This window comes from Genypterus blacodes, unplaced genomic scaffold, assembly GCF_046128005.1.
Source record: "Genypterus blacodes isolate CSIRO-AG114 ecotype Tasmania unplaced genomic scaffold, CSIRO-AGI_Gbla_v1 ptg000148l_1, whole genome shotgun sequence".
In the NCBI taxonomy this organism is placed as follows: domain Eukaryota; kingdom Metazoa; phylum Chordata; class Actinopteri; order Ophidiiformes; family Ophidiidae; genus Genypterus; species Genypterus blacodes.
This window is the reverse complement of record NW_027466950.1, coordinates 1-119,686: the sequence shown is the minus strand read 5'-3', so window position 1 is coordinate 119,686 and position 119,686 is coordinate 1. Positions and strand designations below refer to the sequence as shown.

Sequence of the window (119,686 nt, the reverse complement as noted above, 5' to 3'; positions counted from 1 at the left end):
TGAGTGGATCCTTTCCTCCGAGGATGTGAGAGTTTTCCATCACAGACTTTAGCACTAGAAGAGAAGAACACACTGTTGTCCCCTGCTGCAAAGTTGTGGGTAAAGATCCAGCATGATTACGCCCGTGTCTGTCAACACCGCTCCCTCCCACAACAAATGGCACAAGTCAGTTGGTCTGCCAGTTTTGAAAGTGGATATTAGTCTCATGGTTTAGAAATGACCTCACGCTCAGGTGTTCCATACTGGTTGCCAGTAAACCACCCTAATGAGGACAGCACAATTAGTAATACAAATGGCCAACATTTTGCCCCCTGCTGAGAAGAAACAACCTGCTTACTGTAGACTTTTAGCTCTATCCCTCTTAAATATGAGTTAGTTTAGTAGTCAGGCATGAGAAGGACTCTATCACATTAGATTACTTCATTTATCCATTTCCTGGAAGTAAAATTAGGGACTAGTTACAATAAATAACATTACCCCCACATTTTATATGAAACATCTTGTGTAGAGATGTGCTACAAACTGCTTTTACCAAATACAACAGGGGGGAGTGAGTGAAAGGGAGAAAAGGTTGATTGTTTGTGTAAACAATATTAACCACAGCACAGGAAGCTTGATGAGTGACTGGCGGGGTTCATGAGTGGGGGTTACGTTGTGTGTTCATCTCTGAATTACAGCATTAATCCACTTTAATGACCCAGTTTTGTAGCGCCCAGGTCTTGTCAGTTGTCTGTGATGACTGGTTCCTCTGGGATGTGGGCCACTTAGAAACAAAATGTTGCCTGATTGAATTTCTTTACACAGCATTATAATTGTGCTACATCAGTATTTGAAGGTTTATAGTTCCTGATCAAGGGGTAGCCATCAGTTTTTTCAATTACTGACAGTGTGCATGTACACGCATTTACTGTAGACGTTTGGCAGAACACACACACATACCTATCTCATATGATGGCCTGAGTCAAGGGATGAAGTTAGATGCTAGATGTGCATGCCTGTGCTGTGTGCATAGGTCCACATGTGTCCGATGAGGTCAAATGGATTTTTGACTGTGATAGTGGAATCACAAGCACAGCTCCTGGAGCAGCACACACTGCGGGCTCTCCAGCGGTCTCCCTCCACAGAGGCCTCTCATGTCATCCTCTCTATCGATCAGTCTACTGTAATGTAAAGTATCATTGCACCCGGGAGGATATTGTCTGACAATTTTGTCAGGGATCATTAGAATGCCTCTTCCTGATTGCCCAGGCCGCGGCCAGCAGGCGCCGGCTCCCTTGTGAGCTTTAATAGCCTGTTTTTTTTCCTGATGGGGAACGATAACTGGGTTTAAAATGCACAGAGATAAATGGTCTGGCTCTACTCTTCCCAGACTGTGGTTGTGGTTTTTTACGATACATCTGTCAAAGGCTCACACACGGAGGAGAGCGCAAACTACACATGTAGTACACACAAGAAGAGATTCATGTTCCATATCTGATGTGGAAATAGATAGCTATGGTCCATGAGTGCAGCAGTGGTAAAACACTCACCAGTCACCACAGACAGACACAGGTTCACTTCCTGGTAAGCATTTCTCCCGAATAGGACGTGCGTTCCTACAGGTAGGTCGCCCGCAGCCGCTCCCACTCCCATGGCATGAATTATGCCGTATGGGGAAAGCCTGACTCCAACAGGCCAAAAGAGGCAAATTGCACAGTCATGCACCTCCTCAGCAGACAGTGGGGGGAAAGCAATAACCGGTTAAATTAAATAGATTTTCTAAAATGTGATTTCTCAATTGATAGGGAGTTCAATGAAATATAGCTAAAATACTATACTTTACTTACAAAACTGCTTGGCTCCATCTTTTTTATACAGTATATAGAGGTACAGTATATCTTCTATGCAGGGGCTGTGAGGTGCCGACACCTGACAACAGTGATATGTGCAGTGAAGTGAGGAACAGACAACTCAGACCTGACCATCCTCACAGCATTCCTATTGCCAGAGATCAGAAATTAATCAGATCTGGGAGCACCACCAAAAAAATTAATCAGATTTTGGCCACTTCAGTCTGTAACAGGAATGTAAAGCTTTTGGTGCCTGTCAGTGTCACCATCTGCTCTACTAGACCAAGAAGCTCTGTCTTTAATAGAACTAAAATGGATCCACTAATCAGACATGTTTAACGCGCAAGTTGCTGTGTCCGCTCAGTCCGGCTGCAAGCAGCGACACAAGGGTCGGTGATGTAGTTTCTGCCGACGTGAACAAGCAACCAATTTGTTGCACATTCTGACCATATCAGATTTGCCGCTCGCCCCGGCTCACAGGTTAGTCTGCTGTGTTAGACCAATCTTGGATCAGTGACAGGCGCTACAATTGTTTCCCCCCCCCCCACCCCCCCGGTCTGAAAAGCCCTTTAAGGAGACCGGATTGCCAATGCAGCATAAGAGGTACGAGCAAATACTGGATAATGATGATGGCCGCTTCACTCAGCAGTAATCTACAGTCAAATAGTGTTTTAAAATATAACGCTTAACCGTGTAAATCAGTGACGCATGTATATTTTGTGCAAAACCCTGGCATTTGCTTTGAGAGAATGCTTGACTGGGATCACGTCTATGTTCAGTATTTGATCTATGTCACGCCACAGCTTATTTAGAATGCCCCCCACTTACTGTTAGAGACTGCACTGTGTTTGGCAGCGAGTGAGTGAGTGAGTGAGCGAGATTACTAATGAACAGCTGCTATGAACCAAGTAACCAAAGACTGTCCCGCAAAGACACACACCCATTTTCATAAATACAAACCGGGCATGTGAGCACATTTGAGCTACCTTCCATTCCCTCCCCATGCGCTCTTTAAGGGGACCTTCCGTCAAGGTGGCGACGGTACACAGTTGCTGATATCATGACACACAGCTAAAGACTTCTGTGTATTAGTGAGCCCAACCTGCTTACAAGCCAATCTACATTTCTAACGGAAAGCCTGCCTATCCATAATCATATTCTTTAAATCTATAATCATGTTTTGTCTCCTCATAATTACAAAATGTTGTCAGAATGCTAATTTCAGGATATCTAGAACAACAATTGGACATTTAGACTGCACACAATTCCAACTGTCATGAAACCATTTTATCATAATAGCGTCGTTGTTAGAATGATGTCATCTTTGGCATTCTTTTTGTGTGAGCCTCTTGTTTAGACATGTGGATACCACTTTGTAAACATGAAGTCAGTACAAGTCCAATTCCTAACCAGTTAAATATAGGTTGATAGATAGATAGATAGATAGATAGATAGATAGATAGATAGATAGATAGATAGATAGATAGATAGATAGATAGATAGATAGATAGATACACCTTCACCATCGTGATAAATCAGAAAGTTACAAATGATAAATGTCTCAATCCAGTGACTCAGTTCTTTAAATGTTGAAATGGCCACAGGCTGCTAGAGTACAGGACACTCCCTTACGCTGTTAGGTTACAACATACCACAACGTTTGATGTACTGTCAGTTAAGGCTCACTTACTTGGCTAAAAAGCAGTGCCATATGTGATACTCAGAGATTGCAGCTAAATCCTCTCCAGTGCACCCACACTGTGACTAAAAGAGCAAAACACCAATAGCACAAATTGACAAATCCCACACATATTATACCTAACAGCTCTTTAAAATCCATTGTGACCAACGATGTGCATTATTAGAGAGATGGGGGCAATGACACCGGTACATTGAGTATTCATACGTCCTCCTCAGGGTAGCAAGCCGGCCAACATTCAGTGAGTGTAGAGTAGTTCTGAAGTTACAAAGCCAAGGTAATTCTGGCCATGAGCATATATCATAGCCACATAATACTGCTCGGGAGCCGTGCAATTATGTTATACGTACAACTGAGCCGAGTACAACAGCAGTAATGAGCAGCGCTGTGCAATTATGTCATCACTTCCTTTCTTCTATCTTCTGTGTGCATTTGGCGGTAGAGTACAAACAGCAGAAAAACACATTTGATAGCTATTTTTAGACGGCAAGATATGATATTCAGCATTTAATGGAGTTTGTTCGGTGAAGTCATGTCATTGTCAACAAACAGACAAAGTCACCTTCTTTGCTCTCCTGCTGTATTCATTTATCTTCCCCCACAAACTTCAGTGTTCATTTCACAGACATTCAACAAAAGCCCATCCAGCTTCATTTCTATTACCAGCCATTGTCAATGTAATTAATTTTGCATTGATTTCATGTTTAAATCTTCATGTTCGTGTCATTGATGGGGCTGCTATCTGGCGTGCTTTGATCCTCGGAGAAGTACATTTTACTTAATCTCTGAGATCATCCACTGCTTCATCTCACTCTTATCTTCTCCATATTTGGAGATACGTCAAAGGAGCAGGTATGGTTGAAATATAGATGAAAAAGTCACCAATGCACACTGAGCTCCATTTGACTTTTGACCACAGTGCCATTGGGGTCAAGTGGAATAAATAAATGAGAGGATGTTGCTACTGAATGCTTCAGCGGTCACTGTTCTGCCAAGCATTTCCCGCCATTGGCCTTTCCTCTTCTGGCCGCATCTCAACTTCACCACATGCACAAATGTACACAAGCACGCACAGGGCTTATGATTCACCGCGCCGCAATGATGCACGGGGCCTTTCTCTACTCACACTCTTTTATGATCATCTGCTGTCATGATCAACACGCTTCCTCCCTTATCATGAAAACACATTCCAGTCTGAGCCTCTCTGAGCTCACTTCTGCAGATTTACATTTTTTCTTCAAATTGCCAACAGATCAGTCCAAGTTTGCTTTGATATGCTTTTTCCTCTCGTGGCACTGAGATGCACTGTGGTACTTCAAATGGCTGTATCAGTGCAGTTACATAGTCATGAGGTTAGAATTTACTCACATATACAGCCATGTGCGGTCATGCCATTGATTGGTTCCGGCAGTGTCAAAAGATAATCAATATTTCAACTATGTCGCCCTCTCTGTAGCCTTTGATCTGCCACATAGTGAACCTTCACTCCACCACTGCTCTTCACATGGTCTATACAGTTAACAGTTAACCTTCATAATGCTGCGGTGCCAGTGACAGTTATGGTTTCACAAGTGTTAAAGGCTCTATACACACACACACACACACACACACACACACACACACATTATTGTTTGTGCTGATGACTGTTATTTTTGTCATTCAGTTGTACTATACATGCTGTGAGACTTGATCACCGTGTTTAACTACAACATACTTCACATGAGTCAGACAAAAACACATCAATATACAAAACAGCAAAGATTAGTATGATGGTCAGATTAATGTACGATAAGTGGAAGGAGTTTTGAGTTCTGAGGAGCTTTTGGCATCTGACTGATCATGACTGAGTAGGCTGAGCAGATCTGTGGCAGCTCAATACAGGACACACGGCGCGCACACACGCGCGCACGCACGCGCCCACGCGCACACACACGCCGTCCCACAGCTCAGACAAGCCAAAGGTCAAAACCAGCGAGCCAGCACATCACAATTACAGTTTTCAATATCTGCCATCATTTAGTGGGTCTACAAATAATAATAATAATAATAATAACAGTATGACTTACGATTGCTTGGGCTCAGGACACTTGAGGAACTTTGACAGGGTGCATGCGTCCTTCAGTAGTTTCTCAGGAAAAAATGGATCATTCAAGCAGATGGCGCTGTTTTCATATTGAAAACTGAAGACGTTTCAGTTGTCCAGAAAGTCTTCATCTGTGAAAACACTCACTCCAACATGCAATATGCATGCAGTCTGCAACGTGTTCCAGAATATATCAGATTTTGTTTGTGTTGAGGTAAATTTAGGCTCATTAAGTGTCTTAATAAGTTTAGCTGTACAGTCGCTGGATCGTAAACAAAGAGCTCCACAAGTTCTACAAATCACCGCGCTGGAGTCTGAAGCCCGTTCAGCATGGCTAACTAGCTAAAGGTGTGGCCACGGTGCGGTAATGACATACCGCAGTTATGCTAACAGATTTACCGTCAGAGCAGACACAGGCAGTGCGGTGATTGGCTCGTTCGTGTTCCGGCCTGCAAGTGATTGGTGGATTCCGCGCATGCGCCTTTAAAGAAAACAAACTAATACGAGACAAATAAGGGTTGTTTTAGAATAAGTTAGGACCCTTTAAAAAGGGAATCCCGGGAAAACTGGACATATGTTCACCCTGTGATTGAGTGAGCCTGACGTTGCTATATTCCAAAACAAGTAAAAGGTAACAGGAGAACATTTAGAGTCATGAGTTAATATGAGAGTTACATCAATGTGGATACATCTGTGCAGAAAAATGTTTGTGTTTTATTACTGCAGTAGATAAATCTAAATTGTACCTGGTTGCATGACTGGATCCGCACTAATGTAACAGCACTAAAGACAGCATTTCATAGTGCTTGCAATTTGACTGTGTGTCTTTTTTATTTGTAAGCCTTTGTGCTTCATTATTTATATCCTTTCATTGCACCGATCCACCCAGGATATAGGTTTGTATGGGTTCAGTGTTAAAATAGGGCCAGCTTCCTGCATTCAGGAGGAAGTGCAGCATGTGAGTGCTAAACTATCATCAAAAGAGACACTTTTAGAGCAATAAAGCCTGTTTCCAAGTCAAAGCATCCATTCCATTCCTGTGTAGCTCAGCCGCATTAATGGAGCAGTGGGAAAGTGGTGCCTTAGAGTCTTTCAGCTGAAAAAAAGGCAAAGAGATGAATCATGAAACATACATGGATTGATGCCAAATATATTAAATCACTTTTCTTTTTTTTAGGAGAAAAGAGAGAAATCAAGGCAGATATGAGCTGAGTCACAAGGCCGCAGATATGCAGGAGTACAAACAAGCAAGTGGACCTGGATGTGGATGAGGCAGAGTGAGGAAGAGGAGATCAAGGCTCACTCTCCACGAGAAACCAAGGGGAAGGGAAGGAACATACAGAGACGGTGTAGGAAGGAAGGCTTTGATTGATGTAATGATCGAAATAAGAAGTAATGGTTTATAATATTAGTCATTCACCATAATAATAGTATTTGTTGGAATGATTGTAAGGTTATGTGATTATAATCAGTTAAGGCCCATTTAATTGGTGAATCTATGAAATAATATCATACATAAGTTAATTATGTAATGGCAGAGAATCATGTTAATGTATCATTTAATCATAGAATATGTGCATATTGAAATATACTGAGGAGGAGCAGGAGGAATTTCAGAGACAGTGGAAAAGCACAGATGAAGAAGAAAATGTCCTGAGCTAACCTGAGAGAAGAGGAAGTAAACGATTAAAAACACTGCTGAAGTTACTGGTTGTTATAGCAAACCTAAGTTCATATCCTCAATTGTGAAATCAAAATGGTTTATACATATACAGTAATAAAGCAAGTCCAATAAAGCTTCAGACTGTCAGCTGATTTGCTAACTGAACAAGCCGAACAAAGTTGAGCAAATCTGGAGCAGAGTATAAGAATAACACCCAAGAGTTTTGGAGGTTGAGGAACTTCACCCTCAACGGTTAAAGGAGACAATCTGCTCAGAGAGGGAGAGAGAGAGCGACCCTGGAAAGATTGCTGGCTCCAGTCCAAAAAGGCACTGTTCAAGGAGAGATCTGAAGGCTGACAAACAGAGGACCTCAACTGGCCCCTGAGAGGCTACAGTGTGGGAGTGATGAGGCCCATCGGGCATCGCATCCACCAAGGGAAGGCATCCCTGTGTAGTCATCTGGTAGCTCACTTGAAGACCATGGTGGCAGTGCTGCTACATCCTGGTGCTTGGAATGACCTGCAGTCAGATAACAAAAACCTCTATCCTGAGGGAAATTGTTGAGGGACAAGTAGGAGAAAATAAACACTCCTTCGAGCCGGATTTGAACCAGCGACCTAAGGATTTCAGCTGTTATCATCTACAGTCCTCCGCTCTACCAACTGAGCTATCGAAGGAAGCTACAGGATGAGAATCAGCTGATCATCGTACCAAAAACACTGAAAAGAGGCTAGAGAGAGAGTCTTAGCCTGGTTATATTGGTGGAAAGTGGTGCGGGAGCACAGCTGGAACTGAGACAAAACCTGAACCTGGCCAGCCCAACAAAGACTTCAAGCTGGTAGCCAGACTGGCCGAGAAACAAAGAGGACAACCTAAGGAAGAAGAGGTTGTGCCAGGTTGAAACAAATGGGGCAAACAACATGACAAAGATAATGAAAGTATCAGACCACAAAGCTGGAACAATAAAGATGGATGATCAAGTATAGGACAGGAATGTATTTTAAAATACACAACAAGGCCAATGAGAAGAGAGAAGTCAATTCAAGTCCAAGGAAAGACAGACACGAGCCCCATCATTTCACCAGAGGAACAGGAGGAAGGGTACAGTTACTACAGTTATGCAGGAGTCCAAGCCAAGCAAGTGGACCAATACCCAGAGGACTTGGTTGTTGATGTGGCCTACATGTCTCAAATAGCAGAACTAGATCGAACTTTGCCCTCTACGAGCAAGGAAGAGGCCAAGAGGAGAAGTGCCAAGACAGCATACGCCATCATAAAAGAGAGAAAGAAGCACTAAAAGGGGGGTCAATACGAGCTTGATTAATTGTTTGATTTATTGTTGAGTGAATCTAAGATGTAATGGTACAATGTAATTCCACAGAAGTAATGTTAATGTCTCATTTAATCATAAAATATCTGCTTGTAATAAACCAAATGGAACTGGAAATGAGTTCAAGCGTAAACATCTCTCCTGTTTATAGTAATATATAGTTGACTCTTATTGACTTAGAATGGGATTTTGAGGTTTTTGTTCTACTGCACATACAACTACATATAGTATTGGTAACATTTGTATATTTTCATTCCTCCCATAAAACATCTTAACACATTTAACAGCCTCTCCTCAGTGGTGTAAACTATAAAGTGAATGATTAAGCCATTATATTTGAAATCTGAACTTTAACTTTAACAGTCTAGTCATAACATTAACTTTGAAACGTTCGAGGAAGGGAGGATGTTTTTCAGTTTTGTAATTGTATCCTGGCAGTTCTGCATTGAAATATGTTAAAGAACACCTCAAGAATTGGAGGAGCTTGTGATGTGATTAAAGTAGGTTTAAATATAGCCATGTGGATATTGCTAAAACACTCCTGAAGAAGCAGATGGTCTGACTTAAGATGCTTCTAATGTCTGTTTCTATTTTTAAAAGGTCAAGACAGTGTGTGCTTAATGCTTCATCCACACCAATCCCATAGATGATCACTGAGTGTGTCAAACAAAGTTTTCTAGAGGAGAGTAGAGCCCTGAATGTTGGCAGAAGATTAGTGCTGGATTCATACAGCATCACTTTTCAAAGCTCTTGATCTGAAAGGTATGAGAGACAACTAGCAGCATAAATGTGCAGAGGAAATGAAGGCTTAAAACCTACGCAACCCTCCAGAGTCCAATGTTATTAATACAGTTTCACAGTTTTTACACAGAACGTGTCTTTCATTAACACTTGATAAGCGGCAATTTTGTCTTGAATAATATTGACAATTGTGCCAAGCTTCTGTGTGTGTGTGTGTGTGTGTGTGTGTGTGTGTGTGTGTGTGTCTGTGTGTCTGTGTGTCTCTGTGTCTGTGTGTCTCTGTGTCTGTGTGTCTGTGTGTCTGTGTGTGTGTCTGTGTGTCTGTGTGTGTATGTGAATTTGATCACATGTCGTGTGTGTGTGAATTTGATCACATGACAAACATCATTAAATAATACACACATGTTTTTTTCTAGAATGAACATGTTTTATTATTATTTTACTTTATTTTATTTTATTTTATTTTAATCGAATAGAGAGCAGAGCTAGTATGATATAATACAAATGATATAAACTATCGAAGCTTTCAGAGTCATTTTGTTGCTCTGCTTCGGTATCACAGTGATGTCATTTAGGCACATATCAAGTCATTCATTAACCCACAAGACACCTTGATGCACTTGGACAGGGTTCATTGTGATCCAGCCTATAAACCGAATCTCCTCATGAGACCTGTTACCGTAGTTACTTTCCATCACACAAAGAGGGGAAAACGAATCCTAACCTTGGGGGAATGCAAAGCTCCTCCTGCTGATCTGGTGAGGGCCACAGGCACCACGATGCAGTCGCTACAGAGAAAAATATCAGCGCTGGGGGAAGTCTTGGTATTTGTCTCAATCAGTGAGGACAGACCTGCCATCAGGGGAGGACTGCGTCACTGTTCAGGGGCTATATGGGGATAAACAGCTTGTACCCATCAGCTGTAGTCAAACACAAGGATATTAGAAGAACAGAGAACCGCAGAACATTTGGATACAATGACAACATTTCTAATTTTAACACATAACTGTCAGTCGGTGCACCTGAATCACAGTACACAGGTGAGACCAGATAACCACATAATCAGTACTGGAGCATTTGGAATGTTGGAGTCAAGGTGCAAGCGTGACATGATGTGACGTTACCTGTTGAAAGCTCATAAATGCCACCCTGCATATATTTATGATGGAAGCGTTCCAGCTCCTCATTGATGTGCAGGTCGAAACAGCAGCGAAATGTTTGGTGGAGGGTGCTTTATTTTACTGTCGACGCCAAGTATAATAGAGAGGATCTCATGTAGCAAATGAATGAGTTCTATGCCAGGACCAACAATATTTTGTCCACAGATATGTTCTGACAGTCCTTTCTTACCTGCACCAAAATGAAAAGGAAATATTTGTTTACATTGAAATAAAGCTCACAAAGACCAAAGATTTCAACTGTGAATGCTGAGCAAAAATACTTTAAAATTTTCTTTTTGTGACATATATACTATGAAAAAATCATGATTTTCACTTCCTGTTGTAAACAAGTGCAATATTCACAGTGCGTCTGTAAAACTGCTCCTGTTCCTGGAATATGTTAACCCTCCATGCACTCTAAGATGGGTGTAACCCTCATGTACTGAAGTTCAGAGCTGACCATCCACATTCACTGCAGATCAGCAAAAGAACAAAGAGCAAAGGAGGAGTTTTGTTTGGCGTTAGAGCTCAAAGTCCTCTCACGTCAGAGGAAGTGAAACTCATATGTTCACTGTCACTGAGAGGTGAAATGGCGCAGCAAGTAAGTCAGCTGGATCAAGCTAATTTTTGCTGTCCCATCTGTTTGGATCTGCTGAAGGATCCAGTGACTATTCCCTGTGGACACAGCTACTGCATGAGATGCATTAGAAGCTTCTGGGATGGAGAGGATGAGAAGAATATCCACAGCTGCCCTCAGTGCAGACAGACCTTCATACCGAGGCCTGTCCTGGTGAGAAACACCATGTTTGCAAATTTAGTAGAGGAGCTGGAGAAGACAGAACTCCACTCTGCTCCTGCTGATCACTGTGCTGGACCGGCAGATGTTGGTTGTGATTTCTGCAGTGGGAGAAAACTGAAAGCCATCAAGTCCTGTCTGCAGTGCCTGGTCTCTTACTGTGATCAACACCTCCAGCCTCACTATGACTCCCCTGGCTTCAAAAATCACAAGCTGGTCGACCCCTCCAAGAAGCTGCAGGAGAACATCTGCTCTCGTCATGATGAGGTGATGAAGATGTTCTGCCGCACTGATCAGCAGTGTATCTGTTATCTCTGCTCTGTGGATGAACATAAAGGTCACGAGACAGTCTCAGCTGCAGCAGAGAGGACTGAGAGGCATAGAGAGCTTGGAGAGAGTCAGCTACAAGTCCAGCAGAGGATCCAGGACAGAGAGAAAGACGTGAAGGTGCTTCAGCAGAATTTGATGGCCATGAATCGCTCTGCTGATAAAGCAGTGAAGGACAGTGAGGCAATCTTCAACCAGCTGATCCGTCTCACTGAGAAGAAACGCTCTGATGTGAAGCAGCAGATCAGATCCCAGCAGAAAACTGAAGTGTGTCGAGCCAAAGAGCTTCAGGAGAAGCTGGAGCAGGAGATCATTGAGCTGAGGAGGAAAGAGGCTGAGCTGCAGCAGCTGTCCCACACAGAGGATCACATCCAGTTTCTACATAATTACACCTCACTGCTGCATCTCAGTAAATCTATACAATCAGCCACCATCAAGATCCGTCCTCTGAGGGCCTTTGAGGAGGTTGTGGCGTCTGTGTCAAAGGTCACAGATAAACTACAGAACATTCTGAGAGAGGAATGGACCAAGAACTCACCGACACTGACTGATGTGGAAGTTTCTCTGTCACCAGCACAGCCCAAGACCAGAGCTGAATTTCTAAGATATTCACGTCAAATCACATTGGATCCAAACACAGGGAGCAATGATCTGTCATTATCTGAGGTAGATTTTTCGCAGAACCCCCCTTCTATCGATCAGAATATTTATGCGTACCCCCGTAAATATGTCTCACCCGGGAGAGCATGCCAGGGGGGACCGCTGGGGAACCAGGTCCACTGGAGAACCAGGGGGCCGAGTGGTTCCCACTATGTTCCCAAGGCGCCCCTGGGAGCGGAGTTGGGGGCGTGGCGGAGTGGTTCCCACTTTGGCCCCAAGGCGTCCCTGGGAGCGCAGTTGGGGTCGTGGCGGAGTAGGTCCCAAAACCTGCCCCCAGGGACTCCCGCCCCCGTGGACGGGGATGAGGGACAGTGAGGCAATCTTCAACCAAAAATCACTGATATCAACTGATTTGGATGATCCACAGTCAATATCTTTGGTGGATTTGCTAAATTTTCCAGGAATTCAAGTCTTCAAAAATCATTTCAAATCACACTGGATTAGTAGACACTGGATTGGTTATTATCTGAAGGGAACATAAAAGCATGCTTTATGGGACAAAAACAGTCATGGTAATGAGCTGTAGAGTGTGAGATGTACATTTTAAATCATTCATAACTGTGAGATAAGTCACTGAAGAGGACGGATGGTGTTCTTTATTGTTTTTAATGTTCTTTCTCATGCATTAGGGTGTTGATCTGATGAGGTGATGTTGTGCTTAAGACACTGAATCATTTGAATGATTGAATCAATCTGTAAATACAAAGTTTAAATAAAAATCTGGTGAAGTATTTCAATGCTTTTTTTGTGTGGAGGCTTTACAAATGCAGCTGCTGATGTGGTAAAAAGTGTTCGTCCTACTAAAATGAAAAATAATTTTCTCTGAAATCAGTTGAAACTGATAAGTTGCACGTTGAACAAAAATTACAATGGCCTGACAAAATAATAAATACCATCAGGAGGGATAATAAATCATTGAATTGCTGTGATATTTCAAGGTGACTATTTTCTTTAATTAGCATCACAGGTGTCTTCAGTCTTATAATGAGTCTTTCAGCCTATTTAAATGGAGAAAAGTTTCCTTTTTATGTGTTTATATGTTTCATGGGCTTTTCATTACATACTTAAAGGGCTTTTGGATTAAGAATAGCTTTACTTGGAAATCCTTCATGCTTACAAACACACACTCTTTGTCTGAAATGATACATCACATGTGGCTGTACTGTTGTTGGCCTACAGAGTCTCTCTCCCTTAGCACTTATGCCCACAAGAGTGCAACAGTAGATCCACCACTGAGACTGCCTTGGCACAGTTGACATCATCTGCCATTCTGACGAGGACATGAAAACAAGATGGCATTAATAACTCTTCTAAAGACACATACACATTTAGTAGAATATCTTTACATGCTCCTGCTCGGTCATAAGTTGCCAAGTCGGCGTATCCAAAACCACTGTGCTGTACAGGTATGTAGTGCTGTCCGTCTGAACAGCAGCAAAAGGAAATGTTTGGCGGAGGGTGTTTTTTTTACTATGGATGCCAAGTATAGTACAGAGGATCTCATGTAGCAAATGAATGAGTTCTGTGCCAGGACCAACAATATCTTGTCCACAGAAATGTACCGACAGTCCTTTCTTATTTGCACCAAAATGAAAATGAAATATTATTTTACATTGAAATAAATCACGGAAAGAATAACGCTTTCAAGAGTGAATGCTGAGCAAAAATACTTTTACATTTTCTTTTTGTGTGATAATTGAACTGTCAAAATAATGACTTTCACTTCCTGTTGTAAACAAGGGCAATAGTCACAGTGCGTCTGTCAAACCGCTCCTCTTCCTGGAATTTGATTAACCCTCCCTCTTCTTGGATTCCACTCAGACTTCCTGTTCCTCCCTTCACAGATCTGCACTCTTCGATGGGTGTAACACTCATGCACTGAAGTTCAGAGCTGACCAGCCACATTCACTGCAGATCAGCGAAAGAACAAAGAGCAAAGGAGGAGTTTTGTTTGCCGTCAGAGCTCAAAGTCCTCTCCCTTCTGAGGAAGTGAAACTCATACGTTCACTGTCACTGGGAAGTGAAATGGCGCAGCAAGTTAGTCAGCTGGATCATGCAAACCTTTACTGTTTCATCTGTCTGGATCTGCTGAAGGATCCAGTGACTATTCCCTGTGGACACAGCTACTGCATGAGATGTATTAGAAGATTCTGGGATGGAGAGGATGAGAAGAATATCCACAGCTGCCCTCAGTGCAGACAGACCTTCATACCGAGGCCTGTCCTGGTGAGAAACACCATGTTAGCAAATTTAGTAGAAGACCTGTCTGCAGTGTCTGGTCTCTTACTGTGATCAACACCTCCAGCCTCACTATGACTCCCCTGGCTTCAAAAATCACAAGCTGGTCGACCCCTCCAAGAAGCTGCAGGAGAACATCTGCTCTCGTCATGATGAGATGATGAAGATGTTCTGTCGCACTGATCAGCAGTGTATCTGTTATCTCTGCTCTGTGGATGAACATAGAGGTCACGAGACAGTCTCAGCTGCAGCAGAGAGGACTGAGAGGCAGAGAGAGCTTGGAGAGAGTCGGCTACAAGTCCAGCAGAGAATCCAGGACAGAGAGAAAGACGTGAAGGTGCTTCAGCAGAATTTGATGGCCATGAATCGCTCTGCTGATAAAGCAGTGAGGGACAGTGAGGCAATCTTCAACCAGCTGATCAGTCTCATGGAGAAGAAACGCTCTGATGTGAAGCAGCAGATCAGATCCCAGCAGAAAACTGAAGTGTGTCAAGCCAAAGAGCTTCAGGAGAAGCTGGAGCAGGAGATCATTGAGCTGAGGAGGAAAGACGCTGAGCTGCAGCAGCTGTCCCACACAGAGGATCACATCCAGTTTCTACATAATTACACCTCACTGCTGCATCTCATTAAATCTACACAATCAGCCACCATCAAGATTCGTCCTCTGAGGGCCTTTGAGGAGGTTGCAGCGTCTGTGTCAAAGGTCACAGATAAACTACAGAACATTCTGAGAGAGGAATGGACCAAGAACTCACTGACACTGACTGATGTGGAAGTTTCACTGTCACCAGCACAGCCCAAGACCAGAGCTGAATTTCTAAGATATTCACGTCAAATCACACTGGATCCAAACACAGCGAGCATACGTCTGTTATCATCTAAGGGGAACAGAAAAGCAACATGGGGACTAAAACAGTCATATTGTCGACACCCAGACAGATTCATTGACTGTACTCAGGTCCTGAGTGCAGAGAGTCTGACTGGACGTTGTTACTGGGAGGTGGAGGGGAGACTAGGAATTACAGCAGCAGTGGCATACAAGGACATCAGCAGAACACGGATTGAAAGTGAATTTGGAAAGAATGAAAAGTCTTGGGCATTATATAATTTTGGTGACAGTTATTGTTTCATGCATAACTTTAGCAGCAGTCGTGTCTCAACCTTTCCGTACTCCTTCAGAGTGGGACTGTACCTGGATCACAGTGCAGGTCTGCTGTGTTTCTACAGCGTCTCTGACACCATGACTCTGATCCACACAGTCCAGACCACATTCACTCAGCCGCTCTATGCTGGACTTGGGTTACGTAGGGTTGTGTTTGGGTCAACTACAGCTGAATTGTGTGAGCTCAAGTAGAGAGTGGTGATAAAGTTGAACCAAGAGAATAACAGTTAGAGTCTAAGTGATCATTTCTTCATGTAAACTTGTCAGCTGTTGTGTGGTTTGTATATTTCATATGTTTGTGGTGTTTCTGTGATATTTCCTGACATTTCTCTTCCAGTCAGACGCTCAGCATACAGATCTTCATACAAATGAATATCTTAAAGAATGTTTATGTGATTCCTGCTGAATAGCTTCACTTTGTGTAGCTTGACAGCCAAAAATCCTTGTCTTTGATTTGATCCGTTGGGATCATATAAAGCAACAAGAGTCATCAGTGTAATCTGATCAAAGCAATCATAGCAATGAGCTGTAGAGTGTGTGGCAGAGCAATGAAATGTACATTGGAAATCATTCATAACACTGTGAGATAAGCCACTATAGAGGATGGATGGTGTTCTTTATTGTTTTTAATGTTCTTTCTCATGCATTAGGGTGTTGATCTGATGAGGTGATGTTGTGCTTAAGACACTGAATCATTTGAATGATTGAATCAATCTGTAAATACAAAGTTTAAATAAAAAATCTAGTGAAGTATTTCAGTACTTTTTTCATTGTTTGACTTGTACACTATGTGAGAAAACAAGCAGATATTTTAGTCCACCGGATAAACTCTGCTAAACCTGCCTCCTCATAGTCTATCATGCTACAATGTATATATATATATGTACTGTGTATATATACACAGTAGACCATAAAGTTGGAATAAAAAATCATTCCAACTTTGTTGACGACCGTGTATTACTTTGCCAGAAATATCAATATATGAGAATATAGGGGCCTTACCTGAACACACACCGGACCAATCTGACATATAAATCTGACATATAAATGTTAAAATGATAAAGCTTTCAGGTCAAAATGTTATATTGAACGTCACTTCCATTTTCATAAAGCTGGGTCATAGAGTTTGTGTGGAGGCTTTACAAATGTATCTGCTGATGTAGCAAAAAGTGTTTGTCTTTCTAAAATTTAAAAATAAAAAGCCCCAATTTTCTCTGAAATAAGTTGAAACTGTTAAGTTGCACTTTGTACAAAAATGAAAATGGCCTGACAAAATAATAAATACCATCAGGAGGGATAATAAATCATTGAATTGCTGTGATATTTCAAGGTGACTATTTTCTTTAATTAGCATCACAGGTGTCTTCAATCTTATAATAAGCCTTTCAGCCTATTTAAATGGAGAAAAGTTTCCTTTTTATGTGTTTATATGTTACATGGGCTTTTCATTACATACTTTAAATAGCTTTTGGATGAAGAGTAGCTTTACTTGGAAATCCTTCATGCTTACAAACACACACTCTTTGTCTGAAATGATACATCACATGTGGCTGTACTGTTGTTGGCCTACAGAGTCTCTCTCCCTTAGCACTTATGCCCACAAGAGTGCAACAGGAGATCCACCACTGAGACTTCCCTGGCACAGTTGACATCAACTGCCATTCTGACAAGGACATGAAAACACGATTGCATTAATAACTCTTCTAAAGACACATAAACATTAAGCAGAATATCCTTACATGCTCCTGCTTGGTCATAAGTTGCCAAGTTGGTGCATCCAAAACCACTGTGCTGTATGAATTGCTGTCTGTCTGAACAGCAGCAAAAGGAAATGTTTGGTGGAGAGTGTTTTTTTACTTTGGACACCAAGTATAATACAGAGGATCTCATGTAGCAAATGAATGAGTTCTGTGCCAGGACCAACAATATCTTGTCGACAGAAATGTACCTACAGTCTTTTCTTACCTGCACCAAAATGAAATAAGGAAATATATTTTTTACATTGAAACAAAGCTCAGAAAGAAGAAAGATTTCAAGAGTGAATGCTGAGCAAAAATACTTTTAAATTTTCTTTTTGTGTGATATTTAAACTATATTGTCATGTCTTTGGTAAAGATATTGTTAATTGTGTAAAAAAGGTTTGAGTAATATTGTTAGAGAGAGACCTCGTTTCGGTAGAGCATAGTTTGTTTTCGTTCAGAGTGAGCGCTCCTCTCCGCAAAGACAATCTTTGAAGTTTCTTCGCTGCAAAGTCAGTTTGAATAACAGAAAGAGGTCCGAACTCGACTCATACACGGCAAATGTGTTTTCCTTCGGTCGAACTTCGGCAACTATTCGTCTTTGTAAGTATAAATGTGTTCAGGAGCACCTAGGTTGAGGTCACATGTATTTATTTGAACATTTGAGAATTAGAATTATTGGTGGTTACACCAAGCTAGCTACATGCCTCACGTACGATGCTAATTACACGTGTATGGTAGCAACTTGTATGCATGTATGTTCCATGTACTGTGTAGTTTGTAATACACACTCCTTTTCGTTTGTTTCAGTTACAATATAATGTAGATATGTTTAATAAACATACAAGAGACCTCCAAACAAGAAAAGCAAGCCTTGTGTACGGAGTCTACTTCATTAGTTCGCTAGCTGTCTAGCTTCACAGAGCCACGTGTCGTGAGGACAGCATAGTAAAAAGACGACCACTCGGCGGGTTCAAGCATCACAAAGCTACATTAAGCCAACATGAGTCTACGTTCCGGCAAAGCCTACCTGAGAGAATACGAACAACAGAAGGAAGCAGATCCAGAGCTGTTGTTCAGAGCAGCAAGGTGCCGGTGTGACCAACTGTCACCGAAGAAACAGCAACAATCACCTCCACGCAGCAACAAGTCCAAGGCTCCCAGCAGGTGTTCACACTCAACATCTACAACCGGTTCATCTGCCATAAAGGCCTACGCCAAAGCACAAGCGGCTAAAGCTCAACTCGCTTTTGCAGAAAGAGAAGCAGAAATGATGAGACAGAAAGCGGAGTTAGAAGCAAACATGCTGAAACAAAAGGCTGATTTAGATGCCAGTCTCCACATACTACAATGTGAAAAAGGAGTAGCTGCAGCTGAAGCAGAGGCTGCAGCCTACGAAGAATCAGACAGTCAAAGCGGGGAGTCAGGTATGGAACCTCTTACTGAAGCTGAGCCATGTAGTGCAGTACAGCGCACCAGTGAATAGGTGGAGCAACACTGCAACCTACTAGTGCAACCACAGCCACCAGTTGACCAAGTTATAGTTGCAACTCAGCACGTTCTCCCACCACCTAAGAGTGACATTAAACATGAACCAAAAATAAAAGTAGGTCCAACTCACACCTACCCATTTGACCCTCTAGCCAGCACTTTACAACCCACAAACAACACCCAAGCTGAATCAAATAGTGCACAAGAATTTGCAAAGTATCTCATCCGTAAAGAATTAGTCAGCACTGGTTTATTACAATTCGATGACAGACCAGAAAACTATTGGGCTTGGAAAGCTTCATTTGTTAGTGCAACTAAAGACTTGAACCTGGTGGCTAGAGAGGAACTAGACCTCCTGACAAAGTGGTTAGGGCCAAAGTCTTTCGAGCAGGCCAAACGGATGCGGGCCATACACATCCTCAATCCTGCTGCAGGAATAAAAATGATCTGGGAACGCCTTGAGGAGTGTTATGGCTCCTCAGAGGCTATTGAGGACGCTCTCTTAAAAAAGATTGAAGAGTTCCCCAGATTAACAAACAAAGATAGCAGCAAACTAAGAGAACTTGGTGACATGCTGTTGGAGTTACAGTGCGCCAAACTCAATGGTACACTCCCAGGGCTCGCGTACCTGGACACAGCACGAGGGGTGAGACAAATAGTGGAGAAACTCCCTTTCAATCTGCAGGAAAAGGTGGACCTCTGTTGGAACACAATACAAAGAGACCAATAGAGTGTCATTTCCCCCTTTCTCAGTTTTTGTGCAGTTTGTTCAGCAACAAGCAAAAATGAAAAATGATCCAAGCTTTGCCTTATCCAGCTGCAACAATCAAGTGTCCACTCGCACAGAAAGGTCCACACCATACAACCGAAAGGCCACTGTGTCAGTAAACAAAACAGACATCGATTACAACCAAAGTGGTGCAGAACAAAAGAAAATAGAAGAACCAGATCGTCTCTGCCCGATTCACAAAAAACCACACCCCCTCAAAAAATGTAAGTCATTTCGAGATAAACCAATTGAGGACCGCCAAGCCTTTCTCAGAGAGCATCGCATTTGTTTCAGGTGTTGTGGTTCAGTGCAGCATATCACAAGAAACTGCAAGGCAGCAGTTAAGTGTGTGGAGTGTGACAGTCCCAAGCACATTTCAGCACTTCATCCAGGTCCCACTCCTGTCCCCAGAAAAGACACAGAGGAGAGTGCAGACACCGAGGAGAAACCAGAGAGCCCTCTTGCGGTCGTCTCCAAGTGCACAGAGGTATGTGGTCAGAGTGAAAGCCCACGCTCCTGTTCTAAAATCTGTTTAGTGAAAGTCTATCCAGAAGGGCAACAGGATAAAGCACGTAAAATGTATGCTGTGATTGACGAGCAGAGCAACAGGTCCCTGGCGAGGACAGAGTTCTTCAACCTGTTTGAAATCAAAACTACTCCTGCTCCTTACATGCTTAAGACCTGCTCAGGCAAAGAAGAGACTGCAGGCAGGAGAGCTGCAAACTTTTCCATACAATCCATGGATGGAAAATCAAATATCAAGCTGCCTCCTTTGATCGAATGTGACTCAGTGCCAGACGACAGATCTGAAATAGCTTCACCTGAGATCACACAGCATCATCCTCATCTCCGTCCAATTGCAAACAAAATCCCACCTGTCGATCACCACGCTCCTATCCTTCTCCTCCTGGGAAGAGATATCCTCAGGGTGCACAAGGTACGTGAGCAGATTAACGGGCCCAATAACACTCCTTATGCCCAAAGGCTGGACTTGGGTTGGGTTGTAGTGGGGGAGGTGTGCTTAGGTAAAGCTCACAGCACAACAGCAGTCAATGTTTATAAGACACACATGCTAGACAATGGACGCACAACTTACTTTGAGCCATGTCCAAACGTCATAAAAGTAAAAGAGGACTACAGTGTCAGGTCCTCGCAAAACGCACTGACAGTAACAAACAGTGTGGACACAACAGACAACACACACAAACTAGGTCAGTTTGTATTTGAGAGAACTGAGTCAGATGACAAAGTAGCACTGTCTATAGATGACAAAACTTTCCTAACTGATGGACAATGCAGTTAGTCAAAACAAAGAGAACACTTGGGTCGCTCCTTTGCCCTTCCGCTCTCCAAGAAGGAGGCTCCCCAGTAACAGAGACCTAGCACTAAAACGTCTCCACTCACTCAAAAAGACTAGAAAAGAAACCAGACATGAAAGATCACTACATTCAGTTCATGCAGAAAATGCTAGATAACGACCAAGCTGAACTTGCTCCACCTCTGCCTGAAGGTAGAGAACACTGGTATTTGCCAACGTTCGGCGTATACCACCCGCAAAAACCAGATCAAATACGAGTCGTATTTGATTCTAGTGCAGAGTGTAAAGGCACGGCCCTAAACCAAGTACTGCTTAGTGGACCAGATCTGAACAACTCGCTGTTAGGAGTTCTGCTGCGGTTTAGAAAAGAGCCAATAGCCCTGACAGTTGACGTGCAGCAAATGTTTTATTGCTTTGAGGTGTGTGAGGAACACAGAGACTATCTTCGCTATCTCTGGTTTGAGGACAATGACATCACAAAAAATGTTATTGAGTATAGAATGAAAGTACATGTTTTCGGGAACAGCCCGTCACCCGCTGTTGCCATTTACTGCATGCGACGGGCAGCAAAAGAGGGTGAACGAGAACATGGCATAGATGCCAGACAGTTTGTTGAGAGACAATTTTATGTTGATGACGGGCTCACATCTGTTGCCACTCCTGAACAAGCAGTTGACCTGTTAACAAGAACAAAAAACATGTTAGCAGAATCCAATTTACGGCTCCATAAAGTAGCATCAAACTGCAGCCTAGTCATGGAAGCGTTCCCTGTGGAGGACCGCGCAAAAGACTTGAAAGATTTGGACCTAGGAGTAGATCCTCTCCCAGTTCAGAGAAGCTTAGGACTCTGTTGGGACTTACAAACTGACAGTTTCACTTACCTTGTACCCAATGAGACAAAACCATTCACACGCAGGGGAGTACTGTCAACAGTCAATAGTTTATATGATCCTTTGGGCTTTGCTGCTCCCATAATCATGCAGGGCAAAGCACTACTCAGAGAATTGTCATCTGAAGAGAGAGACTGGGACGCACCCCTTCCCCCAGAAAAGGAGGAAGTGTGGGTCTCATGGAACGAGTCATTAAAAGCCCTTGAAGATTTGCGAATCAAAAGGTGTTACAGCACGGGCTCATTGAGCAACATGAAAAGTAATGATCTGTGCATTTTCTCTGATGCATCTACTGTAGCTATTGGTGCGGTAGCTTACTTGCGCTCCTTAGACAGTCAGGGTCAGTACCACCTAGGGTTTGTGATGGGGAAGTCCAAACTCGCTCCTCGGCCTGCACACACTGTCCCACGGCTAGAACTTTGCGCAGAGGTACTTGCAGTAGAAATGTACGAGTGGATTAGAGACGAGCTAGACATTGGAATCGACAGTGTTAAGTTTTTCACTGATAGTCGCATTGTTTTGGGATACATACACAACTCCTCCAAAAGATTCTACATGTATGTAGCCAACCGTGTCACACGCATTAGGTAATCCACACAACCTGACCAATGGCACTACGTACCAACTGAGGTAAATCCAGCTGACCAGGCAACCAGGTTCATCCCAGCCGCTGAGCTCGAAAACAGTATCTGGTTCAGTGGCCCAAGCTTTCTTTGTTCAGACAAACTCTGTGAATCAAATAAAGACAATGCATTCTCACTTTACACTTCGCCCTGAAGTGGAAACACTCACAACAGCAGTATCAGAATCACAGCTAAGTTCAGAACGTTTCCAAAGATGCTCAAGCTGGACATCAGCATGCAAGGCAACAGCAAAACTCATTCATGTTGCTGCTTCCTTCAAACAACAAACAAGTGGAGAAAAGGGATGGAAAAGTCTTAAAGAAAGTACAAACGTGAAAGAACTCACTCAAGCCAAAAATGTCATCATCCATTCAGTTCAACACGACGCATACAAAGAGACATTGAAAAAGTTAAAAGAAGGAAAGAAGATCAACTCAAAAAATGACACACTAAAAAAGCTCAGTCCAGTAGTGGATAAAAGTGGACTGTTACGCGTCGGTGGTCGTCTCTCCTTCGCCGACCTCACAGAGGATGAAAAGCACCCTTTGATTATCCCTTCCTCCAGCCACATTGCCACGCTCCTCGTCAGACACTTCCACGAACAGTCAGCCCATCAGGGACGACACATCACGGAAGGTGCTGTCCGTGGTGCTGGTTTCTGGATAGTTGGAGGTAAGCGCCCGAGGGAGGCAGTGGCTCAGTGGGTAGTGCTTCCGCTCAGGAACCGGAGGGTTGCCGGTTCAAGCCCCTGCCGAGGTGCCCCTGAGCAAGGCACCGAACCCTCAATTGCTCCCCCCTCTGCGAAGGGTGGTAATGTAATGTAAGTCGCTTTGGATAAAAGCGTCTGCCAAATGATCGTAATGTAATGTAATGTAATGTAATGTGTCCTCTGTAATACATAACTGTGTCACATGCCGCAAGTTGAGAGGCAAAGTGCAGACCCAGAAAATGGCGGACTTGCCCGCAGACCGAGTAACACCTGAACCTCCTTTCACAACGGTAGGACTGGATGTGTTTGGGCCATGGACAACACGCCGCACAAGAGGTGGCTGTGCCCTTAGCAAACGGTGGGCTGTCATTTTCTCATGCATGACTACCAGAGCCGTGCACATTGAACTGATTGAAACTATGTCCACAGACAGCCTTATAAATGCTCTAAGGAAATTTGTCTCTATTTGGGGCCCAGCTAAGCTCTTGCGCTCAGATCGAGGGACTAATTTTGTGGGAGCTTGTAAAGAACTGGGTTTAGACACAGACAAATCAGCAGTGGGAAAGTACCTCCAAGAGAAGGGGTGCTCATGGACTTTCCCATATGAGACGCATGCGGAGGGCATGCGTCTCATATGGGAGGGTCCTGGGAGCGTCTTATAGGGGTGGCCAGACGTATCCTTGATGCAATATTGTTAAAAAATGCTCAGACATGTCTCACTCACGAGGTTTTAAGCACGTTTATGGCCGAAGTCATGGCTGTTATGAATGCGAGGCCTCTCGTCCCAATATCTGCAGACCCGGATTGTCCAACAATACTAACACCGGCAATGTTACTTACACAAAAGTCAAGCGCAGTTTCTCCTCCTTCTGGAAACTTTTCCTCTGGACAGTTGTATGGAAAACAATGGAAACAGGTACAACAGCTCGCGGATACGTTTTGGAAAAGGTGGAAAGGAGAATACTTGTCAACGCTGCAGAAACGCACGAAATTGACTGAAAACCAACCAAATGTCAAGGAAGGAGATGTGGTCCTGTTGAAGGATGCACAAGCCCACAGGAATGAATGGCCTATGGGACTGATAGTAAAGACTTCCCCCAGCAGTGACAAAAAGGTCTGCATAGTGGAAGTGCGGATTGTCAAAGAAGGGGCCGCTAAAGTGTTTCTTCGACCTATATCTGAGATTATTGTCTTGCTTTCAGAGAATGAGTGAATGTGCCATGTAACTCGTGATATTTTTCATGTGTTCTTTGGTATTTGTGGTGATATAATGTGATTATATAAAGCGGGGAGTGTCATGTCTTTGGTAAAGATATTGTTAATTGTGTAAAAAAGGTTTGAGTAAAATTGTTAGAGAGAGACCTCGTTTCGGTAGAGCATAGTTTGTTTTCGTTCAGAGTGAGCGCTCCTCTCCGCATAGACAATCTTTGAAGTTTCTTTGCTGCAAAGTCAGTTTGAATAACAGAAAGAGGTCCGAACTCGACTCATACACGGCAAATGTGTTTTCCTTCGGTTGAAGTTCGGCAACTATTCGTCTTTGTAAGTATAAATGTGTTCAGGAGCACCTAGGTTGAGGTCACATGTATTTATTTGAACGTTTGAGAATTAGAATTATTGGTTGTTACACCAAGCTAGCTACATGCCTCACGTACGATGCTAATTACACGTGTATGCTAGCAACTTGTATGCATGTATGTTCCATGTACTGTGTAGTTTGTAATACACACTCCTTTTCGTTTGTTTCAGTTACAATATAATGTAGATATGTTTAATAAACATACAAGAGACCTCCAAACAAGCAAAGCAAGCCTTGTGTACGGAGTCTTCTTCATTAGTTCGCTAGCCGTCTAGCTTCACAGAGCCACGTGTCGTGAGGACAGCATAATGGGTGTAACCCTCATGCACTGAAGTTCATAGCTGACGAGCCACATTCAATGCAGATCAGCGCAAGAACAAAGAGCAAAGGAGGAGTTTTGTTTGGCGTCAGAGCTGAAAGTCCTCTATCTTCTGAGGAAGTGAAACTCATTCTTTCACTGTCACTGAGAGGGGAAATGGCGCAGCAAGTTAGTCAGCTGGATCAAGCTAATTTTTGCTGTCCCATCTGTCTGGATCTGCTGAAGGATCCAGTGACTATTCCCTGTGGACACAGCTACTGCATGAGATGTATTAGATGCGTCTGGGATGGAGAGGATGAGAAGAATATCCACAGCTGCCCTCAGTGCAGACAGACCTTCATACCGAGGCCTGTCCTGGTGAGAAACACCATGTTTGCAAATTTAGTAGAGGAGCTGGAGAAGACAGAACTCCACTCTGCTCCTGCTGATCACTGTGCTGGACCGGCAGATGTTGGTTGTGATTTCTGCAGTGGGAGAAAACTGAAAGCCATCAAGTCCTGTCTGCAGTGTCTGGTCTCTTACTGTGATCAACACCTCCAGCCTCACTATGACTCCCCTGGCTTCAAAAATCACAAGCTGGTCGACCCCTCCAAGAAGCTGCAGGAGAACATCTGCTCTCGTCATGGTGAGGTGATGAAGATGTTCTGCTGCACTGATCAGAAGTCTATCTGTTATCTCTGCTCTGTGGATGAACATAAAGGTCATGACACAGTCTCAGCTGCAGCAGAGAGGACTGAGAGGCAGAGAGAGCTTGGAGAGAGTCAGCTACAAGTCCAGCAGAGAATCCATTTCAGAGAGAAAGACGTGAAGGTGCTTCAGAAGAATTTGATGGCCATGAATCGCTCTGCTGATAAAGCAGTGAGGGACAGTGAGGCGATCTTCAACCAGCTGATCCGTCTCACTGAGAAGAAACGCTCTGATGTGAAGCAGCAGATCAGATCCCAACAGAAAACTGAAGTGTGTCGAGCCAAAGAGCTTCAGGAGAACCTGGAGCAGGAGATCGCTGAGCTGAGGAGGAAAGACGCTGAGCTGCAGCAGCTGTCCCACACAGAGGATCACATCCAGTTTCTACGTAATTACACCTCACTGCTGCATCTCAGTAAATCTACACAATCAGCCACCATCAAGATCCGTCCTCTGAGGGCCTTTGAGGAGGTTGTGGCGTCTGTGTCAAAGGTCACAGATAAACTACAGAACATTCTGAGAGAGGAATGGACCAAGAACTCACCGACACTGACAGATGTTGGAATTTCTCTGTCACCAGCACAGCCCAAGACCAGAGCTGAATTTCTAAGATACTCACGTCAAATCACACTGGATCCAAACACAGGGAGCAAAGATCTGTCATTATCTGAGGTAGTGGTTCCCGGTTTTTCGCAGAGCCCCCCTTCTATCCATCAGAATATTTTTGCGTCCCTCCGTAAATATGTCCCCTGGGAAGAGCGTGCCAGGGGGGACCGCTGGGGAACCAGGTCCACTGGAGAACCGGGGGGCGGAGTGGTTCCTACTTTGGCCCCAAGGCGTCCCTGGAAGCAAAGTTGGGGTCGTGGCGGAGTGGTTCAAACTTTGGCCCCAAGGCGTCCCTGGGAGCGGAGTGTGGCTTGGGGCGAAGTGGCTCCCAAAACCTGCTCCCAGGGACTCCCGCCCCTGTGGAATCGGCGGGGGAGTGAGGGACAGTGAGGGGATCTTCAACCAGAAATCACTGATATCAACTGATTTGGAAGATTTACAGTCAATATCTGTGGTAGATTTGCTGAATTTTTCAGAAATTCAAGTCTTCACAATCATTTCAAATCACACTGGATTAAAACCCAGCGAGCATAAATGTGCTATTATCCTTTTTTTTCTTTTTAGCTATTTGTTATTATTAAAGCACACAGTGTACATGACATTGTGTTATTATCTGAAGGGAACATAAAAGCATGCTTTATGGGACAAAAACAGTCATGGTAATGAGCTGTAGAGTGTGAGATGTACATTTTAAATCATTCATAACTGTGAGATAAGTCACTAAAGAGGACGGATGGTGTTCTTTATTGTTTTTAATGTTCTTTCTCATGCATTAGGGTGTTGATCTGATGAGGTGATGTTGTGCTTAAGACACTGAATCATTTGAATGATTGAATCAATTTGTAAATACAAAGTTTAAATAAAAATCTGCTGAAGTATTTCAATGCTTTTTTTGGGTGGAGGCTTTACAAATGCAGCTGCTGACGTGGTAAAAAGTGTTCGTCCTACTAAAATGAAAAATAATTTTCTCTGAAATAAGTTGAAACTGATAAGTTGCACGTTGCACAAAAATGAAAATGGCCTGACAAAATAATAAATACCATCAGGAGGGATAATAAATCATTGAATTGCTGTGATATTTCAAGGTGACTATTTTCTTTAATTAGCATCACAGGTGTCTTCAGTCTTATAATGAGTCTTTCAGCCTATTTAAATGGAGAAAAGTTTCCTTTTTATGTGTTTATATGTTTCATGGGCTTTTCATTACATACTTTAAAGGGCTTTTGGATGAGGAGTAGCTTTTCTTGGAAATCCTTCATGCTTACAAACACACACTCTTTGTCTGAAATGATACATCACATGTGGCTGTACTGTTGTTGGCCTACAGAGTCTCTCTCCCTTAGCACTTATGCCCACAAGAGTGCAACAGGAGATCCACCACTGAGACTTCCCTGGCACAGTTGACATCAACTGCCATTCTGACAAGGACATGAAAACAAGATGGCATTATTAACTATAAACATACATAAACATTTAGCAGAATATCCTTACATGCTCCTGCTCGGTCATAAATTGCCAAGTTGGTGCATCCAAAACCACTGAATGAATGAGTTCTGTGCTAGGACCAACAATATTTGGTCCACAGAAATGTACCGACAGTCCTTTCTTACCTGCACCAAAATGAAAAGGAAATATCATTTTACATTGAAATTAAGCACGGAAAGGACAAAGATTTCAAGTGTGAATGCTGAGCAAAAATACTTTTAGATTTTCTTTTGAGTGAAACATAACCTATAAAAATCATGAATTTCACTTCCTGTTGTATACAAGGGCAATATTAACAGTGCGTCTGTCAAACCGCTCCTCTTCCTGCAACGTGATTAACCCTCCCTCTTCTTGACCTCAACTTAGACATCCTGTTCCTCCCTTCACAGATCTGCACTCTTAGATGGGTGTAACCCTCATGCACTGAAGTTCAGTGCTGACCAGCCACATTCACTGCAGATCAACAAACATAGAGCAAAGGAGGAGTTTTGTTTGGCGTTAGAGCTCTTCTGAGAAAGTGAAACTCATACGTTCACTGTCACTGAGAGGTGAAATGGCGCAGCAAGTTAGTCAGCTGGATCAAGCTAATTTTTGCTGTCCCATCTGTCTGGATCTGCTGAAGGATCCAGTGACTATTCCCTGTGGACACAGCTACTGCATGAGATGCATTAGAAGCTTCTGGGATGGAGAGGATGAGAAGAATATCCACAGCTGCCCTCAGTGCAGACAGACCTTCATACCGAGGCCTGTCCTGGTGAGAAACACCATGTTTGCAAATTTAGTAGAGGAGCTGGAGAAGACAGAACTCCACTCTGCTCCTGCTGATCACTGCTATGCTGGACCGGCAGATGTTGGTTGTGATTTCTGCAGTGGGAGAAAACTGAAAGCCATCAAGTCCTGTCTGCAGTGTCTGGTCTCTTACTGTGATCAACACCTCCAGCCTCACTATGACTCCCCTGGCTTCAAAAATCACAAGCTGGTCGACCCCTCCAAGAAGCTACAAGAGAACATCTGCTCGCAGCATGGTGAGGTGATGAAGATGTTCTGCCGCACTGATCAGCAGTGTATCTGTTATCTCTGCTCTGTGGATGAACATAAAGGTCACGAGACAGTCTCAGCTGCAGCAGAGGGGACTGAGAGGCATAGAGAGCTTGGAGAGAGTCAGCTACAAGTCCAGCAGAGAATCCAGGACAGAGAGAAAGACGTGAAGGTGCTTCAGCAGAATTTGATGGCCATGAATCGCTCTGCTGATAAAGCAGTGAAGGACAGTGAGGCAATCTTCAACCAGCTGATCCGTCTCACTGAGAAGAAACGCTCTGATGTGAAGCAGCAGATCAGATCCCAGCAGAAAACTGAAGTGTGTCAAGCCAAAGAGCTTCAGGAGAAGCTGAAGCAGGAGATCATTGAGCTGAGGAGGAAAGACGCTGAGCTGCAGCAGCTGTCCCACACAGAGGATCACATCCAGTTTCTACATAATTACACCTCACTGCTGCATCTCATTAAATCTACACAATCAGCCACCATCAAGATCCGTCCTCTGAGGGCCTTTGAGGAGGTTGTGGCGTCTGTGTCAAAGGTCACAGATAAACTACAGAACATTCTGAGAGAGGAATGGACCAAGAACTCACCGACACTGACTGATGTGGAAGTTTCTCTGTCACCAGCACAGCCCAAGACCAGAGCTGAATTTCTAAGATATTCACGTCAAATCACATTGGATCCAAACACAGGGAGCAAAGATCTGTCATTATCTGAGGTAGGTTTTTCGCAGAACCCCCCTTCTATCGATCAGAATATTTATGCGTACCCCCGTAAATATGTCCCACCCGGGAGAGCGTGCCAGGGGGGACCGCTGGGGAACCAGGTCCACTGGAGAACCGGGGGGCCGAGTGGTTCCCACTATGTTCCCAAGGCGCCCCTGGGAGCGGAGTTGGGGGCGTGGCGAAGTGGTTCCCACTTTGGCCCCAAGGCGTCCCTGGAAGCGGAGTTGGGGTCGTGGCGAAGTGGTTCCCACTTTGGCCCCAAGGCGTCCCTGGGAGCGGAGTTGGGGTCGTGGCGGAGTAGGTCCCAAAACCTGCCCCCAGGGACTCCCGCCCCCGTGGACGGGGACGAGGGACAGTGAGGCAATCTTCAACCAGAAATCACTGATATCAACTGATTTGGAAGATTTACAGTCAATATCTGTGGTAGATTTGCTGAATTTTTCAGAAATTCAAGTCTTCACAATCATTTCAAATCACACTGGATTAAAACCCAGCGAGCATAAATGTGCTATTATCCTTTTTTTTCTTTTTAGCTATTTGTTATTATTAAAGCACACAGTGTACATGACATTGTGTTATTATCTGAAGGGAACATAAAAGCATGCTTTATGGGACAAAAACAGTCATGGTAATGAGCTGTAGAGTGTGAGATGTACATTTTAAATCATTCATAACTGTGAGATAAGTCACTAAAGAGGACGGATGGTGTTCTTTATTGTTTTTAATGTTCTTTCTCATGCATTAGGGTGTTGATCTGATGAGGTGATGTTGTGCTTAAGACACTGAATCATTTGAATGATTGAATCAATTTGTAAATACAAAGTTTAAATAAAAATCTGCTGAAGTATTTCAATGCTTTTTTTGTGTGGAGGCTTTACAAATGCAGCTGCTGACGTGGTAAAAAGTGTTCGTCCTACTAAAATGAAAAATAATTTTCTCTGAAATAAGTTGAAACTGATAAGTTGCACGTTGCACAAAAATGAAAATGGCCTGACAAAATAATAAATACCATCAGGAGGGATAATAAATCATTGAATTGCTGTGATATTTCAAGGTGACTATTTTCTTTAATTAGCATCACAGGTGTCTTCAGTCTTATAATGAGTCTTTCAGCCTATTTAAATGGAGAAAAGTTTCCTTTTTATGTGTTTATATGTTTCATGGGCTTTTCATTACATACTTTAAAGGGCTTTTGGATGAGGAGTAGCTTTTCTTGGAAATCCTTCATGCTTACAAACACACACTCTTTGTCTGAAATGATACATCACATGTGGCTGTACTGTTGTTGGCCTACAGAGTCTCTCTCCCTTAGCACTTATGCCCACAAGAGTGCAACAGGAGATCCACCACTGAGACTTCCCTGGCACAGTTGACATCAACTGCCATTCTGACAAGGACATGAAAACAAGATGGCATTATTAACTATAAACATACATAAACATTTAGCAGAATATCCTTACATGCTCCTGCTCGGTCATAAATTGCCAAGTTGGTGCATCCAAAACCACTGAATGAATGAGTTCTGTGCTAGGACCAACAATATTTGGTCCACAGAAATGTACCGACAGTCCTTTCTTACCTGCACCAAAATGAAAAGGAAATATCATTTTACATTGAAATTAAGCACGGAAAGGACAAAGATTTCAAGTGTGAATGCTGAGCAAAAATACTTTTAGATTTTCTTTTGAGTGAAACATAACCTATAAAAATCATGAATTTCACTTCCTGTTGTATACAAGGGCAATATTAACAGTGCGTCTGTCAAACCGCTCCTCTTCCTGCAACGTGATTAACCCTCCCTCTTCTTGACCTCAACTTAGACATCCTGTTCCTCCCTTCACAGATCTGCACTCTTAGATGGGTGTAACCCTCATGCACTGAAGTTCAGTGCTGACCAGCCACATTCACTGCAGATCAACAAACATAGAGCAAAGGAGGAGTTTTGTTTGGCGTTAGAGCTCTTCTGAGGAAGTGAAACTCATACGTTCACTGTCACTGAGAGGGGAAATGGCGCAGCAAGTTAGTCAGCTGGATCAAGCTAATTTTTGCTGTCCCATCTGTCTGGATCTGCTGAAGGATCCAGTGACTATTCCCTGTGGACACAGCTACTGCATGAGATGCATTAGAAGCTTCTGGGATGGAGAGGATGAGAAGAATATCCACAGCTGCCCTCAGTGCAGACAGACCTTCATACCGAGGCCTGTCCTGGTGAGAAACACCATGTTTGCAAATTTAGTAGAGGAGCTGGAGAAGACAGAACTCCACTCTGCTCCTGCTGATCACTGCTATGCTGGACCGGCAGATGTTGGTTGTGATTTCTGCAGTGGGAGAAAACTGAAAGCCATCAAGTCCTGTCTGCAGTGTCTGGTCTCTTACTGTGATCAACACCTCCAGCCTCACTATGACTCCCCTGGCTTCAAAAATCACAAGCTGGTCGACCCCTCCAAGAAGCTACAAGAGAACATCTGCTCGCAGCATGGTGAGGTGATGAAGATGTTCTGCCGCACTGATCAGCAGTGTATCTGTTATCTCTGCTCTGTGGATGAACATAAAGGTCACGAGACAGTCTCAGCTGCAGCAGAGGGGACTGAGAGGCATAGAGAGCTTGGAGAGAGTCAGCTACAAGTCCAGCAGAGAATCCAGGACAGAGAGAAAGACGTGAAGGTGCTTCAGCAGAATTTGATGGCCATGAATCGCTCTGCTGATAAAGCAGTGAAGGACAGTGAGGCAATCTTCAACCAGCTGATCCGTCTCACTGAGAAGAAACGCTCTGATGTGAAGCAGCAGATCAGATCCCAGCAGAAAACTGAAGTGTGTCAAGCCAAAGAGCTACAGGAGAAGCTGAAGCAGGAGATCATTGAGCTGAGGAGGAAAGACGCTGAGCTGCAGCAGCTGTCCCACACAGAGGATCACATCCAGTTTCTACATAATTACACCTCACTGCTGCATCTCATTAAATCTACACAATCAGCCACCATCAAGATCCGTCCTCTGAGGGCCTTTGAGGAGGTTGTGGCGTCTGTGTCAAAGGTCACAGATAAACTACAGAACATTCTGAGAGAGGAATGGACCAAGAACTCACCGACACTGACTGATGTGGAAGTTTCTCTGTCACCAGCACAGCCCAAGACCAGAGCTGAATTTCTAAGATATTCACGTCAAATCACATTGGATCCAAACACAGGGAGCAAAGATCTGTCATTATCTGAGGTAGGTTTTTCGCAGAACCCCCCTTCTATCGATCAGAATATTTATGCGTACCCCCGTAAATATGTCCCACCCGGGAGAGCGTGCCAGGGGGGACCGCTGGGGAACCAGGTCCACTGGAGAACCGGGGGGCCGAGTGGTTCCCACTATGTTCCCAAGGCGCCCCTGGGAGCGGAGTTGGGGGCGTGGCGGAGTGGTTCCCACTTTGGCCCCAAGGCGTCCCTGGAAGCGGAGTTGGGGTCGTGGCGAAGTGGTTCCCACTTTGGCCCCAAGGCGTCCCTGGGAGCGGAGTTGGGGTCGTGGCGGAGTAGGTCCCAAAACCTGCCCCCAGGGACTCCCGCCCCCGTGGACGGGGACGAGGGACAGTGAGGCAATCTTCAACCAAAAATCACTGATATCAACTGATTTGGATGATCCACAGTCAATATCTTTGGTGGATATGCTAAATTTTCCAGGAATTCAAGTCTTCAAAAATCATTTCAAATCACACTGGATTAGTAGACACTGGATTGGTTATTATCTGAAGGGAACATAAAAGCATGCTTTATGGGACAAAAACAGTCATGGTAATGAGCTGTAGAGTGTGAGATGTACATTTTAAATCATTCATAACTGTGAGATAAGTCACTAAAGAGGACGGATGGTGTTCTTTATTGTTTTTAATGTTCTTTCTCATGCGTTAGGGTGTTGATCTGATGAGGTGATGTTGTGCTTAAGACACTGAATCATTTGAATGATTGAATCAATCTGTAAATACAAAGTTTAAATAAAAATCTGGTGAAGTATTTCAATGCTTTTTTTGTGTGGAGGCTTAACAAATGCAGCTGCTGACGTGTAAAAAGTGTTCGTCCTACTAAAATGAAAAATAATTTTCTCTGAAATCAGTTGAAACTGTTAAGTAGCACGTTGCCCAAAAATGAAAATGGCCTGACAAAATAATAGATACCATTAGGAGGGATAATAAATCATTGAATTGTTGTGTTATTTCAAAGTGACTATTAATTAGCATCACAGGTGTCTTCAGTCTTATAATGAGTCTTTCAGCCATCAGCTCATCTAAATGGAGAAATGTTTCATTTTTATGTGTATATATGTTACATAGTTCAAGTTCAAGAGTTAATTGTCATATGCACAGCAAAAACACAGGTTGATACTTTACATTGAAATTCTTTGTGACGAGACGTCAGCAGCAACATGTAGAGACTGAAAATGACAAAATGCAAAAATTTTAATTTAGTGCAAAATTGAATTTAGTGCAAAAGGTTTTTAAGTAAAATGCAGAACTGCAGAAAGCAGACCAGACTGAATAGCAGCAGAATAAAATATATATATAAAGACTAAAAATATACAATGTACAGACTATTATCTATAAATTAATCTAAGGTGCCATGAGTGCCAATGATAGTGGAGTGCAGAGTCACTGGTTGAGAAGCCTGATGGCCTGGGGGAAGAAACTGTTTTTGAGTCTGGTAGTCCGAGCCCCGATGCTCCGGTAGCGTCTACCAGATGGAAGGAGGGAAAAGAGTCGATGTGAGGGGTGGCTGGAGTCCTTGACTTGACTAGGCTTGACTCTTCTGAAAACATTTACACATTTTGCAGAATATCCTCACATGCTCCTGCTTAGTCGTAAGTTGCCGAGTCGGCGCATCTAAAACTGCTGTGCTGTATGTATTAAGCAGGTAAATATGATTTGGCCTCTTTAAAAGACAAGAAAGACCTTCTTCTCAGTCCCTGTTTCATCACGCTGATATCACCCATCTGTCCTCATCTACGCATCTCCTCTTAGTAGCAAATTAGACTGGAAACATTTTACTGCCAATAATTCATTCATTAGGGTTTCTCCCGTGCAGTGAGATGTGACTGCGAAGGAGGAACATTTAATTGGCTTAAGAGGGCGTCTATGAGGACATGTCAAGTATGAAGAATCAACCCTGGACAGCAACTCTTACCATCATAACATCTGTAACATATTTAAAAGTTATTCATGTACTCTTTAAAGCCTGTAAATGAATATAAGGGAATACATTTATTTACAAGTATATCCCTCCATTCATTACCCATTCTCTACTCATTTGAGAATGCAGCCGTTAGTAATATAAGTCAGGCATTTGTTTTAAAAAACCAAATAACTGCTGTGAGAAATGTTAATTACAATTACATTTATTTTAGAATTACCTTTGGCTGTTCATACTGATATATTTGAATCGTGCCATTCCTGTGACCTCGGTTGTAACCAAAATAGTCATAACCACTTCTAGACAGTAGGGGGGAGTGCAGTAATATATATCTTCATTCATGAACAATCGCTACCAAAGCAAACCTTGAATGGGATTCATTCAAAAATCCTTCAACGATTGCCTTCAATGTTTGTGTATGTTGTATATGGGCCTTTTCTGTCTTTGTATAATTATAGAATTGCTGGATGTGATACATGGCATATCATGCAGACAATGGTGTTTCATTTATTGACTGAATCTTTCACTTAACTCCAGTTTCTGTATAAAAGCTTTATTTAAGACTGGTCAGGAATAACCAAGCTCCAACTTCAGCTTGATATTCATATTGGTTTCTATCTGCATGTGCGCGTAATATGAGGGCTTAGAAGTGTGTTAGTTTTGGCTGCCCTGACACGCGTCTCCAAGTAACAGTTTCCAAGGATGTCTGCATGCAGCACTAAGTAGGAAAGTACAGTAGCTTAGATGCCTTGGATCAGGTCCAATCCTGTCAGTTAGTTTTCCAATAAACTGAATTATTCCTCATTTGATCTCATAATTCACGATCAACCTGTCTGTCAGACTTAATGAACTTTGATACATCAGGGAGCCTCTGACATGTTTATCTCAGCTCTCAACAATTCTTACAGGAGTGACTTGTCTTATCAGCGATCATAAATGAATACTAATAAATGTTATATTACATGAGTGACGACATGAAAAACAGCTGCCAAAGTGATTTTATTTGTCCTCTGATGCATGAACAACAGCTCCGTCAAAGCATTACAAGTTTGTTTGTGTTCCGCTTTGAGTTCATTTTAAAGTCGCTCTCCTCACAGGTTTCTTTCTAATTGGCCTGTCTTTGTGCCTGTATGCATGCAGCCCGGTGCGTAACTTGCTAAACAAGCTCATTGTTTCAAAACCACTCGTTCACCACCCTCCAGCTGCTGTCATGGTAACCTATGTATGACTGGCAGGAAACAGACTGCAGTCTCTGAGCCACAGTCAGCCTGGATGATTAAGTGGAGAACGCACTGTGAGTTTTGCCAACAGCCAAACAACTGAGGTGAGTCAGGGAGGATTGAAGGCAGGAATATATGATATATTATATTTCATACTGTTCATTTTTGTCCGAGTAACCATGACACATGCAAAGGATTCTTTCAAATGTTTTGGGCTAAATACATATTACCGCTTGCTCTTATCCTCTCATGATTTGTCTTTGTAGAACCACGATGCAGCACTTGGCATATCAGCCTGTGCTTCCCTCTGTAAGCAAATACCTTCAGCAGAAATGGGACAACACATCATATGAAATGCACAGGAGAAAGGTCAGCAGCAACAGATATATTGAGATTAGTGTTGATATTAGTATTGATGTCAATATCAACTGTTTTGTTTGTTTTGTTAATATCAAATTAGTGAAAATAATAGTTTGCATGGTAGAATTTGTACAATCACTGTATTCTCTGGCTAATACAACATTTGTTTGCTTTTCCTCTTTAGGTTAAATCTGTTAAAGCAACAATAAACACAACTCCACCCAGGACCTATAGTCATCTGACTGTCAAACTGGGGAAACAGAAGGTTGCATTGTGTTTCATTTCAACCTAATGCACATCATGTCCACTGGGTTGAAACGTTTCAGTGTCAAATCAGTTGAATGAACTCTGATACTATTACACACCTTAATATGTTATACTCCTAATTGTAAAATACTATAATAACCTGCATTTTATCTTCTGTTATTTAGCTTGAAGAAGACAACAGGCTGAAGATTAGCAGAGAAAATGACATGCTTCTGGGCAAAATCTCACATATCATGAACACTACTGGAAGAGTTGACAACAGAAATATCTTTGACAGGAAAAGGTGAGTTATAATTTGCTATTTGCATTTTAACGTACAACGTCTGGGCTCCAAAGCCTCGTGTGGCCCATGAAACTCAGAAACCCCAATTGTCTGCCTTTTCTCTTTTAACTTTGCTGTAGCCTGAGCAGGGAGAAGAGGCAGAGGGAGTTGCTCCGCATTTCTCAGGAGAATCAGGTGATCTTGTGCCGTCTGAGCCAATGCAGGCCTAACTATAATTTGAAGAGCTGGCATGAGGACTGGCTCCAAACTCTCAAGGTGATGGACAGTATTGCTCGTTACCCACGGGGAAGGGCGAGCGAGGAAAAGGTTTGTTTTGTCGGTTAATTTCTATCAACAAAACTTCAGATAGCAGAAATATGGCACAATTATCTCTGAAAATGAGTTTATTCATTTCATTTTGTGTTTTCGTAAATGTCTAACACTAGGGGCAAGAAAGATCCGATATGAGGAACAGTGATTGCGATAATGGAGGAAAGATCTACGCTGATGCAACAGTTCACAGCCCAAACAACAAGACCATCAAAGCAGCAGCAGGGCCAGAAACCAAGAACAAATATAAGAAGGAAGGCCCAGCAGTACTTCTTACTCCAAAAGTACCCAGAGTACACAGGAAATCTACCTTACCAGATATCCACAAGAATCCCTCTACTTCTAACGCAACAGATATGACCCCAGATAGATATGACAACTCACCTCCCAAACCTGAACTACATACACATGATGACACACACACACAGCAAGAGACCACTAGCATTGAGGAAGGATGAGGTGCTTAGGGATGATTTGTTCCATGTTCCAAAGCCATGTTTTGTTTCTGCACAGTAGTTTCTGAGAAATAGGAAGAAAGATGATAGAAACTGAAGATAACTAGAGGGTGAACATTGTCAATAATAAAGGAAAACATGTATCACTTCTAGTTAATCATTTTTTCTTTAAATATAGCAGCAGATATTTTTGTTGATAACATGTTGTATGTAATATTCACAGAGAAACCGGAGAGAGTTTTTATTTATTGTCTTTTGGATTAATAGTTCATTACTTTTCTTTGGTTGTTTATATTTATTAATTTTGTTTCTTGTGATTTATGTTATGCTTGATTGTGATTCTAGTTAGTTGAAGTTCAATTTATAATAAAAAATACGTTTTAAAAAACAGTACTGTTGCCTTTGTCAATCCAAAACACATGAGAATACACAGTAAATAATACATTTGAACTCATATACGACATAAACACCGTTTGGACAAAACATAAATAAGCTTAATTTACTAAATGGAAAATTTACTCATTTTTAAACACGGCAAATTTGATATGTTGGTAATACTTAAGCAATTGTTTTTATTGATGATGGCAAATGTCGTGGAAGCGGAACTCTACATTCAATCTGTTTCCTTACGGTGCCATTTAGCAGAACACTCGTTGCAGAAAGAAGCCGCGGATTTCATTTTCTGAATTTTCCGTAAGCTTAGTAAGAATGAAACACTTTTGATGGTCAAAGGAAGATTTTTTTTTAAATAAAAATGAATCTGGACAGACTTAGAAAGCGGGTACGGCACTACATCGACCAGGTAAAGCTTGTTTTCTCTCAACTCCCGCTGTCTTAGCAGGTTTATGCTAGCTTGCTAGCCAAACTGACGCCTGTAGTAATACATGTTGTACTTTTTTCGTCAAGACAATATTATGATATCAACGCACAAAATATAACGTTTTCAGTTGACCCATTCCCGATCTGTGTGTGTTTACAGCAACAGTATCAGAGCGCTTTGTTCTGGGCGGATAAGGTAGCGTCTCTTTCTCACGGTAAGTGATGCAGCTGACTGGTAAATAACTTTCTTTTCCTGCTGTATGTTGTTACTTTTCATCACTTTAAAAAAAACAATGGAGCTCAAAAGAAGACGCGTGATATTAATAGATCAACAATGGACGTGTTCCCGGTACGGAAGACGTGTGTATGGATACAGCATACCGTGTTTGTAGCCTCGTTAAGAGTCCGTGTATTAAACCGTATCCGTGGGAAACCGTAAGAGAGGTACTGAATTTGTTGTCAAATTACAGCCGTTGTGTTTCCGCAACTGTAGCCACTGTGATAAGCGGTAAGGGCCTTTATGACGTCAGGAAGAAGATCAAATGGAGCTTTAATGGTTTGAAAGGCCTCAAGATGTTCAGGTAGCAAACTGGAGGAGTGCGCGAGTGTCACATTTGTAATTGCATCACATTTTGCCACCACGATAAATGACTAACCGCTGCTCAGGTACTACGTGATGGCAGGGGGCGCTGTTGCTGCAGTGTGTTTGGTCTCATCACTGTTGTCAAATTAAAAGAGCCAAATAATAGTGTGGACATAGCTGAGACAATAACCGCCATTTGGTTTTCTCACCAACTCCTATAGGCCTACTAACATCGTCAAAACGCCCAAAAACGTTTCCCCCTGAATCTTCCCATAAGCTCACTAATCATCCTCCTGTGTAAACGTGTACTAACTAACGCAGTAGATTGCCAGGAAGCCTTTCAGTGAAGACTCCCTAACACCTGAGACTGATGACTCTTCTTCTTTGTTTGTGCACACAGAGGATCCCCAGGATATCTACTGGCTCGCTCAGTGCCTTTACCTGACGTCACAGTACCACAGAGCCTCCCACGCCCTCCGCTCACGGAAACTCGACAAGGTCAGTCCCACACGGAGAATTCACCAGTAACATCTCAGTTGTATCGATGTCCTGATTGACGCAACACTCTCCTCTCATGCAGCTGTATGGAGCTTGTCAGTATCTTGCTGCTAAGTGCCATGTAAGTAACCATAGTAACTACAGCTGGATTCATTACATACATTCTATATTCTGCTCAAGTGTGGATGCTGACAGCTTTGTGTATGTTTTCGGTGTGTTTAATTCTCCCGATATACTCTAGTATGCTGCCAAAGAGTTCCAGCAGGCCTTAGATATCCTGGACATGGAAGAGCCGGCCCTCAAAAAGCTGCTGGACAAGACTGGAAGGGAGGACAATGGGATACCAGAATCAGCCAAGGACTGGGACATGTCCCCTGCATCTGTAAGGATTGTGTCAGTCTGTCTCTGACACACTGGATTAATTCACATACACAATGGTCTAATCCTATTTCTGAGCAGTGATTGGTCTGATCTTGTTACTCACACACACATCCCCACTCATCCTCTTGACATCCTTGTTGTTGAAAGTCGCCTGTGACAGCAGTTTGTGGCTGCACTGCTAGGTGACCCAGTGACGTCTTTGTCTAGTCTTGTTTGTTGACACGCCAATGCTTTTATTGACATTAACAAGAGATTGTGTCCCTGTCTCATGCGTCTCTCTCTTCTGTCCACCTATTCTCTCTCTGACCTGTTTCAGATCAACAGCTCCATCTGCCTCCTGCGAGGTAAGATCTATGATGCCATGGACAACAGGCCGCTGGCCACCTCCAGCTACAAAGAAGCCTTAAAACTGGATGTGTACTGCTTTGAAGCCTTTGACCTTTTAACGTCGCACCACATGTTGACCGCACAGGAAGGTGAGGCTGCAGAAAGGTTCACAGGTCTCTCGCTGATCTGCACAGAGTGGGTTATTATTAACAGTAAATCACTGGCTTGTTATATCTAGTGTGTTTCTGATCATTGTTGTTCCTGTGGTTTTCCATCCTGGATAGAAAAAGACTTTCTCGACTCACTCCCTCTCAGCCAACAATGCACCGAGGAGGAAGAAGAGCTGCTGCACTTCCTCTTTGAGAATAGATTAAAGAAGGTAAAGGGAAGCTACAATGATTTTAGAAACGTTCTCTAACCTGCAGGACTCATTTTGTTTCCAGATCATGTACGAATAAAATAATCTCTCTCACACACTCACACACTCACTCTCTTCTGTCTGCAGTATAATAAGCCCAGTGAGTTGGTGGTGCCAGAGACGGTCAACGGTCTTCAGGAGAACTTGGACGTGGTGGTGTCACTCGCAGAGAGACATTATTACAACTGTGACTTCAAGATGTGTTACAAACTCACATCCATGTAGGTGTCTGCTTTGTTTGTTGTTGCTCTAAAAATCTCAGGAAACTCATTTGCCTACAAAAAGGACATTTTTGTCAATTGTAATCATTGTCAACATCTGTCTTATTCCAGAGTTTGTTCTGTTTTAAAGATTTAAATGTTGATGATCAACTTTTTGTCAGTAATAATCCTAATAATGAACGGTTTGTGTTTCAGGGTGATGGTGAAAGACCCACTCCATGCCAACTGTTTACCTGTCCACATAGGGACTCTGGTGGAGCTCGGTAAAGCAAACGGTAAAACCAGCACAGCAGACCAACCACTGATACTCACACACCGATAATGGTTATTCTCTAAATGGCAGTAATGTTTAGAATGAAATCTGAAGTGTTTTATACATCTATCCGTGGTTCTGATGAACACTGCTTGTTTTCACGCAGAGTTGTTCTACCTCTCGCACAAGCTGGTGGACTTGTATCCCAACAGCCCGGTAAGTGCTGCCATTACGTCAGCTGTCTGTGTTGACTCAAATTGCACTGTTTGGTGACCAGATAAAAACCTTTTATCAGGTCTCCTGGTTTGCTGTCGGGTGCTACTATCTCATGGTCGGCCATAAAAACGAGCACGCACGGCGATACCTCAGGTGCGTATTTGCCTACGTGCGTCCTGTTTCTCAGCACTCTCCCAGGCCTTTTATATTTCCATCCACTCACAGTTGCCACATATTGGCTGTTGTGTGTTTCCTACAGCAAAGCCACCACCCTGGAGAGGACATATGGCCCTGCGTGGATTGCCTATGGTCATTCGTTTGCAGTAGAGAGCGAACATGATCAAGCCATGGCTGCCTACTTCACTGCTGCCCAGCTGATGAAAGGGTAGGTACCAGTTTGCCACAGCTTATATTCCCACCCTGCAAACCACAGAATGCAGCTTTAGATGAGAAAACACACTTCTACTTCATGAATACTTACTAATTCAGACTTGAGAGAAGAGAACAGGGAGTGTCGAGCTGACAGACATGAATTAACATCAATTAATGCTCGTGATTGATTGACAGCAAAGGTCTTTTGATTCACCATTGCTCCCCTGAGGCTTATTACTATTTACCCTATAGCATTGATGAAATATATACGTTTTGGACAGCGTTTGACCCAGAGTGTTGCCTTGTTTCCTCTGGTGCAGGTGTCACTTACCGATGCTCTACATCGGCCTGGAGTACGGCCTGACAAACAACTCCAAACTAGCGGAACGCTTCTTCAGCCAAGCTCTCAGCATCGCGCCAGAGGACCCATTTGTCATACACGAGGTGGCTGTGGTCGCCTTTCAGAACGGAGAGTAAGTCAAGCAGACGCACGTTAACATATCAGAATAGTTATCATTAAAAGGTGTTTACTGCTACTGGCACTGAGAAATTTTCAGGCATCAAATGGAGCTGAGCAATCAGACATTTTAGACATCTGGTGTTTCCTGCTGCTCAGTAACTTGGGCCATATGTGTTATAAAATTCCATAAGCGAGGAAAACACGCATGTACACATTTAAGTAATGCATAACAGCTGCAAAGTGGCACAGCAGTGACATATGGACAGTACACAGATAATAAACCCAGCTCTGGATCTTGTAAATCTTATAAACAAATGCACATGCTCCAAAGTTTTCCATGTCTCATGTATTTCAGCTGGAAGACAGCGGAGAAGCTGTTTCTCGACGCGATGGAGAAGATCAAAGCCATAGGCAACGAGGTACGTGCTGTACGGATGATCAATATGTGAGGTATTGGTGTGTAAATGTCGTCTGCGCTGCCACATTTCTGAATGATTTGGGTTAACAAGACGTTTTCCTTCCTTTTTTATATTTTAGGTAACAGTGGACAAGTGGGAGCCTTTATTAAACAACTTGGGTCATGTCTGTCGAAAACTGAAGTAAGAGTTTGTATAGTGGCATATAAGTAACATACATTATATATAATAGTTCTACTAAATGATTGGAAAGCTAAATCAGTGTCGAGAAGGTGGCGTGGAAGACTCTCTCACTCTAATTGGTCCATTGCCTTCTGCGCCTTTTGTCTTTTTATCCGTGTAATACAAACTATTCTCAGAGATCTATTCACTTTGTCTGTATAAGTAGAGCCCTCATTCACAATTTATACAAAGATCCTTTCATGAATTATGCATAACGCCACTCTGCACATACGAGAGGGGAAGGACGTGTGCGGCACAAGTGCTTCTTTTAAAAGGTTCGGCTCATTTTAATGTAAAAGGACATCAGGGTCTCATCCACACACGATGAACCCTCCTGTGGCTTGTTGTGGCATTATGAGTTTCAGCCGCCATCCCTTCTCCGTAAACAAACCCTAATGCGTCAGTGTGACCGGCCCGAATGATCCCGGTAATCGCTGAAACGATAATGTTAATAGTTGACAGGATATGTCAAGTTTTTGTCAGCAAATGTCAGCGTGATTTTCATAAAAACAAGCCCAGCATTGATGTGTCGTGAAATACATGTTTAAGTTGTTTTTTTTTTGCTATTTGTTTCCATAGAAAGTATGATGAGGCTCTGGAGTACCACCGCCAGGCCCTGGTGTTGATCCCCCAGCACGCCTCCACCTACGCCGCCATAGGATACGTGCACAGTCTCATGGGCGACTTTGAGAGCGCCATTGACTACTTCCATACGGTATAATCCATAGTTGAATGAGCATAATTTGATGGTGAGAATGTGGCAAAGGTCTATGCGGGGAGAAGAGTTTCTGATCTCTGCTGAGGGGGGAAAAATATGGAGTGAGGGCAAGGAAGTAATGCTTGTTTGGAAAGAAAAACATGTCTTAAATGTTAATACTGGTTCGGTTCCTTTTCTCTGGCAGGCACTTGGACTGAAAAGGGACGACGCTTTCTCTGTGACGATGCTGGGCAACTGCATTGAGATGTACATCGGTGACACGGACGCCTATATAGGTACGAGAGCAAGCTTCCGTTTTTTTCCCAAAATGCATTTGGGTCGGAATTCACGCCGTTCTATTTGTTTCCGCTCAGGCACGGACATCAACGACAAAGTGCGAGGGAGCTTGAATACGCCGGCCCTGATGAAGATGCTCAACACGTCGTCGGAGCCCAGCGACACCTTGGCCACGCCCAGACTGGAGGACAGCAGCGTGGCCAACCTGGAGATTCCGCTGTCAAATCAGCTGCTGGAGACGCCTCTGGAGCTCTCACTAGCGCTGGAGTGCGAAATGTACGAGAGTGACATGATGCTAGAGACGTCCATGTCAGACACCAGCACATAGTGTCAGCAGGTGGAACTGTCAGAGTCACAGGTTGTCCTACATCCGCGTTTCTAAGCCCCAAAGCCAGACTTTGACACCTGTCCTCCTGGGGACGTTTACCTGTGGATTTCCCCCTTCTCCATAAAATGATTATAGTTCTGTAAATGAAATTTGTACAACATACCATTGTTAACATAACGAACTGAAGAGTAAAACTGTGAGTGAATAATTTAAACAGCGCTTTGTTGTTACAGATACATTTAGCAAGAACACACTTGTTACTATTACAAGTTTGGATTGACATGCGATGATGTTTTTATAGTTTAGTTTTTATGAGCAGATCATGCATACAGACCATATATGAACAGAAGGTGAGGACATAAAGGGGGGTTGATAGTGTGGGTGTTACAGGCCATTGGGGGACTGAACTTCAGGTCCCAGCCTCAGGTCTAAGTACCCGTAGTCCAGTTTGAATTCTTCTCCACACAAACGTTCTACCATCAGATCCGTGTAGGTTTGAATTTGGACTCGTCTGAATATAACACAGGTCTCCAAAAGCCGCTCTCCCTCTGTGCATGTTCTTTTACAAATCTAATCTGACCGTTCTTATTCTTTGAGCTCATGAAACTTGTCTAAATACATTTTTGTTGTTTTCTCAAATGACAACCTGATTGATTTGTTTGAGCAGAAAACGTGTTTACAATTGTGCCTAATGTGTTTGTCTGCGGATCAAATCCCACTTCATCTAGCATTTTATCAAACGACAACAACAACAACAAACCTAAAAATGTCTATCAAATACAATCACCTCCCTGACAGAAGAGAGAGCCAATCAGCAGCCAGCTCTCAATCCCAGCACACCTGAAACGCATCATCCTATAATGACTGATTCACACCAAAGAGGAGAAAGACCCTCAAGTCTACAACAAACACCAAACTAAAAATGAAGCCACAGCGGTCAGAAAGTTAAATAAGCGTTCAATTCAAAGAACTGATAAGTGACAGTATTGGCAATAAATACTATGCAATTTGTTTTTTAAATGTATAGATGTATTTTTGGTCTATAGAAAGCTAAAATACAAAATGAGTTTAATAACCAATTAACAATGAATGGGGATGGAAAACGCTATTACTTACTGTAATGTAACAAGCACGAAGGAAAGGAAGTGACATTAGCTCAGACTTGTTTTCAATATAATAATATGTATTGATCTTTCAGTTTTAATTCGTAAAATTGAGCAATTGACTTTTTTCTTGGACAAACTTTCTTTCTATTTTCTGGGAATGTCGGTCTGAGACCTCCAACCAAGCCAAAGTGGTACAGAGGGCAGTGAGTGATGGAGTCATTGATTACAGTATTTGTCAATTGTTCATTTCCTGTTATGGGATGTGGTTGCTGATGCAGTCCAGAATGTGGCAGGTGTAGTAAACATAAATCCACCTTAAATGGATTTATGGAGTCGTGTCGTTGCTGTTCTGTCAGGGATTAGACAGTAACCGTGCCGCGTCGGGGTGAGGGGAGGAGGGAGGGAGTGAGTGACAGCTTTCCATCTTTTCCCGTGGCCATCAGGCACATCTCTCTTCCTTTGCCCGGGCGACCTTTCTCAAGCCGCCGCGACCGCTCCCTCCGTCGGCCCCCCAAACTCGGATGGGGTAGCGGTTGAAGAGATGGGCTGTACTCCGTCTAAATCCGCGGTGACTTACTCCCAAGACGGAGTGTACCGGGACATGGACACCTGCTCCACGTTTGTTCCCAGCTTGAAGAGCTCCGTGTCGACCCCAGAGAGACCCACGCAGCGGCTGTGTCTGGAGAACAACAGCGGCAAACAGGCTTTCCTCAGTGGTAAGTACAGGGAATCTCATCGGGTTTGTCAAAGTTCCCAATTAGAGTCACATAAACGCGTTTAATCTATTAGAGGGGTTTTGGATCACGTGGAACTGACAGGATCTGTTCCACGTGATCAATTGGGTCCAACTCTAATAAACTAAAAATATGGCTTTTGATTAGAATCCAGAGTGCAAAGAACGGTGCAGATATTCCTGCCATCCTTATTCCACTGACTACACGTGTGTCTCGGTGTGTCCTCCAGTCCCCGGCAGAGACGTCCACGGCCGCTCGGTGAGCCAGTCCTCCGGCCCTGAGGCGTGGAGCTCCGGCTCGTCCTGCTGCAGCACAGCGCCGGAGCCGCCGCGCACTGACGCCGGGTGCTGCGGGACTGGATGAGGATCGGGATTGGATTTCTTTTTGTATGTCGGCCTCTTGATCAGCTTATTGATCAAGAGGATATTTTTGGGATAAACATTTAGGAATCAAACTGGACTACAAGTGGAGCATTTTAACAGAAGATCATCACAGATTGAACAGTTTATCTGCACGTGTCTATGTTGTTACTATGCTGTATATCTGCATGTTCTACCTCCTCCTCGAGTTTCCAATTCTGTCTCCAATTCGCCAAAGTGTGTGTTTTTTTAATGCTACCATGAAATCACAGTGAAATAAGATTAAATATGGTGTCAGTCGTTTAAAAGACTGTATGCTCTCACAATGCAGTGGCCTTTATAACACCTTTAATTAACTTTAACAGTGTGTTTGAATCTCTTTGTGCTTTGTAAATCTGATTGTTTACCTAAGTAATATAAAGAACGTAATCGTCTATGATTGTGATATAAATAAAGCAGAAAAGCCTCATCGATTGTTCGATTGAAATAGTGACATTAAAACCAAGTGTAATAGCCTTTTATTAAAATCATATCCCTGTTTGTAATCTAGTATTTATTTGTTTGTTAATATCACATTACAATTCACTCTTATTTTCATCTTCACGCTCTTTATCATGCATAGTTGAGTAAATGTAATGTACATTGTGCGCGCGCCCAGAGTTCCAAGTGAGTTATAAAACAAAGCCATCTTTGTCAAGCTCTTTGCTCTCGCGATATTACGCTGCTGTAGTCTCGCACCCAGGCGACAGGGAGATGGAGCGAAATGAGGGCTGAAAAGGAGCAGATGACCGCCAACAAGGAGAAAAGCGCGGTGGAGATCCAGTTCAGAGACCTCCCGAGGGAGCAGGACAACCTCCCCGGAAACCCCAAGCAGAAAGACGAGAAGAAGGAGGTTTTCACGAAGGTACGTACTCAATGGCCGCGGTGTGTCGCATTGTTTACACCGACGGACGCGTAGGAAGAGGTGGGAGCCGTTTCAGCACCGCGGACAGCGACGCGAGCGGGAAGAATCCCGGAGGCGGCAGGATTCCAGCAGATCCGAACACGGTCCCGGTCCACCCTGACCTCCATTAACGTCCAAAATGACAAATATCGAGATTAAACTGAAGCTGACAGAGTGACTGAAGGAATGCAGGCGGTGTAAACACGTTCTGATCCAGGCCGTGCTGCTCTAACACCAAACGCTCCCTCAGCCTATACCTAAACATGATCACATAGAGATTCATATTTAATTAGTTGCTTTTTTCTTTTAATCAATTATAGCTACTGGGTGTAACTTACATACTTTTTGTAGAATTTGCTGAAATCCTCATTACATCCTGATCCATAAATTGGGTGCCCCTGTAGCGCCTCCTACTGAAAGAATCTGATTTAGCAAAAACATTTGATCTTCCCAAATACCTACCACCTTAGGAATCACTACCTCAATTGTCAGTCATGGCACCAGGGCTGTTACTGCCCATTATTATTGTTATTATACATCTACAAATCAATGTAATCTATGGATTCCATGTCAAAAGACACAAGATGGAGATATAAAAAATTAAAATTCCGACCTGATAATAATTTCATTTGACATGGATGAGTTAAAGTTATCCATTAGGTTGTGCACAAGGTAGGTGATGGTGTTGCAATTTATAAATAATCTGCATATTTTCAAAATGATTTGTATTTTTTGCAATTTATTTATTTCATTTTGTTCATTTCATTTCCCATATAAGACAGTCCAGTAAACAGTAAATTGTCACTTAAAGATGAGATGAGCTGCTGTGATCTGTGAGGCTGTGTGACATTTTCAGTGGTTGTTTTCTAGTAGTGCAGAACGTGCTTATCTGATCTGTCACAGGTTCTGGACATTGACAGCCCATGAAAGTAAATGGTTATTGCATACATGGGTGATGATTAGAGCAGGACAGACGGATGAGCCCCTCTGAGCTTTGGTCATGCAAAAAATATGGGGGTTTGTCTTACCAGTACTTTGTCTTATCAACAGCAATGTCTGTAAAGTTTCAAAACATTAATCCACCAGTGTGAACTTCCCTCAGTCCTTCCACAATTATAATTTTGAAAGCTGAGAAACTTTGAGAAAGTAGGTCTAAAACAGCCGGCAACAACAACAACAGAGTTTGAAAGTGGAACATCTTCCTCGCAGAGAAAACAGCATCATATACATTTGAAAATACAAATGTATGAATCATCATAATAGATAATACAATAATTATATACACTATAACGATTTACAGGTGGTGATACGAAGGCTTCCACCTAACCTGTCCAAGGATCAGCTGGAGGAACAGCTCAGCCCACTTCCCTCTTATGATTACTTTGAGTTCTTTCGTGCTGATCAAAGGTAATCCTATTAATATTCTTGAATTAATGATCTATGTGCTGGAACCAAATCAGTGAACCCTAACCCAGTTATTCTACTGTTTCTTATATTCTTAGTGCTATATCCATTATTGTCTGACTCTTCCCCTTTTCCCGTTTCCAGTCTCTATCCACACCTGTTCTCCAGAGCTTATATCAACTTTAAAAACCCTGAAGACATCCTGCTGTTTAGGGACAGATTTGACGGTTATGTCTTCATTGACAACAAAGGTGAGACTTCATTTGAGTTTGGAACTGCCATTTAAAAAAATCACTCTGAGGGTCAAATTAGTTTTCAATCGAAAAATGTTTTTTACCACAACAAAAGAGGAGCAACATATTAATTTACACACAATGTTTGTCCAGTTGCAATTGAAAGATGTTGATGTTACTTTGGTATAATTTATGGCTGTAAATTGTTACACAGTTATTGTTGCTCCTTTTTGTTGCCATTGTTACCGTGTCATTATTGGTCTGCTGGGTCATGAGCTGCCTTTTCTTTCCAATCCTTCCTCAGGCCAGGAGTACCCAGCAGTGGTAGAGTTTGCTCCCTTCCAGAAAATCTCCAAGAAGAAGCTCAAAAAGAAAGATGCCAAAGCTGGAAGCATCGAAGAAGGTACGAAACTGATCTTGACTCATAATTACAAACGGTTTCAATCTGCTGTAAACATGAAACTCGTCTTATATTTTTACTTTTCCTGCTTTAATTCAGAGTCTCCCTTTGCTCTGAAACACAGACCCAGAATATAAGCGTTTTTTGGAGAACTACTCCTGTGATGAGGAGAAGTCTATGGCCAACCCAGAGACTCTGCTGGGGGAGATCGAGGCCAAGACCAGGGAGCTCATAGGTACAGAAACACGGCACTGGGAGACATTTGAGCTGGAAAGTATGAAGATTCCTACAAAGTATGAAACTTGCTCTACTTCTGATCTTTGATTGGTTTCAGCCAAACGGACCACGCCGCTGTTGGAGTACATCAAAAATAAGAAAATTGAGAAACAGGCAAGAGAGAATAAAAACAACTTCTCCACAAATAGTTATTTCAACATCAATAAAAGACTTAAGTAATGTCACTTCCCTTTCCCTACAGAGAATACGAGAGGAGAAGAGAGAGGAGAGGAGGAGGAGGGAGCTGGAAAAGAAACGGCAAAGGGAGGAAGAGAAGAGAAAGCGCCGGGAGGAGGAGAGACGGAAACGAAAAGAAGTAGAAAAGCAGAAGAAGTTATCTGAAAAAGAAATCAAAATTAAGGTACCACTCCATTTCAATCAACATTCTTCCAATATGAATGTGCACAATCAGGAGACATCATGGTGTTATGATGCCTTATTGAGTCTCTCTGTGCCAGCTACTGAAGAAGAGTGACAGGGACGAGGATGTGGACTCAGACCGAATAAAGGACAAAAGTGACGCTGGAGAGACACTGGAAAGAGGCAAATGGGACAAATCTGGAGGACAAATGAAGTCAAAGGACTCTAAAGAAAAGTAAGGACAATAGTTTTCAAATGGAGCAGTTCAGTATTTGTAATTAATCCACATAATTCATCAACACTTAATCAAGCCTTTTATTAGTCACACATCAAATATTCATGTTGTGTTCTCCTCCATGTTATTTCTGTGCAATGTTTGATATGTCCACTAGATGTCAGCCTGAGAGTGACAAGGAGCAGCGCGAGCATCACGGCCGCAGGCAGAGAGACAAGGACCACCGCGGGAAAGACGAGGACAGGAAACGTCAGAGGCACCACTACGACTTTGACAAGTTCATGCGGCGCAAGGACGAGACCAAGTGGGGCAAAGGTTACTGCCAGGACCGGGCCAAGAAGGAGGGCCACCATCATGGCTACGCCTACTGTGCTGACAGCGGGGACAAAGTAGGCAAGGAGGACAGGGAAGAGCTGGGAAACAGGAAGGAACGCCTCCGAAACAAGGTGAGCCAGAAGGTGAGCATGACTTGGGGGTTGGGTGGGGACCCGTCTCACACACACTATCACACGTCTCTCACACCTGTGGTCAGAGGACAAGATCTCCTGACACCAAACTGTTGTACTTCTTTCTTTCTTGTTTTGTATAAATACGGTGCAGTTGTAAGTTCAGTCTACATGTGATCCTGTTCTAAGACTTCCGGACCGCAGGTGGGTAACAAAATTCACACATATTCTACTACAAATACCTTTGAGAACCCAATAAATCTTCACTTCCACCAAGAGAAAAAGATAAGTATATTAAAAAGTGATGACTCCTGAAGACTTTCACATCAAGAATAATGTAGAATGTGTCTGCAATAACATGTTGTTGTCCTAAACTTAACCTCAACATAAAAGACCAGAGATGACGTTTTCTTCCTGTCAGGTTCCAGTCCTGTCTAAAGACTTGTAAGTGACTCAAAATTAAAATTGACCAGAGGACAAGTTTAAGAAAGAAAGAAAGAAAGAACACCTTTATTGTCTCAGAGTTGAGAAATTCCTCATCCAAAAACATGCTTTTTACATTTTTCATGCAGTTTTTATACATACTACACACATACATGTTTCACACAATGCAAGTTCCAAACAAATGCATATCACACACATTTGAAAGTTTGCACCCCTCTCCTACACACATGCACCGGAGGGGGCACCGCAGACTCTTTGGCTGCAAGCTGCCAATCCACACTTTTTGGTCCACAGGGGACTCGAACCTGCCACCCTCCGGTTCCCAAGCAGAGTCCTTAAAAAGCCAAATATGCTCTGAAGTTGGAAGATAGCGATAACACTAGGAGTTCCACAAGACCAATAAACTAGATTGGTCTGAAAACTCCTAACAAAAGTCCCCCTGACAAAAGAAACATGTGTCGTCTAAACTTAGTATAGTTCTTGACATCTTCTCTCCCATGTTTCTCTGCTTTCTGTTCCGTCTGCAGGATCGTCCAGCCATGCAGCTATACCAACCTGGCGCACACAACCGCAAGCGCATGAGCTCCACGGGCAAAAGCTACGACTGCACCCCCGCGGCTCCCTCGGCCGAACCAGGGACGGAACCCTGCTTTGAGGCTGTTACCACGGCAACGGGGATGGATAAAGGGTTTTCACAAGAGCAAGAATGAAGCAGCGAGCAGTAAACACCTGATTCCGCCTGTAGCGACATGTTTCATCAGCTTTAGGCTGTGTTGGTGGAATGATGAAATACTTCACCAGTCTAAACCTAGAGGGGTTTCTAGCCGTTTCTTCAAGTAATTATTCAGCTGTGGAATTATGATAATGATTTCAAATGAACCAGAGCTCATGAAAGCACAACAGTAAACCTAAAACATATTTCATGTACTATGTTGGTGCTTCAGTGCTAATGCTTGATTTATCACATTAGGCTATGATGTCATTCTCCATGTCTGATCTGGTTTCTGAGCATTTAAAGAGTCTGTTCATCTATTTTTAAAAATCAAACAGATTGTATCACAATGTAATGATGTAAGTAAAAACTTTATTTAAAGATTATGGCTATAGATAGTTATATATGGAAGTCCTAACTGCAAAGTAAGAACAATTGTCGACATTTTAACCACTTGTTCTTCATTTTTATGTATCTTATTACACTTGATCATACAGTAAGATAATGTGTTGAACTTGAAAAACTGTTTAGTCAATTAATAAAAATACTATGAACACATTAATGGAGAGTAGACCAAGTACTTGGAGAAAAATGAATGAAAAATGAAAGTAAATGAATAATTGTGTTATTAAATGAGGATAATGAGGATGAGTCCATTTTGTTGTCATCTAGGCAAGAGAAAATAAGGCCGAAGTAAAAAAAAACGAAACAAATGTGAAAAGTGATGCTTTTCCTCTTACAGCTGACAGTTTGTGTCTCTTGCATTTAATTTAGATTGTGTGGAGTTTGCTTCAGATAAGATAAGTCAAGACAAGTTAAGGCAAGTCAAGTTTATTTGTATAGCCCAATATCACATACAATGTCTCAAAGGGCTTTACAGACCCAAAACATCAGGAAAATTCCCCACCCAGCCCAAAGCTGTACAGTTGTTTTCTGTCGGATAAATGAATTTTTCCTGTTATTCCTGTGTTTAATAGATTGCTGGTCATGTCTGCAGAAGCAAAAGAGTACGCAGGTTTTGAGGGATGTCATGTCCAAGGATTTAATCATTACCTGAAGCCCTCAGGGCAGCATGAAGTCATTTTTCACTCTGTGGAGAATGTGCTGCCAGAGTTAATTTAAAAGGTACTCCCCTTATAGTGGGTTAATACGACATATACTGTATGATGCCAGTGCCACCTCAGGTACTCATGTCTGAATTAAGAAGCAGCCGCATTCATTCTTCCTTTCTCCTTTTATGGTTCATACACACCAGCTGTGAGAAAATGTCACAACAGTTTCCTTTTCAAGCACGCAAGGAGGTTTTCCAGTGAAACATCGAGGCGGATGATCCCTAAACTATTTTAGTCTCTCGGCCTCCCTGAGACTGTACAGGCCAGTGGACAGGATGATAGGACGTGTTCCTCTCATATCTGACTGCATGTGGCAGTAGCTCAGTTTGTAGGAACTCAGCTTGGGAACCGGAGGGTGGCTGGTTCGAGTCCTGTATGGACCAAGAAAGTGGACTGGCAGCTGGAGAGTTGCCAGTTTGCCTCCAGGGCACTGCCGAGGTGCCCTTGAGCAAGGCACCAAACCCCTAACACTGCTACACGGGCACCGTATCATGGCGGCCCTGCGCTGACCCCTCTGACAAAGCGTGTGTGTGTGTAAGAGGGGCATGTTTTTAGATTGCTGGACACATTTCAGATTGCCGTGTTCGCATGTGTGATTTGACCAAAATAAAGTTTCTATTCTATTCTATTTCTCTTTTATCCTTCATTTGTCTTGTAAGGCCATGAATGCAAAGAACTGTATGAATGCAAAACAGGATGACGGACACTGCAAATCCAGCTTTAATTAGCTCTAAAAGCCTTTTAAGTTAGACCACTGCTGCTTTTTAACTCTGATCTTTTTTTAAACAGCAGTGGACGCACATCTTTGTTTTTTTTGTTTCTCTCTTCTCTCCTTCTCTCTATCACAGCCTTTGATGTGATTTGTACTAGCCTACATTGCTGTTTGACATCATCCTGCAGATCTTGAGCAAAGCCCTTTGAAAATGTTGCGACATCGACATCCGATGAGCTGGATCAACATGAATGAAAACATGGCTGGAGGTTTGCCGGCAATCAGAAACTACAGCAACAGAACAGATCAACATCAACATCACATTCATGCAACAACTCAGAGATTGTGGAACCAAATCATGGCTGAAAAGCTATGGAGCAGGGATTGATTGATTAATCTGAATTTTCATTTCATGTGTCTGGTTTCCATTTTCTTTTTTTCTTTTGATATGACAATGGGCATAAAGTAATGGGACATTTTGGAGAAAGAGGTAGAAAAATGAGAGGAGGGAGAAGAGAAATGTTGAGTGAGACCTATGGAGAGTGATACACACATGGACAAAATGTACAAGGGTGTATTGTATGAGTTGACTTCCCTTATACGCCTGTTGGATGGGCTCTCCAACCACACGTTTGTGGGCAAAGTCTGGCTCACGTTCCTCATCATTTTCCGCATCGTGCTTCTGGCCTTAGGCAGCCGATCTACTCTGATGAACAGAGTCAATTTTTGTGTGACACGCTGCAGCCGGGTTGTGAGCAAGGTTGCTACGATGCCTCTTTGCCGCTTTCACACATTCGCTTCTGGGTCTGTGAGGTTATTGTGATCACAACCCCGACCCTCTTGTACCTGGCCTATGCTGTGTATAAGATCGCTCACATAGAAGACAATGACTACCGACTGGAGAAACTCAGCACTAAGCATGATGGCCACCGGCCTATCAAACGTGATGACCTCATGAAGGCCTACGTGTTTCAGCTGTTCATGCGTGCCATCTTTGAGGTTTCCTTCCTGATTGGACAGTACATCCTGTATGGGCTGGAAGTGGCACCGTCTTACATATGCACATATGCTGATGCTGAGGATCCTCCTCCTCAGCATCAGCGGCATCCGCGACTGCTGCTGCACACCGCAGTCCCACCCCCAACCGTGGTTGATCAGAATTCCATCGTGGTCGAGCGGAAGTGACCCGGAGCAGCAGTGGAGTATGTGTGAGAAAGGCGAGCTTTGCATCTTCACACCATGACAAGTTCCTCTGGTCTGTACAATATTTTGAAGACCTTCAAGTGTTTCAAGTTAAAAATCTGCCTCTAACGTTGCTCCCATGTCTTCGTTCATATGTTCTCACCAGCACAGCCGGCGTTTTGGAATTCAGGTCAGATGGAGTGGCGTCTAGAGCGGCGGTGAAGAGCGGCGCTGAACAGCAGGAATCCAGCGTTAATCTTCTACTTTCTACTTATACTTTCCACCCGCTCGAAAGTATGCCCCTTCCCTCCTCTCCCTCCTGCTCTAACTCTTGCTCTTGCTGCTCTAAGCTTTCTGAGTTAGAAAGACAGATCCGTCTGCTAGAGGACAAACAGAGTAGCCTGAATAGTCAACTGTTAGCTGCAGCGGGTCCTGTTAAGACAGCCGGCAACGTAGGTAAGAACACAGCTGCTGGGAATAGCTCAGCTAGCCCGTCACACTCGACTATCATGGAGTTAGGAACAATCTGTGACTTCCCTTCCAGTGGTTTGAGCGTAACAGAAAGGTCGTTGTTACGGACTTTCCGTTGTTACTCATTCTTTACCTCACCAGCTCCTCCACTGGTATTTGCTCGCTCCATTGCTGTTTCACTTTGGCTTCTGGCGGAAAGCAGCAGCAGGGAGCATTGTCGGGAATTGTCCTAATGTTGTGGGTCTGTAAAGCCCTTTGAGACATTGTATGGGATATTGGGCTATACAAATAAGCTTGACTTGACTTGACTTCCTCAGGGCAGCTAATTTTGTTTTAGTTTTTGTTCTTATTTTGAGAGTTCAGAATTAGTAGTTATATTATATATATATTATATTGTTTCCGTATTGATTCCACGTGTATTTGACACTGTCTTTATTTTTGTATGTTACAGTAGATTTCTGTGTTGTTGAGACTTTTGTCACTGTGGCCAATGTTTTTTGGTTTTAAAAAAAGGGAAAAGTGCACTGCTTTTTGTACTGATAGTTCTCTGTGGTTAGTTTGAAAATAAAAAACAAATCTGTGTTAAACATCGATTCTTTCGGGTGGGTGTGCGGGAGAACCTGAATGACTCATCTCACCATCTGAGGTCCGACATTGCACCTGAAGGTTGCGCGAAAATCGACAAACTGTTTATCCTTTATTTCATCTTTCAACATGTAATTTAGTGAGACTGCGTGTCTCACAGGTAAAATGCAGGTGAAACTAAACGGCAGCAGATGCATTTTTTCTACACTCCTTACAGTTTCACACACTTGTCATCAACAGCCAATGTGAGCAGTAATATATTGTAGAGGAATGTAATATCAACCTCAAATGTGCATAATTTGCCATCTGTAGTTGAATAAAAGTGCATGAGACACATTTTTTGTCCACATTTTCACTTTGTCTCTGTTGGACTTCATAGGAGTTCCATGTTTACATATTCTTTTCTTGTACATGTATATGTGTTTGTTGAATTCTTCCTGGCCTTTCGCAAGCAACAAGGTAAACAAATGGCAACAAACAATGCGACAGTAAGCAGAGTGAATGTGGTGTATATAAAGATTTAAAAGAACTTCACCTAAAAATGTACTTTTACATTGATTTGCAAAATCGCGACCATAGGATTAAATGGTTCCTTAGCTCTGTTTGACAGATGCTTTATTATGTGGATGACTGTAATGGAGCCATCACGTTCTTCCACAGCCTTCTGAAAAAGAATGGCAAGCTTATGATCATCTCTGAGACGGTTCAGTAGAAAATGATTCAACTCAAATGATGATGTTGCTAATGCCAAGAGATGAGATGAAACTCCTTTCTGTTACACAAGCATAGCATCATATTTTGTTGGTCATCTGTCTGGTATTCAGCCAGCAGTGGCAGGTGCACACTGTGGAAGACTTACGAGAAGGTTCTCTGCAACGGATCCTTCACCAAATAAACCTCAGCAGAAGATATCAAGGCCACGTGAGGAGCCTGGGTCTGAAGTATGATGAGCACATTAACTCCATGACATGTCAGGCAGACTTCAGCTAGTGCTTCACCCCAGAGAACAGAGCAGGCATCTTGGACCTTCTCAGGAACAAGTGCAGCACTGAGAAAGATGGCAGGATCATATTGAACAGTTCTTTTGTCTGCATAATAATCCATGCTTGAATGTAGCAAAATCTGTTGTGAATTGAAATGGTTACGCCCCCAAACAGCACATCTGATCTGAATCACCAAGGCCTAAAATATAAAAATGAATGAGTGATTTGAAATTACTGAATGAAAAGGGAAAAACTGCACAATATGTTATTAATCACTCGCTTTGTTGTGCATATTATTCATTAACTATAGATCAAACAATCATTTGATTCAAGCCTTTAAAAGCATCTCATGAAACAATCTTCCTTCTTTAATAATAAAGCTATCAGACTTCCATGTCCTGTAGTGTGTTCTCTTATCCTGTATTGGTTTCTATTTTGCCGATGCAATGTTAAATATGTCCACTAGATGTCAGGCTGAGCGTGAGGTGGGGCAGTGTGGCCTGCAGGCTGGGTGAGCACATGGGATGGCACCCAGCACCACACCCTTCCTTCTCAACATTACCCATGAGGCCTGTCGTACCATTTCAGATTTATTAATCAAAAAAAAAGTAAGTAAACAGATGCCACTTTGCCTGGCAGCACCCTATCCACCGTCTAGGTTGCCTATACGCCAATAAAAGTGTTTGGCCACAGTGAAGTAGACTGTGGTTAATTACCTTAGCTGTCATATAACAGTGAAAACAGTGAAAATGAAATATATCAAAACTAATTAACACATGTTGTTGTTTTTTAATCTTATTTCCTTTTGGGCCTTACCTCTTTCAAAAGCACAAAAACAATGATTTACAATTAACAACATGAGAAAATAACAATGGTTTTACCTCTGTCTTTGATAAACATATGAGAAAATTCATTAAACCCAACTGAAAGATATAGATATATGTGATTTCACTTCAATGTATCATTCCTCTCATATTGGCTTTGTTGGAACTTAAACCAAAGTCGATTGACTGACAGTTAGGGTGAGGCCCCTTCAGTCTGCTGCTCTGACCAAAATACGCATACAAAGGGAACATATGAGTCATTTATAGTTACTGATGTACAACTTTACACGTGTATGTGCACTTAAGTGGGTGTGGGTGTCATTTGTTTCACTTCACACATTCACTGGGACCACAGTGGTAGGTGGCAAGATTACAACCAAACATGTTTGAACAGATACTTTTCCTTGGAGTGAATAGAAACTTTGCACAGTATCTCTATACCTGATCATTTGTCTTATCGCAAGCCGTCAGTCAGTCAACATTACACAAAGCAGAACTGTTACCGCTCAACAGGAAGCAGCTACTCAAGCATGTCATCCCATAAACAATAAGCTGTACATGAAAACAACCTCCACTTCTTTATGCTTTTCTTCTTCTGTCTTTCCTTCTTTCTTATGCTTTGTGTCTCAACATGTTGACGTCATTTGATGTGATCCAATTTGTTTTTAGGTAGAATGACTCGATTCTGTGGTATCATTTGCATCACTCACTCTCTTTTCCTACACCGCATCAATCACAGCAGTTGTATGACAAATGATGACTGCAACTGAACACTGCAACACCTCTGACAAGTCATAATCTCTTTTACTTAAAATCCCTAACCTTTAACAGATTATATTTCCTTTCAGATTATGATGCAACAGCAAGAATCCAGTTGCCCGCCTCACGAGGATCACATGGAAGGACAGACTGCCACAGTTTAAAGAAAGCAAGTTCATATATGATGCCTGTATACCACACACGAGCTGGTGTGTCTTCACCGTTTGTTTCAGGGATGAATCCCTGACGTCGTTGGTAGGATTAAAACTGCCACATGACCTATTTCCTCTCACTCTTACTGTAACATGCTGAAACCCCATTTCCTCAGCCGTGACAATATCAGAACCTCCATCTCCAACTGACACACACTGAACTGTCTGCCCGCGTGCAGTCTTCTTCTCTCCCTCTGTGTTCTTATAGGTGAGTTACAAAACAGACTTTGATTGATCAAGGTTTATGATACTCAGCTAATGGATATGTCTACTTTGATACTGTTTTACAACGTTAAGATTTGGTTGAAACAGGCCTGAACTTTGCCTCGGTGTAGCTGTACCACATGATATTCAATTGTACAACATAAATAGTAACAGATGACAACAATATGATGTTTTATTTCCAGACTATATTGACAATATTTATCATTACCATTCTCACTGTTAAAACACAGTCTAATGCATTTTGACATACTCTCTATTGCGTAATTACTTGCGAAAATTGCAGTGGTATATTTTCGTCGTCAACGTAGTAAAACAACCTCAGTTTGGTTTGTGGTACTTCCTCAAACCACGGGTAGGAGAAAGTGTTTTTCTTGGGTTGTTCTGCTGAGGGTACATTCAGGTCAGAGTTCACCTTTCTACAATACAGTATCTCATCATTACAATGAAAGAATAGTTTGTTTTCGCGAGCCTTCCATCACATCATCTTTATCATTCAAATGCATTACACAGTATCTTGGCTCCAGAGATGTTTTGAAGCGATTACATAGAGAGATAGACAACCTGAGCAGCAGTTGGCTCACCACAATTCAAGTGCCCCTTTCCGGTGTGAAAACTCCACCCAGCACATGTTGGTCCTATTACAGCTCCTACCAACAACAAGCTGGCAAGGGTGCACAAGATAATATAAGTTGATCAGATGAGATAACCTTTTAGTCGAACTACAACAGGGAAATTCATATTGTTACAGCACCAAAGTGGAAAGTGCAAAACAATAAAGGGCACTGACAAATAAGAGCCTAAAAACAAAAGTACAACAATACAATATAACTAAAGTACACAATTGCAAATCGATTGAAGAGTCTGACGGCTGCAGGAAGGAAAGATCTGTGGTACCTCACCGTGAGATAAGAGTGAATTCCTGCTAATTTTCACACCTTTTCTTGAACATTGCAAAAATGTGCACGCATCACCTTTTTTTTTCTATGTTGTTATTCCTACCTTTAAAAGTCTACGAGATGCTGCCTCAGAAAATCGTTTGACAGAAAACGCTAACCATCCAGACATCATCAAGTCCTATAAAGTCTTCTTATTAAAGTTTGTAGATCTAAATCCAACCATTTACACACAGGTGAAGGGAAGACGTTCCCATCCCATCATGTCGTGGAGTTCCAACATTACCAAACTAGACAACGCCACCTGGCTGCTGTTTCAGAACACAAGCGCTAGCTACACAATCTCCATCATCTACATCATCGTCACCACCATTAACCTCCTGGGAAACGGAATCTCCATGTGGCTCCTGCTCTTCCGTACAACTCCCAAGACACCCTCCATCATCTTCATGATCAATCTCACCCTCACTGACTTAGCCCTCGGAACTGCCCTGCCATTCCAGATCGCCTACCAGCTCCAAGGATACAACTGGAATCTGGGGCCAAGCATGTGCAGGTATTCTTTGTGGATGCAGGATGCCAAAAAAAGTGCTGACAAAAGCAAATATCTGTGGCATCAAGAAAGTGCTACATTTGTAATTGTATTCATGACAAGGTATCTCAGTCAGAGCAAGGTAGAGGATGAAGAGGAGAAGACCAAGCACTGAACCTTGGGGTATATCTTTTGTGTCTTTGCCTTATAACGATAAAAAAAACTCTTCCATGTATTCACCTACAGGTTCCTGACCCTCGTCTTCTTCACCAACATGTACTGTTCCATCCTGACCATGACAGCCATTGGCATCGACCGCTACCTGGGCATCGTCAGGCCCATGCGCTTCAGGGACACCAAGAATAGGAAGTCCGTCGCTGTAATCGGCTGTGTTGTCATGTGGGGTGTGGTCCTGTCTGTTCTGTACCCACTAATGACCACAGACCTGACATTCCATATTCCTGAACTGGGTATAACCACCTGCTTTGATGTGCTAAAGAGAACAATGCTCCCGTCCACCTTAAGCTGGGCAGCCTTCCTCTTCACTACGATATTCATTCTCTTTCTCCTCCCATTCTGTGTCACCACATTCTGTTATATCAGCGTCATACGCAAATTGGCTAGAGATTCCAAGACAGCCCAGAAGAAGAAAGCTGTACGTCTGGCTATCACTGTTCTCCTGGTCTTCACCCTCTGTTTTGCCCCCAGCAACATCCTCCTTTTGACTCACACGGTGCTCAGGCTCTTCTATGGGAGGTCGATCTACGTAGCTTACAAATTGTGCCTCTCTTTGAGCTGCCTGAATAGCTGCATCGATCCTTTCATTTACTACTTTGCATGCAAGGAATTTAGACACAAGCTGAGACAGATGCTGAAGATGGAGACCCTCAGCGGTGGGTATAATAGGGAGAGCCTGTACAATTCACATCACAACTTCAGTAGTCAAGAGGGAAGACACAGCAAGAAGAGTTTGACTTCACATCACACCGAAGTATAGGAAGGTAGAATGCAGGAAAGGGAGAGAGTAAGTGAAGTGTTTTCTGCTTACTGTGATCCCATGACCACCAACATTCTTTATTGTATCAAATTTCATTATTTCCTGTTTGTATATTTGCAGAACACGATGAAGGGAAGAAAAACATTCACAGCAACCTCTTTGCCATTTATCTTTAGAATGAGTATCTGTGTTTTTACATCTGCAACAAGCAACATAACATTGCAGTTGCATTTACATCATATGTGTCAAGCTTAAGTGTAAATAAAATGTATATAATAAGCTTCACCCTGCCTGAACTCTACTAATCTATGGTGCTATTTGATGTTTACTTAGTCCATGCTATTCCCTAAAAAATTAAATATGTTGAATGCAATTTCCTCAAAAATCATTAAATTATCACATTAGTCTTTCTATTTCTCAGGCTTTGGATAGGGCTATATACATTAGATAAGATGAGAAGGTAAGTCAATGTACTGTCACAGCAGCATGACAGTGGATGGAAAAAAAATATTGGAAAAAATATATTGGATCTTCACTGGGATGGTTGGATTTTGAGAACTCCTGTGGAAATGCACCATCGGCTCTCTGGTTTTGTTGGTTTTGAGCTGGAGGTGTTGCCCTCGCTGGCACCGTTCAACTCAGTCTTTTTGGAATAAAGATTCAACAGTTTATTTATGTATATCTTCATATACCACATGACTTAGCAAGGGAGAGTGGGGACTGTTGCAACAAGTCTGATTCCTCCAATCATAGACATGCTACAGTGACACTCATACTGCACTTGCTCAGTTAGACCCTCTTCCCTCCAGGAAGACAGAAGACACATTCAACACATGTGCATTTAAGACATGAAAATAAACTTGTTTTGGGGGAATAAAATAATTTTCACGAGTTGTATTTTTGTCATACCATTACGGGTAATTAGCTGAAAGATGTAAATTTCATATATCAAAATGTGGTTCTTCAGTCTTTGTCATAGTAACTGATAGAAACCCAAAAAGCGTTGCAACTGTCCTATTACTGTCACTGTTACTGCTGCTGCGTGTACCACAGTTACTACAACTAATAACAATAGTAATAATGACTAAATTGATATTAATGTTACTTTTTATGATTATATTGTGCTATTTTAGATATTTGGATTTACTTATTTTGATTGATTGAATGATTTTTATTTTTTTATTTTATTAATTTCAAATATTCATTAATATTTATATATATATATTTAGCTACAGTATTAATTGCATTAATTTCTTTATTATAATTAATAACATTGGTGGAATTACTTTGTTATTATACCAAACAAATTCAGCGCGCGCCTTTGATTTGGCACCCGGGTCGCCTTCCTGTATGACGTCATGCAGTATGCGCCACGTCTCTTGTCCATCTGACAGTCCAGCTGTCTGTCCAGCTGCCTGTCCAGCTGTCTGCCCAGCTGTCTGACGCTCCTGGACGTGCACTGGTAAGTTTTACGCTTCTGTTTCAGCAAACGGAGACAAATGTTTTACCAGAGACGCGCAGTGTAGACATGACAGCCCATACGCTAACAAGCTAATAAGCTAACCGGCACTAAACAACAAAACATATGAACTTAGCTGCTGGTTGCGTGTTTGTGTGCTTGAACATGTGTGCGTGCGTGTGTGTACGGTTGAGGTTAACTTTGTTTTCCTCAAGGGGCAATTCGCTTTCTAGCCAGCAGAGAAGTAAGCAGTCAGTTAACACACATTACTTGAGAGACATGAGAGTTCATAAGTGGAGAGGAGACCAAAGTTACGAGATGCTGTTAAGAAGGCTTGTGCGACAAATGTGTTTGTGGTTCGTGCTTTTGTCCAATACTACTAGTTTATATTTGAAAACGTGACATTTTGAAACAACAAACAGCGACATAATTAACGCTATTCCAAGAAAACTACACAGAGCAGGTGAGCCAGTACAGAAGGTGACGTTACGTAAGCGTAGTAAACAAAACGTAACTGCTGTCATGGTCGACAACATGCATCACTTGTTCATAGCTGCAGTCAGCTGATTCATACACCGTATATACTGTATGTACTGTATATGGAACAACAGCTGCTCAGTTTGTATCTATGTTGTCTATATCTATATTGTGCTCTTTAAGGTGAGCCAGACCAGACCAGACTCGACCCAATCATGGTGCTGAACCCCGTCATCTCCAAGCTGGCTGGGAAGCTGGTAGTTCTGGCCAGCGAGTCTCCGAGGAGAATGGAGATCCTCACCAACGTGGTATGCAGGAGCGCCATCCCCTCAGTTTGAGAAACCTGGGCTGAGTATGTCACAGGTTTCTTTGTGATCTCCTTCATATCAGGGCTTACGGTTTCAAGTGGTGCCATCCTGGTTCAAAGAAACTCTGGATAAGAAGCTCTTCAAGGCGCCGTATGAGTATGCGGTGGAGACGGCCAAGCAGAAGGCCCTGGAGGTGGCCACGAGGATGCTCACTGTAAGTCCACCTGGAGCTCCGTAGCCCACATGTACGCCCGTAGTATAACTGTTGGATGACTGATCTGATATCATGTCTTTGATTTAGAAACACCTGAAGACTCCCGACATAGTGATCGGAGCAGATACTATTGTGGTAAGATAAAGATGCATAACCTCATTCTAGCTGCTTCCTGTCTGAGTTAGACACACTGTTGACTTTGACATTGTTTTGTTCTCTCACAGAGTGTTGATGGTTTAATCCTGGAGAAACCAATGGACAAGCAAGATGCTTACAGGATGCTGTCCAGGTCTGACTTTGTCTCTTCAGTAATCTTTTAATTAAGAAATCAGAGGGAACCTTGTGTACAATTTTGAACCTTTTGTCCCCTCTGTCTGCCAGACTGAGCGGTAAAGAGCACAGCGTCTTCACCGGGGTAGCGATTGTCGCCTGCAAAGAGAAGACAAGGAAGTCTAACGTCAACACCAGTGATTGGAGAGGTTAGATGTTTGCTTTGCATGAGGTCGTTCAATCTTTTTAACTTAGTTTAGTGATTGGGCCGCATTAAGTCGCCTCCACCTGTGAACACATTTCATTCTGCTATCCAGTTGAAGGCACGGAGTACGAGATTATTAGCTTCTATGAAGAAACAAAGGTGAAGTTTTCGGATCTCTCTGAAGAGATGCTCTGGGAGTATATCAACAGTGGAGAACCCATGTGAGTATGAACTTTGGGACTTGGGCCCCGTTGTATTTAAAAGCTGTTGGACTTTTCAGACCATACATTTCCCTCCAGCTCTGTTTGCATTGAAACTAAATGAGCATGACATAGATTGACGTCTGTTGTCATTGTGTATGTTGTGTACGATAAAGTGTGTGTGTGTGTGTGTGTGTGTGTGTGTGTGTGGTTATGTAAATGGTGGCTGTGTCTTTGTGACAGGGACAAGGCTGGTGGTTATGGTATTCAGGCTCTGGGTGGCATGCTGGTGGAGTACGTCCATGGAGACTTCCTGAATGTCGTGGGTTTCCCTCTCAACCACTTCTGCAAGCAACTGGGCCTCATTTACAACTCTTATCCCCCCTCCGTAAATCCGGAAAGGGCCTCCATCAGCCTTATCAACGCTCGGACTTTGGACAACAGCCTGTCTAAACATTCAGAGGACAACAAGCCCAAAGGGTCAGAGGGCACATTACCACTGTTAGCCAGCAGAGGGTGTCGTTCGACTGAGAGCGATCCCAACAAAGAGGAGCTCCAGCGAGTGATTGAACTGATGGATGGATTTAAAGCTTCAAAGGTAGTTATGGATACACTCTGTGTGCTGATGACTCCATGACATCATCAGTTTGATCAGCAGTGTGAAACAGTATTTTACAAATCCACACAAATTAAATTGTACTGTTGCTCCGGTAGCCATTCTGTGTTTTCATACCTTTTCCAGGTGCTTTTCACTGCATCCAAGATGTGTGTGTTTGACCTTCTACACCGCAGGCCCGGGCTGGGGGCGGCAGAAGTGGCCGAGGAGAGCCAGTCCTCCTTGAAGGGGACGGAATGTTTGCTAGAAGCCTGTGTCTCCCTGGGACTGTTGAAAAGCACAGAAAGATGTTCGTCAGCACCGATAATTATATATTTAACTGACATCCCTACAAGGCCCTTCACTTCTCAAGCTGACACGAATCCTACTCTGTTATTGTCTCTCCTCACAGCCCACCAGAAGCCAGCGTATGAGAACACGGAGCTGGCCAAACGTTTTCTACGCTCAGATGCTCCTTTTTCCCTTCATAGTCACATCCAGCACTGTAACGACACCGTGTGGCCTCTCTTCTCCCACCTCGAGAGCGCCGTGCAGGAGGGAACCAACCAGCACGAGAAAGCCTTCGGCAAGAAAACGAAGGATGTGTTTCAGGTTAGTGTTGTCCAGTTTACCACGTATCACTTTGTGTACACTCACATGCGGCATGTACGACTTTTGGAAGAGTGATATGAACCGACCGTACACAGAGCATGGCTGTATTTGCAAAACTAGAAGTAGTTTTGAGACTTGGTGCACACCTTGGACATTTATGTATGTGAGCAAGGCCTGAGCAAGGCACCGAACCCTCAATTGCTCCCCCCTCTGCGAAGGGTGGTAAATGTAATGTAAGTCGCTTTGGATAAAAGCGTCTGCCAAATGATCGTAATGGAATGGAATGGAATGTTTCAGGCCCTACACTGCCCCCGTGTGGACATACTAGGTACTCCTTTACATTGACAGCACAGTTCGTGAGCTGTGCCACATTTGGGCAGACGAGTGTGTGGAGTTTACAACGAGTCTAAACCTGCCAACTTAAAATGGTGTTTATGTTCCTTTTCTGTTCCTTTTCCATGGCTTCTTTCTCTTTTGTAGGATGGATACTACAAGAAAGAAGATGTCAAACTGAGATTCATGAAAGCTATGCACAGCGTCGCCAAAGTCACAGGAAAAGCCGTGGCAACAGCCTTTGACCTCTCCAGTTACAAAACAGCTTGTGACCTCGGAGGTATGACGAGAAAGTAACACAATTTTAAAAAAATGTATCCGGAAGTGATGAAGTCTTATCCGTCTCCACAGTAACGCGTGTGTGTTTGCAGGCTGCACCGGTGCCGTGGCGTACGAGCTGACTAAAGCCCATCCCGGGTTGTCGGTGACGGTGTTAGACCTGCCAGCTGTTATAGAGATGAGTGATCAATTCCACCCGCCGCACACAGACAGCAGGGTGTCATTTTTAGCAGGTCGGTGCATCTATGGTTCCATTTGTCACTGTGCGTTGAAGCAAACGTCCCAGTAAACCATAACTCATGCTTGGCTCTTTTACTACATTAACAGGAGACTTCTTGAAAGACGAGTTGCCCAAAGCAGACTTATACATCCTGGCGAGAATCCTCCATGACTTGCCTGATGAGAAGCTGCACGTCTTGTTGGATAAAGTTGCGGAATCATGCACACCAGGTAAAATTCACACTTAATGTTAAATGTATTCATCTGTCAGATCGATCCAGTGCTAAGATAACTGAAGGTATTAATTGATTTTTTTTGCTGAGCATGTCGTTCTGGATCACGTACCACCAAATCCCGAGAGTCTGGGGGGGGATCTCATTCCAAAAAGCAAGACTGCAGCATCTGATTTCACCGATTCATTCTTTCCCTCTGGTTGAAGAAGTCTAAATAAGTGAAATCAGCTGCTGTAGTTAGAGTATTTGGTTTCATGGGAGCCTGCATGCTCTTTGGCATGGCTCGCATGTAGCTGAGAACCACTTTAAAGCCTGTTAACAAGCTGGAAATGACACATGGCAGAGCAGCGGTGTGTCGAGCACCAAGGCGAAATGACGACGTTTAAAGGTTTAGCTGTGTTTGAATGAACCCTTACTCTCTCATCTGCATAAACGTTGTTCCTCCGCTACATGTGTTCAGGCTGTGGACTCCTAGTGAGTGAGATCTTCCTGGATGAAGAGCGGAAGGGGCCGAGTCGCGCGCTGCTCCAGGCCCTCAGCATGAGCGAGGGCAGACAGAGGAGCGCCACCGAGTACAGTCTGCTGCTGAAGAGCCACGGGTTCACCACAGTGCACGTCACACACACAGATAACCTCTTAGACGCTCTGCTCTGCGTCAAAGAATGACCGCACACACAAGAGCAAAGATAACAATCTATTTTCTGTAATTGTATTGAAATAATGGTGACGGTTGTGTGTTTGTCAGATAGTGACTAGATGCAGACTTGTCATGGACCCGGTCGAAGTCCATAAAGTAATTGACACTGTTGCACAGCGTGATCAATGTTGTTGCTGCTGCATCATTACTTCCTCTGCTACTGATTGGCTTTGTAACCAAGCACACAGGTAATAATATGTGAAGAAGAAGAAGCCACTCTACCCTCAACATCTGAGATCAATTCAATGGACATTTGAAGCTCCTTTGATATCTGAGACAAAATTCAATTGATTTCTTTGTATGTATCAGCCACCTTTCATATGCCTGAAGTTGTGAAGAGCAGTGTGTGTGTGTGAGTGTGTGTTATTGGTGCTTACTTATCCCACTCTACCCTGCAGTCTCTGAGATTTCTGCTTCACACAGAGGGAAAGAACCAAAATGCAGAGATGCTGAGCCAACATGGTCATCTAAAGTTCAATGAGACAACGTTGTTCCAGTTTGCAGATTGCATCAGACAAAAAGAAAGCAAGTTGTTAAAGACTCATTACAACCCTTAGGACCACATAATGTGTCAGCACATTTACAAACTTAGCTCAAATGGGGCCAGGACAAACCGCCTTCAGGCAGCTGCTTCAGGAAATGTGTGTATAATGGGGTTAGCTGAAGCTGATAACGAATAAACCACAGTCTTTACTGTCACAAATAAGAATGGTGAAGCATCTCTGCAAGCTGCATCCTGCTGCACTGTTACAAAAACATTTAACCCCACTGCATGTAGCAGATCAGTACGTACTGACACGACTGAAGCTTGCAGTGTTCTCAGCCTTTTCAATGTGAAGTTTGCTTTGTTGATAGCTGATCTTCCAGCAGTGTCAGTGATGTGGCCTGCTGTGCTGCTGTCTGCTCCATCTGTAGTGTTGACAGAAAGATGGAGACATTTTGGACATACATGCTTCACTTCAGAAGTAGATAAGCACTTCTCCTCTGCCACTTCCTTCTTGGCATCTTGGCATCTTGATTTCTTGTGTTGCTGCTGAAGCTCTGAACTGTAAATCGTTGCCAATGGGCCTGCATACGTTTGCCAAAATCAAGACAATCAGAAACAACACGCACTTGATAAATGCAACAGTTGTGTTATTGAAATGAAGGTGTGTTATGGTCATGACATATAAGTAGTTTTGCATGACTCCTTCCTATTACAAATCAACTCTGGTTGGAGAAGTTTCTCTCATTTGATCCTCAACTTTGTTTTCCAACAAACATGCAGCACAAAGTAGAAGTTGTGTTAGTGTTTCATCCCTAAGCAGCTTTGCATGGGGCTTTGATAACAGCAATGAGAGGAAAATCCATCAAACCGCCGACTGTTGAAACATCATATCTTGTTGCTCGGTTTGCCTGTCTGACCATAATTACACGTTTTCCCCCAAAAATGCTTCAAATCTACCTTTCTTTCTTCTGACACTAATTTCCTCTGGTTGACGTCGGTTTGGAAAGTACTCTTGATGTCACTCATTTACTTCCACCGAACGCAACTTAACTACATGAACAAAGCTGAGTATTTACTTTCCACGGCCATGTAATCTCTTGCTGTATCAGGTAACCTCCTCAAGATGGCGTCCTAAACCTACTCATCTCCCCGGACCGTCACCGTCTCCTTTCACTATAACAGCGACAGCCAGTTGTCTGAATTAAACATAGTGTCGCCCGGTGTGAGAATGAATTAACGCACAGTGTCACATGGTCTCAGTAAACAGATAGTATGACACCAGTCCTTAATTCCTTACAGATATATCTCTTGGAATTTGTCTTTGAGGTTGTGGGTAAAACAGCCAAACAGCTGATGGGAATCTGGGAATATCTCTAGCCAGTATAAACAGCTCTTATTCCTTTTGACACTGAAAGTGTATCCGGATTACTCTTCGTTTTGGATCCCCCTCTAAGTATTTTCCTAGAAGAGTAATAAGGGTGGTCATGTTATTCATGGCTATTTTCTTGTCAGTCTGGGCTCGGGTTCTTTGTGACATCTAGCTGATTTCCATTACTCAGATTTTGTTCTTTCAATAGGGAGAGACAGAGGGAGGGTGGATTGAAGTTCAAATATGGAACTGTGTGTATAGCATATGAAGCTTATTGTAATGTGAACACACTGAATACATCAAGGGGAGCCTATATTTTCCATATCTTGCTTTGAATGCCAGTATTGATTCAATGGATTCAATGCATAACATCACTGGCCAGTTCTATTTAAAGACGGCAAATGGCTGCGTAGTAGAAACACAGACGAGTATCTCCAACCAAATGCAGCAGATGAATGTGCGTACCCTTAAAACACGATGGAGCATTTCCATCCTGAACATTTGCATATTCATCCCCCCCCCCTCCCCCCTCTGCTGTCCCAGCTGCACTCGCTCACCCTTGAATGCCTGTGAGTTTTGTGTACAAGCATCAACAGCGGCAACTCTGCAAGGCTTTGTAATGAAAACCATTCAAGTCAATCAGGTTTACCATAGACCAAAGGCCAATGTAATTTGGAGAAAATTGCTGAAACTCCAAAGTAATCTTCTGTAATGTGATCTCGCCTATTGAGCACTGGCTGTACTGTACGTGTCGGATAAGAGCTCAGTCATTTTCTTCAAATGCAGTCTTGACAAGCAGCATGACTATCCACCTGCAAGTAATCATCATTCTAGTGTTAAGTGCTTTGATATTAAAATGACTGATTTAAGACCATTTGCTGCTAGTAGATAGAGATTTGAAAACACTTCCATATGCTGATATCAAGGATAAACTCGGTTTGTGAACTGAGTGGGCTTCAAACTCTGTTTACCTTCACATAACAGCCAGTAAAAACACACAGCGGTTAAGTCGTGAGTTCAGGTTGGTAGCGTTGAATGCAGAAAGCATGCATTTAGCAAGTCTGACGTCACAGAAATGTTTTATTAACAAGAACAACAGTTTAGGGGATGTGGTGAGAGTTTGTTCATTTTGCTCGTGCAATTCTCTGGCGTTTACATGCAACTTACACTGTGACCACTTGGGGGCGATGTTGGCCACAAAAACAAAACAAAACAAAGAAAAACATTGTTATGCGATTGTTGACACTTGTATTGAAATGACAGAAGACAAATATTCATGTAAATATTTGATATACTGTAATTGGAATTACTTTTGAATTGCAAAAGCAACGCATCAGGTTTTGTAATGAAAGCCTGGGAAAGATACACAGAATCCCAAATTGGTTGCATACAGAATAACAAACATTCTCTAATCAGTCTGTTTCAGTATTGCCTCAACAAACTGAACTCAAGCTCGGGCGCCTGTTTCAAAGAACATGCTTGTTTATCAAAGTCCTCCACTGTCAACAGAATACAACCAAAATGATGGCTGGCTCCTCTGCCCACATCTGATTTCAGCAAATGTGCAATTGTTCAAAGTGAGTTGTGCTTCATTGATTTGTTTCAAGGCAGAGGAAAAATAACCTCAGGGCTTCTACCACTTAGAAATAACAATGGAGTCCTTCACTGCTGTTTGTAAGTTGTTGTGTTTTTGTTTTTTTTGTGTGTCTTTTTTGGCCTGACAACAGTAGCGGAACATGGAGGAAATTTCACAGTGGATTAAACCGCTGCTGGGGACTCCTGGATTCAGTTTATGTATACAAATAGCTGTTAATTATTCAGCCAGGGCGCTATTATTCTGAAGTGATTCTGCAGAGATTTTAGAATTAGTTTGTATGTTTCTTTTTGTCTTTTTCAAGCTGCTTGTTAGTGAGCTAAACTTTAAAATGAATACAATTGAATTACTTCTAATAGTAAAACTGCAAAGATGGTGAAGCAGTGAAACAAAGAAGACACTAAGTCAGTCGCTAAGCTCATATAACACAGAGTACATGACTGACATGGCAGTGAGCAAGGCATTCAAATATTTCCTCTATGCTGAACAACAACAACAGCCTCATCAACATATGGACAAATATGTCTGCGGTCAAAAGAGAGGCCGTCTCACTTTGTGTGTCCCGTCTGCGTGTGATGAGCGAGGTGTCACTCAGAGATACAGTAGGGGAGGAGCCTCCGCTGACAGGGCTTTCATCCGGCTCACCGAGGGCCCTTTGGTGTTATTTTGGGCTCGCTCTCTCTTGCGGGTGCAGTACACACACGTACACACAGAGCCAAGCGTGTTTACAGTATATATGACGAAACATTTGAATGCCTTGCTCACCGCCATGTCAGTCATATACACCGTGTGCCATTACGTCTTAGTCATCAAGGTAAAAAAGAAGGATGTTGTCCCACATGTGTTCCTACTTGAGTCTCTTCCCCTCAGCAGCAGCAGCAGACATGCGGGGGTCCTTTTTCTTCTTCTTTTTTTTCCAGGGGCGTCGAATGAAAGTGTTCGATTTGGAAATTTAAGTGAAGATTAGTTCTCAGGTTGCTGGGATGTCACTTCGTCTCTTTCATGTAAGTTAAACACACCCCGCGCCCGTGTCAGCCTCAGTTGTGCGTCTGGTTAAAAATAACAAAAAAAAAGACATTTCTTAAGTCGTCCATGTCCTGGTTTTGTTTGAAGTTTCCACTGAATGAATGAAAAAAAATCTGCAGTCAGCAGCTCAAGTATTTTATTTATTTTTTTGATTTCACATTCAAACATTAAGCGTAACCTATGACAGCGTAAGATACAAAACAAATGTTTAGCTGATCAATGGTTTTTGGCTGATGAGATATTTAAGGGGTTGACAAAGTTGTCTGGTTGTCTGTCTTGTCGCCTGTTATCGTGAGTTAAAGGTGCCTCCGCCGTGGCCTCTGACACCCATCACAGCAGGGTGCTGCTTAAGACAAATAAGGAGACACACTCCTCTCGCTGTGTGATGATGACCCTCGCTCTTAACCCCCCTCGCAGCGGCACTTCATCCTCCAAACAAAAACAATCAATTCCCTCCACATCTGACAGAGCTGAAGAGCAACTTATAAATGATATGCATCTCCTGCTGGTCCCATGGCAACCGCCTTGACTTTATTGTTGCGTTTCTTTGATCCCGCCAAGCTTTGATTCATTTCGCTTTCACCCTTTTAGCTAAACATATCATGTGAATTTGGAGCTTTGTTCCTGACAGGCCCCGTCTTACCTCGCTCCCTCCGCAGCCTCGTGACGCCTCCCCGAGGAGCCGCGGAGGAGGAGAGAGGAATTCCACCGGATTCAAAGACTTCTCCGGGTTTCTTTGACTCCTCCGCCTGCTTTGCCTTCTCCCCGGCTCCTCGCGTTGACCCGTTCCTGGTGATTACCTGCCAGCTGTACTCCAAACTCCGGGAGGACGACGCCTGCGTGTGCAAACATTGAGCTTCGGGCTTTTATTCCAGTTCCACAGTTGGTCCTTCTGCATAATCTCGGGCCTTTGATTCAGCAAATGAGGAGAATGAACTCTGACGTGCTTCGCTGGACCTTGTTCGTCAGATTTTCTAACCTTGTTGACAGATCTGGACAGAAGTTGCCAGGTTTTTTTTCCTCTTCTTCTGTACAATCTGCAGTCTTAAGTGAATGCCTACAGCTCCCATTGAGAAATTCAGCGCCGACAGTTTCACATGGTTTTTACTTTAATGCTCATCTTCAAAAGAGCAAAAGGACTTCTACCAAATGAGATCATAATGGAAAATGCAAAGTGTGTGTTTTCTCAGCAGCATCTGGATTCAATTCTGGCAATATCCTTTAACATGGCCAGTTTCTTGAATCAGCTTCCTTCAACTTGCCTCCCGGGCCGCTGGGGCTTCAGGTCTCTCATTATTCCAGTCAGGCCTGTTTGCCAGCTATATAAAAACTAACTCTTTCCCCAGAACAGCCTCAAAGTCACCTGTTGTCTCAGTTGCTCAAATAAAATAAGATAAATGTTCCCTTTTCGTTGTTGAAATCTGGGGCGCGTCGCTTGTTTATCACAGGATATGCTATTCAGTTAAAGAGTGTCCCGGTACAAGTGCTCCTTTCTCTATGACAGTAAAGCCGTTGACCTTTGACCTTTCACATTCCCAGCGTGCTATTGCTGATAATACTTCCGGAAAATCACCACCACATTTCCCATCCGATTAGTTTTGGCCTGTATCTTGCTTAATCGGTGTGTTACCGTCACAGTAGATGATTGTGTTTCATATCTGGTCACTTAGTTACTGTGAAGCTTTGTTGCTTTGCTGCCAGTCGAGGGCCAGGAGAAGCCAACATTTGAGCATTATCAATCAACCATCACTGAACATAAGAACTGGAAATTGGATGGAAGTTCATGACGGTGTGGAACTTCTCCATGTTGTAATAGCTTTGGTTTCTTATTGGAAAGCAGCGATAGAAACAAAACCAGAAGAATAACAATCTGGATTTTGTATTACTGGATTTCAGTGACCTCCTCCTGTGAGCGTTGAAGTAATCTAGTGGACAGATCTGTCAACACTGGTTTCATTGTGTTTTTATTGTCGTCTACAGCAGGAAATAAACATTTATATGTGAATATGGACAGAAAGCGTCCAGATCCAGTCAGAAGGTCTGCTGAAAGGATTCTGCTGTGAGGGATTGATTATCCCCCAAACAAAGACAGGAAGACTGAGACGATAATAAGGAGAAAGACAATACAAGCACAGCTTGAAGAGGAGAAGAAGAGCAGTGTTGAATACGTGAGAGGGACCGGCCATAGCTTTAAATATGGCCGACCAGCTGCAGATCTTTGAATTCACTTAGTGATATAAAAACGTTTGGGACAACGCAGGTATTAAAACGTTTGTAGCCTGGAATCACACACAGCACATGTAGCTCATTTGTGCCATAGTGTTATTGGTGAAACGCTGCTGCCTGCTGGACATATTTGATTACTGCAGTCATATTGATACTTTGCATTGTTGTTTACGACCCAAACAGTTTTGCAGTGGAATATTTGAATACTTGTTCAGAACTCAAACAAATACTCAAATCCTAAAACCGGCACTTGGACTCAGCCCTCGTTTCTATACATACAGTTTAATACACAGAGATGCAGTATGTGAAATACATACAATAAAGTGTGTTATGTCTCAATCCTGCAAGAGTTAACTAAATAAATCTGCACAGTTCAGAAAATACATTTTAATGATTAACGTTTTATTCAAAAGCCAATGTTTTAAATGTTCCTCAAACTGCATAAATTAATATTTGAAGAGTTTCTTTTGCAATTACAATTTTTTTTTTTTTTTAATTTAAAAAAAAAAGTCAAGGTAATATGTGCTATTTGTGTTTTGTTAGTAAGTAAAATTATCTTTTCTTCCCCTTCCAACTTCTATTTTATTTTGTCTTTATTCATTAATATGACACAAACGTCTTTTACATAATTCACCAAATGCTCAATAGATGTTTATCTGTCAAAGGTTCCTCTTTACAAATAAATTCATTTTAAGCACACACAGCATAAACACAGAAATATCTGTTATCTTACACTATATTAAATATATCACAACAACTTCAATATGCCTTTTTATACCATTTAACTTTCTAAACACATGGATGTCTGCGTTTAATATATCTGCAAGTTTGTTCCATATCTGTTGTCATTTTGTCAATAACAAAATTGTTATTGATGTTTGAGTTTTCCCCTCCAGATCAGAATAACTGACAAACATGACTGAGTGACTCGTCTCCTGCTTTGATCACATCCTCCATGTGTCAAAGCACTCGGGCAGATAATCTGGAATATATTACTTATTATAATTTCACATGCTAAATAGGTACCATGTGTGTGTGTACTGCAGCAAGTTTCAGTAATGCAGCCATTGTTTTTCAACATATTGTGAGACAGAAGAGCTAATTGAATGTGATATTTCATTGATGACTACATTCAGCTGTGTGTGGTGTAATACTGCCTAATGCGTTTTACCAGACCACAGGCGTGCCATGGTTTAGAAACTAAAATCCCTCATTATGATATTAAAATATAAGTGGTATGGTCCAATTTTAAGTTGATGTCTAATTTTACATTCTAATTATATCAGGATCTGAGACTGGAGGACAATGGACGATTGCAGGGACACACAGTCGGTGTGTTATTAGTTCTTATTAACCCCAGAGGCTCACATTTGTTTGATTTATTTTTTCAAAATCTTCTCCCCTCACAAATTCACCCCTTAAATAAGAATAAACTTCCCACATGCTTCAACTTCACAGGTGAGACTAGGAGGGCACTCGTTCATATTAATACATCTGCCAAGGCCAAACAAGCTCAGACAAAATGTGCCTTGTTCAAATTATATTCTGGCCAAAAGAGAAAGAAACCACCATAATTATTAAACATATTTCAATAAGATACGTCAGCATAATGTCAGATACACATTAGTGCTTAACTGTTACTGGTAGTGAATATAAAAAACACACACATTTTAAATATTCAGAGTTTGAAGGCGGTTTTGAAAAATAAATAATCATTTGTCAGAAATTGCAACCCAGTATTTGATGCTGAAGATTGTATCGTTTCATTTCAATGTGTAACCTAAGTTTAATTCTCATTGAAATAAAGCGGTAACAGTGAGAGAGTCTCACCCTGTGGCAGGTGCTGTTCACACACACATAATGAGCCAAGACTCATTCATAAAGTAATGAGAGTGAAAGCTGAGAGCTTCATGGGGTTAAATCACACCACTGACTTTACCTTGCGTGTAAAGTCGTTGCAATATGATTCTTCACCAGTGGGGGGCAGTATGACTATAATGACAGGCTTCCTCACAAAGGCGATAGCTCAAATAACACAGAGCTGCTGGTGTGTGTGTGTGTGTGTGTGTGTGTGTGTGTGTGTGTGTGTGTGTGTCTTCATTGTGCGATGTATGATGGCTAGTTTGTCTCAGCTGCTGTTCAGAAGATGACGTTATGAGGTTAAAGACGGACAATGCTTGATGATTTTACCTCCCCGGCATGTTGGAGTCACTGTGTAACGAGACGGCTTTTCACTGTGAAACACACGTGGTTGGATCAGAGCACCGCAGATCTAAAACCTCTTTCACCAAGAGCCTCATAATCTCTAAAGTTGTTTCCACTTCATCCTGTTTCACTCACTGGATTAGTAGTTTTCGCCGAGGACAATAAGCTGATTTTTGTCTGCGTGACGTCAATGTAATCAATACGGATGAAGACTCGTGGATGTTTCTCCTGCTAATATCTTGTACGTCTCCGCTCCTCATCGCTCTTATGCCTGTGGAAAAAACACATCGGGCATTTGTTTCTTCTTGCCAATCAATGTGTAATGTTTTCACTCAGCTGCTTTGAAGTGTAGAGTGGTGGAGCCTTAGGGACGGGTGGGGGTAGAGTTGGGAGAGGGGGTGTGGGGGGGGGCAATCGCTTGAGAGCCGACCTTAAATCCTGAAGGTACGACCCCGGACCGTGACCTCTAGAGTCAGAGCAGAAACACAGAAACAAAAGGCTTCTAACCAGACAAAGGAGGGGGGGGGCTTCTCCGGTCCTCCGTGTGGGGCTGAGCTGTGATTTGGATCGTTTTTTTGTTTTCCATCAGAGAGTTTGTTGATTCTTCTTGTCAGCTCGATTCCTCTTTCTTCACTGTGCCAGACTTTTATAGCTTCAAAGGGAGCATGTTGTACAGGTTTCCAAGTTCACATTCCCCTTTAAGATCACAGATTATTCCTAACATAATCATTTCTCAGAGGGGGACTCTCTCTCTCTGCACATTAGACTCCGTTACTCTGCTTTAAAACCTCTGCAATGCTTTGAATGTGCAAAAAACACACCGTATTTTGGGGTAATAAGGCCTCAAACTCTGCTGCCTGCTCGTTTCTCATTGGTCAGCTGCAACATGGGAGATTCTGGCCAAACACTTGCTCACTAGCTGCATATTTGGTGTCTAACCCAGTGTGTTACATGCCGACATCAACATGTTACAGAAGCAGAAACAGAACTTTCAGAGCACTTCAGGACCTTTGGGTTTGTGTCTCTGGATGCATTTCTATCGCCAAGTTTAGCCACTTTGACAACGTTTAACACAAACTCCCTATTACAGCATAATAAGAGTAATACCTCTTTAATCACAGCACTTATTGTATTGCCGGAGCTAACTTTTTAATTTAAATTCAAAGCTTTTGCTCGATTATTAATGCACTAAGTAATAACAGTGTAATGTCTCCTCCCCTCTACCCCCCCCCCCCCCACACACACACACACACACACGAGTCAGCCTCTGCATTTCTACACTTGCTACAGCAAACAGCTGCCTGCCTGATGAATAAGTCAGGCCCTCTAAATATGGCTCACAGTCATGTAGCTTTAAAAAATTACTTAACAATGGTAATCAAGATTATCAACAACACACCAATTACATTGTCACACTTTCCTCTCTTAATTATGTATCGTTCCTCTTCACCCTGGATAAGCGGGGCTGCTTCCTCAGTCTCAGGTGGATTGTTGGTCTTAAGCGTTTGCGATGGTGTGTTTGTATCCCGACTAAGCTCCCTTAAAGTGACAGAGAGCGAGAAACAGACCCAAGTCTCCTCCGTCTGAGAATCAACCACAATGGAGGAGTTCCTATGTTTTATTTATTGATATGTTTTAGTGGGGGAAGACCTTGCGTACATTACCATAAAGGCCTCTAGACATCAAGTCACACACACAAAAGATTCCGCCCTCTCCCAGTCTCTCACACACACATACACAGACACACACTCACACACACTCGCAAATCAACACGCAAGTAAGAACAGGCCGCTTCGCTTTTGCTGTAGCGACTCCTTCGCCAGCAACCATTGGTAGCGTCGGTGACAGAAGCTGACATTGTCAAAGTGTCTTTGTCTCTCGCACATAAACTGTCCCTGAAGCTGTCGTTGTGAGGAAGATGTAAAACACAGGCTTTTTCTCTTCATGGGGGAAGTTGTTTTTTATTCCCCCCTTCTAGTTTTTTCAAATATGTCATATCTCTTCTGTCAGGGCCCCCGGGGCGCCCGGTAGTGCTGGTGCTAAAGGAGGAGGAGGAGGGGGAAGAGGAGGAGGAGGAGGAGGAGGAGGAGGAGGAGGAGGAGGAGGAGTGTACGCGTCTGTGAACCCAGCGGAGTCCAGACCATATTGTACCTGTGCTCGTCTTTACCTTTCATATTTTGTCAAAAGCTCAAAGCTGTGAAAAATTCAGACAGCTGTATTGTCATCTGATCTGCATGTATGTATGTGTGTGTGTGTGTGTGTGTGTGTGTGTGTGTGTGTGTGTGTGTGTGTGTGCGTGTGCGTGCGTGTGCGTGTGCGTGTGCGTGCATGCATGTAAAGAGGAAGACAGCCAGTTTCGAACAGATGTGTGGAAAGTCAGTAAAAACTCAATATGAACCCTGCAGAGGCCTTCCTCACTCTGTTCAATTATTTAGAGTCGACGAAAAGAGGCGAGAGTAACAGATTTCCTCAGACGGCAGGAATGAATAACATATTTATCTAGTCTCATCTTTGCCAAATAGCCGGAAATGGAAACAAATACCTTCAATTGGATTCTTGGCTCTGGTGTTTTTTTTCCTGCACTCGCGCAGTCATATTGAAAAATTCCGCAGGACGATAAAAAAATAAAAAATAAATTACGGAAGTGCTGACAAGGAGAATTTTGCATGGTATCTAGATGTGCATTTTGGCAGTTTGAGGCAAAGCTCCTCCGCTCTCGTCTGGCATCATGAGAGGAAGCGAGTGAGGCAGAGAGGCAGAGGGAGAGAGAGAGGGAGAGAGAGAGAGGGGAGGAAAAGTTCGCGCCTATTTAATTTGATTAGAGATTAGAGGAGGGAAAGAGTCACATTTCCTCCCGGCACGTCTCTACTTTGCACACTCTGACACCTGATTTCATAAAGAGATGTCACCGCCGAGCGCCGAGGTAATGCCTGTAATTACTCTGAACTCAAATAAATAAATAAGTTTGCGCTTCTTTGTGAGAGGGTGACAGGTTTTTTTCCTTGACTGGGGAAAAACTGAAGTGTGTGTAGGTTGGTGTGTACACGCCTACAGTATGTGTGAATTGTAGTCTGGGCTTTAATGGCTGTGTGTGTGCGCGTGTGTTTACATATAGTGAGGCGCTTGTAAGAGAGAAACTCAGACAGGATGAAATTTTGACAGCTACAGTATCACACGTTTTTCCGCTCTCTTCTTCTTCTTCTCTTTTTTTTGACTGATAATCTGGGCTCATCCGCCTGCGCTGAAGAGGTTTGAGCATGATGTGGTTGGAGGTGCAGCTTTGTAAATAATAAGGTGAGCGTCTCGACACGCTCCCTTTCCTGCTTCGGTTGATCTTTCTTCTATCTGTGGCAATTGGCTGTGACCTCACCTGTGCACCCATGCTGTCATCACTGAGGGCGGATTTACAGCAGCAGCTCCTGCACTCTGGTCATTGCCACAGACATTCAGACAAACGCTGCTCTGCTCAACAGGAAAGAGGATTTGATGCAGATTGTTGTTAATGCCGCCTGCTTGACTTTCGATACTGTTCCCACTGCAAAAACAGAGTTTGATATTTTCCCCTTTTAAGTCAAAACTCAATATACGGCTCTCGCACACTCCTGAAGCAAAGTGCATTATTGCAGGGGAGGAATGTTGGCTTTTTATCTGATGAGGTAATGTGAGGGACTTTGGCCTTAGGTGATAAATGTCTATATCCCATAATTTATTTGAAGAGAAGCAGAGTTTAGCAAGGCGTTAACCTCAGGCCTGCAACTAAGGGGGGGCCTCATAACTCTGTATTCAATATGCTTATTAACTAAAGAAAAGAAAAGATAAATACACATGTATGTTGTTAATAAGCCTCAGTCGGACACGCCCACATCCAAAGAATATTTTTATAAAATGCTTAAACAGATCTTTTCCTTAGATTTTGTTTGTTTGTATTGTTAGTCCCTGTAAGGAAAAGGACAGTTAATGTGATGGTGAGAGCAGATTTCAATCCTGTGGTTTCAGTTTCAGATCAGGTCTCTTCTCCCTGACCTTTGAATCACAGAGCTTTAGTATCAATATTGTTTCTAATTATGAAAATGGTCTGGAACGGGGGCCCCTTACCTGTGTTTACTCAGGGCCCCTCAAATCACTACGTCCGCCCCTGGATGTAAGGAGCATTAGAGAGATTAACACAGAGAACCACAATAAGAGAAAAACAGTGCAGAGAAGATCTAACAAACAAAATGATCAAATAATGAAACACTGAAAACGAGAGGAAATCGGTTTGGGAAAGTGGAGGCGAGCCATTTAAAAGCCAAACTTACTCATATCCAGTAACAGAGTGCGAGGATCAAAGCGAGTGTCCTATAGGTGCTGATGGCAGCGATATGAGGCCTCGCTGGTTCAAACGCTGACGAAACCTTTATCTTACAGTAAAAGCAAAATATGAGTTAGCACACATATGAAAAGTGTTCTAATGACAATCAGACAGGGATTTAAAGAGGAAGAAGTGTCATTAATTATCAATCAATAGCTCCCCCTGCAGCTTAAAGTACATCCATCCTGTGAAGAGATCGCCTGTTGTTACGGTTACTGTTTTACAGACATGATCAATGGACTTTTTTTTCCAAATAATTGAAAGGGAATCACTCTCATCCTCCTCTCCTCTTTCTTCTCTGTGATAAATACGAGCAGGACAACACAGCCTCCCCCGCCTCCCCCCCCCCCCCGTCACTCCCTCACTTCCACGCTCCCGCCGCCCCCACTGAGTGACAACGGCGATATTTAAGGCCTCCCCAAAAACTTCCCTCCCTCTCCTCCTGCCTTCATCCCCTGATTCCTCCAGTCAGCGAGTGTCAGTCACAGCCAGGGGGGGCCTCCGGAGCGCCGACAAACTATCCCGAGTGCTCGCCAGAGTCATGTGGCACTGTGTCACGCCTCTGCTGCGGCACCTCTTTGCCAAAAAGCAGCTGTTTCTGCTGGATTTCTGTTTTGCATGGTTATCAGTGACTCACACATACAAATTAGCCCCTCTTTTTCTCGCAGAGTCGTATAAATTATAAATGGCGAAACAATCTTTAAACATGATCATTAAAGACAACCTTTCTTTCAAAAAAAGGCTCATAAATATTTCTTTCAAGCAAATCTCACCACACACACCCCTGCCTCCATCCCTCGCTCGCTCGCTCTCTCTCTCTCTCTCTCTCTCTCTCTCTCTCTCTCTCTCTCTTGCTAGACACCAGGTACATGCGAGCGGAGAGACGGTGCCTCAGCAACCTTGACTGGAAACAGGAGACACATGTGACTGGATCGTCTGCGCCAGTGATGGCTGCTCCTCCAGAAGCCCGAGCTCCTGCCTGCCTGCCTGCCTGCCTGCCTGCCTGCCTGCCTGCCTGCCTGCCTGCCTGCCTTACCCGCCAGCCTTACCCACCCGGCCGCCCGCCTGCCTGCTGATGTGCTATTACTCGCTCTGGAAGGAGACGCTTGTGTGCAGGATGACACATTATTATCCTTTAATCTCGGTCTCAGCTTGTTGAGCATCAAATTGAAATATCCTGAACAGATGTAAAAACACATGTGAGCCTGGGCGTGCAAGCTGTGCTGCGCTTTGTTTCATCTAGCCGTGATGTGAGCCTTAAGGAGAAGCTTTTTAAAATTTCATCACTATTCAAAAGGATAATTAATACGTACCCCCAGGCTTTGATTATGCGATACCCAGTGTGTAGTGCTGCCGCTGCCATAATGAGCCACTCATCAGAGCTGTGCCTCCCCAACAAACATACAGTTTATATAAGGTACTTAAGATTCTTCTAAGGTAGCATCCTGCATCTGTGCAAGTGTATGTATGTGTGTGTATGTGCATCTGTATATGTGCGGGACTTACTTTATGTGTATGCATGTATATACTGTGTGTGCGTGTGCATGGAGGTGTGTATGTGTTTGCGTGTGTGTGTGTGTGTGTGTGTGTGTTTGAGGTGTGAGTCCCGTTCTAATTTGCTGCACACTTCTTGGCGTAAGATCACGCCGGTTGTTGCGGTTTGTTTACAGATTGTCAGCAGATAGTCGGGCTCTGTAGGAGAGCTGCCACCGCCTGCGCCCACGTCGCCCTCCCTCCCGTACAGACGAGCGCAATCTGCCTCATTCCGGCTCCTTCCCCACCTAAACGCCGTGAGGAGACGGCGGTTGTCAGTCAGTGGGCGCTGAGGTGATGCAGCAGCGAGATGGACAGGCAGGTGGAGACTGACAGGCCATGGAATACGAAGGGGAATATTGGGGAGTTCACAGATAATGAGACCTGTCAATTTGAATGCCTCAAGGCTAAGCAGCGAGCAGGCCCGGCTAGATGACTAAGGCAGCCATTTTTCCCCAGGAAAAAAATATTTCAGGATAATCCCTCACCCTTGACCCTAACCAGCCTCTAAACAATCCTGTTTCCACGGCAATTACTCCACTGTTGCATAGACATAACCTGCTGTCCGGGCGCTTGCAATAGTTAGAAACACAACTGTAATGTAAGCACACCATCTGTTTTCACGTATGACCTGTTTGCTTTAAGAGTGTGTATGGAAAAAGCTGTTTGTGTCAGCTGAATACTTTACTTCAGCGCAACAGGCCGTACGCTGCAGAGGCTCTGTCCCGGGCAAAAAACCTGGACTCCTGCTCTCAGGCCTGACAGATAATGGGACATCACGGTGACAAGGGTCAGGATCTCCACTGACTTCCTATTCCCCACACAATGTGCTGTTTCTGCTTAGAGACACTGCAGGATCCTGGTCCAAAAGTAGCAGGGGGTACATGGGGAATAGAGGATGTCATCAGAGATTTGCCAAACCCCTCAGATAGCCCTGTGATGGCGCTTTACCCTGTTAGCGATTTAGCATGTTAACTCAGGGCTGAAGTGACATGTGAGAGGGGCACCCGGACCTGCTGACAGCACCCGGACCTGCGCAACTTCTCTGTCCTTAAATCCAATTCCGTGCTTGACACTGGGCGGAATTAGCTTTGGACAGGTGAGTGATATGCTCCCCGGGTGCTTCCACCAGATAGATCTGAGCTGCTCCGCCAGAGACCCAGGAGCCTCCGCGTTTCAGATTGAGCCGTAAAGTATATATGGTAATCACAATCAATGTTAAGGATCTCTTTGATAAAGCAGACAGGGATCTAAACCTATTTAAAGTGATGATCTTATCAATTACTAATCAATAGCTCTCCTCCAGCTTAAAGTGGATAAAATATACATTTGTCCCTGAAGAGCGGTGCAGGAGAAAATCACTGTTTGGCTGCGCTGCCTGTTGTCAGGGTTACCGCTTTTATTGACATGTGTAAATGATGGTTCACCTGGGAGAAGGCTGGTTTTTGAAAGGATGAATAATGAAAGATGAAACAATCAGGACAGAAACGGGTAATTACATGAACACATTGCAGGAATCCTCCTCCCTCCTTCTCCTCCCTCTCTCCTCTCCTCTCTGCTCTCTCGCCTCACCTTCCCCGCACTGCCTCACTCCGTCGTCACTTCTCATCTTTGAGTGACAATCACAGTGACTCTCAAGGCCTTCTACGTCTTCCTCCCTCTCTCCCTCCCGGTCAATGAGTGTCAATCAGAGCTTGGCCCTCACGCAGATTGGCAACAAGTATCCTCGCGCTCACAAAACAATTATGACTGGGCTGCGGTGAAAATGGATTCCCGCGTTGACTCTCCACTCTGAGCTGCTCTTCTCTCGGCCGAGGGGGTCCTGCCATGGGAAGCAATTATCGCTGGATGCCAGCTGACAGCCCGATTCTATTGCCAGTGCGATCAGCCCTCTTCCTCGGGCTTTCTCTAGGCAAATAGCATCCTCAACACTCAAATCAAACCTCTTACCAACCGTTGGCTTCTATCAGAGAAATAGATGGTTCCCTTTGTTCCCATGGACAATGCAGCAGGAAGGCAGATACAGACGTGCACAAAAAAGAGCTGTTTGGATTTTTCAAGCGCTCAACTCAAACTGCTCTCTCTTCCCCCCCAACTCCAACCCTCAGAGAGGAGGGGGTTTGGTGTGTGTGTGTGTGTGTGTGTGTGTGTGTGTGTGTGTGTGTGTGTGTGTGTGTGGTGGAGTGCACTGCCCTTTTCCCCATGATTTAGGAAGAATGATGATCAGATGATTCTGTCATGGAGTGGTGACCTGTATGAAGGCTCACTGGATGAGATGCTCTCTCTCTCCCTCTCTCCCTCTCTCCCTCTCTCTCTCTCTCTCTCTCTCTGACAGCGTGCCCTAACAATACATAAAGAGTCTTATACTGTATGTCATGATTTTGAGCTGAAGTCATTTGTTGTTCATTTGCAGGAATCAATTGCGTGTCCGTTAAAGTAAAACAATAATTTAGAACAAAGTTTAAATCCTGAACCATTCCTACCAAAGTCCGTGCTGTGTGAGTGAAAACACAGTTTCTGCAGAGACGCTGTCAGGATTGGTTTGATTACAATGATTCGTGCAGGAATTCAACATCATGATTAAAGTAATTTTACTGAAATGATGGTAAGTTGTGTAACAAAAAACACATTCTAAATCAAGCTGAAAAGTATTTTAGTACAAATGTTCTTGGGAAAGCAGTCGAAGAACACATATGACACAGATGTCCATGTTGTTAATTTCAATGAGGGTCTATTTTGAAAGACCGTTCCTGTTCTCCCTTGCTGTAGCGCTGCTGTGCATACTGAGTGAAAATGGGCGGTTTGGGTAAGAAACAAAGCCTTCAGGTCAGTGCAGATTTGTCTCAATAGCTGCATTTCTCAAAGTTCTGCAACTTTGCCAGTGTTCCAACACAGAACATCACACTAAGAAGAGTCTGTCTGTCTGTCCCCTTTCAGATGGATATGACAGCTGAAGAGGATGAGTTTAAAGAGCTCAGCCATAAATGAGCCAAAACAGTACAATTAATCGTCATAAAAGTCAAACAGTCATTTGCCATTTTCCTTATTAATTGAATAAACACTTCAAGGCAAAGTTCAGTCGATCCTTTAATCACTTTAATGAATGCATGTTGTTCTCTTTCCTCTCCCTCTCTTTCCCCTCCTGCCCACGCTTCCCCTCTCCCTGTGTACCTACGGTTGTGAAATAATAAATAAATTACAATACACACTGTCACCGACTAATTATCATGCAAATAAAGCAGCAACAAAGCATAGCGGGACTGTTAATCTGTGCCAGATCCTGGGTGTAATTCCCCAACCAGCTCAGATATGTCCACCAAGCAATTAGAGAAGGGGGGAGGGGGGGTGTGACTGTCACTTCTTTGCTGTCGTATTAATCATCTCCTCTCCTCTTTGTCTCGCACTCCTTTCTCCATGCCTCAGCGGAGAGTCCAAAGCCACACTCGCAGCACCGACAGGCTGAATCATCCTGTGGAGATCATCAATCCTGATCAGATCAAAATGGCTTTCTGGCAAGTTTTTGAGACCAGACTACATGCTGAAACGTTCTTCAACAGAGTTCTTCGTCCTCATCAAGGAACCATTAAGATAAAAGATAAACCGAGTGGATTCTACAGTGCAACAGCCACGTCAGAGTAACTGTACAGATCTATGATGAGGTTCCTGCAGTGTGAGAGGAGCTCGTACACCAGATACCCGGGCGCTGACGTGAGCATCTAGCTTACAAAACTTTATCCAATGCTGTAAAGAATAGTTTGTACTCAAAAACGGATCAATTATCTATAAAGTTAACAAAAAAACGCCATATTAAAATAGACAAAGAGATCTAAGAAGAGATTTGTAGGGGGATACTTTGAAGTAACAGCACTGCAGATCAGACTGGGATCTGACTCCTTTTACACACGCACGCACGCACGCACGCACGCGCACAGGCACACGCACACACACACACACACACACACACACACACACACACACACACACACACACACACACACACACACACACACACACACACACACACACACACACACACACACACACACACACACACACACACACACACACAATGCAGCATGCCCTATGTCAAAGCACCTTAATTTGAAAACTTTTGGACATGAACCGACTTTAGATCAGTTGAATCCTCACAGGTAATTACATGCAGAGACAAACCCCACATAACAACGGTAATAATCCTATAAAATAAGATGTAAAGAGGACCTTGTTTAAAAATTCAGACCCTGTCTTGATTCTTCTCTGGCGATTTCAAAGGACACATCAAAAGTCCTCTGCTCGGAGAATAACAAACAAGAACTAAGAAAATGCACCATCTTCTTCTGCGTCTGCTTCTCTGTGGCAATGTGGAGTAAATATACCATAAAAGAAAAACAAACAACAAGAAAAGAGCTTTATTATCAGCAGCCCCATTATCCTAATGAGCAGATTGGCTGAAATCGTGGCCTTTTTAAGGCTCTGGTCTCTCTGTCCCTCGAGGCTAATGAGACAATCTGACATGTCTTTTATTACTTTTACACTAAATGGAGGCAAATGATGAACATTTCAGTTGTGTGATTACATTCTTTCTACCATTGATGTCAGAGGGGGAACATGGTTTGCCCTTTGTTAATATTTGATTGTTTTTTTTTATGCTGTGCAATTCCATCCAATTCATCAATTGAGCCTTTCATTTGTTCACAGACTTTTGTCAAATGTGGATGTCCTGATTACTGCACATTGAACTCGCCTTTCATGTCCCTGTTTCTTCTTCTTGTCCTCATTTTGGCTATTGCAAGGGCAACAAAAAAACAATTTCCCTCACTTCATTCCAACTTTTGCCAGTTCTGCAGAGCTTTCCCTCACAAGGCCGGAATCACGTCACACAGCCATGATAAGGACATATCTCGTATATAACCTCTGTATTTGTTTGTAATGTGTTCTAATAGCTGCCAGTTGGGAATTCTTGGGAATGTTCTCTTGAAAAACACCCTAACTATGCAAGCTTGTCCGGGTGAGAGATGCTGCAAACATTCCGGGACACCAATGACATCAGAGCATCTTGCCTGATCAACACAGCAAACTTAACACCAATTAAAGCCATCCAACGATTGTAACCTAGGTGATGAGCTGTCTTTCATTAATAGGCTGCTTATTGAGGATCCAATTGCTTAAGAAATCTGTGGCTGTTTCTGAGAACAAAACATCAGTCTTGTTATAAACGCTGAAAAAAGAACACATTAGTATCTAAACTGCTGTAGAATACCAAGCAATAGTTACCAGATTGAAGGAGGAGAAGGTCAACATCATCAAATGCTTTCTTCCCTCTGTGTCTGTATCTCTATGTTCTTATTATTTCCAAAAAAGAAAAAAAAACGTCAATTACACGTTTAAAAATGTGAGGGAAGAAACATTCATTATTTTCATTACACACACCCAACCAATTGCATCAAGCTTATGAAATATTTCTTCCTCCTGTTCAAAGGCTTGTTAGCGCTTGTATTCAATTACCGCTGTGGCTGTAGCACGCTGTCAGGGCTCTTTAGCCAATCATTAGTCAGGGACGCTTCCTGGCTACAGAGTCCAGCCGGGGACCAGCGCCGCAGACCAGAACCGTTGTGTCGGTGGCTAAAAAGGTCGACTTATGAACCAGAGGGGGGCTGACGGAGGCCGCTGGGGTAAGGGAGGCAGGCTGGGGGGGGGTGAGCAGTCTGAGGGCCGCACTCAAAACACAGAATCTGCAAAACTTTCCTTGGAACAAAGTGAGGAAGAAGCCGGATGCATCTGAGGTATTTTCAACTCCAGATTAAGCCGAGTCGTGCTGAGCGTTCGGGATTTGAGAAAGATGGGAAACGGAGGGAAATTCCTGTGCGAAATGGACAAAATGATGACCCTATCCTCAGGAACAACCACTGATTTGTGACCTCAACCTAAAATACACTTAAAGGCCGATTCTCCTTCAATGCTGGGAGGATTAAGAGCAACTTTCACCAAAGACAAACAGTCCTTACACTCCTTTAGGTCTTCCTGGGTGTAAAGATGAATTCTCTCTCTCTCTCTAACACACACACACACACACACACACACACACACGCACACACACACACACACACACACACACACACACACACACACACACACACACACACACACACACACACACACACACACACACACACACACACACACATGCTCTCATACCTTAATCAAAGCTCTTAATTCTATTTGACAGAGCAGAGACGTGAGAATATGCCGGAGTAACACGCAACAACTCTGTGAGCCCTGTTTTGGCAAGAAAACAAAGGGGAGCTTAGGTGAGTCCAGACAGTCACAATGCTGTTTGGTTCCCTTTGGCCCTGTGAGGAAGGAGAGCGCGTTGTGAGAACCTGCCACAGCTTCTTACGGCTAGTGAGGCAGACAAACACAACCTACAGCGCCAAATCTGACTCCGAGGGAAGTCTAAAGCTCACAGCAGGTTGGATGAACACTAATAACTGTGTGAAAAGCTTTTAGTGAACTTTTTGTGTGTGATCTTTCCTGTGTTTCTGGATGAGAGCTACAGGCTTTAGACAACAATAACGCAGGCGTGTTACTCGTGGTTTCAAATGACCAAGTAGCCACATAAACTGACAGAGTTTAATCAGCCGACAGCAGATCAAACCGCTTGATCGAACGAGGGGTTGACAGGCAGCTGGATTCATTCATATGTAAAGTTACAACCTGCTGAGCCAAACATTCAGGGTCCATCCAGGCCCTTCAGCCAGCACATTCCCTCAACCTTCACTTTCCAGCATTACCACCGTGTCTTATTTTTACATTTTCTTGGTATTAATAGGCCGACTGTAATGATGCAGAATGTCATAGCAACTCGCAAGTTAGCAATTGCTGAATGACGTCACTGTGCCAATGCGCCCCATCAACAGCCGCAGGCACAAACCACCTCTGATTCATTACCGGCTTTCAGTCAGTGTGTGTGTGTGTGTGTGCGGACACATCATGGGCGCATCAACTGAGCCAAACGGTGTGAGCAGAGAAATCACAGGGCTCTCACTGTTCTCCACAGGCCGCTCAAGCATGCAGCAATATACAAGATGAACCAAATTATACAGTGTCTGCCAGGCATTAAACAGGACGCCATGTTGGAGGAGAGAGAACTATACAAATATTCCGTCCCTGCATAGCAAAGTGAAGCTTAAATGGGAGTTCACTGTTAATCCAAGCCTCTAAACAGCTTTTGTAAATGTAGTATTCATGAGTGTATTATGTGCAAACACATTTAAGAATGCGCATCTTTCTTAGAAGTATAGTTCTCCCTTCACTGAGAGAGAGAGAGAGAGAGAGAGAGAGAGAGAGAGAGAGAGAGAGAGAGAGAGAGAGAGAGAGAGAGAGAGAGAGAGAGAGAGAGAGAGAGAGCATGCAGCCCAAATAACAGACCTCCTTGTGAGTCTGAAGATGTCACCGCATTTCATCAGAATACCCCAGACTCACTCACTGCTCTCAGTCTCTGTGCAGGCGAGACAGAGGAGCGAGGCCTAATAAGCGCTCGCTAAATGTGAGGAGAAGCTTTGTAGCTGGATTTTGCCTGTTTCTTACCCCCCTCTGCCATTCTTCTCCTCCGCTCTGGTGATTTGCTCACTCCAGGCGATGTATGCTCTCAGTTCAGCGTGGATACATACACACCATGAAGCCGTGCAAATAGATTCCTCTCTCAATTGGTCCCTCGGTGTCGTAGGGAAAAAGATACTTGGACAGAAAGCGGGGCGAGAAGGGATTTCTATGTGAGAAAATATTCAACTGCTAAATGGCCGTGTGTGTGTGTGTGTGTGTGTGTGTGTGTGTGTGTGTGTGTGTGTGTGTGTGTGTGTGTGTGTGCTGAGGAGGTTGGGTTTGGTGTTTTTTAAGAGGCCCCTGTTGGAAACTGTGACTGGAGGCTGAATCCAAAAAAGCGCAGCGCTGCTCAGCACCACTCATGAAAATTCATTCACAAGTACCTGTACAGAGGTCAAACCAAACTTTGAGAAATGTTGCCAAAACATCGTGCACACATGAAAGTGGCTTTTGTCATAAGCCAGAGAGATAGTTGCCATTTGGTTTTAGTTAGAGTCTAAAGAACAGACATTAATGGAAAGAATGTATATTAGAATGATCAAAGATGGCTTATATTCATTTGAGTTTGCGTGTGTGCGTGTGTGCGTGTGTGCGTGTGTGCGTGCGTGTATGCGAGCGCTCACATCACACTTGTGCACTTCTGTGAATGTAAAGACAATAAGGCACTTATGAGAGCAGCACTCTGGCGTCTAGGTCCCTCTTACCGCTGGGCTGCTCGGACCAGCTGGCGGATCGCACAGCCAAAGAGATGAAAAGCAACTCTCTGCAGCTCGCTCGAGTGGTACTGATGGAACCTTTTAAAGAGCAGCATAGCTCCAGTGAGTGAAAACACTGCCAACACTCGGGGGCTGATGTCATATCCCAGCTGTTACCTCAATCACAGCAGGTCCCACTGCGATGCAGCGAGTCTCGGCGCGACACATTCCACGTAACGCCGCAGTTGCTCAGAGCTTTTTTTTTGGTTTTTTGAAGCGCCGTGTCTTTTGCTGGATCTCCCGTGACCCCCGCCGCCGCACTAGCAGGTCTCCCAAGGCCTGCTGGTTCAAAAGAACCCGGGCTCAATCAGCACATGCTTAGGCTGGCGATGACTCCTTTCCTCTTGTTGCTGTTAGTCTATCAGTGTTCCCTTGTATCACCCTCCATTTTCTGTCCTCTATTACAGACGGCACTCCCACGCAGCTGTTGAGAGGTTGTCCCTGATGTCATCTTAATAGTGCCCGGCCCCCTCTGTTTAGCATCCATCTTTCAGCGTGTGTACCTAAGCATTTTTGTTTGATGACATCTACTTTGTGGTTTTCACAGTTCAGGCCACTGATTGACCACCCAGCCCCCTCCCTCCCTCCTTCCTTTCTCCTAACACCACTGTACGGAATGTTGATTGTGCAGTGTGCTGTGTTATAATGACATGAGGGACTAAGAGGTAGAGTCCATGTCAGAGCAGCGAGTTTGCTGTCTTCTCGTGTCAACAGCCATTTTAGCTTCCCTCTCACCGAGAAGGGCACCGCACGGCCAGCGCGCACACGGGAAGGACAAGGAGTTATTCGCTTCTGACAATCGGTGCCAGCAAGACCGCAGACCGGCTGTCAGTGTGTGTGCATGCCAGTGTGTGTGTGTGTGTGTGTGTGTGTGTGTGTGTGTGTGTGTTTCTGAGTCTATGAATGTTATAGTCTGAGGTTTCCAGAGAGATTAGCCGAGCAGAACGGCCAAACAGCAGGTATACTCTTCTGTCTCTCTCGCCCAGGGCAAGGCAAGACATGTTAGCATTCATGGGAGTAAAGCACTAGAGGCCAACTAGCTGAAGACAGGGCGGAGACGCGGACAAATGACAGGTACAGCAAAGCAAACTTCATTCTGGGTCACGGCAGAGGAAGGGACGTGGAAGCGGAAGAGCAGAGAATATGGAAGCGTGAGGCAAAACGACGGATTGTTCTTAAGGATTTACTTATTTACGTCTCTGCAAAGGTTTCAAACGTTATCAGATCCAACTATGAGATAATCCACCCCAACAAGAAGGGATATTTTTTAAATTATTAGTATTTTTGTTTTAACCCCACCCCCCTCAGTCAGAAGGCAATAGAGGAGTGTTTGTGTGAGAGAGAGGTGAACTGGTGTGTGTGTGTGTGTGTGTGTGTGTGTGTGTGTGTGTGTGTGTGTGTGTGTGTGTGTGTGTGTGTGTGTGTGTGTGTGTGTGTGTGGGGCATAAGGAAGCACCCTGGTGATTTCTGAAGCAGGGTACAAAAGCTGGCACGTAGGAAATAGCTCTTATTAAAGTCAATACACATATTCCTGATGCATAATTTATGGCTACTTCTGTAGTATTAGAGCAAGCGCCGGAGAATAGCTTCACACACAGCAGGAGTTTGGGGCTTTTCAAAGCATTTAGAATAGGTGCGCAAAATATGCCACAAAAACTAGTTTGGATTTCAGAAAAGCGTCGCAAACCGCAAAGTCGGATTTTAAAGGATTTTTGCGTTCATTTCTCATCAAATGCGGTCTGATCTTCATCCAAAGTCAACACGTTCACTGCATGAACTAACGACACACTAACAATTGTCCTTTTCATGTCTTTATTGGACATATTGGACGTTGCTGATCACTCTTGTGTAACAGTTTCAAGAGTTCCTTCTCACAAATCTCTCAGGTCTCAGGCAGATTAACCTCTGCCATTACAAATTTCCTCCTTTCCAGCCCATTCTGATGTCAACTGACTTGTTTTTGAAATGGTTGCCTCCTTGCATCATCCATCTTCTGTTAATCTACAGATGACAGTCTCTACTCTGACATTCTCAAGATTTCCTCTATTTTTATTGTATTTTAATGTGTTTTCTTTCCTTTATCTACCCAACATCAGTGTGATTGCGATCACCTGGAATGCACAACACTTATGGCCTAAAGTGTAGTAATGATTTTAAGATTGTTTTGAATGGGTCAGGGTTTATATGAACACATGAGGACACTTAATCATTTTTATTACCAAAACTATCAACGTTTAAATTACGTATTCAGAGTGGAAAAACTAGAATATTGCTGTTTGTCATTAGTTTAGATGGACTGTCTGTTTGTTTATTATTATTATTATTTCTAAGATTGTGATCAGACCAGTGGAGCTCAGATGTTCAACTCACTACAACGCATTTTCTACAGGTTTTAATGTTTAGGTTGAACACTTTTCTGTTACCCTCCCTGCCATTAACAAGTCCTCACAGTGTGCTGGGGCTAATCAGCTGCATAAAAGCTACAGTGTAACTTTCACATAACAGCACAGAGGAAAATAAATCAAAGACTGTTTCCACTCGAGCTGAAGGAAAAAAGCATTCTTGTTCCCGTCTCACGTGTTCACTCCGTCAGACAACAGGTTAATGGGCCAAAACAACTCAATTAAAAAAGTCAACAGTTTGTGGTTCCCATCATTAGCGCTGTAGCCACGCAGGCCAGAATATTGCACATTCCTGACTAAAGCGGGCCATCTGGTCCCTCAGTGCACAAAACATCTCTTTCATATTAAGTGTTTATTGTTTTCTTAGACTGATGCCGTTAATATCAGCCTTTCAGAATGACAGATTAGCATCACCTCCTAATCAGCGCTATTAGGAGATAAATATCAGTAATTTAATCACTGCAGCAATTTCTTTTACAATAATACGATTTACAAATGTAAGTGATTAAGTAATTAGCTTACATCTCTGAAGATTACAATCCCCTGGACTTTGGTGCATCTGGTTTTGTGAAGATTACAGTTTCGTTTCGGGTTGCCCTTGGTTTTTGTGAATGAGATTTGCTCTCGACCAAAACTTAACGCAGCTTGCAAATGACCTCCAAATCCCTTCAAGTGCTTTTTCTGCCCCCCCTAAACTGTACCATTCTCTCAGTGGGCATGCAGCACCAGAGTGGCACACAAGGGAAATGAAGGTCTTACGTTTAATTCAATTGAAAAATTATATACACTTGATAAAATAAATCCAGACGCTGGGATGACATATCTAAACAGTTATCAAGGATTTCTTTGTTGCCGGGTGAACACAGGCCCTTGGGCTAGTCTTGCTTTCAACATTCTAAAGCTACACCTCTTATTTACAAAGTAATTTGTCGGTTAGTGTTAATTTCCTAAATGCAACATAAAAGCAGTGCGGTGCGGCGAGAAAAAAAATTAAAGGGGAAAATCATAAAAACAGCAGAGAATCAGGCAAATTGCTTCCATGTGTGTGTGGCTGCCAGAGCTAAAGGAAGCGGAGCGCTGCCTAAATGCCCCTGACCCACCGAGACTGGGCCAATTCAGTTTGAAAGGCCCAGCTCTCTAATGAAGGCCTAATTTTTATTGCCACTCCATTGACTTCAAAGCAGTTAGGTTGCCAAACATAATTTCAGTGGAGGTATTTTCAGGTGCACTGCAAATAGTTCATAAATAATTTCCCCATTAGTCCAACCGATGCATTTTTTGGGTGAATGTTCCGTCTGTAAGGCCCAGATCGGATCATTCCTCCCTCCTGTGGCCTCAACACCGCCGCCGCCGCCATCAGCAATGGCGCACCAACCGACTAGCCTGCATCCTTCCATCCACCTTCAGCCCCTAACCTTCGTCCTCTGGAGCTTAAGGAGTCAAATACCACTTAGAGGCTCTGTGAGAGACAGTCTGGCCACAGCTAGACCCTGTCAATCCCAGAGTAAGGAGCCCCACAACCAGGGAGGCACGGCTCCACCATTACAGGATTAGTGAATTAAAATAAATCCAACCCGAGGAGGCCCAATCACCACTGGCTTATTGGTTGTGACCATGCTGCCGTTTTGAATGGCTACCTGCTATTGTGTGAGGACTAGCAAATGGGATGCAACATTGCACAACCAAGCGCGCCGCAAACTTTTCTCAGCCCTAATTCAAGTTCCTTTGCAGTTCAGCTCTTCACTCAAATCTAAGTTGAACAAATGAGCACAAATGGTGACATCACAAATCCATGAAAGCCAAACATGGTCATGGGTCTGAATGGGCAAAAATTAAACATGGTTAAAATCAAATTGATGTTTCCCTATAAATAATGTGTGTGGTTTGTGTGGCTGTGTTAGGTTGTTATTATGTTCACTGGTGGTCAGAACTCTGTTGTGGGCTGTGTTTGTATATGTCATAGGCTCTGCAATCACTGAAACCAAGATTCAACAAATATTACTAGATGCAGTTCAGGCTGATATAAATCACTATAGTGATGACAGCAAATGTTTGAGTTTAATTTAATGGTGTTGAAAGGTTATTGCTCAGACAGAAGGTACTTGCTAAGGTGAAAAACCATTTCTGAGACAGGCAGCATGATTTATTAGTAATCTGCTTCCTTTCATTGGCCTGTTTCAGCCGTCTGATGACACTAAAAACACAGCTAGTTCATTTTAATTTTTGTTTATCAAAATAAGTTGTAAAACTTTTGCTCTTCAAATTGAAATGTGTTACTCACACATTTAACTCGCCCCCTCCAGTTGACCCTTAATGTATTCAGAAAGTATGTTGATACATGTCCTCTATATTTGTCTGCAGGTTAAATGAAGTAAACAAAAGATAAAGTGGAGACTTTATCACTAAAAAGTACATTACACACAAGTTGTAAAATAGCTTTTAAGTCTTGATTAGCGGTTCCTGCTATATATTATTAGATACAATTAACACATTAATGGATTAACTATATTGGATTCATGAATGGATTTACATTTTTTAATGTATTATTATTGCCAACTTGCTGAAGTGCCTTTGAGCAAGGCATTGATTGCCAACCAGTTCCGGGAGCACCGCCTGGCTGACTATGACCTTTGACCTTCCTGTAGGAGGATGAGGAGAGAAGAGAATTTCTCTATGGGGATCAATACTGAATGCCATTACATCACTCCGACACGATTATGAATAAATGCTCAGCCGTGCATATTGAGTTTTATGCGAGGGCATCCATCCAAAATGCAGCATATTACATCAACTCAACATCATAATGGATAATGAAAGATTCCCAGAGTCCTGCAATCAAAAGCCTAATTCAAAACAAACTAATAACAAAAAGGATCAGTGCCATCAAAGCACATGTGTTTCCCATTTCCAGACATTCTCAAAGAAGTAGTGGAATCTTGTGGGGGTTTACATTGACTTAGCGAGCTGTTAAACTAGTTTTTCCTTTTGTCCAACGCTCTGTAAAGAACTTCATAAAACCTATAAACCTTTTGATGGGTAATAACACGCTGGACGAGTTGGAGAGCTCTGGAATCGACCGGGTGCCAAATCTGAATCTCACAGGCAGAAATACCAAGCCAAGTGCCCATTAGACAACCCCCCCCCCCCACACACACACACACACACACACACACATACATTTATCCTCCTTTTTTACATTTAGAATGTTATTATTGTTCTATAATTACATTTCCTTCCCTGCAGCGGAGCAGATCCTTTGAAGAGGGGAAAAATGGAACACTTGTTTCACTGGAAGCAGGCAGGTATTTTGTAATAAACCAGGGTGGTGTCGTCACGCACATAACAGGCTTATGGATGATGGTGAAAACAGATCATAAATCACAGCGCTGATAAGTGATTAATCTCATACCCTCCATCCCCACCCACCAGTCCTGAATCCGTATTTGTTTTTGTCTGGCTCAAATGTGACAAAGCATGCATGTGTTTGTGCCCGCTGCTATGTTACCGGGGAAAGATGTGTAAAATTATATTTTAAGGACTGTACATCATGTTAACCTAAAACCAAAATGGCTGCTCAGAGACGTATGATGATGTATTAGAGTGGATTCTTCCTGGTTCAGAGGTTTTATCCCAATATCCACAAATTGTGTATATATTCCATTACCGCTGAGATTATTTTAGATTGAATTCCAACCTTCTGGGCAGCAACAGTCATTTCCAGTCATAATGAGCGTGAAATTCCTTAGACTGGAAATTTGTTTGAGATGGTTGGTAATCCATCACAGTCAACATGATGTATTTGTATTACTCTCATTTCTAGTCAAATTGCCGTCATCAAGTGATTTGGCACACGCAGCTCGACCCATTTTACAACGTGTTGGTGCATTAAAGATCTCAAAAGTCCGGGATGTATGCAGGACAAACGTGTGATTTTCCGTAAGATTTCAAAATATTCTGCAGTTGATGATTGTAGTGTAGTTACCTCTGGTGCCAAATGGAGGTCAGTGTTTTGTGGTCTGGGTGTATTGTTTAATGTCTTTCCTCTCTGGCAACAGTTAATGTCGGTTATTGTTGTCGCAACTGGTCATTTGTGAGAGAGAGAGACGGTACCTGAGATGTCCTGTTTCCCTCTGCTTGTACAGTGGTGCTGCAGTCAGGGAAGAGTTGTAATGGATCAGGTTCCCAAGCAGACCTCTATATGAAAATAAGAACACAGGGAACAAACTATTTAAGCATGACGTAAACCAAGCGTAAGTAGACTGAAACTGTACTGCTTCTGGTCTTTCACAGAGCCATGGACACATATGTGTGGGCAGACACAGAAAAGTAGGCATTAATAATCGAATTAAGATGTATGACTAGACCGACGATTGGGGATTAACCATGATGCAACATGTAGGACGAGAAAGTCAAGCATAATAGCCATTCAATAAGCATCCAGGACATGCAGAGCATCCAGATGAATGGAAGTATATAAGAGGCCATTGTTCTTCCTGCCTCTCATGTTGCTGCTGTGTTTGTCTCTGTCAGTCTGGCGTTTGGGATCTGATCAATAACACAAGACTGATGTGTCTCATGATTCATGACTACGGCCACTCTAATTCCCTTACACACACAAACCATCATTAATGAGTTGTTATTGGAAGAAAGAGAGCCCTTGGTATCTGTTAAACACACGTGTCCTCTTAATGAGCTCTCTCTCAACACACACACACACAGTCCTCTCTGTCAGCTCTCGGGCACAGTCTTACCTTGAGGTTCAATCTAAACCACACTTCTGAAACGAGCAGCAAGGTGGAGGAGTGCCATTGTTCCAATGTTTGTGATGAAAATGTTCTTATAACTGAAACCATCTCTTTAACCAAGCCCATGTTTTAACTGGAGCCTATATAGTATATGTTCCTTGAACAGAAATAAAGAGCACCTGCTTTGGCAGCACAGACGCGTTATTCCTTTTTGGTACGGGGATTGGGTTCGAACGGGTTCTTGAGTCCATTTTATTTTTGATGGATGGAGATGTGTTAGTGTCCAAGACTGGCTCGCAGGCCCTAATCTGGGCCCCTAGAGGCCCCTAGCTCTGTCCTTCATCCAATTCCGCCAACTCCCCACAGGAAATGAGGGCTACAGGGGGCACTGGTAAGGAGAGGCGAGGCTTAGTTACATGAAGGAGACAGGCTGCACACCCAGAGCAGATGGAAAGTGAAGGAATCCAACTCTAAACCACTGGATCACAAATACAAAATAGGATCTATAATAAGAGAAGCATTGCCTTTGTGAGTCTTAATCATAAATCAAACTGTCTGAACCCAACATACAGCTTATAGTTAACACCATTTCAATTCAAAGAGCACTTAAGTAAAGTTTAGTGGGGCTTTTGTCTTTGTGAGAAGCAACCGCTCTCAGACAGCCATTACATGTTCCGGACATAATTAATCAGGGAGAACAGCATGACACTGATCCGCATCAAACGCTTCCAATTTCCAGATATCTCCTCCAGATTTTCCACTAACGCTTTCTAATCATAAATAATCACACGCAAAAAAGGAACTCAATTAGATAAGTCTCTAAAGTCCAGGCATTACAGGGAAAAAAGACATTCCTCCAGTCCGTTACTAACTATCAAGCTGAAGCCTAATTGCTCTCTGGTGACTTTATACCAGTTGCAGGCTCAGGGTTTAACTTGCCTTATTAGGGGATTTTCAGAGCAGAGTGGATTGAGTGGTTTGACTCTGGACTGACTGGTATGAAAGAGAAGATTGGCCTCATCTATCGACAGTATGTAGAGATTACAATGTCCCTTGTTTTCATTATTGGTTGAGCTTTTTGGACGTTTTCGTCTTGCCTGTAGGTTTGCCTGGAGTCTGCAGTTTCCCATCATTTAGACTCTGAGGTCACCAGGGGGAAGAGGGTCCAGTTAATGAGAGCCAATGTTTAGTATCTGAGAGATTCTATGATGTTGCAGCTATAATTCATATGTTATTCAACCTCCATGTTTGCTCACTACTGTAGTTGCTTTTGCCTTTTCTCTGCATATGTACAGTATATCCATTGTCTTATTGCATGCTAGCATACCCTCAACCAACTCTATTATCCTCTGGCTAAGGAGGACATGCACTATTGTATACATTGTATACATGTATTTATGCTTAAATGCATTTAAATACATATACATTTGTAATGTTTACAGTTTTCCATACCCCACTGCAGCTTGGTTTAGACCCATCATTAGACATGTGAATACACTCTCTCCAATATTCTATATAAGGGTTGGCTACAGTCCTTTCCGTTATACCATTACCTATGTTTAACTGCACCTTCCTGAGAAACCGTACACAATAACACGGTAGTAAAATGTAACTTTATATCTTTAGAATCTTGCTATATTAAAGACCCATTTTCCAATGTTTGCCTGTATGACATGATGATCAGTATGCCATTTGAGACATGGCTCCCAGGGAGAGCATGAACATGGTTTGGCTCTACAACATCATGTCACCAGATCCAATCAGCAATAATAGGAGTGATTGGAGTGGGTTTGGAAGGGGTGTGGGATTGTTATGGCTGGTGAAGGAATCAAGGAGTCACTGCCCTGAAAGGAATTCCTTTCCCAAACCCCACATCTTTGTTTCTTCCTATGCCAGCTAAGATTACTGCATAAGGGTTTTTCTCCCTGCCTCATCCCCCGGTGAAAGAAATTGCATTGACCTCTTCTATCTATTGCTTCCATATGCAAGCAGTTATCTCTCTTGCAAATGGAAATGAGACCCAAAATTGCAACAAATGGGGCCATGCCACTGAATGCAGATGTTCTCTGCTCCTCGCCCAGAGTACACATGCCCGATCAAATTAACTTTAACCCCTCCGCCGACAGAACAGACATCTCTTTTACAAACCCTCCACTCCGGCAATTTGTTTTGAGTCGAGCCCCAAGGAACAACTGTATGTCCACATGTGGTAAATAAGAAGTGATGGTATCAAACACCTGGACCAGGCAGGGTTCAGTGTTACACTGCTGCAGGGGCCCAAGCTCCGAACTCCCCTCCCCTGCACGGGCTCCGATTTGGCCTCCTGGTCAGTTCTCTCTTTTCGGGTTTCTCCCTCTCTGCTGGCTGTGCTGAGACTCTGTTGTTTGACGGAGAACACCTGTTTGTGGAGTGATTTTAGGGGGGTCGAGGCCGAGAGGCTACAGTGATGGAGGGGGAGATGAAAGAGCAGGGAGAGAGGGGAAGACTGTGAGAGGCTAACAGGTGCTTCCTCTGTGGGACGCTGGGAAAGGCAAAGCACTGGTAATGTATGTAAATGGGAGCATGCTCTTCGTGCCTGTATCCCTTCATCAACTCTCTCTCTCTGTTTCTCTCTCTTCCCCCACCCCACCTCCTTCTGAATAATAAGAAGGCCCGATAAAATTGGCCCCACAGATAATTTACCAAATTGGCTAAATGTTGCTCAGAGCCTGGAGTGTTAATATGCTTCCATTCAGAGCAGGCAGAGGTCAGAAAAGTCACTGGTTAGCAGGAACCAGACAGAAACTATACTGCTCTGATGATCCCATCACAAATAACGGCCTTCAGGGTTCTTCTGTAATGACCAACACGTCTGAGCACATTTACAACCACATATATCCACGTCGCACACGTTGTGGTATTGTTTTCCTTCACGCACTTCCGGATGTTGTGACGCTGTTGTTGCCGTGTCCCTTATCTTTCCCCGTGATGCAACATTGCATATACACGGTATCTATAGTGGACCAATTCCTATTTGTTTTGCTCCCTGCCACCATCTGCTCCCCTTTAGGGAGCCTGATTATGGCTAATGAGTGTTTCCAAGCCCACTCCCTCATCTATCTCCACAGACCCAAAACACAGAACACGTCTCTGCTATTTCTCCATCTGCGGCCCTTTTTGCTTCCGTATCTCTCTTCATCTCTATCGCAACACACAGCAGCAGCATTTGTGCCGCCAAATCCATCTTATCATTTACACAGCTGTCAGCTTAAAACACACAAATATTACATACATGTAGAAGGCATGCAGAAGTGGAACATACAGGTGCTAACTTATTTGGCCGGGTCTGTTCCTGGTCCCAGCTAATGAGGAGCAGGTGAGTGGCTGTTGCTTTAATCAAGTGGAGAGTGGGCCGCGCTCAGATTTGCAGCTTGTTGAAAGGCCAGCCGTACACATGGGCTTCATTATGGGGTTAGGGGAAAATCAGTCAGGAACAATTGTTTTCCCACTCCTGTTGCTAAACTGCAAAAGCTCTCTTTCTCTCTCTCACACACACACAAACTCACACTACACACATATTCAGGAAGATGATGGATTCCAACTTGTCTGCTTTGGTAAAGAAAAAAACTTGAAATTCTCTCACCCGTCTCTGAATGCCAAGTTCAGTCTGTCATTAGTTGAGAGTACATTATTATTATCATTAATAATGACTGAGTGAAAAATGAAGTTTAACTGAATGTTTCCAGAAATGTAATCTTTCATGTTAGCTTTTATTCTAGATGTGTAAATACAAGCATAAATAGCATTTAAATTAGGTCTTACAATACAATACAAAAACAGTGGTTGTAATTTCACATTTAATTTTTTTCCCAATGTAATTCTATTTAATAAGTAATTATTTTGACAGGACACTGGACAAAATATATTCAGACAGAGAACAACAAGGAAAATCCTCCGAGCAAGATTTGTTTCATCATGAATCCTAGTTTAAACTGACTAAAGAAGAGTAAACAAAAGGAAACAAATTATGCAGCAGGGCCACAAAGAGCTGTTTTTTATTTATGGACCACTGGGGAGGTTTAAAAGCACATTCACACAAATTATCCCAGGCATTCAGACAAATGAGCAAATAACTTTATGTTACTCTTGATGGGAATATATGACTTTTTAGGAGAGTTACAGCACGGAGCCCCCTCACTTCCACTTTAAATGGAGTGATTCTTAAGAATTATGACGTACAGGGACAAGCATGAACCCGAGGAGGCTCATGTTTAAAAACTTAACATCTGCGTTTGATAAATAGCTACAATAAATATACCATAGTTCACAGTAAATAGGCACTTTAGTATTTGACTAATTAACATTTGACTCCTATAGTTATTGTAGATTTATTAGCCGTGGTTCTTAAATTGCACATGTATGCACCTAATATACAACCTAATGTCAGATCTGAAAAAAAACTGTGACTGTTGTTTTACTTATGTCGAATCAATTCATTTCTATAAATCTAAAAACAATCCACCTTAATCCAATCATCCATCTTTTTGTTTTTTCACCAATTGTCTGCCCCAAAATTTGTAATCATCCCAAATCCCACAGCCTAAAGCATGGCCGCAAGAGCTTTTCCCCAAACTTTAATTCATGCAAACCAAATCTCTTCTCTGTTTACCCTAACAAACTCACTTTGCAGTCGGTGGTTTTCAGTATTTATATTCGCAGGAGGGATGTGTAAAACTGTGCTGGCTTTCTGAATACAAATTTTGAAGGACAATCGTTACGAAAAATACACCTCAACCTGTAGTTGAACGTTCAAGAGAATTCAGAGACAGAGTTTGTGTGTGTGTGTGAAATACCTGCATGCCCGTGTGTGTTAAACTCAACAATCTCTGCATCCAAAGTTGAAAAATGGAATTTGACCTAGTCCTGCATTCGGAAGACTAGTGAACTTCGGAAGGTCATCTCCAAGTAAACCCGAGGCCTACTTTTGCATAAAAATCGCAGACTGATCTATGACAAAGCTGCTTAATGTGTCACTCTACTGACAGGCTCCCATCAGTCCTCATTAAGTGCTCCCATGTCAGGGGTGTCAGCTGGCGTCTCTCACCATATACCAACACCCCGGCCATATGAAAGCAGGTGACAGGAGGAGTTACTGTCATAGAACTGCGACTGTGAACTCCCACCAACCCCTCTGTCAGCCGTTATGACTGAAAAAATACTCTGCAAAGATGCAATAACAAGGAGTGTTTTGGCCAGTCAATGGCACTGAGCAGGGAACAATTAGGTGTATTTTTTCTCTCTCAGAGGTCTTGGAATCAGGAGGCTGTTAAGTTGTTTCAGAGACACCCTGCACCTGTATCACCGCTGCTCTGTGAAGCGAGGGCAGGCGTGGGAGTGTGAGAAGAACTTCTCTTTAACCTTTGACCCACGACCTTCACACCGTTTCAAAGTGTAAAATGGGTGGCAGAGGAAGACATGGCTCTACTCTTGACGAAGAAATCGCAGACAAGTGGGAATAGGAGGGGAAAGCAGCAGTTAAGTTGATGCCTGCTGGTCCCTGTGCAGAGATATCGGATCACTGTGACAACCTAACCTTTCAAGACCTGGTGCATCACCGGGAATTTGAAGGCTTGTTTTGATATGCACATGGGAAACTGAAGTTAGTACCTGAGAGACAGACAAACTGAAGAGATTAGTTTGCTCGCCATGTCCTATTACGCTACTGCGTTAGCTTGTCTGTCAGGATTACTTGAAAAGTTAGTAAATAAGTAAACACTTATTAACTAGTCATGAAATAAGGGCAGGATGGACATGATCCAGAAGAACCCACTGGATTGGTGCAACATTAGTAATTCCCTTTATGGTTTGGTCTGTAACTTTTCAGCTGTAACAATCAAAATTTCCTTGTGTATGTCGACATCCATCCATACAGGCCACGCCCCTTTACACCTACCTAGATTTCCCACAATTTCAAAATTAGTACACAAAACATTTCCGGTTCAATTGTCGCCAACCCTTACATGTAGAATGTCTGAAAGTTTCATCTTTGTCTTCAATTCAACTCAGCTTTTGATAATCTTAACCTTTGTACTATAATTAGATAGTGGGCGAGGCTCATTTGTCATAAGTACTACATGTCACAACTAAATGTGTCTATTTTAACCAAAATTCATGAACATGTGCCTTGGCAGAGGTATGCACTCTAATGTGCTCCTCTAGTTCAGAGTGTGTTGCCAGTAAGAGGAGCTATAATTCAAGACAGAATAAAATGGAGAGGAGGCTGGTGGGTCTAAGTGGAGTTGGAGTTAATTGAGGGATGGTGTTAACAGAGCATGATGACTCTTTTTGGAGAGAAACTTTTTGTACTATGAAGAGTTGGACCACTTGGCAAAAGGCGTGCTAGAGGCACACTGGGAACTCATTTCCCTGGTCTCCCATCCAGCCCAATCAACTTTCCAAGTACTTAGAGAGAAAACAGACTGTGTTTGATTAGTCAGCATGAGCATCAGTCAGTGCACTTAAAGTGAAAGTTGAGGATTCCTCATTCCTGATCTCCCTCTCAGCTGGATCGCGCTGCAATTTGTTGCTCATCATAAGTAATGCATCTAACAGGAAGTCAGCGTGTGCTTGAAATTCTCCAGCTTAATATTAAAGATCAACTATGGTAAATATGTGAAGCATCTGTGCAGTGTATGAATGTTGTGTGTGTGTCAGGTGGATTTCTTTGAGACCTTTGACCTCCCCAGAGCAGGAAGTTTCACCAGCAGGGCCTGCTAGTCGTCTGAGCAGGTCCACTTCCTGTGGGCACGACCACATTTCCTGTTTGGCTGGTGGCCTCTTGGTATTGACTTGCATGATGTATACCTGCCCAAACTGCAGAATGTGTGTGTGTGTGTGTGTGTGTGTGTGTGTGTGTGTGTGTGTGTGTGTGTGTGTGTGTGTGTGTGTGTGTGTGCGCACTGTGGACCGTAAAGCTGTCTTAACTTAAGCAGTGATTAATACGCCCATCATTTTCTAAACGCTGCCTGCCTGTTCTCCAGCCTCAGCCTCCACAGGCGTAACCAATGTTTGCCTTTCCCAAAGCACCCTCCCTTCAGCAGAGCGAGGGGTCAGAGAGAGAAAAGGAGCATTCTTTAATTTGATAATTAGTCTGTAGCCTCTTTGGGGTGAAAGAAAAGGATTGGCCTCATTAGCTGTAATTGTCTAATTGCCTTTCATCTAAATAGCGTGTAATTTTCGCTTCATGGATTATACAAATACCATAAATGCACCTCTGTGTTATTTGTGTACCTTGCAAGTCACCTCTGTGCGAAAAGGCAAATTCTGCCTGTCAGGTCCGGGCTGGAGTGAGAGATGGGTGTGTTTAAATAGTGAGACGGGAGGAGGGACTGGAAAGTGGACAGAGAGAGAGAGAGACGAGAAGAGGAGGAAGGGGTGGGAGTGGAACCTGGACAGAGGAGTTGACGTCGAATTAGTGGTTTTTATCACTGTGATCGGCGCTTTCTCAAGGCCAGACTGAGGCATTTATGACTTAGACATCCTCTGACAGGGAAGAGTCAGAGGAGGAAGTCGGTAGTTGGGGGGGATGGAATGGTTGAGATTCAGGCTCATGCATTAACACACACATAAACAGAACAGCATGTCTACAATGTGTACTGCCTCTCTCTGGAGTCCCACCTCCATGTGTGTGTGTGACGCCCACGGGTGGAGGCATCATCCCCACGTCCCTGTCGCTGTAAGTGAGCAGTCTTTCCCTCTCTCTCACACCCTCCCCCCACCCCGAGAAAATACACTTATCTGCGCTGGGGCCACCTGCCTGTCCTGTGTGTGGATGTCTGTATAAGCCTGGGATTCTGTTACCCCCCTCATCCCCAGGGAGGACACACACTGCTGCAGCCAAGCTCCTGGTGGAGCAGGCACGCTTGAACAGAGACAAACACGTACTATTTAGTTACACCAGTGACATATATGTTACTGCAGTGATTATGTGTACAGCTATAGATTAACACAGAACACCACGATGTGATTGTCAATTTACTTCAACATGTAAACGATCCATTGTTCAATAACCAGAGTAAACAACCTGCATGCTTCCCCTCAAACGCCAATATGACTATTAAGTGATCCTAGTGAATCCACACGTCTACAGACAAAGTCATACAGTGAGCATGTAAACAGAATGACTAATGTGAACAGTGAGCAGAATGTTTAGCCTGCTGCGTGTTACATACCGAATATTAGCACAACTACAGGGAAGTTAGCATATTAGCACTCAACTTAGCACAGAACTGAGCCTATGCACAGCTTAAGCTGACCAACAGATCACAGCTGATACTTCTTTTTCTTCTAAACTTCTATTTCTCATGTATCCTTACTTATACTTGCTGGGGGAATGTTTTATGGGCAGCATTACAGTTGCACATGGTCACTAGCATGTTACAATCAACCTCTTCCTGTTCCCATTTTTAAAACCTTTATACAAAACCGCACAATAATAGTATGACATTTTCCTTTCAATTATCAAGCTCTGAATATAATAGTAATATCTTAGTTATGAGGTGTTTTCCTTGACCTTGCAATAACTCGGGTCAACAGGCCTAAAATTACAGTCAGAAAATCTCATTTACTGTGCTTCTGAAGTATCTTGTAAGGATCCTAATCAAGGATTCTAAAGCCAAACAATAACAAATTGGATGTATAACACATACTTAAGGAGCTCGTTAGTTGTGTGTATAATTGTGTCATTCTGTGGTGTGGAGGCTTAATCTGTTTCCACAGTTGTCACAGGGCAGATTGACAAAGAACATCATTGTTACTCAGTCCTTTCACAGTATGATGTAAGTCAAGTCTTTCACACACACCCACACACCCACAGCTCCAATAATGGAGACAACCATAATCTGAGGCCTCACCTTCTATACCAACCGTCAAATATGATTGTAGGAAGGCTAATTTCTTCAAATCAGATGGACTTAAGTAATCACTCTGGATCTCCAGCAGGAATATGAGGGAAGAAGTGTAATGACTCTTGCTTGGCTGTATTAAGAAGCTCTCAAGCTCAGAGGTCTAAATGGTAAATGCAGCCCATCTGCCGAAGGAGGCAGCGGAGATGAAGATGATTGTATCACAGGATCATCTATTAGTGCTGTCATCTGGAATTCTCTGGGACCACAGCACAGTGAGACAGCTTGGACCGGTTCCTTTGGCAGCATCCCGCAATCCCTCACATCCGCCATGTTTATGATAAGAGCGCATCGGACATCAAAATTATTGGAAAAATATGGATATAGCAGGAAACTATTACAATGCATCTGCGTCCAAATATTTGCTCTTTGGAATAGGAGCTGCTTTTCACATCAGGAATACATTTTGTCCTATGAGACACGGATACAGATCCATTTCATTTCTTTAGTCAAACCCCACATTTTACAATAAGACACTGAGCTGCTGCATCAGAGTGTTATCTGTCACTTCATTAATATCATTCCTGGATCTTCAACATTTCCAGTACTTTTGTTATTGGCAGAGAGCCACACGAGCACCGTGTTCTCTGTTTGTAGTCAATGAAGTTTACCCTTTTGTCAGCTAATTAGCAGTAAGATACTTGGCCTACTAATGAGGCTCTAGTGGCTGTTGACTTGAATAACAACATGTTAGTTACTGCACGTGGAAAAGAACAAAGAGCGTCTTCTCGTTACTCGTGGTGCCTGATCCTTCTCAGCTCCCGGTATCATTTCATAATCTGCCATCGTCTCCTCCAGATGCCCCCCCCCCAACCCGCCGCCGCCCCTTTCATGTCTGACTGTCGTTCAAAGCCTCATCATTAATGTGATTTATTTCTTTCTGCGTATTATTTTGTTCCTCTAATTTGTTTGGGTTTTTCAGCATGGGCGTAAATCAGGAATCAAAGCCATTGCCACTGCTTTTCCCTGTCACCTCTGTTAATGGCCTGTCGACTGGAGGTTTGCGCTGAGGAGAAGCAGACCCGCTGTCTACCTAAATCACCTCTCCATCCTCTCCCCTCATCATAAACACAAAGAGCCCATTGGCCACCAGTACAAACACCTTCTCTGACTGACTCTCAGCCATTAATCAGTAGCTCTGTGCCACGGCAACGACTTCACGGCCAGACACTGCAAACTGGTTATAGCGGAAAACCAAACAGAATCATTCATCTTCATTAAGTTTGTGAATGTTCAAATACCAAAGATACCGCTCAACAAATAATATTTTGACACTTAAGCTATAAACAGGAGCAGAATTTCAGAAACACGTGTGTCCGTGGGATGATGAGACTAACAATAGAGCGAGGATGATTGTCATCTGTCCATCATGTGAGGAAGGCGAGCAGCTCCTCAGACGGCATGATGGGTAATGGGATTGGACAGAGCTGTGACAGCGAGTTGTGACCTTCAACTGCCTGCCAACTCCAACCCCACCTTCCAAGGTTTTAAGGGGGGGTGCGGGGTTGGTGTCAATGCTGCTGATCAATGGGGGCATTGACACTCGTCACGTCAAATCCACTCTGTGTCCATTTCTCCACTCTTTTGTCATCAGGCCTTTTTCCTCCTCTAGTCAATCACTCAAAGCGACGAGCGGAGCGGTTCACACATCAGAGGACGCAATGATCGCGTATCCATTCAGCTTCATTTTGGCTTTTGCATTTCCATTGCTTTTGAGGTTGCTGCATTCCATCACCTCAAAACACTCTGTTCTTCCAAACACATGTACTAAACTCACCATGCACACCGACATTCGGGTATATACACACACGCACGCACACAAACTCGGCCAAGGGAGAATTATTCATGGAAGCGCATAGCCACAGCAGCCTAAATGAGAATTTCACCAAACAAACACAATCAGCCCCCTATTACATTTCTCTTTCATGATGTTGAAAGGAAATGCAAACGAGATTAGATAACACAAAAGCCACAAGGCTCATTTCTCTGCTGTGTCTGGAGATGGCTAAATGCTTTAATTCCCTCTCCACTCAGCTCCTCAGGCCAAGTCCCCCTTTTGTTGAACCCAAACCAACTGCATTAATGTATAAATGGAAGGGGGGGGGGCGCCTCTCACAGGAAAGTTTTTCTTTTTTTTCTTGCACTTTTTTTTTTTCGGTCCCCGGCAACACTCTTGTTTCTGTTACACTGAATTAACTTACACAAGTACAGGCCACTCTGGCTTTAAGTGGGCATGGCATTGTTTTTAACCATGCAATTATGGAGAGATCTGTCTGTCTGCCAGTAGCTTTGATTCACAGCCGTGGCAGTTAGAACAATCTGAGGGGACTGAGCAGGACCTAATGGCTAAGTTTAGAGTGAGAACAGGCAGTGAGAGGGGTGGGGGGGCTGCTGGAGTGAGAGAGTGAGAGCCTCAACGTCACAGCTGCTCGCCAGTTCACAAGAGCGGCGATAAATGGCAGCTACATAACTTCCCTTAATCAGATTGGAGCAATCAGCCTGAAAAAGTTTCCCATATGTTGTCAGGGGGTTGGAGGCGGGGGGAGGGAGAAGCAAGGGAGAGAACTGGAGTGGGCCAATTTAGAAAAGAGTAAGAGGCTGATAAAACAGTAAGAGAGAGGTGGAGAATGGCAGAGCAAGAGAGGCATTATTTGAAAGAGAGAAGGAGAGAGAGAGAGAAGGGCCAGGGTTAGAGCCAGGACACAGGCCACCGGGAGGTCAGCGAGTCTGGCTACAATTAGCCAGTCGCAGGAGAGATGGTGATGATGCTTCGGGGAGCTGTTGGTCCTCAGTCATTAGTGATTATTCAGTCAGAAATGACTGAGTCTGAAAGCAGCGTGTGGCCGTGTCTGTTAGTTTACCAACACGTGTTTCCTTCCTGCACCGGCAGCACATTCAGCAAGATCCAAATCGGAATCACGCAGGAAGGAGTTTGACCCCAAGTATTTGTGTGGCTTTCACTTCCAATCTTTTCGGTTTGTGTTAGAAATCAAGGGCGGGTTTGCAATATTGATTGCTTGAAATGAAGTATGACATCACTAACGCTTTCTTAATTGCTCAATTCGTCTAATCCCTCAGTTAGTTAAACACTGTTGGGGGAAAAAGCTGATTTTCAAAAGCGTAATGTGTGTTTGCTTAGGAAATCTTATTAACTCGGAGCATTTTATGAGACGTGGTTAACGATTGTTTAATTAAATGAGCATTAGGGGGTGTTTTCAAAGTCATAAAGAAGTTATTCCATTTCCTCTGCTTTCAACCATCCCTGAAAACTGTGTGATAATTAAAACCCTGTAAGTGTTTCATAACACAGGGTACATTTCACACCCCACTCTCACTCTCCATTTGCACACATACAGTTTATGGAGAATGCAAGCCGGCTGCAGAGGTCGCAGGTCTGCACTTGATTTTGAAGATGTGGCCTGTGAGCCACATGGCCGATGGGACTGAAGTGACCCAAGAGCTGCAAGAAGAACTGAAGCAGAACATTTACATTCTCACTAGCATAAGCGCAAAAACTCCAACCCCCAGGAGTCTCTAATGAGTCTTTATGATGACAAACTCAAAGAGAACTTTAATATAAATCTGAGACTTTTCTGAGCTGGGTTTGTCAGTCCCTCAGTGAGCTGCTAAGTATTTGTGTGTTATCGCAGGTGATGTGTGAACAAACACAACATCTGCGACTTGGTACGTCACGCTCGGCACCTTCAAAGCCTTGATCACGCTGCTCCCAGGGAGTGTGCCCATGTATACACGCGAACACAAAAGGAGTTTACAAGCGCACGCGTCGCTGCAAACAGCTGGTAGAGTTGAATGTAAGTGCTGGTGGTGATGATCCTACTGTGAATGTAACAAAGATAATACACGGTGATGATGTGGTTTGTTCGCTTTGTGTCTTGGCCCACAGCTCACTTCAGCTCCACTCAGCATCTGAAGCTTCCAACCTGCAAACGTGGAGCTCCAGATGTGGCTGCAGCTTTCACTCCTGCGTGGCTCCCACACCTGATTTATATCCTGCTGCTACAACACTCTGCATGTCAGCACACCCACACACGCACAAAAACATATGCACACATATAGCTATATATTATTAAGTATATGCACACACTCTGCAGAGAAGGCACAGACAGTGACACACACGCACACACGCGCTACAACACCCCCTCATAAAGACACACACACTCACACACAAGCACTCACAAATAAAAACAAGAAATCAATGTAACCTGTAATTTTTACAGGGCTGATTTGAGTGTGTGTGACAGGCCAAATCCAATAGCTGCAGCAGGGCTGACAGGCCTGACATGAGTCTTGCCTTGCTGGCCCCTCAATTATGCATGGCCCAATGTTTCCCGGGATCTTAATTGAATCACACTGTCTCAAACTTGTTATTTCTAATTTGTTGCATTTGATTTCTGACATCAGCGCTGCTGTGTCATGAATTATGCAAACAGGAGGACCTTTAATTGTGAGTGTTATTAAAACAAAACTAATTGCAGATGATTAAAATGTGACTGGGAAGCAGGATGTTGAGGGCTTCACCCTGACATGGTTTCGCTGCTACTGCCAAATAATGATTAGGGCTCATGGCTGTCTAAGCTGTTGTTGTTTTGTGGTTATGATTGTAACCTTGGGTGGAACATGTCGCACGGTTTAATGGAAGGACATGATGTAGGCCAGTCTGATGGTGGACTGCATGCTGTGCACAGCGTGTCCATGATAACACACTGCATACATTCATTTAAGAGCACACACACACACACACGAGCACACACACACACACACACACACACACACACACAGAGGAATGCAGAACATACACATACCCATGTCTGTGCAATAAGAGTATTATTCATAGCCTCAGTTGAATCATACAACTTCTCTTACTTTTATTGATTGTATCTCATGCATTTTGATCAGTTCTCCATCCAGAGATTGTTTGATTCTCTTTCTTTAACTGGTGGAAAATTGCTTTCAATATTGCCCCCTCTGACATTGACTATACAGACTATAGGGTTAGATTATGAGAGATGGGAGCGTTCGTTCTGTTTAGGCGTACTGTCAGGCAAAAGTAATAAACGACTTTGATTAGATACATGAAAGTGCGGCGGACAGAGCCACATGAAAGTGGAATAAGTCATTAGAGTGGCTGCGCCTGCGCCTGCAAAGTTCCTAAATGATTACCAGATAATGAGAACTTGGATGCACTGAAACGAAGAACTTAAATTGGTACGCTACTTTCTTTTGTGATTAATAACCTTTTTGTTTCTTTATATAAAATATTCTTGCTCTTTTAGCCCCTATTTATGAAACTACGAGTGGCTGAGAAAAACACGATTGCAAAATAAGACGCCGTGTAAAATAATTGCGCAATTATTCCCGCCCAGTCGAAAAACATGCATGTGTGAGGTTGTAAGCTGTAAAATGAACCCTTCTGCTCTACTCATAAGAGATTTAACAATTGAATTGTGCCTGCAGGGCAATAGCTCAGCACCTGACTGTAAGGTAGGGATCCTCACGGCTGTGTTCCATACGGGACTTTGGAGATGTCTGGAAGTCATTTCCACATGTGAGGAGGTGGGAGGGAGGGCACATTTAGTTTCATGAATGTTCAATCAATTCAATAGGACAGCTTAACTTTCCCTTTCCCTCTCCGAACACATTTACAGGCCCACAGGCGTTTGCGGGGCTGCATTCAAAGGCCGAGCGTGCCTCACACAAAAGCGGGGTAATTTCACCTTTGGGGGGCAACAGCTGAAATCCAGACGAAAAGAGGAAACAAAGGTAGTCAGAGAGTGTGTTTGGTGCTAACGAAAACAGAGGCTGATCAAATATCCATACTGTTCGGCCTGCGACATGACAAAACCTCTGATCTGCGCACACGGGCCTTCCTGTTTGTGCAGTCGGAATATCTGCTCTTTTTTTGTACCGTAAGTGGAAAGCTTTGGCTCTGATAGCTCACATTAGGAGAGCTCTGGTCTACTCCACAGCCCAGATGACACAGCAACAGATTCAAACTAATGCTATTGAGCATCGAACATTTGGTAAAATGCCCCGCTCTGAGCTAACACAATCATCTCTAACCAGCCCAGGTCCAGGAGATGAGGCGGGGAATATATATATTTCCTTGAACTTCTAAACCCCACCTGTCAGAGGCTTGTGTCTCAGCCAGGACTTAAAAGCTTCAGGCTCATTATGTATGCATGCTAAGCAGAGGGTGACGTGACCTGCCAATTCAAAAAACTCTATCTTTGCACTAAAGTCTATGTCAATAAGGTGGCTGGATGCTCGGGTTCTGTCTATATGATAAAGTAGCGTAGTATATTTTGCCCGTGTCTCCCGGATGGCTGCAGAACCTTGTCTGCGGAGATGACAATTAGAGTCACTTTCCACCCAGGTTAGGCCAGACAGGCCCTGTCAACCAGCGGGAGAAGAGAATGGAGGGAGACAGAGAGTAATATGTGTACCACTCTGATTCTGCTTCACCTCGTGATCCTTGCACTGACCACCGAGGGGAGGGGAGGAGGCTGAAGCAGCAGAGGAGGAGGAAACCAGAGGATATAGAGGCAAATACACCGCAGCAGTTAGATCTATTTCCAGTATTAAAACAGGAATGAGCTGTCAGTGAGTCATTTTTATTATGTTTTTCACTAAGCATGTTTCTCATATCAGCTTTCATGGACTCTCAATGTTCTCCGACCAATAAAAACGCCAACGGAATCATCTCTGACACTGTAAAGATGCATAACATATGATACAATAGGAAATGACCTGGCTGAGCGTGTGTGAAGTACACTGAGCACACACTCTATGATGCACACTGTGTAAATTAAACATCCCACGACCAAAAGAGCCCGGCTGTGTTTTATTGCCTTGCAGTCCAGCCAAGCAACCATTACAGTTGATGTGCGAGAGACGCGGCAATGATCTCAGATCAGTTTTCGAATCTGACTCACATTCAGCCCCAATGTCTTCTTAACAAATTTAAGGTAGAGCAGGCTGTCAAACGTTTTGGCACAGCAGTACAACTGTCAGGTTGAAGTGTGTAGAGATGTGCTGCATGCCTCTGTGTTGCTGCTCTCCTCTGGAAGGATTAATAATTTACATTGGATTACTCTAAAATTCCACCATTAACCACAAACCTGTGTACCATTGATTTGTTCAACTGTCATAATACCACATCACTCAAAGTAAACAATCATCGCCTCACCAAGAGCTGGAGGTAAACGTCTCTCTCTCAGAAAGCAGGAAGGAGGAGGAGGAGGGGGTGGAGGAGGAGGTGAGGTTTTCATTCCTTTCTGGTGGTTTCCCATCGAGTGGCTCTCTGCTAGCTGAGAGAGGGAGAAAGAGAGAGAAAGAGAACGCTGTAATTGCTGTCAGTCTCTCCTGAGCACAGCCTTAAAGGCAGCTGCTGTTTCACAGCTGAGGAGTGAAAGGAGTTTGGGCTGTGTGGTTTCCCCTGCAGGCCTCTGGAGGATTTGGTGAGTTCTCTCCTCCTTCTTGTTTACCTCTCATTGTCAACAGCAGCACACACTTTGTGGGTGCAGGGGAATCACAAGGCTAAGAGCCTATCACATGCAGAAACATAGACACAGGTAATTGAAAAGATTATCCTCAACACGCCAGCTGTGATTTGAAGGGTTTTCAAGTGGTAAAAGTTTCCCCTCCAAAATACTGCGCACACACATCACAACACAAAAGGCCTTCCCAAAAGCATCAAGGCAGGGAGTTTGACATTTTTGTGTTTACTCCAGATGACTTGTCAACCACCTTGGCAGAGATATATTCATCCAGGCTCCTCTGCTGCTCCATAAAGCAGCAGCGTCTTACCTGACAGACTACCACCAGTTTATGTGCATTTAGAATGTGTTCCTCCAGTCACAACAAGAATGAGGCCAAGAACGAAGCCAAATGTATGAACTTTGGACCAATGGCTTGCATAGAAATACACATAATTGAAGGTTTATTGTCAAAGACCTGATTCTAATTCTATCTTACACTTGCTAGCTGACGTGTGTAAGCCCTCCTTATTTGCAAACATTAGAGTGTTGCCCACAGAGGTCAAATTCCCTCATAAGGTGAAAAGCTGCAGGAAATTGCCTGCATTAGGGAGATGTATTGGTGTGAAAAGATCCCATGACACGCAGCTGAACAGGTCAGCTCGCTGCTGTTTGTCCCTCTGCACATTCCTTCACTCTCAAACACTCAGTGCCTCCCTTCAGAAAAAGAAACTCTAATTCATCCCAGTCTTTATTCATTAGGGATGTTGAGCAAGAAGCAGATAGGAGAGTGTTTTAGATCAGTATTAGGCTGAATTCTTTCCCAAATGGATTGACCACAGTGGTGAAAGCAGCATTCTGCAGGATCCTGGTCAGCACTGATTTGATAGAAAAGTCCCAGTAACAGGATATTTCCAAAGGTCATGTGTGGGTTTGAAATTTTGGAGCCGTAGAAAAGCCGCTGTCATGTTCCTATAACGGCCTGAAAATGATGTGTTCAGTCTTTAAAGAGGGAAGAAGTTTATTTGGAAGAGGTCAGACTTAGAGGACGTTGTGGGACGGACCAATGCTTGGCACCCATCTTTGTTGGACTGAATGCACTGCCGACACACCTGAGGCTCTGCACCGGGAGCCCAGTTCAGAATGTCAAGCTGAGTTTACTTGTACAGCCCAGTATCACATAGGATGTCTCAAAGGGCTTCACACATCAAAGGGCCCAGACTCAGCCCAGAGCGCTTGGAGAAGACAAGGAAAAACTCACCAAAGAACCTCAACAAACAAGGGGGAGAATGGAAGCAACCTTGGGAGAGAAGTTTCAGAGCGAGTCTCTTTCCTCCAGGAGAACGTCGAACAACATCAAAAGTTAAAATCAGCCAAACTCTGAATCAACTATTCAACTGTGCTATGTGAAGTCAAGCTTTTGTGGGATGATGATTTAAACGGAATCAATGCGGCGCAATTCTATTTAATATTAGTGGGTTCGGAGAAGTTTGTCTGAGATTATTTATTCTATTTTTCTTCAATTAACCCCTTAGACCCTGAGGTTTATGCTCGCCTTATATTACACACCCACAGTTAATCAAGAATAACTCCACCACCATATCGCCCACATGCAGGGTCATGACCTCTGTGGATAACCAATATACTTGGTGACCTAATGTGAGTTTTAGTAACCTCGTAACTAATAACGCGACGAGACATTATAATTTAAATCAAAATTTAGTTTATATGAAAATAATCGTAAAAAGGCCAAAGTTGGAGTCAAAGGGTGACAAAAGTGCTTTCTACCCATTGACAGAGATTTATAATACATTTCTAATGTTTCACTATATGGGGCTATAAGTACACATTACTGCTTTTGGGTGCTGATATTTTATCCATTCAACAACTGTTACTTTTGTGGTGCAACAACCGAACAAATTCAATCCTGTTTGGTCCAGTGTGACGCCTGAACCTTTGCAAATCAAACCAATGGAGATTCTGTTTTTAAGGGGAATTATTGAGTAGTATTGAGTGGTTTTTGTTTCCTTTAAATGAAGTTCTTAGCCCAACTCGTTAAAGGAGCACAGGGTGTTCTTGGCTCATGTACGTGGATGCGTGATGGCTATCGGAGGTTCTCTTTGACTTGTTGGTGAGTTGGGTCCTCAGATGTTTCGGTTTGTCCCGAACTGCTGCTTGGTTGAGGAAGTTTACGAGCCACTGCCACACATGTGGTTTCGATCTGGTTGCACAACAACCAAGCAGATGCCGTGATCTTGTTAATCAAAACTCATTTCCAAGTTGTTCTTTTCAAAACAGGTCAAACCAAAGACTTTGACTATCCACAACCACCAATCTTAAGATATGTCAACCATCCGTGGTGAGAACTGGAACCTTCAGATGCTCGTCAACATGTTTAAATTAGTGTGGAGCGTTAATGAGTTTTTAAGCAGCCTCCGGGACTTCCCGTCAATAAACTACAAACATATTCCTTTTCCCAAACTCACATGAAGAGCACTTCCCCGGCAATGCTGCGACGCTGTATTTTGAAAAACCTCCACTTTGATAAGCATATGAATGAACGCTTTGGAGAAAGACGCAGTGGCAGCAGGATATGATGGGTATCTGCTTCTATCTGATACATATTCTAATTACTGAGTGCTGACCCCTACTCCCATTGATGAGCAGCCGCAGAGATTTTGACCTTGTGGTGTGTGTGAATCGATGGGAAGTTGATAAAGCCAAGTTCATTGCTGCCTAACATAAAACAAAGCTGATTTGTTTACCTAGCTAAGCCTGCGCGTGTCAGTCCCATTACGGAATGATTTATAGACCAGCACCCAATGAAATTGTTTAAAGCAGATTAGGTAGAGCCAACGATCACCACTAATATGACAAGCTGATATGCTGTGACAGGTAACCAAGCAAACAAGTTCCTGAAATTCAGATTGAATTAGAATCCTAATAATCCTACAGGGAGCAGCAGATTTAATCACGGGAGGAGAGGAAGAGGAGCGAGAACAACAAGGGAAGGAGGTAAGAGGGGAAAACAGGGAAATGGGAAGAGGGGTGAACGGAGGAGGCTGCAAAATGGGGGAACGCCGCCTCTTTGGTGATTTAGTTGTCAGGCGCCATCACTCAGACGGGACAAAGCAAATGGCTGCAGAGACAGAGAGAGACTGCTGTGTTTCTGAAATTAATACAGTTAAAAATTGTATTATAATATCAAATATCTCTTGAGAAAATATTTGTTTTTAGCATTATACAATATGCATGTGGTGTATTGTGTTACATATGAGTGTTGGGCTACAAATAGAAATATTAATGTAATTTAATGTGCAAAGGCTCCAGCAGAGGATCCACGGAGCCGATGTCCCTCTCAGAATGATGAAAGACCCCCTTAATGGTATGGATATTGTGTTCCAATAAAATCTTGTTTAAGGTCATAACACAACTGGAACATCAAGTATTTAAAGCTGGAAAAGTAATCAGAGGATGTAGTTTAAAGGCACTAATATCTCCCAGTGTTTCTACATATTCATCATTTGTCTCTTCAGCTCCTTTTTTGTCGACACATTGTCCTGTTTATTTGAAAATAATGAGAACAAAATGAGGAGTTATACTTCTTTTCTTGGACACAATAAGCAGATTGTATCTATATTATGATATTAATGTTTAACTAAGGTGTAATGTTTGGACATTTGAATATGCATGGTTATCATTACATTTCAAAGATGGAAACATTTACATTTACAGATCTTGCGACACATTTATTATGGATGTTTAATATATTTGCTTGTCACCCAACGCAATTAAAAACTTTTGATAGATATTATTCTCTCAGTTGAATATTGGTCACCGCAATGTAACCAAATTAATTTGTGCATTCATGGATGAATTTGTGTATTTTATGAATATAAGAGAGAGTTAGAGAAAAGAAACAGCAAATGTAAAAGCAGTTGTGAGATAAAAGAAAAATAGTTTGAAATGGACTTAAATCACAAAATGTTTACAAAGCAAATTACTCATTGGAGTGCATACCTCCGCCAAGGCCGAACAAGCCTAAAAACCAGTTTGAATTAAGTTCTTTTCATTGAGATTTGTGTATTAGTTACCAAAAATGTATATATTTAAATAAGGGATCATTAAAAGAAGATTCCTGGTTCTGTATCTGCACCAAAGTAACTAAAGTCCTCTTTAGTTAGAAAACCAAATAAAAAAAAAGTCCCAGGCAGATGTAATTCTGAGTTCAATTCCTCTTTAAAATGACTAAAAGAACGTATTTCCTCTCCATGTGCACATCACAGACGCATGTTCCCTTCACTCGTCTCTCTTTGCATACAACTTCCATACAGAGTTGATTAAACTTCCTCCCATAAACGCTGGCGTTCCTTTTTCCCCCCTTCTGATGGATGACGGGGGTGGATGAGGGGGGGGAGACAAGAGAAGAGAAAGTTTCAGACGGGGACCTAATTAGGCAGAGCGCAGCCCAGGTCTCTCCCCGCCGCCTAATGAGGCCTTTCTTACGTTTGCAGATGGGCGGCGTGTGTCACGGTGGGCCGAAGGGGAAGAGCGGAGTGCTGCGCCGCCGCCGCCGCCGACATGCAGATCCCCTGCGTGGTGCGATTCTACACCTGCAATTCCCCAACACATTGAAACCAGGCCCTCGTTTGATGTGCTATTCTTTTCATGTTGAGACACGGGAGGGACCGAGGAGCAGGGACCTAGTTGAAAAGAGGCGGGAGGGGGGGGTGCAAGGGAGGAGTGCTGGGGTCTATTAGACGTTTTAATAATGTTAATTAATGAATAATAGGGTTTGTAATGAGCTACCAGCTGCATTTTATACATGTGATTATCTAGCCCTCTCTCTCTCTCTAATTCGCCCTGCCGGCACCGCTGAGGGAAGCGAAGGCGGCTGAAACTGCGTCTGCCATCAAGGCGAACGCAAACAAACAAGGCCGAGCCTCGCATGTCACTGCGGGCCGAAGCCAAAGTCACGTGAAAAGGTCGTTGGTGCTGATCCAGATTAGGACGCAGCCTGACAGGCAGCGGCTTGGTCAACCTCACCCCCACTGCCCTCCCACCCCCCTCCCGTGACTCATAGACCCTCCTCTACAGGAAATGAGAGAATTATCAGCCAGCAATTAGGCAGAGGGGATGTTTAACACACGCCCGTGCACATGTGCGTGCGTAGGGCACGCGGGTACACGAGGCCGCTCCCCCACACGCTGTCCTGATTTACAGGAGTTAAACAGGTGGGTCTGGTTTTTCACCATTATCTCTCCTCCCCGTGGAGTTGCTGCGAGTTCTCCAAGTCCACAGTGAGGGGAAAGAGCTCTCTGTCCTGGAGAGCATGTGGATACGATTCACCCCTCCTGCTCCTTTTCTCTCTCTCTTTCTCTCTCCCTCTATGTCTCTTTCTCTAAGTCTTTAATCTTTCCTTTCTCCTCCTGGCTGTCATCTGTGCTTTTCCTCAGCCGGAGCAGCTGAAGAGGCATGAAACAGCCACT

The 119,686-nt window shown here is 43.3% G+C and overlaps 9 protein-coding genes and 1 non-coding gene across 10 annotated transcripts; 9 read left to right on the top strand and 1 right to left on the bottom strand.

The window, feature by feature from the left end:
• Positions 1-7,863: 7,863 nt before the first annotated feature.
• Positions 7,864-7,951, bottom strand: trnay-gua (transfer RNA tyrosine (anticodon GUA)). Its single transcript is given in 2 exon segments — positions 7,864-7,899; positions 7,915-7,951. It is a non-coding gene; the product is annotated as a tRNA-Tyr (tRNA).
• A 3,132-nt stretch (positions 7,952-11,083) lies between these two features.
• On the top strand, positions 11,084-16,441 carry LOC143012516 (uncharacterized). The gene is given in 3 exon segments (XM_076165662.1): positions 11,084-12,600; positions 14,110-14,546; positions 14,548-16,441. Coding segments are annotated over 3 exon segments (3,276 nt in total). The 5' UTR covers positions 11,084-11,094; the 3' UTR covers positions 15,881-16,441.
• An 8,224-nt stretch (positions 16,442-24,665) lies between these two features.
• LOC143012526 (tripartite motif-containing protein 16-like) lies at positions 24,666-27,290 on the top strand. The gene has a single exon (XM_076165685.1). It carries the CDS (start codon positions 25,162-25,164, stop codon positions 26,800-26,802), a length of 1,641 nt encoding a protein of 546 aa, XP_076021800.1. The 5' UTR covers positions 24,666-25,161; the 3' UTR covers positions 26,803-27,290.
• Positions 27,291-28,415: 1,125 nt separating this feature from the next.
• LOC143012527 (tripartite motif-containing protein 16-like) lies at positions 28,416-30,507 on the top strand. Its single transcript, XM_076165686.1, has one exon. It carries the CDS (start codon positions 28,451-28,453, stop codon positions 30,017-30,019), a length of 1,569 nt encoding a protein of 522 aa, XP_076021801.1. The 5' UTR covers positions 28,416-28,450; the 3' UTR covers positions 30,020-30,507.
• A 1,145-nt stretch (positions 30,508-31,652) lies between these two features.
• Positions 31,653-33,643, top strand: LOC143012545 (tripartite motif-containing protein 16-like). The gene has a single exon (XM_076165729.1). The coding sequence runs from the start codon at positions 31,668-31,670 to the stop codon at positions 33,234-33,236; it is 1,569 nt and encodes a 522-aa protein (XP_076021844.1). The 5' UTR covers positions 31,653-31,667; the 3' UTR covers positions 33,237-33,643.
• A 2,445-nt stretch (positions 33,644-36,088) lies between these two features.
• Positions 36,089-37,942, top strand: cfap97d2 (CFAP97 domain containing 2). Its single transcript, XM_076165728.1, has 6 exons — positions 36,089-36,146; positions 36,309-36,411; positions 36,587-36,667; positions 36,834-36,952; positions 37,072-37,258; positions 37,378-37,942. The coding sequence occupies exons 2-6, from the start codon at positions 36,316-36,318 to the stop codon at positions 37,717-37,719; spliced, it is 825 nt and encodes a 274-aa protein (XP_076021843.1). The 5' UTR covers positions 36,089-36,146; positions 36,309-36,315; the 3' UTR covers positions 37,720-37,942.
• Positions 37,943-38,361: 419 nt separating this feature from the next.
• cdc16 (cell division cycle 16 homolog (S. cerevisiae)) lies at positions 38,362-44,863 on the top strand. Its single transcript, XM_076165736.1, has 18 exons — positions 38,362-38,518; positions 38,696-38,750; positions 39,519-39,616; positions 39,699-39,737; positions 39,858-39,998; positions 40,314-40,473; positions 40,609-40,703; positions 40,830-40,963; positions 41,159-41,238; positions 41,383-41,432; positions 41,512-41,585; positions 41,692-41,817; positions 42,125-42,277; positions 42,620-42,683; positions 42,802-42,863; positions 43,482-43,617; positions 43,805-43,895; positions 43,974-44,863. The coding sequence occupies exons 1-18, from the start codon at positions 38,471-38,473 to the stop codon at positions 44,222-44,224; spliced, it is 1,857 nt and encodes a 618-aa protein (XP_076021851.1). The 5' UTR covers positions 38,362-38,470; the 3' UTR covers positions 44,225-44,863.
• A 2,323-nt stretch (positions 44,864-47,186) lies between these two features.
• On the top strand, positions 47,187-51,874 carry upf3a (UPF3A regulator of nonsense mediated mRNA decay). Its single transcript, XM_076165713.1, has 10 exons — positions 47,187-47,327; positions 48,667-48,773; positions 48,915-49,021; positions 49,308-49,406; positions 49,528-49,638; positions 49,738-49,793; positions 49,882-50,040; positions 50,138-50,274; positions 50,432-50,732; positions 51,692-51,874. The coding sequence occupies exons 1-10, from the start codon at positions 47,187-47,189 to the stop codon at positions 51,872-51,874; spliced, it is 1,401 nt and encodes a 466-aa protein (XP_076021828.1).
• A 6,519-nt stretch (positions 51,875-58,393) lies between these two features.
• On the top strand, positions 58,394-62,196 carry p2ry8 (P2Y receptor family member 8). The gene is made up of 3 exons (XM_076165649.1): positions 58,394-58,924; positions 60,071-60,390; positions 60,613-62,196. Exons 2-3 carry the CDS (start codon positions 60,098-60,100, stop codon positions 61,361-61,363), a joined length of 1,044 nt encoding a protein of 347 aa, XP_076021764.1. The 5' UTR covers positions 58,394-58,924; positions 60,071-60,097; the 3' UTR covers positions 61,364-62,196.
• Positions 62,197-62,703: 507 nt separating this feature from the next.
• asmtl (acetylserotonin O-methyltransferase-like) lies at positions 62,704-68,896 on the top strand. Its single transcript, XM_076165665.1, has 14 exons — positions 62,704-62,825; positions 63,483-63,607; positions 63,690-63,821; positions 63,909-63,956; positions 64,046-64,110; positions 64,203-64,300; positions 64,409-64,517; positions 64,740-65,094; positions 65,239-65,401; positions 65,504-65,703; positions 66,184-66,316; positions 66,408-66,548; positions 66,643-66,765; positions 67,228-68,896. Exons 2-14 carry the CDS (start codon positions 63,515-63,517, stop codon positions 67,431-67,433), a joined length of 1,866 nt encoding a protein of 621 aa, XP_076021780.1. The 5' UTR covers positions 62,704-62,825; positions 63,483-63,514; the 3' UTR covers positions 67,434-68,896.
• Positions 68,897-119,686: the final 50,790 nt, after the last annotated feature.

What these genes read in the sequence shown, in the direction of transcription:
- LOC143012526 (XM_076165685.1), top strand. Translation starts at nt 25,162, where the DNA reads ATGCAGATCAGCGCAAGAACAAAGAGCAAAGGAGGAGTTTTGTTTGGC.
- LOC143012527 (XM_076165686.1), top strand. Translation starts at nt 28,451, where the DNA reads ATGGCGCAGCAAGTTAGTCAGCTGGATCAAGCTAATTTTTGCTGTCCC.
- LOC143012545 (XM_076165729.1), top strand. Translation starts at nt 31,668, where the DNA reads ATGGCGCAGCAAGTTAGTCAGCTGGATCAAGCTAATTTTTGCTGTCCC.
- cfap97d2 (XM_076165728.1), top strand. Translation starts at nt 36,316, where the DNA reads ATGCAGCACTTGGCATATCAGCCTGTGCTTCCCTCTGTAAGCAAATAC. An exon ending in ATGAAATGCACAGGAGAAAG is followed by an intron (nt 36,412 to 36,586) that starts GTCAGCAGCAAC and finishes TTTCCTCTTTAG; the next exon opens with GTTAAATCTGTTAAAGCAAC. An exon ending in AATATCTTTGACAGGAAAAG is followed by an intron (nt 36,953 to 37,071) that starts GTGAGTTATAAT and finishes ACTTTGCTGTAG; the next exon opens with CCTGAGCAGGGAGAAGAGGC.
- cdc16 (XM_076165736.1), top strand. Translation starts at nt 38,471, where the DNA reads ATGAATCTGGACAGACTTAGAAAGCGGGTACGGCACTACATCGACCAG. An exon ending in GTCGCCTTTCAGAACGGAGA is followed by an intron (nt 42,278 to 42,619) that starts GTAAGTCAAGCA and finishes CATGTATTTCAG; the next exon opens with CTGGAAGACAGCGGAGAAGC. An exon ending in TCAAAGCCATAGGCAACGAG is followed by an intron (nt 42,684 to 42,801) that starts GTACGTGCTGTA and finishes TTTATATTTTAG; the next exon opens with GTAACAGTGGACAAGTGGGA.
- upf3a (XM_076165713.1), top strand. Translation starts at nt 47,187, where the DNA reads ATGAGGGCTGAAAAGGAGCAGATGACCGCCAACAAGGAGAAAAGCGCG. An exon ending in TTCTTTCGTGCTGATCAAAG is followed by an intron (nt 48,774 to 48,914) that starts GTAATCCTATTA and finishes TCCCGTTTCCAG; the next exon opens with TCTCTATCCACACCTGTTCT. An exon ending in ATAAGAAAATTGAGAAACAG is followed by an intron (nt 49,794 to 49,881) that starts GCAAGAGAGAAT and finishes CTTTCCCTACAG; the next exon opens with AGAATACGAGAGGAGAAGAG.
- p2ry8 (XM_076165649.1), top strand. Translation starts at nt 60,098, where the DNA reads ATGTCGTGGAGTTCCAACATTACCAAACTAGACAACGCCACCTGGCTG. An exon ending in CTGGGGCCAAGCATGTGCAG is followed by an intron (nt 60,391 to 60,612) that starts GTATTCTTTGTG and finishes ATTCACCTACAG; the next exon opens with GTTCCTGACCCTCGTCTTCT.
- asmtl (XM_076165665.1), top strand. Translation starts at nt 63,515, where the DNA reads ATGGTGCTGAACCCCGTCATCTCCAAGCTGGCTGGGAAGCTGGTAGTT. An exon ending in AAACGAAGGATGTGTTTCAG is followed by an intron (nt 65,704 to 66,183) that starts GTTAGTGTTGTC and finishes TCTCTTTTGTAG; the next exon opens with GATGGATACTACAAGAAAGA. An exon ending in AACAGCTTGTGACCTCGGAG is followed by an intron (nt 66,317 to 66,407) that starts GTATGACGAGAA and finishes GTGTGTTTGCAG; the next exon opens with GCTGCACCGGTGCCGTGGCG.